The 144,179-nt window shown below is 46.9% G+C and overlaps 2 protein-coding genes across 5 annotated transcripts; one reads left to right on the top strand and one right to left on the bottom strand.

Moving 5' to 3' along the window:
* Positions 1-52,460: 52,460 nt before the first annotated feature.
* On the bottom strand, positions 52,461-91,365 carry ZBTB49 (zinc finger and BTB domain containing 49). 2 transcript variants are annotated; one of them, XM_073574488.1, is made up of 8 exons: positions 91,258-91,365; positions 77,079-77,252; positions 58,675-59,687; positions 56,505-56,551; positions 56,219-56,292; positions 55,165-55,247; positions 54,924-55,085; positions 52,461-53,605 (listed from the first exon to the last, which is right to left on the bottom strand). In XM_073574488.1, exons 2-8 carry the CDS (start codon positions 77,228-77,230, stop codon positions 52,953-52,955), a joined length of 2,184 nt encoding a protein of 727 aa, XP_073430589.1. In that variant the 5' UTR covers positions 77,231-77,252; positions 91,258-91,365; the 3' UTR covers positions 52,461-52,952. The 2 variants fall into 2 exon arrangements, with proteins under 2 accessions (XP_073430589.1, XP_073430590.1); XM_073574489.1 differs by having other exon boundaries at positions 91,284-91,335.
* On the top strand, positions 91,162-115,071 carry LYAR (Ly1 antibody reactive). 3 transcript variants are annotated; one of them, XM_073574490.1, is made up of 9 exons: positions 91,162-91,440; positions 91,535-91,677; positions 91,817-91,931; positions 93,109-93,216; positions 93,468-93,551; positions 94,783-95,119; positions 105,578-105,631; positions 106,384-106,469; positions 114,464-115,071. In XM_073574490.1, exons 1-9 carry the CDS (start codon positions 91,177-91,179, stop codon positions 114,596-114,598), a joined length of 1,326 nt encoding a protein of 441 aa, XP_073430591.1. In that variant the 5' UTR covers positions 91,162-91,176; the 3' UTR covers positions 114,599-115,071. The 3 variants fall into 3 exon arrangements, with proteins under 3 accessions (XP_073430591.1, XP_073430593.1, XP_073430592.1); XM_073574492.1 differs by having other exon boundaries at positions 91,305-91,440; positions 91,535-91,690; XM_073574491.1 differs by lacking the exon at positions 91,162-91,440 and having other exon boundaries at positions 91,447-91,690.
* The last annotated feature ends 29,108 nt before the right edge of the window (positions 115,072-144,179 follow it).

Raw genomic sequence — 144,179 nt, 5'->3', positions numbered from 1 at the left:
CTGTGGCCTTTCAGAGAAGGTAAAATATATACACTGACAGCCATGTGACACTTAGACTGCACACAACGTCCTGTCACTAAGAATGTGATTTATGAAGGTAATTGATGGCACCAGAAATTTGCTTCATAGCAAAAGGGGTGAATACAAATGCACATGCCAATTTTTAGTGTTTTGATCCCATAAATGTAATGGCTAGTAAGTAGTGACCTCAATAACATATGTGGGAGCATCTCTTTATTTATGATAATACAGTGCATATCCATTTTTTAGGTCTTCAGGTGGATACTTTTTTTTTCCCCTGAGTCACAAATCAGCAGTTTTCTTCTTAAAAGGAATCTTAAAAGGAATACATGTCCAGAAATATTTGGCCAGTGACCGGGCTCGGACTGGCCCATAGGGGAACAGGGGAATCCCCCGGTGGGCCCCTGTGCACATCTGGGCCACCAGCCCCACTGTATGGATAGTACTTGGCATAATTCACTAGATTCACTCTGTAAAGAAAAAGTAGCATCTCATCATTCATTAACCAAACTGCCCATATTATTAATACAGTGGGGCAAAAAAGTATTTAGTCAGTCAGCAATAGTGCAAGTTCCACCACTTAAAAAGATGAGAGGCGTCTGTAATTTACATCATAGGTAGACCTCAACTATGGGAGACAAACTGAGAAAAAAAAATCCAGAAAATCACATTGTCTGTTTTTTTTTCATTTTATTTGCATATTATGGTGGAAAATAAGTATTTGGTCAGAAACAAGCAATCAAGATTTCTGGCTCTCACAGACCTGTAACTTCTTCTTTAAGAGTCTCCTCTTTCCTCCACTCATTACCTGTAGTAATGGCACCTGTTTAAACTTGTTATCAGTATAAAAAGACACCTGTGCACACCCTCAAACAGTCTGACTCCAAACTCCACTATGGTGAAGACCAAAGAGCTGTGAAAGGACACCAGAAACAAAATTGTAGCCCTGCACCAGGCTGGGAAGACTGAATCTGCAATAGCCAACCAGCTTGAAGTGAAGAAATCAACTGTGGGAGCAATAATTAGAAAATGGAAGACATACAAGACCACTGATAATCTCCCTCGATCTGGTGCTCCACGCAAAATCCCACCCCGTGGGGTCAGAATGATCACAAGAACGGTGAGCAAAAATCCCAGAACCACGTGGGGGGACCTAGTGAATGAACTGCAGAGAGCTGGGACCAATGTAACAAGGCCTACCATAAGTAACACACTACGCCACCATGGACTCAGATCCTGCAGTGCCAGACGTGTCCCACTGCTTAAGCCTGTACATGTCCGGGCCCGTCTGAAGTTTGCTAGAGAGCATTTGGATGATCCAGAGGAGTTTTGGGAGAATGTCCTATGGTCTGATGAAACCAAACTGGAACTGTTTGGTAGAAACACAACTTGTCGTGTTTGGAGGAAAAAGAATACTGAGTTGCATCCATCAAACACCATACCTACTGTAAAGCATGGTGGTGGAAACATCATGCTTTGGGGCTGTTTCTCTGCAAAGGGGCCAGGACGACTGATCCGGGTACATGAAAGAATGAATGGGGCCATGTATCGTGAGATTTTGAGTGCAAACCTCCTTCCATCAGCAAGGGCATTGAAGATGAAACGTGGCTGGGTCTTTCAACATGACAATGATCCAAAGCACACCGCCAGGGCAACGAAGGAGTGGCTTCGTAAGAAGCATTTCAAGGTCCTGGAGTGGCCTAGCCAGTCTCCAGATCTCAACCCTATAGAAAACCTTTGGAGGGAGTTGAAAGTCCGTGTTGCCAAGCGAAAAGCCAAAAACATCACTGCTCTAGAGGAGATCTGCATGGAGGAATGGGCCAACATACCAACAACAGTGTGTGGCAACCTTGTGAAGACTTACAGAAAACGTTTGACCTCTGTCATTGCCAACAAAGGATATATCACAAAGTATTGAGATGAAATTTTGTTTCTGACCAAATACTTATTTTCCACCATAATATGCAAATAAAATGAAAAAAAAACAGACAATGTGATTTTCTGGATTTTTTTTTCTCAGTTTGTCTCCCATAGTTGAGGTCTACCTATGATGTAAATTACAGACGCCTCTCATCTTTTTAAGTGGTGGAACTTGCACTATTGCTGACTGACTAAATACTTTTTTGCCCCACTGTATATAGAGATATAGGTAGATTTGTGAACGAGGGCAGTGTAATATTTGTATGCAAATGAAAAGTGGGCTCCTCAAAGTCAATGTTACTGGTGGGCCCTTGGCACCACAGTCCGACACTGCCAGTGACCGAATCTTGGTGATTCGGGCTCTCCATACCACTATTTTTTATTTAGAATGAAGCGACTGAGGTACAATTGAAGTATAGACTTTCAGGTTTATTTAAAGGAGTTGAACAAAAATATCCTATGAAACATTGAGGAATTGCAACCAATTTTTTTCAAAACCTCCTCACTTTTGGAACTCAAAAGTAATTGGACAAATTAACTTCATCATAAATAAAATGTCCGGCGCCTCCTATCTTCTAACGGTAACGTCCTCTTCTTTTCTTCCCGTCGTGGCTCCTGCGTAGGTGCACTGCTTTGCCCTGTTGAGGGCAGAGCAGAGTCCTGCAGTGCGTATGTGCTGGACCTCTCAATAGGGCAGAGCAGTGCGCCTGCGCAGGAGCCATGACGGGAGCAAAGAAGAGGACGTCACCGTTAGAAGATGGGAGGCGCCGGACTGGACCGCGACACCCATTGGACCAAAACCATACCCGGACCGCCCCTGGGTGAGTATAATATAACTCATTTTTCTTATCTTTCAGGTTACTTCGGGGGCTTATCTGCAGCATTACAGAATGCTGTAGATAAGCCCCTGATGGCTGTGCCGGCAGCTGATACTCGAAAAAATAGGTGACAGATTCCTTTTAAGCATGTGAAATGCTGCTTGATGGGTCTGAGATCTATTGACTGATTCGGCCATTGCAGAATATTCCACTTCTTTGTCTTAAACTCCTCACTTGCTTTTGCACTATGTTTTGAGTCATTGTCCATCTGTACTCTGAAGCGCTGTCCAATCATCCTTACTGCATTTGGATGAATCTGAGCAGAAAGTATCACCTGTACACTTCAGAATTAATTCCGGTTGTTTCTGTCTTCAGTCACATCATCAATAAACACTAGTGACCCAGTGCCATTGGAAGCCATGCATGCCCGAGCCATCACACTGCCTCCACCATGTGTTACAGAGGGTGTGGTGAGCTTTGGATCATGTATCATCCCAAGTCTTCTCCATATTTTATTCTTCCCATCATTCTTGTACAGGTTGATCTTAGTTATATCTATTCAAGGAATGCTTTTCCAGAACTTGAAGCTTCTTTAGATGTTTTTTGACATAGTCTAATCTGGCCTTTCTGTTTTTAAGGCTGATGGATGATTTGGTTTGTACCTTGTCATCTGTATTTGCTTTCATAAAGTCTTCTTTTTATGGAAGACTTACCTACTGAAACACCTACTTCCCTTGGGTGAAGGGGTTTTTCTTCACCATGGAAAGGAATCTGCGATTATCCACCACTGTTGTCTTCTGTGGACGTCCATGCCTTTTTGAGTTCCCAAGCTCAACATTTTTTTTTTTTGCAAAATGAACAGAACAGTTGATTTGGCCACTCCTAATATTTCTGCTACCCTCTGATGGAGTTCTTTTTTTTTTCAACCTAATGATGGCCTGTTTCTCTTCCATTGAGCGCGCCTTTGACCGCATGTTGTGGGTTCACAGCAAGAGTTGCAAATGCAAATGCCACACCTGGAAGCAGCTCCAGATCTTTTACCTGCTTAATTGATGATGGATTAAAAAGGGAACAGCCGATATAGCCCATTAAAGACATAGTTTTCCGATTACTTTTGATTCCTTGAAAAAGAGGCAGCCACATATTAAGAGCTGTAATTCCTAAACCCTTACTCCAATTAGGATGTGAATACATTCAAATTAAAGGGGAGAATCTGTACTTTAAGCCCATATTAAATTTCTAACTGTATCTGGAATATGTTTTGTTAAACCGCTAAAATGCCAAAACTTGTGTCACTGCCCACATATTTCTGGACCTAACTGCATTTATACGTGCAATTATCTCTTTCAAAGACAATTCAAGCAATCCTGTTATGAATGGGTCACCGAGGATAAAAAGACTAAACAAGCTAAGTCACAGAATACCAGAGAGGTTGGTAACTATTCATATTGCAGATCCCTGATCCTAACCACAACAACTAGCAGCAGCCGTGGAGCGTGCCTACGATGGTCCTAGATGCTTCATCACAGCCAGAGAACTAAATAAGCCTAAAGCAAGAAAAAGGGGAAAACTAACTGCCCCAGAGCAGACCCCAAAGGAAAGACAGCCCCCTCACATGTATTGACGGTGAAACAAGATGAAAGCACAAACACAGGCAGGAAAATAGGCTGAGCAAACGATGGGGCCCAAACTAACTAGAAAGGATAGGAAAGGAAAGACACTGTCTGCAATCTGCCAAAAAACTTACAAAAATAATGTCCAACACTTCTGATAGCAAAATTAACCCTGAAGTCACTAGACTTCTCCCACTATATCAGCACTCTGAAATATTCGGAGACAGAGCAAAAAGAGGCCAATCTAATAAGGGACAAAAAAGCAAATTGGCAAATACAGATAAATAAGAGTGCAAATTCAGCACAGCCCCAGCTGGGGCTGGCTGACAACACAAAAACTGAATAGACCAACAAAATCAAGTGTGAGCAATAGCAGAAAAACTTAGCTTGAAATGACTGGATCAGAGCTGAAAACCAGGACCTGAAAAGCCAGAAGGAATCACCAGCACCAGACTAGGGCATCTTAAATCCAGTCTGAGATTCCTGAGGTCCAATCATCATCCTCATTATCAGGTGGCAGATCTCTACTGATTAAATCAGCCTCACTACCTCCAGTTACCACCAGAGGGAGCCTGGAAGGAGAACTCACAACTGGTGGACCGGAAAATGAACTCACAACACAATCCCTTTACATGCCCAGTCTGTTCCTCCATTACTGTGAAATAAGCATTTGCATTTATATGCAAATGAGACTGAAGATTGGAAGCCTCTGTCACTCCAGCTCTACTCACCACCCACTGCTGCTTCCTCTTGCTTCACTGACATCCTCTACGCTGTATAACTTCAGGCAAAGAAGTTTCCAGTCAAGCAGAAGGAGGCAGCGCCAGGAAGGGAATAGATCTGGAGTGACAGAGGCTTCAGCGCTAACATACGTCCTCCTCGAGACCCAGCATGCATCATCTGATATTGCCAAAAATAAAAACAGAGTATGAAAATAACATAAAAAATTAATACATTTTCAAACACTGATGCATAGTGTTTGCAAATTTCTTCGTTTATCGGTCGCAGCGTTCATGCACCTGCATATAAATTCGATACTGTAGGTGTGATGGCTTTATCCTATAATATTTGAAATAATCATGCTTAATGCTTGTCATGCAGAGATTTTATTACCATAGGAGGTGCATGTCTCTTACCAAATGTCTGCATTGTGAAAAAAATAACGCTAATCGGCAGCACATATGCTGCATTCATATGGTGGGAACACGTTACTTTTATTCTGCAACGTGCTGGGAAAAAAAACAAACGTTTCTTCGCATAAACCCTGTAATTACCGATCTGTAGCAGCTCAGTCGGCCATGGTACTGCTGTGGCACAGGAGGCGGTGGAGATGAATGCCTCGGAGGCTCCCAGCACACCAGGTGTTAAATCCACATAACACCAGCAGTGCGCAGCATTGGAAACCTGTCTGAGCTACTTGTGCATTCAGCTGGCATTGTGGAGGCATCAAATGAATTTGTATGCACCCTCCCCCCATCATCCGCTCACCAAATACTATATTGATGGAAGCAGAAAGCAACACACAATACCAGATAAGTAGACGAGCTATATACTAAATCACTCACTGAAATGTAATAATGCCGGCAACTGGAGAGGAATAAAACAATATACCCAGGCTGGGGAAAACCAGGTTATTTCTGCGGATTTCCTTTGATATATAATTATAGATATCGTACCAGCCATGTGAAATTAATGGTGCAAAATCCAGATATTCCCTTTAATTTTGTCTTTGTATTTAAACACACACACACACATATATATCTACAGTATATGTATGTGCCCCCCGCACAATAAACCTACAGGAGCTTTTAAACCTACCTCACAGTCTAGATCCACAGGTATTAATATGGAGTCAGTCCCTTTGCTACTGCAATAGCTTCCAATCTTCTGGGGGAAGACTTTCTACAAGATTCTACAAGAAGTTGTCTGTGGGAATTTTTTCCCATTCATCCAGAAGAGCATTTGTGGGGTCAGACTGGGCTCATAATCTCCTTTCTAGTTCATTCCAAAGTGTTGGATGGGGTTGAGGTCCGGGCTTTGTGCAGCTGATGATGTTCTTCAACACCAAACTCAACCAACTATGGATCTTGCTATATTCCCTGGGCCAGAAAAGACCTTCACCAAACTGTTCGTACGAAGTTGGAAGTTACTATTGTCCAAAATGCCTTTTATGCTGAAGCATTAAGATTTCCCTTCACTGGAAGTAAAGTGCTGAGGTTAACCCCCAAAGAACATCCCCATAGTATTATTCTTCCTCCATCACACTGTACAGCGGACACCATACAGTCAGGTGGGTACCCTTCTTCTGACATTTATCGAATGCAGAATTCATTAGATGCCAGATATAAAAGTGTGATTTGTCACCGCACAGAACATGTTTCCACTACTCCAGAGTCCAGTGGTGCTGGCTTTACACCACTCCATCCAGCACTTGGCATTGTGCTCAGTAAGGCCGGTTTCACACGTCAGTGGCTCCTGTACGTGTAATGACAGTTTTCTCACGTACCGGAGATACTGACAAACGTAGACCCATTCAAATGAATGGGTCTATGCAGATGTCAGCGTGTTTTCATGGACCGTGTGTCTGTGTGAAAAACATGCAGACATGTCCGTTTTGACCCGGACACATGGGCCACAACACGTGCACACGGAGAACAGTGTACACTGTCCTCTGTGAGCACGGACGGCCACTGGAGAAGTAGTGCTATTGTAAGTATTGTTCTCCTGCATGTGGTGCTGAACGCGGCTGTCATTCTTCCTGCTCTGCCAGCAACAGCGAGCAGGGAAGAATGAATGAAAAAAAAAATGACGTGGGGTCCCCCGTATATTTTGAACCAACCCGCCAAAACTAATAGTTGCAGGCTGCTATTCTCAGGCTGGTAAGGGGCCATGAATATGGGGCCCCCAGCCTAAAAACAGCAGCCTGCAGTAGGTTCTTCCCACTTGCCCTGTGGCAAGTGGGGTAATAAGGGGTTAATGTCACCTTTCTTTTGTAAGGTGACATTAATCCCGGCTTAGACACCTATCCATTACTAATCCTATAGTAAGAAAAGGGTTAAATAAACACACACAGTAAGAATAAAGTCTTGCAGCTGTAATTGCAGCAAAAGGTGGCGCAACAAAGTTTTAAGTTAAAGGGGCCGAATAATATTGCACGCCCCACTTTTCAGTTTTTGAATTTCAATAAAAATTTAAAATAACCAATAAATTTCGTTCAACTTCACAATTGTGTCCCACTTGTTGTTCATTCTTCACCAAAAATTTACATTTGGTATCTTTATGTTTGAAGTATGATATGTGGGAAAAGGTTGAAAAGTTCCGGGGGGCCGAATACTTTCGCAAGGCACTGTATTTCCCTTTCCCAACATCTTTTGGCATCTTGATTATAGTGCATTACTGCATGATGGCACTGGTTTTGAGAAAAAGAACCCTTAATTTACCCTTTAACTTTCAAAATTACTGCAGGTTAACCCATTGTCAGCTGTAAGCATTACAAACTGTTATCTAGAGGCAGTTGATATTATGCTGCAATCATCTCTGCAAACTTCTGTTGTTTGTACAACTGTTACCTGGATTCGTTCACATTATTATAATTTAACAGCCTTCAGATTGATCTTGAGCCATAGCGACTTGAAAAATAAACGATCTGTAGAAAGCTCAATCTTGTGCAAGCCTACACAGGTCCACCAAGGTCTTCTCCAACGTTATTTTGACTACATCAAGCCATCGGTTTCTCTTTGCCTTGATCCTTCTATTCTTCCAACCAATATGTCCTTCTCCAGTGTCCAAAGTTGGCAAGTCATAGCTTGGTGATCCTTTGCTTCAAGTGACATGTCTGGCTTGATTTTGTTCAAAGCTTGATTTGTTTGTCTTCTTGCCATCCACTGTATTGATAACAGCCTTCTCCAGCACATTTCGAAGGCGTCAATTCTTCTATCTTGCTTATAGACCAGGTTCCGCATCCAATATGCTACTATAGAAAAGACCAAACTATGAACGAGACTATATACTATGTTCACATCGATTTCTGATCTAGATGACATCTTCAGCTCCTGTGTTTTTCTACACTCATTGTTCTGTTGCTCCGGTGTGCCCTGCTTCTCTTGTTTGTCTGCTGTCCAGCATAGTCAATTTATCCAGGTACTCGCTGTTTCATGTATCATCCGGCAAGTACAGACCACTCTGCCATCGTCCTCGGTCCATGTATTCACCCTGACCTGCAGCTTTGTGTAACCGCCGCACCAGGTAGGCCCTAACCGCAGCTTTTATTTTACTAGTGCAGCACAGGTATAGGTGATTACAGCGAGGCCCAAGATCCCTATGACAGCACTCAATTGCCAGAGCACAGAATTGTGATATTGGAATATGGTATGTGAATACGTTTTCAAGCTGTCCAAACCTTCTTGGTAGCCTAATAATGCAGTATCTCTAATAGTTTGTGATGGTCCCCTCACATAGACTGGCCACAATACTATTATAGAACTTGTGGTTAATGGGAACCTGTCACGCTGAATATGCAGACTGTTGTGAGTTCATTTTCCCCTTCATTACTGAGGCCCGAGGAACTCCCTCTTCTGGTAAAGAAAGGTAGTGAGCCTGATTATCAAACACCTGAGGCTGATGATGATGACTGGCTGAGTGGAGTTACTGACTGGATATAAGGCTGCCGACGCCCTTCTGCCCTGCGGGTGATTTCTCTGTGGGATCCTTGGAGACCAGTCTGAATTCCTGCTCCTCTAAAGCTAAGTTTGCTGCTCGTCCTTTTGCTTTGGTGCTTTGACTTTGTTTTGCTTTGTTTTTCTGGATTTCTGCCATTCCCTGCTGGGGTGTGCTGAATTCATTTAGCTCTGTCTTCTGAAAATACCTGAGTGCTGATTTAGTTTTTGAAGCCTAGCTGCTTCAGGGCCTTTTTCATATCAGCTTGTTGGCTTATGTCTTTGATAGGGTTTTGGCAGATTGCAGACAGCAGCCTTCCTGTCCTTTCCTATCTAGGTAGTTTTGGGCCCCGTCTTTGCTCAGTCTATCTTTCTGTCTGTGTTAGGCTACTTTCACACATCAGTTTTTTGCCGTCAGGCAGGATCCGGCTATTTTTATAAAAAACGGATCCGGCATAAATTTTGGAGAACTGTAGAAACGGATCCTTTTTTTGCTGGATCCGTCTAGCAGGTTATATCTGTTCCTGGGGGCTGGCCAATTGGATCTGAGCATGCGCAGACTTTAAAAAACCGGATCCGGTGGCTGGATCCATCTTTTTCTGGATCCGGCGCATTCCGGCGCCCATAGACTTTCATTGTAGCAAAAAGCTGGAAGCGCCGGATCCGGCGCTTCCAGCTTTTTCGCCGGAGACAAAAAACGTTACAGTAGCCGTTTTTTCCAGACGCCGGAATGAGACAAGTTGCCGGATCCGGCAAAAAACGGATGAAACGCAATGCGATCCGGCGCTAATGCAAGTCAATGGGGAAAAACTGGATCCGGCCTTGCATTTTGCCGGATCCGGTTTTACAAAAAAAAGCCGGATCGCGCCTGAAGGCAAAAAACTGATGTGTGAAAGAGGCCTTAGTATTTTCATCTTGCTTCACCGTCATTATATGTTGGGGGCTGCCTATTGCTTTGGGGTCTGCTCTGGGGCAGTTTAGATTTCCCCTTTCTTTCTTTAGGCCTATGTAATTCTCCGGCTGTGATCGAGGGGTCTAGGGGATCGTAGGAACCCCCCACGGCTACTGCTAGTTGTGTTGATAGGTTCAGGGGTCTGCAATCTGATAGTTGCCAACTTCTCTGGTTTTTCTGGACTTAGCTTGTATTTCTGCTTTTGCCTCCTACGGTGACTCATTCATAACAGCAGACTGATCTATGGCACTGCAGGTTATATGTGGTCATGGCTTGCGCCTGCAGCATTGGTTGTTTTATGCTGCCAGAATTTTATTACTTACACTAATCAGCAATAAGATTAAAACAACCAAATTATTATTACTGTACAGATATGACAGCCATAAAAATAATAGCTGTCGTCCTATGTCAATAGCACAGCTGGACGTGGCAATCTCCACTACATGCATAGCACGGCGTTTCTCATCCACTATAAATGAATGGCTCACCACACACATAAAATATCATGGTGGAGGCTGCTGCATTAGTAGGCCCCCATCATGCTGCCAAAACCATCTCTGAAGGACGAGACAGACAAACACTTTTTACCAAACATGCAGAATTTTTTGTCCTTAAGTGGTTTTCCACTTTTAAAAAAAAGGTCCCAAACATGTTACATAATTAAGCCAGACAGGACTCACCTTCCTCAAGTTTAGCAGCAACTCCCCGCTGCTGCTCTGGTCTCTGTGCTTTGGCTGCAGCGGTGACAGCAAGACCACAGCATATATCACCACTGCAGGCAATCACTGAGCTCGGTGGTTCTGCTGATGCACACGGCAAGCCCACAAAGCTCAGTGATTGTCTGTAGCGGTGATGATGTCACTGCTGCAGCAAAAATACAGAGTCTCGTCCTGCGGCAGGAGGATGGAGCCCGACTATGGAGGGTAAGTACTATCGAGCTTTGTTATTTTACATGACAATAGACGTTTGGGTACCATTTTTCTAAAACCGAAAAAAAACCCTTTAACAGCTAAGTCATATCTTTAACCACTTTAGTTGCTTTTGTGCATCCACCCAGAAATAACCGCCTCAAAAGGAGGCACTTAGCGTTCCTATATAGTTGAATACTCCTTTTATGGCCTTCTTGCAGTATGATGCCCCCACACAGTATGATGACCTCACAATGCCAGGCCACACACTTATGATACCCCGAATGTCTCCCGCTCAGTATGATGCTCCTTGTGACCTCCCACAAGGTTCCACCTTGTCAGAGAACTGGACACATTTTTTCATGATTCCAACACTTCTGCTCCCGGATCGGATTGTTCACTTGCTAACTGACACATCCTATCAAATGATAGATATGTTGTAGAAGATCATCAATGTTTTTCACTTCCTCTGTCTGAGGAGTAAATGTTATGGCTGTTTGGTATAAATTTATGATTATGTGGCGGAAATCGCCTCAGCGAGCAACATAAAGATATATTGTGAAATTATGGTGAATTTTATCTTTGATCTAAAGGACTACAGCAGCATTTTCTTTATTGCCCCCTCTATTAGTTATCAGTAATGTGTGTACACTGTGTGCATTAAAATACATACCCATTGCTGCCTTCTGCCGTTTCTAGCGCTGCTCTGTTCCTCTCCTGCACCAAGTGACCTCAACTCTCACCTGCTGGCTCTCACAGCAGATTGTTAGCTCCTTCCATAGTGTAATCGAGAAAGTGACAAATGTTGAACCGGTCACAACTGCAGTAACATGATACAGGTGACCACCAAATCATCTTTAAGATATAGCCGTAAGTGTTTTTCTATGGGGTTCAATAGTTCCGGTTTAGGTCCCTGCCGACAAAACCAGTGTCATCGTACGTGGCAGAGGGAGGCCTTTGGAACAAGAGTGATGCTGCGTCTGCTAGCTTTGACCACCTAAAACTAGGCCCCTAACAGTGCTCTTGGTTCTAAAAAAAAATACATATTTTTTCACCTGGTGCCAAAAGCCGCTCTGCCATATAGGAAGACACCAGTATTATAAACAGCCCTAATAGGTACAGCCTTGTTACAGATTTCTATTAGGGTTCAGAGATTTTATTCTCTGCATATAACCCCTTTCTTTTAGAAGCAGGCTATACTTTGGAGTAAGAGCCGCATAAGAAAAAGATAATAATAGAGTAGATAATAGTTGTAATAGCTCAAGAGCAAAATTCAACTTTTGTTTCCTAACAGAATTTGGTCTTCATTAGTTGGATCCCTGATCCCAAAAACAGACCGGATCGACCTAGCGTTTGTAACCCAACGGGCCAATAAAATTAAGGATTGAGGAGAGCATTGGGGGTCACATTCAGTTCTTTTCCACGACCCAGGCGAAAAATCTATAGCCATTTATCATAAAATATGGAATGACTTGATTATTTGAGGCTGGTAATACAGTGAGTAAGTGGTGTCACAAACTGATCCCACATGATTGATGGTCATTGATCTTCCATTGGTGATGATTCATTATTTTCTAATGCTATTGACTAGAGTTGAGCGAAACGGGTTGAAAAATTTCAAAAGTCGCCGACTTTTGGCAAAGTCGGGTTTCATGAAACTAAACCCGACCCTAGGATGAGGTCGGCCACGAGGTCGGCGACTTACGAGCCAAAGTCGCGTTTCAAAAGTTTGTTTTGCGCTCTTTTTCAGCCAATCAGGATCCACGGACACTGTGGGCAACGTGATGACATAGGCACGGGTCACCACCATCTTTCAGAAGGGCATGCAAGTGATTGTCTTGCTTTGGTGGGCGTCACAGGGGGTATAAAAGGGCGTGCACGCCGACCGCCATCTTCTGCCGATCTTAGTATAGGGAGAGGTTGCTGCTGATTCTGTAGGGAGAGTGTTAGGCAGGGAAGAAGAAAAAAAAACTGCTTCTGCTGCTAGCGATTGTGCCTGTACAACACACCAGTCACTGTGTGTGCAGTGCAAGGGGAGGCTATATTGTGGTGTATCAGTGGTGTTGGTTGTTGGGCTGCCTTCTAAGGCTTCCTGACAGCTGCATTGCTGTTTACCCACTGCTCTGCAAACTGCTTCTTTAAAAGCAATCCCAATTTTTTTTTTTGTCCTGCTGAGGTACTGAGCGTGCATTTATTCATACCATACAGTGGTGTACGCTCCTCACACAGTACCGTGTAACGGCTGTTATCACAGCCACAGTGAAGCTATCTGTGTCACTCTGTGAGAATAAGTCGAGGACATGTTCTGTTCTTACAGACCTGCACTCTAGGGAGATTCCTACTCTGCCCAATTCTACATACACCTTGTAGTTTGTGATACACTAGCCAATTTCTGCCTGTGACATAGCGCTGTGATATTCAGTGGGCCTCACACAATCCAAAAGTGTCCAGTGTCCACAAGTTTCTGCAGAAATTCAAAATCTCCCTGATCCTCTAGTCACTTTGGTCACAGCTGTGCCATCGAGCCTGTGACATAGCGCTCAGATATTCAGTGGGCCTCGCACAATCCAAAAGTGTCCAGTGTCCACTAGTGTGAGCAGAAATTCAAAATCTCACTTATTCTCTAGTCACTTTGGTCACAGCTGTGCCATCGAGCCTGTGACATAGTGCTCAGATATTCAGTGGGCCTCACACAATCCAAAAGTGTCCAGTGTCCACAAGTGTCTGCAGAAATTCAAAATCTCACTTATCCTCTAGTCACTTTGGTCACAGCTGTGCCATCGAGCCTGTGACATAGCGCTCAGATATTCAGTGGGCCTCACACAATCCAAAAGTGTCCAGTGTCCACAAGTGTCTGCAGAAATTCAAAATCTCACTTATCCTCTAGTCACTTTGGTCACAGCTGTGCCATCAAGCCTGTGACATAGCTCTCAGATATTCAGTGGGCCTCACACAATCCAAAAGTGTCCAGTGTCCACAAGTGTCTGCAGAAATTCAAAATCTCACTTATCCTCTAGTCACTTTGGTCACAGCTGTGCCATCGAGCCTGTGACATAGCGCTCAGATATTCAGTGGGCCTCACACAATCCAAAAGTGTCCAGTGTCCACAAGTGTCTGCAGAAATTCAAAATCTCACTTATCCTCTAGTCACTTTGGTCACAGCTGTGCCATCGAGCCTGTGACATAGCGCTCAGATATTCAGTGGGCCTCACACAATCCAAAAGTGTCCAGTGTCCACTAGTGTGAGCAGAAATTCAAAAGTTCACTTATCCTCTAGTCACTTTGGTCACAGCTGTGCCATCGAGCCTGTGACATAGTGCTCAGATATTCAGTGGGCCTCACACAATCCAAAAGTGTCCAGTGTCCACTAGTGTGAGCAGAAATTCAAAATCTCACTTATCCTCTAGTCACTTTGGTCACAGCTGTGCCATCGAGCCTGTGACATAGCGCTCAGATATTCAGTGGGCCTCACACAATCCAAAAGTGTCCAGTGTCCACTAGTGTGAGCAGAAATTCAAAATATCCCCTGTCCTATAGACACCTTGTACCTTGTTTTACATTACTATATAGTTTGTTGGATTTTGTCTACATTTCTACCAAAAATGAGGAAGGCTGGTGGAAGAGGCCGTGGAATTGGGCGGGGGTTGGCAGTTGGTAATGATGGTGTTGGTGGTGGATCTGATGGTAGTGGCAAGAGCAAAATAGGACCGAATGCAGGAGGTGTTGAGCCTGCGTCATCGTCTGGCTCCATAAGGCTTCGAAGGCTTAGTTTTCTAGGAGTTGGCAAACCGCTTTTAAAGCCAGAGCATCAGGAAAAAGTTTTGTCTTACATTGCTGACTCAGCCTCCAGCTCTATCGCCTCCTCTTCTGAAGTTGTAAAAAGTAAAAGCACTGAGTCGTCATTGGAGGCTCATGTTCATGAACCACACCTTTCCTGGTGTCCTTCACCCCAACCAAGATTGAAGGATGACGCAGGCCATACTACTGATTACTCCATGGAGCTGTTTTCACATACCATGCCTGGATTATCAAGTCAAATGGTGAATTACCCAGGCCAAGATGAATCTGACATGGAGTGCACTGATGCACAGCCGCTGATGGATGATTCTGCTGGTACATTCACTCAGAGCACTACATTGTCCTCGCAGTGTACAGAGCCAGTTTCTGACCCTGATGAGACTCAGGTGCCCCTTCCCGCACACTATACCACCATACACGGTGACACAGAGGAAGGTGCACATGACATTGAAGAGGAGGTGATGGATGACCCAGATTGGCATCCATTGGGGGAAGAGGGTGCTGCTTCCAATAGCTCAGATGAGGAGCATCCACAGCAGACATCGACATCGCAACAGCTGTTATCTGGCAGGCCCGGAGCACTCCAAAGACAGGTTCCAAAAATCAAAGAGTTGCTGGACAGCTTGTCCAGAGGGTCAAAAGATCACAGCGTGCTAGGCCGCAAAATGTCTGCCAAAGTAGGAAGAGTGCAGCAGTGTGGCACTTTTTTGAACAAAATCCTCATGATCAGGCCAAGGTTATCTGTAAGAAGTGCGCAAAGACCTTTAGCCGAGGGAAAAATCTGAAAAATTTGAATACCAGTTGCATGCTTAGACATTTAAGCACCATGCACTTGCAAGCGTGGACACAACACCAAACCTCAAGTGCCACATGTGCAACTGATCACAGCGAAGGTAGTCAGCAACGCTACATTGTTTCCCCCACTGTAAGCCCACCGGTTACCACAGCAGCAAATGTTGAGGTGTCGTTGCAAGGCCACAGCAGTCAGGGAATCCCACTGTTATATCAACGAAAGACTGATTCTAGGCCATCAGAAAGAACACCAACTCCATCACCATCATCAACCCTCTCTCAGTCCGCCCTGTCCACCGCTACTTCCACCATATGCAGCTCTCAAGTCCAGCTCACCCTCCCAGACACTATGAGTAGGTCAAGAAAGTACTCAGTCTCTCATCCGCGTACACTGGGTTTGAACGCCCACATTGCCAAACTAATCTCGTTTGAGATGATGCCATTTCGGTTGGTGGAAAGCGCAGCTTTCCGCGAACTCATGGCCTATGCAGTACCACGCTATGACCTACCCAGTCGCCACTTCTTCTCTCGCAAAGCCATCCCAGCCCTCCACCATCATGTGAAAGACCGCATTGTCCATGCACTCAAGCAGTCAGTGAGCGGAAAGGTGCACCTCACAACTGATGCATGGTCCAGTCGGCATGGCCAGGGCCGTTACGTGTCCATCACTGCGCACTGGGTTAATGTGGTGGATGCAGGGTCCACAGGGGACAGCGGTGGTGGGACAGTGCTGCCTAGCCCACGGTATAGGAAACAGTTGGCTGTAGGCGTTCGACCCTCCTCCTCCTCCTCCTCCAGAAGCGAAAGCTCATCCACAGAGCGCAGTCGTACGAGCACTCCATCTGCAGCTGCCACTGTTGCACACGAGGTGTCCGCCTATCGAGCAGCTAGTGGAAAGCGTCAGCAGGCTGTGTTGCAGATGATGTGTTTGGGCGACAGACACACCGCCGAGGTGCTGGCCGAGTACTTGAAGCGACAAACTGAGTCATGGCTGGGCAGTGTACATTTTGAGGCAGGCAAGGTAGTTAGTGATAACGGCCGAAATTTTGTGGCAGCCATAGCCCTTTCAAAACTCAGCCACATACCTTGCTTGGCTCACACCTTGAACCAGGTGGTGCAGTGCTTCCTCAAAAATTATCCGGAGTTAACAGCCCTGCTCCAGAAGGTGCGAAGACTGTGCGCGCACATCAGTGTTTTGAGGAATGCACACGGCTGGTAAGCGCAGACTTATGCGTCTGCTCATGCAAACTTTGACGCACCTTAAGGAGCAGGCTTCTGCAGCCAATGTTGATGAGGAGGAAGAGGAGGAGGGAATCCTTGATGACATTCAGCCATTGTCTGCTCAGGGACCTCTCCTGGACGAGGTGGAGGAAGAAGAGGAGGAGGAGGATGATGATGGGGATGATTACTTAGGGGAGGAGGATGCATCTCGTGGGGCAAGTGAAAATGTTGGCGTGGCAAGGTCTGGTACAGGGTTTGTGCGTGACTGGAGGGATGTGGATTTGCCAGAAAGTGCTCCTCCAACCAGCACTCGCAGTGCATCATTGACATCGGGAACATTGGCCCACATGTCAGATTATGCCTTGCAGATCCTAAAAAGGGACCCCCGCATTGCCAAAATGATGAACGATGACGACTACTGGTTGGCCAGCATCCTGGATCCACGCTATAAAGGCAAATTACAAAACATCATGCCACAGGAGAACCTTGACCTAATATTGGCTAATAAACAAGCAACTCTGGTAAATCGGTTGCTTGAGGCATTCCCAGCACACAGCAGCGGTGATGGTTCTCACACGAGCCGTACGAACAGGCTTGGTCGAGGTATTCGTGGTGCACACAGCAGAAGTGGCGTTGGAGACAGGGGTTTCATGACAATGTTGTGGACTGATTTTTCAAGTACCGCTCACACAACTGGTAATACTGCATCGATGGAAAGTGACAGGAGACAGCAGTTGTCAACTATGGTTACAAACTACTTTTCCTCCCATATCGATGTTCTCCCACACAGGTCATTCCCCTTTGACTATTGGGCCCCTAAACTGGACACCTGGCCTGAATTGGCACAATATGCCTTACAGGAGCTCGCTTGCCCAGCTGCAAGTGTGCTATCGGAAAGAGTCTTCAGTGCAGCTGGATCAATCCTGACAGAAAAAAGGACCCGTCTGTCAACCCAAAATGTGGATGATCTAACCTTCATTAAAATGAACCACGCATGGGTTTCCAAAGATTTTGTCCCACCTTCCCCTGATGACACATAGGGTGACAGAAAAATGGCTTGCTTTGGTCCACCTCTTCCTGGGACTTGACCTATTTCACCTTTTGCATCAGCTGAATGTCCAACATCAACATATGCCACTTTCTAAAACTCCCCCCCCATGGCCGGGGTCACCACCTAGCGCACGACACCGTGCGAGTGCCGTTGCCCTGGACAGGTGGGCAGGCCGACTCTTGGGCCCGGGCACTGGCACAGGGTCCCTCATAGTGCAATCAAGTGTCTCTGACGGTGGTGGTGCACACCCGCCGTCAGACACACCGCCGTACTATGAGGGGCCCAGTGCCAGTACCGACGGCCGGCAGGGCCCCAGCATTTGCAATCTTTACCTCTCCCTGCTCCTCCGCTGTGTAGTCTGGGCCGTCAAATCCATACTGTGCCTGACACCGTTTGAGCCTGCCTCCTGATGTATAGACATATATTTTGAATGTGTATGCTATCCATACATGTTATCTGGGGATACGGTACCCTTTCTCACCTTTGTGCAATCACGTGCAATCCATACTGGGCCTAACACCGTCTGAGCCTGCCTCCTGATGTATAGACATATATTTTGAATGTGTACGCTATCCATACATGTTATCTGGGGATACAGTACCCTTTCTAACCTTTGTGCAATCACGTGCAATCCATACTGGGCCTAACACCGTCTGAGCCTGCCTCCTGATGTATAGACATATATTTTGAATGTGTACGCTATCCATACATGTTATCTGGGGATACGGTACCCTTTCTAACCTTTGTGCAATCACGTGCAATCCATACTGGGCCTAACACCGTCTGAGCCTGCCTCCTGATGTATAGACATATATTTTGAATGTGTACGCTATCCATACATGTTATCTGGGGATACGGTACCCTTTCTAACCTTTGTGCAATCACGTGCAATCCATACTGGGCCTAACACCGTCTGAGCCTGCCTCCTGATGTATAGACATATATTTTGAATGTGTACGCTATCCATACATGTTATCTGGGGATACGGTACCCTTTCTAACCTTTGTGCAATCACGTGCAATCCATACTGGGCCTAACACCGTCTGAGCCTGCCTCCTGATGTATAGACATATATTTTGAATGTGTACGCTATCCATACATGTTATCTGGGGATACGGTACCCTTTCTAACCTTTGTGCATTCACGTGCAATCCATACTGGGCCTAACACCGTCTGAGCCTGCCTCCTGATGTATACACATATATTTTGAATGTGTACGCTATCCATACATGTTATCTGGGGATACGGTACCCTTTCTCACCTTTGTGTAATCCATACTGGGCGTGAGAACGGCTGGCGAGCTGTTAAGCAAGCTACAGCACCTGTGGTTTGCATACGTAAGTTTTTCATTTTTTCAGGAATGACGGTTAGGCCTAATTCCGGAACTGCGGTTGACCTGCACTTACTGGGAAATCATTGTTCGCGGGTAATAATTGTAATCAGTGATCCCCATCACTAATGTTGTTCAGCGGGTTATCTGCACCTGTAAGCGACAAACGCTGGCCCATTCAGTGTAGCGCACATGCAGCCACGGACATGTAAGGGCATGACACACCAGTTATTGGCCAATCTCATGTGCCAGAGCCTCACGTGTCCCTCTAGTAAGCCGGACTCGGACCGCGGGGCATGACGGAGTCTCGTTCGTTAACGGAATTAAGCTTGCAATGTGTGCATCTGTTCTGTAGCTGGCATGGTTGAGGTTTCCCAGGTGGAGTCGAATTTAACCGTAGGCTCCACTCCTGGTGGTGCCCTTCTGGACATTCCTTTAAGGTTCAGCTTTGCAACCATACTGCCCACGTAAAACAAACACTTTGCCTTCATGAACGCTGTTTGGAGGGTCATGACTCGTGGGAATAACGCCGCCCAATCAGTTAACCTGCTAAAGAGATCCTTCGTTGCTCCCAAGCATGACATCACACTCCCTAGGAGGAAGGTAATGCCACTGTGGCGACCGTACTCCTGGGGGCGACACAAGTGCACTGATGCCCAGCCACTGCTCGATGAATCTGCTGGTACATTGACCCAGACCACTACATTCCCCTCGCACGCTACACGGCCTGAATCTGACCCTGATGAAACTCAGGTTACCCTTCCCATATACAGTTCCATCTTACACGGTGACAAAGAGGAAGCTGCAGATGAAAGTGCAGGTTCGGCCCACCCGCCATCAGCCACACCACCGTACTATCAGCGGCCCTGTGCCAGTGCCGTTGCCAACGAGTGGGCCCCCCCTGCTTGCTCAGGATCACAGCACTTGCAAAGTTGAAATACTGTGCAGTGAGATGGAAGATGGGGACGACGAGGAGTCCAGACAAGTACAGGGATTCCCTAGCGAGGAGACTTATTTGATTGTTTTCAATGTTGGGACAGCAATTTTTGGGGAGCACTGTACTCTGGAGAATGATAGATGGGGCCCACCATACGCTGGAACATTCCAAAGGTGGACATCAGACACTGGAGCAGCATTTACAGGGCCCATTATACATTAGAGCATTAGAAATGGGGCCCATTATGTTTGGAGCATTATTTGGGCCCATAAGACAGTGGAGCTTCATCCATGGGGACCAACATATACTGTAGCATTATGTGGAGCTAATCATATACTGTTTCAAACATTATATGGGACCAATGATTCTGTATGGAGAAATAGATGGGCCTCGTCATGAGATGTAAAAAGTGAAGTATTTTTCATTGTACTATACCGCTATTTCTCTGCCGTATCGGAGCATGATGAGTTGTGGTATGTGTTAAAGGGGCGCTCTTTCGCCCAGGGCACATGAAAACCTGGAGCCAGCCCTCCCCCCCCCACAACTGTAGCCAAATAACCCCCATTTTTCAGTGCGTAACTTGTATTATGAAGTTAATTAAGGTTGACAAGCTTAAGTAAGAAGAATTGATGCTTTTGGCTTCAAATGGGCACTGTAGGTGTGTTTCCTGTCCTCCTCTCACTGCCGACTTTTATTCCCCATTGACTTACATTGGGTTTCGTGTTTCGGTACGACCCTGACTTTTCCCTATAATCGGTCGATCTTGCTCGACCCGACTTTTCGAAAAGTCGGGTTTCACGAAACGAAACGCGACCCTAAAAAAACCAAAAGTCGCTCAACTCTACTATTGACACTATACAGTTGATTTTTTTTTTTTGCTTTTGATTCAAGATCTGTAGAGTTCAGGGATTCAAAATGTCAAATCTGCAAACAAGGACAGCAAAACCAAATTCTCTAACTAAATATTCAGAGGTTTTTGGCTGGAACACAGTTGTAGTACTGGCTTTGATAAAGTAGTCATCTCTTGACTAAGCAGTTTTACAGCCATGACGAGTGTCGAAAAGGGACTCTAGATTAATCCATGATCCCATAGGTTGAGTCAAGGTAAAATGTAGTCATTCATGTAAGAAGCTGGCACAATATTCTGTATGGAGGAGTAAAAGTGAGTACTGATGGTGACACTGTGCCCAGGGAAAACTGTAGAGTCAGATAAGAATATGCACATTATTACGGGGTGAGAGGAAACATTGATATAAACATTTTTCTTAGCTTGCCATGCTATTTAGATGTGGCTTTAAAGGGAATCTCTCAGCCGACCCATGCTGCTCATACCATGGGTGCCAGAAATTAGAGCCTGGCTGCACAACAGGAGTCAGGTATAATTTTCCCCAAAACGCTCTTGCGGTTCAGAAATAAAACCTAGTTTGAAGATCCGGTCATGGACCATGGGGCAGCCCCTAGTTGGCTTCTCCTTTTGTGACTCCAGGTGATTGATAGGTCTCTTCCTATGTATATACACGAGAGACCTGTCAATCACTTACAGCGGTGTGGGGTGAAGGCAGGTGCAGGACTAGTCTAATCTCTGCCTATGGTTCCCAAATAGATCTTTAGACTATTTTTGTCTTTGAAACACTCCCCTGCCCAACTTCTGCCTGCACCGCTCTAAATAATTGACAGGTCTCTCCCGTGTATGTACATTGGAAGACTCCTATCAATCACATGGAGTGATGCTAGAAAAAACTGGCCAAGGTTGACACCGGACTAGTCTCCTCTCTGCCCATGGTCCTGGGCCGGATCTTCAAACCATGATTTCTCTGAAATGCAGGAGTGTTTCCCAAAAAAATATATAACTGGCTGCAATAATAACCCCTTTAAACTCTTTTCTTTATTTCTATTTACCGTGTTTCCTGGCCCAGACAATGAGGTCCTTGGAAACAAGCAAAGTAGGGCCCTTACCATTTTTCAACAGGTTTTCACCTAATTTCTGCCAACAAAAGGCCGATATGTATTGCCAAGATATTATTAATAAATACTGCCAATATATTCCCGCAACATTTTGCCAAAATAATATTCAGTATCCACATAATATTGAGGTTCGATACTGAAATAATATCACCATACAACTACTAAATACTGGCTTAAGTTTGGCTCAAGTTTGTTTCTGGGGTTCCCATCCTCGAAGACCCTGCCCTGTGAATGATGCATGGTTTGGAAACCTCTATGTTACAAGGCTTGACAAAGGACCATGCAGGTCTGAAACACGTTCCCTGTGAGCGCAGTGGATATTTCTTTTCTGCCTTTTTTAATTTTTGTGCTGTTGTTTTCAACCACATGTTGTGCCTTTTATACTACTGGATCAATAAAGAAATTTTTAAGAAGATGCGAGTGCCGGCCATCGCTTGGACTGTTTTTTGTTTTACGACTGTTTTTTATTTTACATTGACCACAGTGGGGTAGTGTTGACTTGCAAAAATAGAGATAAGAAAAAATATCATAGAAATACAACTTGCAGTGCTATAAAGCATTGCCTGGAATGCAGCGAGATCGGACCAAGCATTTAGGCGGCAGCTATTTTGCATTTCCTTCCCCAGAGACTTTTGTGTGTTTTGGTCCCCATGACAAAATTCCTTTGTGATTAAAAGCGGAGAAAAATTAGAATCTCTACAGGTATTTCACGTAGGATAAACCTTTACACCGTTAGCTCTTACAAGTCTCCGGCGCTCTACATTCTGTTTTATCCACAGACATCTGAATAAACTGAGAAAATAAAGCAGTAAGAATACTCAGGAGTGTGCCGTGACAATAGTCATTGTAGCAGTATTCAACTTTGACTCCCCCGGTGTCGGAGCAGACGTGTATAGCGATATATTCCATCAGCCTTTCAAAATGAGAATACACAGCAAAGGCCGATCTTCTCAGTGATCCGTGCAAACCAGGAAAACAACCAATACCGCTCTCTAATAGACTCGTGTGGTTTCCATATCTTCTCCTCTTTAACTCGTCTTTAAAAATGTGATTTAGATCCGGCAGAAAAGTTTGGGGCAGTGATGTAAACCTCTCTTCAAAAAGTCATTATTTTCCTCTTTGGTGTATTTAAAGAACGCAGTCACCTTATCACTAGTGATGAGTGAACTTGCTCGGGTAATGTGTTATCTGACCATGCTCGGGTGCTAACCGAGTGTCTTTGATGTGCTCAAAAAATATGTTCGAGTCCCCGTGGCTGCATGTACCTGTTTGACAGCCGCGACACATGCAGCGATTGCCTAGCAAACAGGAAATCCCCACATGGGTTCCAGCTGTCAAACAGCGAGACATGCAGGCGCGGGGACTCGAACATACAGTTAGGTCCATATATATTTGGACAGAGACAACATTTTTTCTAATTTTGGTTCTAGACATTACCACAATGAATTTTAAACAAAACAATTCAGATGCAGTTGAAGTTCAGACTTTCAGCTTTCATTTGAGGGTATCCACATTAAAATTGGATGAAGGGTTTAGGAGTTTCAGCTCCTTAACATGTGCCACCCTGTTTTTAAAGGGACCAAAAGTAATTGGACAGATTAAATAATTGTAATTAAAATGTTCATTTCTAGTACTTGGTTGAAAACCCTTTGTTGGCAATGACTGCCTGAAGTCTTGAATTCATGGACATCAACAGACGCTGTTTTCTCCTTTTTGATGCTCTGCCAGGCCTTCACTGCGGTGGTTTTCAGTTGCTGTTTGTTTGTGGACCTTTCTGTCTGAAGTTTAGTCTTTAACAAGTGAAATGCATGCTCAATTGGGTTGAGATCAGGTGACTGACTTGGCCATTCAAGAATATTCCACTTCTTTGCTTTAATAAACTCCTGGGTTGCTTTGGCTTTATGTTTTGGGTCATTGTCCATCTGTAGTATGAAACGACGACCGATCAGTTTGGCTGGATCTGAGCACACAGTATGGCTCTGAATACCTCAGAATTCATTCGGCTGCTTCTGTCCTGTGTCACATCATCAATAAACACTAGTGACCCAGTGCCACTGGCAGCCATGCATGTCCAAGCCATCACACTACCTCCGCCGTGTTTTACAGATGATGTGGTATGCTTTGGATCATGAGTTGTTCACTTGGTTGGCTGTTGTGAAGGGATTTCTCTTCCGCATGGAAATTATTCTGCGATCATCCACCACTGTTGTCTTCCGTGGGCGCCCAGGTCTTTTTGCATTGATGAGTTCACCAGTGCTTTCTTTCTTTCTCAGGATGTACCAAACTGTAGATTTTGCCACTCCTAATATTGTAGCAATTTCTCGGATGTGTTTATTCTGTTTTTGCAGCTTAAGGATGGCTTGTTTCACCTGCATGGAGAGCTCCTTTAACCACGTTTCCTTCACAGCAAAACCTTCCTAATGCAAGCCCCACACCTCAAATCAACTCCAGGCCTTTTATCTGCTTAATTGAGAATGACATAACGAAGGGATTGCCCACACCTGTCCATGAAACAGCCTTGGAGTCAATTGTCCAATTACTTTTGGTCCCTTTAAAAGCAGGGTGGCACATGTTAAGGAGCTGAAACGCCTAAACCCTTCATCCAATTTTAATGTGGATGCCCTCAAATGAAAGCTGAAAGTCTGAACTTCAACTGCATCTGAATTGTTTTGTTTCAAATTCATTGTGGTAATGTCTAGAACCAAAATTAGAAAAATGTTGTCTCTGTCCAAATATATATGGACCTAACTGCATTATTCGAGCACGTCGAAGCCACTCGGTTTGCACCCGAACATGCTCTAACACCTTACCTGAGCACGTTCGCTCATCACTAGAAACAATCCCTAAAGTGAAGAGTAGAGTTGAGCGACTTTTGGTTTTTTAGGGTCGAGTTTCGTTTCGTGAAACCCGACTTTTTGAAAAGTCGGGTCGAGCAAGATCGGCCGATTATAGGGAAAAGTCGGGGTCGTCCCGAAACACGAAACCCAATGTAAGTCAATGGGGAATAAAAGTCGGCAGTGAGAGGAGGACAGGAAACACACCTACAGTGCCCATTTGAATGCCAAAAGCATCAATTCTTCTTACTTAAGCTTGTCAACCTTAATTAACTTCATAATACAAGTTACGCACTGAAAAATGGGGGTTATTTGGCTAAAGTTGTGGGGGGGGGCTGGCTCCAGGTTTTCATGTGCCCTGGGCGAAAGAGCGCCCCTTTAACACATACCACAACTCATCATGCTCCGATACGGCAGAGAAATAGCGGTATAGTACAATGAAAAATACTTCACTTTTTACATCTCATGACAAGGCCCATCTATGTCTCCATACAGAATCATTGGTCCCATATAATGTTTGAAACAGTATATGATGAGCTCCACATAATGCTACAGTATATGTTGGTCCCCATGGATGAAGCTCCACTGTCTTATGGGCCCAAATAATGCTCCAAACATAATGGGCCCCATTTCTAATGCTTTAGTGTATAATGGGCCCTGTAAATGCTGCTCCAGTGTCTGATGTCCACCTTTGGAATGTTCCAGTGTATGGTGGGCCCCATCTATCATTCTCCAGAGTATAGTGCTCCCCAAAAATTGCTGTCCCAACATTGAAAACAATCAAATAAGTCTCCTCGCTAGGGAATCCCTGTACTAGTCTGGACTCCTCGTCGTCCCCATCTTCCATCTCACTGCACAGTATTTCAACCTTGCAAGTGCTGTGATCCTGAGCAAGCAGGGGGGCCCACTCGTTGGCGACGGCACTGGCACAGGGCCCCTGATAGTACAGTGGTGTGTCTGATGACGGGTGGGCCAAACCTGCACTTTCATCTGCAGCTTCCTCTTTGTCACCGTGTAAGATGGAACTGTATATGGGAAGGGTAACCTGAGTTTCATCAGGGTCAGATTCAGGCCGTGTAGCGTGCGAGGGGAATGTAGTGGTCTGGGTCAATGTACCAGCAGATTCATCGAGCAGTGGCTGGGCATCAGTGCACTTGTGTCGCCCCCAGGAGTACGGTCGCCACAGTGGCATTACCTTCCTCCTAGGGAGTGTGATGTCATGCTTGCGAGCAACAAAGGATCTCTCTAGCAGGTTAACTGATTGGGCGGCGTTATTCCCACGAGTCATGACCCTCCAAACAGCGTTCATGAAGGCAAAGTGTTTGTTTTACGTGGGCAGTATGGTTGCAAAGCTGAACCTTAAAGGAATGTCCAGAAGGGCACCACCAGGAGTGGAGCCTACGGTTAAATTCGACTCCACCTGGGAAACCTCAACCATGCCAGCTACAGAACAGATGCACACATTGCAAGCTTAATTCCGTTAACGAACGAGACTCCGTCATGCCCCGCGGTCCGAGTCCGGCTTACTAGAGGGACACGTGAGGCTCTGGCACATGAGATTGGCCAATAACTGGTGTGTCATGCCCTTACATGTCCGTGGCTGCATGTGCGCTACACTGAAAAGGCTAGCGTTTGTCGCTTACAGGTGCAGATAACCCGCTGAACAACGTTAGTGATGGGGATCTGTGATTACAATTATTACTCGCGAACAATGATTTCCCAGTAAGTGCAGGTCAATCGCAGTTCCGGAATTAGGCCTAACCGTCATTCCTGAAAAAATGAAAAACTTACGTGTGCAAACCACAGGTGCTGTAGCTTGCTTAACAGCTCGCCAGCCGTTCTCAGACCCAGTATGGATTGCACGTGATTGCACAAAGGTTAGAAAGGGTACCGTATCCCCAGATAACATGTATAGATAGCGTACACATTCAAAATATATGTCTATACTTCAGGAGGCAGGCTCAGACGGTGTTAGGCCCAGTATGGATTGCACGTGATTGCACAAAGGTGAGAAAGGGTACCGTATCCCCGGATAACATGTATGGATAGCGTACACATTCAAAATATATGTCTATACATCAGGATGCAGGCTCAGACGGTGTTAGACCCAGTATGGCTTGCACGTGATTGCACAAAGGTGAGAAAGGGTCCCGTATCCCCGGAAAACATGTATGGATAGCGTACACATTCAAAATATATGTCTATACATCAGGAGGCAGGCTCAGACGGTGTTAGGCCCAGTATGGCTTGCACGTGATTGCACAATGGTGAGAAAGGGTACCGTATCCCCAGATAACATGTATGGATAGCGTACACATTCAAAATATATGTCTATACATCAGGAGGCAGGCTCAGACGGTGTCAGGCACAGTATGGATTTGACGGCCCAGACTACACAGCAGAGGAGCAGGGAGAGGTAAAGATTGCAAATGCTGGGGCCCTGCCCAAGCAAGGGGGGCCCACTCGTGGGCGTCGGTACTGGCACTGGGCCCCTCATAGTACGGCGGTGTGTCTGACGACGGGTGTGCACCACCACAGTCAGAGACACTTGATTGCACTATGAGGGACCCTGTGCCAGTGCCCGCGCCCAAGAGTCGGCCTACCCACCTGTCCAGGGCAACGGCACTCGCACGGTGTCGTGCCCTAGGTGGTGACCACGGCCATGGGGGGGGGAGGCAGCACAGTTAGGGAGTTTTAGAAAGTGGCATATGTTGATGTTGGACATTCAGCTGATGCAAAAGGCGAAATAGGTCAAGTCCCAGGAAGAGGTGGACCAAAGCAAGCCATTTTTCTGTCACCCTATGTGTCATCAGGGGAAGGTGGGACAAAATCCTTGGAAACCCATGCATGGTTCATTTTAATGAAGGTTAGATCATCCACATTTTGGGTTGACAGACGGGTCCTTTTTTCTGTCAGAATTGATCCAGCTGCACTGAAGACTCTTTCCGATAGCACACTTGCAGCTGGGCAAGCGAGCTCCTGTAAGGCATATTGTGCCAATTCAGGCCAGGTGTCCAGTTTAGCGGCCCAATAGTCAAAGGGGAATGACCTGTGTGGGAGAACATCGATATGGGAGGAAAAGTAGTTTGTAACCATAGTTGACAACTGCTGTCTCCTGTCACTTTCCATCGATGCAGTATTACCAGTTGTGTGAGCGGTACTTGAAAAATCAGTCCACAACATTGTCATGAAACCCCTGTCTCCAACGCCACTTCTGCTGTGTGCACCATGAACACCTCTGCCAAGCTGCCCCCGGCCCGTACGGCTCGTGTGAGAACCATCACCGCTGCTGTGTGCTGGGAATGCCTCAAGCAACCGATTTACCAGAGTTGCTTGTTTATTAGCCAATATTAGGTCAAGGTTCTCGTGTGGCATGATGTTTTGTAATTTGCCTTTATAGCGTGGATCCAGGATGCTGGCCAACCAGTAGTCGTCATCCTTCATCATTTTGGCAATGCGGGAGTCGCTTTTTAGGATCTGCAAGGCATAATCTGACATGTGGGCCAATGTTCCCGGTGTCAATGATGCACTGCGAGTGCTGGTTGGAGGAGCACTTTCTGGCAAATCCACATCCCTCCAGTCACGCACAAACCCTGTACCAGACCTTGCCACGCCAACATTTTCACTTGCCCCACGAGATGCATCCTCCTCCCCTAAGTAATCATCCCCATCATCCTCCTCCTCCTCCTCTTCTTCCTCCACCTCGTCCAGGAGAGGTCCCTGAGCAGACAATGGCTAAATGTCATCAAGGATTCCCTCCTCCTCTTCCTCATCAACATTGGCTGCAGACGCCTGCTCCTTAAGGTGCGTCAAAGTTTGCATGAGCAGACGCATAAGTGGAATGCTCATGCTTAGGATGGCGTCGTCTGCGCTTACCAGCCGTGTGCATTCCTCAAAACACTGAAGGACTTTACAGAGGTCTTTCAGCTTCGACCACTGCACACCTGTCAACTCCATGTCTGCTCTCAAAGTGCCTGGCCGTGTATCCTCCCATAAATGCATTATGGCCTGCCTCTGCTCGCACAGCCGCTCAACCATGTGCAGGGTGGAGTTCCACCTTGTTGCAATGTCAATAATGAGGCGGTGGTTGGGAAGGTGGAGCAATCGCTGCAGCTTCTGCATACGAATGGAGTGTACAGGCGACCGGCGGATGTGCGCGCACAGTCTTCGCACCTTCTGGAGCAGGGCTGTTAACTCCGGATAATTTTTGAGGAAGCACTGCACCACCAGGTTCAAGGTGTGAGCCAAGCAAGGTATGTGGCTGAGTTTTGAAAGGGCTATGGCTGCCACAAAATTATGGCCGTTATCACTAACTACCTTGCCTGCCTCAAAATGTACACTGCCCAGCCATGACTCAGTTTGTCGCTTCAAGTACTCGGCCAGCACCTCGGCGGTGTGTCTGTCGCCCAAACACATCATCTGCAACACAGCCTGCTGACGCTTTCCACTAGCTGCTCGATAGGGGGACACCTCGTGTGCAACAGTGGCAGCTGCAGATGGAGTGCTCGTACGACTGCGCTCTGTGGACGAGCTTTCGCTTCTGGAGGAGGAGGAGGATCGAACGCCTACAGTCAACTGTTTCCTATACCGTGGGCTAGGCAGCACTGTCCCACCACCGCTGTCCCCTGTGGACCCTGCATCCACCACATTAACCCAGTGCGCAGTGATGGACACGTAACGGCCCTGGCCATGCCGACTGGACCATGAATCAGTTGTGAGGTGCACCTTTCCGCTCACTGACTGCTTGAGTGCATGGACAATGCGGTCTTTCACATGATGGTGGAGGGCTGGGATGGCTTTGCGAGAGAAGAAGTGGCGACTGGGTAGGTCATAGCGTGGTACTGCATAGGCCATGAGTTCGCGGAAAGCTGCGCTTTCCACCAACCGAAAGGGCATCATCTCAAACGAGATTAGTTTGGCAATGTGGGCGTTCAAACCCAGTGTACGCGGATGAGAGACTGAGTACTTTCTTGACCTACTCATAGTGTCTGGGAGGGTGAGCTGGACTTGAGAGCTGCATATGGTGGAAGTAGCAGTGGACAGGGCGGACTGAGAGAGGGTTGATGATGGTGATGGAGTTGTTCTTTCTGATGGCCTAGAATCAGTCTTTCGTTGATATAACAGTGGGATTCCCTGACTGCTGTGGCCTTGCAACGACACCTCAACATTTGCTGCTCTGCTAACCGGTGGGCTTACAGTGGGGGAAACAATGTAGCGTTGCTGAGTACCTTCGTTGTGATCAGTTCCACATGTAGCACTTGAGGTTTGGTGTTGGGTCCACGCTTGCAAGTGCATGCTGGTTAAATGTCTAAGCATGCAACTGGTATTCAAATTTTTCAGATTTTTCCCTCGGCTAAAGGTCTTTGCGCACTTCTTACAGATAACCTTGGCCTGATCATGAGGATTTTGTTCAAAAAAGTGCCACACTGCACTCTTCCTACTTTGTCAGACATTTTACGGCCTAGCACGCTGTGATCTTTTGACCGTCTGGACAAGCTGTCCAGCAACTCTTTTGATTTTTGGAACCTGTCTTTGGAGTGCTCCGGGCCTGCCAGATAACAGCTGTTGCGATGTCGATGTCTGCTGTGGATGCTCCTCATCTGAGCTATTGGAAGCAGCACCCTCTTCCCCCAATGGATGCCAATCTGGGTCAACAACTGGGTCATCCATCACCTCCTCTTCAATGTCATGTGCACCTTCCTCTGTGTCACCGTGTATGGTGGTATAGTGTGCGGGAAGGGGCACCTGAGTCTCATCAGGGTCAGAATCTGGCTCTGTACACTGCGAGGACAATATAGTGCTCTGAGTGAATGTACCAGCAGAATCATCTATCAGCGGCTGTGCATCAGTGCACTCCATGTCAGATTCATCTTGGCCTGGGTAATTCACCATTTCACTTGATAATCCAGGCATGGTATGTGAAAACAGCTCCATGGAGTAATCAGTAGTATGGCCTGCGTCATCCTTCAATCTTGGTTGGGGTGAAGGACACAAGGAAAGGTGTGGTTCATGAACATGAGCCTCCAATGACGACTCAGTGCTTTTACTTTTTACAACTGAAGAAGAGGAGGCGCTAGAGCTGGAGGCTGAGTCAGCAATGTAAGACAAAACTTTTTCCTGATGCTCTGGCTTTAAAAGCGGTTTGCCAACTCCTAGAAAACTAAGCCTTCGAAGCCTTATGGAGCCAGACGATGATGCAGGCTCAACACCTCCTGCATTCGGTCCTATTTTGCTCTTGCCACTACCATCAGATCCACCACCAACACCATCATTACCAGCTGCCAACCCCCGCCCAATTCCACGGCCTCTTCCACCAGCCTTCCTCATTTTTGGTAGAAATGTAGACAAAATCCAACAAACTATATAGTAATGTAAAACAAGGTACAAGGTGTCTATAGGACAGGGGAGATTTTGAATTTCTGCACACACTTGTGGACACTGGACACTTTTGGATTGTGTGAGGCCCACTGAATATCTGAGCGCTATGTCACAGGCTCGATGGCACAGGTGTGAAAAAAGTGACTAGAGGATAAGGGAGATTTTGAATTTCTGCACACACTTGTGGACACTGGACACTTTTGGATTGTGTGAGGCCCACTTAATATCTGAGCGCTATGTCACAGGCTCGATGGCACAGGTGTGAAAAAAGTGACTAGAGGATAAGGGAGATTTTGAATTTCTGCACACACTTGTGGACACTGGACACTTTTGGATTGTGTGAGGCCCACTGAATATCACAGCGCTATGTCACAGGCAGAAATTGGCTAGTGTATCACAAACTACAAGGTGTATGTAGAACTGGGCAGAATAGGAATCTCCCTAGAGTGTAGGTCTGTAAGAACGGAACAAGTCCTCCACTTATCCTTCCACAGTGACACACAGATAGCTTCACTGTGGCCGTGATAACAGCCGTTACACGGTACTGAGAGGAGCGTGCATGTACACGGCTGTCCGGTGTACGTTAAATTGTCAAGCTCCGTGTTTTTTAAGTATACGGACTGACACACGCTGTCTCTCTATAGTTTTGAATGCGATCAAACAGCAAATATATTTAACTGTTTGAAAGCTAGACAAAACTAGTAGGTGCAGGTCTGTAAGAACGGAACATGTCCTCGACTTATTCTCACAGAGTGACACACAGATAGCTTCACTGTGGCTGTGATAACAGCCGTTACACGGTACTGTGTGAGGAGCGTACACCACTGTATGGTGTGAAAAAATGCACGCTCAGTACCTCAGCAGGACAAAAAAAAAAATTGGGATTGCTTTTAAAAAAGCAGTTTGCAGAGCAGTGGGTAAACAGCAATGCAGCTGTCAGGAAGCCTTAGAAGGCAGCCTAACAACCAACACCACTGATACACCACAATATAGCCTCCCCTTGCACTGCACACACAGTGACTGGTGTGTTGTACAGGCAAAATCGCTAGCAGCAGAAGCAGTTTTTTTTTCTTCTTCCCTGCCTAACGCTCTCCCTACAGAATCAGCAGCAACCTCTCCCTATGCTAAGATCGGCAGAAGTAAGATGGCAGTCGGCGTGCACGCCCTTTTATACCCCCTGTGACGCCCACCAAAGCAAGCCAATCACTTGCATGCCCTTCTGAAAGATGGTGGTGACCCGTGCCTATGTCATCACGTTGCCCACAGTGTCCGTGGATCCCGATTGGCTGAAAAAGAGCGCAAAACAAACTTTTGAAACGCGACTTTGGCGCATAAGTCGCCGACCTCGTGGCCGATCTCATCCTAGGGTCGGGTTTCGTTTCATGAAACCCGACTTTGCCAAAAGTCGGCGACTTTTGAAATTTTTCGACCAGTTTTTTCAATGTGGAAAAGAAGACGCAACATGTCAGTTAAGGAAGTGTTTCTGCATGAATACAAAATGCTGCAAAATAGATCAATAGAAGGAGTGAAGTGAGTTGCTATCACTGTGCGTGTGTACTTCTTCTCCATGTATGAGTTGCTATCACTTGGGATGTGTACTTCTTCATCCTATATGAGTTGTTATCACTGGGGGTGTGTACTTCTTCATCCTATATGAGTTGCTATCACTGGTATGTGTACTTCTTCTCCCTATATGAGTTATCACTGGGGGTGTGTACTTCTCCCTGTATGAGTTATCACTGGCAGCATGTACTTCTTCATCCTATATTAGTTATCACTGGGGGTGTGCACTTCTTCATCCTATATGAGTTCTTATCACTGGGGTGTGTACTTCTTCTCACTATACGAGTTGTTATCACTGAGGGTGTGTACTTCTCCCTATACGAGTTGTTATCACTGGGGGGTGTACTTCTTCTCCCTATATGAGTTGTTATCACTGGGGGTGTGTACTTCTTCTCCCTGTATGAGTTGTTATCACTGGGGGTGTGTACTTCTTCTCCCTGTATGAGTTATCACTGGGGGTGTGTACTTCTTCTCCCTGTATGAGTTATCATCACTGGGGGTGTGTACTTCTCCCTGTATGAGTTGTTATCACTGGGGGGGTGTACTTCTTCTCCCTGTATGAGTTGTTATCACTGGGGGTGTGTACTTCTCCCTGTATGAGTTGTTATCACTGGGGGTGTGTACTTCTCCCTATGAGTTGTTATCACTGGAGGTGTGTACGTCTTCTCCCTGTATGAGTTGTTATCACTGGGGGTGTGTACTTCTCCCTATGAGTTGTTATCACTGGAGGTGTGTACGTCTTCTCCCTGTATGAGTTGTTATCACTGGGGGTGTGTACTTCTCCCTGTATGAGTTATCACTGGGGGTGTGTACTTCTCCCTATATGAGTTGTTATCACTGGGGGTGTACTTCTCCCTATATGAGTTGTTATCACTGGGGGTGTGTACTTCTTCTCCCTGTATGAGTTATCACCGGCGGCATGTACTTCTTCATCCTATATTAGTTATCACTGGGGGTGTGTACTTCTTCATCCTATATGAGTTCTTATCACTGGGGTGTGTACTTCTTCTCCCTATACAAGTTATCACTGGAGGTGGGTACTTCTCCCTGTATGAGTTGTTATCACTGGGGGTGTACTTCTCCCTATACGAGTTATCACTGGAGGTGGGTACTTCTCCCTATACGAGTTGTTATCACTGGGGGTGTGTACTTCTTCTCCCTATATGAGTTATCACTGGGAGTGTGTACTTCTTCTCCCTGTATGAGTTGTTATCACTGGGGGTGTGTACTTCTCCCTATATGAGTTGTTATCACTGGGGGTGTGTACTTCTTCTCCCTGTATGAGTTATCACCGGCGGCATGTACTTCTTCATCCTATATGAGTTCTTATCACTGGGGTGTGTACTTCTTCTCCCAATACAAGTTGTTATCACTGAGGGTGTGTACTTCTCCCTATACGAGTTATCACTGGAGGTGGGTACTTCTCCCTGTATGAGTTGTTATCACTGAGGGTGTGTACTTCTCCCTATACGAGTTGTTATCACTGGAGGTGGGTACTTCTCCCTGTATGAGTTGTTATCACTGGGGGGTGTACTTCTCCCTGTATGAGTTGTTATCACTGGGGGGGTGTACTTCTCCCTGTATGAGTTGTTATCACTGGGGGGTGTACTTCTTCTCCCTGTATGAGTTGTTATCACTGGGGGTGTGTACTTCTTTTGTATGAGTTGTTATCACTGGGGGTGTGTACTTCTTCTCCCTGTATGAGTTGTTATCACTGGGGGTGTGTACTTCTCCCTATGAGTTGTTATCACTGGAGGTGTGTACGTCTTCTCCCTGTATGAGTTGTTATCACTGGGGGGGTGTACTTCTCCCTGTATGAGTTATCACTGGGGGTGTGTACTCCTCCCTATACGAGTTGTTATCACTGGGGGTGTGTACTTCGTCTCCCTGTATGAGTTATCACTGGGGGTGTGTACTTCTCCCTGTATGAGTTGTTATCACTGGGGGTGTGTACTTCTTCTCCCTGTATGAGTTATCACTGGGGGGTGTGTACTTCTTCTCCCTATATGAGTTATCACTGGGGGTGTGTACTTCTTCTCCCTGTATGAGTTATCACTGGGGGTGTGTACTTCTTCTCCCTGTATGAGTTATCACTGGGGGTGTGTACTTCTTCTCCCTGTATGAGTTATCACTGGGGGTGTGTACTTCTCCCTATACGAGTTGTTATCACTGGGGGTGTGTACTTCTTCTCCCTATATGAGTTGTTATCACTGGGGGTGTGTACTTCTCCCTATGAGTTGTTATCACTGGAGGTGTGTACGTCTTCTCCCTGTATGAGTTGTTATCACTGGGGGGGTGTACTTCTCCCTGTATGAGTTATCACTGGGGGTGTGTACTCCTCCCTATACGAGTTGTTATCACTGGGGGTGTGTACTTCGTCTCCCTGTATGAGTTATCACTGGGGGTGTGTACTTCTCCCTGTATGAGTTGTTATCACTGGGGGTGTGTACTTCTTCTCCCTGTATGAGTTGTTATCACTGGGGGGTGTGTACTTCTTCTCCCTATATGAGTTATCACTGGGGGTGTGTACTTCTTCTCCCTGTATGAGTTATCACTGGGGGTGTGTACTTCTTCTCCCTGTATGAGTTATCACTGGGGGTGTGTACTTCTTCTCCCTGTATGAGTTATCACTGGGGGTGTGTACTTCTCCCTATACGAGTTGTTATCACTGGGGGTGTGTACTTCTTCTCCCTATATGAGTTGTTATCACTGGGGGTGTGTACTTCTCCCTATGAGTTGTTATCACTGGAGGTGTGTACGTCTTCTCCCTGTATGAGTTGTTATCACTGGGGGGGTGTACTTCTCCCTGTATGAGTTATCACTGGGGGTGTGTACTCCTCCCTATACGAGTTGTTATCACTGGGGGTGTGTACTTCGTCTCCCTGTATGAGTTATCACTGGGGGTGTGTACTTCTCCCTGTATGAGTTGTTATCACTGGGGGTGTGTACTTCTTCTCCCTGTATGAGTTGTTATCACTGGGGGGTGTGTACTTCTTCTCCCTATATGAGTTATCACTGGGGGTGTGTACTTCTTCTCCCTGTATGAGTTATCACTGGGGGTGTGTACTTCTTCTCCCTGTATGAGTTATCACTGGGGGTGTGTACTTCTTCTCCCTGTATGAGTTATCACTGGGGGTGTGTACTTCTCCCTATACGAGTTGTTATCACTGGGGGTGTGTACTTCTTCTCCCTATATGAGTTGTTATCACTGGGGGTGTGTACTTCTTCTCCCTGTATGAGTTGTCATCACTGGGGATGTGTACTTCTTCTCCCTATATGAGTTGTTATCACTGGGGGTGTGTACTTCTCCCTGTATGAGTTATCACTGGGGGTGTGTACTTCTCCCTGTATGAGTTATCATCACTGGAGGTGTGTACTTCTTCTCCCTGTATGAGTTGTTATCACTGGAGGCCTGTACTTCTTCTCCCTGTATGAGTTATCACTGGAGGTGTGTACTTCTTCTCCCTGTATGAGTTGTTATCACTGGAGGCCTGTACTTCTTCTCCCTGTATGAGTTATCACTGGGGGTGTGTACTTCTTCTCCCTGTATGAGTTGTTATCACTGGGGGTGTGTACTTCTCCCTATGAGTTGTTATCACTGGGGGTGTGTACTTCTTCTCCCTGTATGAGTTGTTATCACTGGGGGTGTGTACTTCTTCTCCCTGTATGAGTTATCACTGGGGGTGTGTACTTCTTCTCCCTGTATGAGTTGTTATCACTGGGGGTGTGTACTTCTCCCTATGAGTTGTTATCACTGGGGGTGTGTACTTCTTCTCCCTGTATGAGTTGTTATCACTGGGGGTGTGTACTTCTCCCTGTATGAGTTGTTATCACTGCCAAGAGCAGGAAATAGGTTAAAGATACAAACAAACAAAATCTATACTTACCTCTTCAATTCCAGTCGTGTTCTGGTCGGTCTCTACCTACTTCAGCTATCACACACCACATTCAATTAATGTTACCAATCATTGGTCTTAGTAGTGATGCTAGTATTTATGGAATGGTTGCACTGCGACCAATCATTGGCTACATCAGTCATGTAACCGATGCGCGACATATGATTGCTGTAGGAAGAAAATAGAGACCGCTGGGGAACCCTGAATTGGTTGGAAATTCAATTGATATATTTAGGTTGTTTTTTTTTTTTCTATATTTTACCCATTGCCTGAACTTCACAAAATTTTTCCACGTCCTGGAAATCTCCTTTAAAGAGAATGTGTTGCCACATCTTCACTACCTAATCCGAGAGCAACATGATGTAGAGGCAGAGATCCTGATTCTAGCTACAGTATGTGTCACTTACTAAGCTGCTTGCTGTAGTTTTTATAAAATCAATGTTTTATCAGCAGGAAATTATCACTACACTACCATGACTACTTGACCTGCTGCCGTGTAGTTCAACCCCACCACTACTACTGGTTAGCAGTTGTCAATACACAGTGTACACAGAAAGCGGACAATCAGTGGTGTGGGTGGGGCTACAGAGCTCAGCATTCAGAGCTCTGCTAGATCTGCAGCAGATAAATCAGGTTTTAATCAGAACGGCTGAACCCTGTAAACAAAGCGATACATTGCTGGAATCAGGGTCTCTTCCACTACATCATGCCACTGTCAGATAGGGTAGCAAAAATCTGGTGACAGATTCCCTTTAAATGTAATTTCGCTATGGAAACTAAACAAACTACTGTACTAATTCATTCCGAGTAGTGTGATGGATCGGTACATAGGGAGTGCCGAGCTACCAGACCCAGGAGTGAATTACAAGCAGACACTCCACACCAATAATGGACAGTGGAGTATGAAATCACAGCACTTGTGCCAGCTGGAGGCATGTTTGGCATGTCATTTTCTGTTAATTGCCTCGTCTTGTCTTATGCAGCTTCCTCTGCTCCCAGCTACTCCGTCCCGCTCAATCAGCGGAGTCATCTTCCTCTGAGATGGGTCACAGCCTCACTGCACTAGTAAGTCTGCTCCCTGGAGAAGTATGTGCACCCTGCGCCCGGCTCAGGAGCACACAGCCCCTTCTTTGTGATAGCGAGAGAAGCATTAAATGGAGGGAATGGCAGTATTAAAATTGATTGAAACTGTGTGGCTCGTTCTTCCATCGCTGCATATCAATGACCAGCTGTCTATGGAAAACAACTAACATAGGAAACAATAAATCCGGAGAGTAAAACAAGAGGAAAAAGCCGCCAGCACAATTACCCAAATTATATGGCTCAGTGCCAAAATCGGGGGACATGTTGTATGGACATATCAGGTGGTTTAGCCCCCCCATAAGCGAGCGCTAGTCAAAAACAGCAAAAAAAAAAAAAAAATCAGCCTAACAACCACAAAGTACCAGACAGCACATGAAAAAGATAAAATGTAAAAAAAAAGAAAAAAAAAAAAAGATTAACACTTCATTTTTTTTTGTTCTCCCATTATTCCATGAACCGTAACTTTTTTTTATTTTTCGGTTGAGGCAGCCGTATGAGTTTTTTGTTTTTTTTTATTTCTTTGTGCACGATTTGTAGCTCCAAATTACACCATATAACGTGCTGAAAAAAGGAAAAAAAAATCCAGTCGAGGAGAAATGAGCTGATACGCCTCCTCCTTGTATGCCAGAGATGCACAGATCTAATGCCCTGCAATGCAAAAGCACTGTAAAGTATTAGATCAGTGATCAGGGCACGGAAAGTTGATGTCCCATCGTGGGACAAGGTAAAAAAAAAAAAAAAAAAAAAAAAGTCAAAAAACGAAGCGTTTTCATCGTACCACGGAACAAAAAAATGGAATAAAATGAGATAAAAAAGTGAAATGTAAATAAAAATGATATAGCTGAAATCATCATCTTGTCCCACAAAAAACAAGCTGCCATATAGCTCTATTAGCGGAGAAATAAAAAAGCTATAGCTCTCGGAATACGGATATCTAAAAACAACTTTTTTCTAATAACATTTTTTTTATTGTGTAAAAGGGACATTTTGGTCTCTGTTTAGTGGTGTCCTTTTCAGATGTGCACAAATTTGTGTCCGACGGCACTTTTATGCACGCCTAAAAAAAGGACACGGCTGGATCACAGGCCATATGGGGTCCACAGTACCTTATTATATATAGCGAATCTTCCACCAGGGGTTCTTTTTGAATTGCGTATTTCAGAGGTTTACACGGAAATCCTAGTGCAAGAGCTCAGCACAGAGCGCAGGATAAATGTGAGTCGAGCCTTCAGTAGTTCGCATCATGGACATTGATGGAGGTAAATAGATACCAGCAACCCAGTCATATAAATACCAGTTTTGATGATTAACAGTGGTATAGTTAAGCAGAAATGGTGAGAACTAGGTCCAGTTGATGCAGTTACAGGCATATGCCACATATGTAATACAATGGGCATCTGCAGTATGTGCTGCAGACTCAGTTCTTGAGCCTACTCCATACATAGCCTGTACCAATATGACAGAAATGTACATTATATTGTCATGAAGAAGTTACATTGCATTACAATGCATAATTTTATGTCTGAGCTGGTACGTTGGATCCTCAAATACCTTTATCTCAGAGAGCAGTTGTTATGCAGCACGGACAATACGAAGGTCTAGCTAGCATGACAGAGAATATTGTGGCAGGTCGCAACTGACGTATCAGAGTTATTATCCGTAAAGGACAGGGTAGACTCAGTGATGATCATTTGGTGTAACAAATTAATTGCAGGGGAGATGCAGAGGCAGAACTGACCCAGTGACATAGATGGGAGGTTCGAAAAACAAAAGCTGAGAAGTCCACGGTAGGAGCGTTCAACCACCAGAGACGTCTTGTGTGGCCTGAGAGTGACATCATAGGAGCAACAGAGAGAGCTGGCCAAGGGAGCAAGAAGCAACGCCCGGCCCTGGAGCCAGGACAGGTAACTATCATACTGCTCAGCTCCTCTTTTCTAGGACATGCTGCCTGCAGATCAGACTGTATGATCAACAAGAAGAGTCCCCTTTATGAAGCCCATTTTCTCTTATGGTGGCACTGCAGACACTCACATAGTTCCTCTGCAGATTAGGATACTTTTATACGGTGTTTTGCAGTGTATGTTAGTGATAGGTCACCCATGAACGTCCAGATTTGAAAACACATGGGACCCGATTCATCACTTTTCTTCATTCTTTTGTCTTGTGGTATTTGTTTTGGGTTTTTTTTGCAGCAAATGGTATTGCGGGTTATAGATAATTTAGTGACAAAGAATGTATAATTGGTGAAGAAAGGTAGAACTTGATGGACCTGAGTCTTTTTTTCAACCTATGTAACTAAATTATTTTTTTTTAAATAAATTAAAGTTTAAAATTCTTTCTATATACAGTGGGTACAGAAAGTATTCAGACCCATTTAAATTTTTCAATCTTTCATTGCAGCCATTTGGCAAATTCAAAAAAGTTCATTTTTTTTCCTCATTAATGTACACTCTGCACCCCATCTTGACTGAAAAACACAGAAGTGTAGAAATTTTTGCAAATTTATTAAAAAAGAAAACCTGAAATGTCACATGGTCATAAGTATTCAGACCCTTTGCTCAGACACTCATATGTAAGTCACATGCTGTCCATTTCCTTGTGATCCTCCTTGAGATGGTTCTACTCCTTCATTGGAGTCCAGCTGTGTTTAAATAAACTGATAGGACTTGATTTGTAAAGGCACACACCTGTCTATATAAGACCACACAGCTCACAGTGCATGTCAGACCAAATGAGAATCATGAGGTCAAAGGAACTGGCCAAGGAGCTCAGAGACAGAATTGTGGCAAGGCACAGATCTGGCCAAGGTTACAAAAGAATTTCTGCAGTACTCAAGGTTCCTAAGAGCACAGTGTCCTCCATAATCCTTAAATGGAAGAAGTTTGGGACCACCAGAAGTCTTCCTAGACCTGGCTGTCCAGACAAACTGAGCAAACGTGGGAGAAGAGCCTTGGTGAGAGAGGTAAAGAAAAACCCCAAGATCACTGTGGCTGAGCTCCACAGATGCAGTAGGGTGATGGGAGAAAGTTCCACAAAGTCAACTATAACTGCAGCCCTCCACCAGTCAGGCCTTTATGGCAGAGTGGCCCGACGGAAGCCTCTCGTCAGTGCCAGACATATAAAAGCCTGCATAGAGTTTGCTAAAAAAAAAAAAAAAAACAAACAAAAAAAAACACATGAAGGACTCCCAGACTTTGAGAAATAAGATTCTCTGGTCTGATGAGACGAAGATAGAAGTTTTTGGTGATAATTCTAAGCACTATGTGTGGAGAAAACCAGGCACTGCTCATCATCTGCCCAATACAATCCCAACAGTGAAACATGGTGGTGGCAGCATCATGCTATGGGGGTCTTTTTCCTCCTTCAGGGACTGGTTGTCATTGAAGGAAACATAAATGCGGCCAAGTACAGAGATATCCTGGATGAAAATGTCTTCCAGAGTCCTCTGAACCACAAACTTGGCCGAAGGTTTCCCTTCCAACAAGACAATGATCCTAAGCACAAAGCTAAAATAACAAAGGAGTGGCTTCAGAACAACTCTGTGACCATTCTTGACTGGCCCAGGCAGAGCCCTGAGCTAAACCCAAATGAGCATCTCTGGAGAGACCTGAAAATGGCTGTCCACCAACGTTCACCATCCAACCTGATGGAACTGGAGAGGATCTGCAAGGAAGAATGGCAGAGGATCCCCAATTCCAGGTGTGAAAAACTTGATGCATCATTCCCAAGAAGACTCATGGCTGTACTAAGTCAAAAGGTGTCTCTAATCAACACCAAGCAAAGGGGCTGAATACTTATGACCATGTGATATTTCAGTTTTTCTTTAATAAATTTGCAATTTTTTTTTCAGTCAAGATGGGGTACAGAGTGTACATTAATAAGAAAAAAATGAACTTTTTTGAATTTATCAAACGGTTGCAATGAAACAAAGTGAAAAATTTAAAGGGGTCTAAATACTTTCCATACGCAATGTATTCTCTGTTTTGAAACTCTTTAGCTCAAAAAGTTGCATGTTCTGCTAAAATGAGGCAAAATTTATGCAAAGGTAATACAGGACTTGTCTTTGAAAGAGCCGTATGTACACACAAATAATTTTGGGGTGAAATCCCGCTGACAGATACCTTTTAAAGCACCACTCTGGAGTGGCGCTTTTAGGCCCTGTGCAGACGTTGCGGATTTAACTGCGGTTCCGCCGCGGTTTTTACCGCGCGGAATTGCATCAAATCCGCAGTAGTGCACCTACAATGTTAGTCTATGGGAACCGCAGACTTGCTGTGCACATGCTGCAGAAAAAAAACGCACAGAAACGTAGTGTTTTATTTTCCGCAGCATGTCACTTCTTTTCTGCGGTACCGCTGCGGTTCTGCACCCATAGACTCCCATTGTAGCAGGCAAATCCGCAGCAAAACCTGCTGATTTGGTGCAGTTTGAGGTTGCAAAAGCAGCAGGAAAGGGAAATGATGTCACAGGAAGGAGGAAGTGTATGTGCTGTGTGTTAAGAAAATGGATTCGTACCGTCGTATGGGGATGGATGTGAGGCGTATGGTTGATTTGGTAAGGTCTGTGTTTGTCATTCTGTGTTTGTCTGTGCGTCAGTCTGTGTCTGTAGTGACAGATTGTGTCATTCGTCGGATGGGACAACTCTCCCATCCAAATATGATGGGAGAGTTGTCCCATCGTCAGGCGAATAACCACAATGGGTTAAAAAAAACCCACATTACATACATGTAACAAACAGTACATACAACACACAACATGTATTACATACTCACCACATGCGACTTGCGCCCGAAGCCTTCCCTCGCTCACCTTCAAATAAATTAAAAAAAAACAAAAACCCTTGTCCGCCGCTTTGTAGTGTCCCACGATGTCCTCCGGTGATGCACTGCAAGAGTTAAATTGCTCCTGCAGTGTTCGCTGGTCGCCGGTGGTTTCCCGCGGTTCAATGAACTCCGGGTTCTCACTTTACGGTAATTGACCTGTCTGAATTGCCGTAAAGTGAGAGTCCCGGAGTTCATTGAACCCCGGTAAACTTTCGCGCATGCGCAGTAACACTGCAGGAACTTTCTCCTGTCAGTGTGGCTTTTAACCTGTGGAGAGCAGTCACATCTGATGTGACTGTTCTCAACTATAGATCGTCGTGGGACACTCGATATAAAATGGATTACGTCGGACAGGTGGTATTTTGGTGGTTTTTTATTTTATTTTTTTTACAGATTACGGTTGTGTATTGGTAAGTATGGTAAAATTCAGATAATTAAATTTCTTTTTTCTGTGTTTTTTTTTTAAACTATTTCACTATAGGATTAATAATGGATCGGCGTCTTATTGACGCCTCTCCATTATTAACCAGGCTTAATGTCACCTGTCAATCAAAGGTGACATTAACCCTTTATTACCCCACATCCCGCCGCCGCTGTGCGGGAGTGGGAAGAGAGGGGCTAAGTGCCGGAATTTGTGCATCTTATTGATGTGCCATTTCTGGGGCGGCTGCGTGCTGATATTTGTAGCCAGGGGGGCCAATATCCATGGCCCCTTCCTCGGCTATGAATATCAGCCCGCAGCTGTCGGCATAGCCTTTCTGGCTAAAAAATATAGGGGGACCCCATGTCTTTTTTTTTGGGGGGGGGGGGGGGGGGGGTCACCCTATTAATAGCCATCAAAGACTCTGCTGACAGCTGCGGGTTGATATTAATAGCCTGGGAAGATTAACCCCTTCCCAGGATCCAAAAAATCAGCACACAGTTGCTGGATTTCACTGTCTGGACTTGAACAAAATGGCGGGAGCACACATGATGGCCGCTATAAGATGCGGACACCGCCATTCATGGTTTTGTACAACATTCTCAAATGCTGTTGTAAACCCCCAAGTACAACAATACCAATAATAATTTTGGGTGTACTTAAATGGAGGGGGGCCCAGTCTAGTAATATGGGTTCGCCGCAGCAGGTGCAAAAGACGTCTTTCATTATGACCTGTTTGCGCCAATTGGCAGCCGAGCTGGGGCGAGAGCATCTTCAGCACCTGCCGCCAGGGAACAGCATATGTCTGTTGCGCTTTTCCAGCAGCGCCAATTTGTGTCACAGGGAGTACATCCATGTGTGTTCTCTGTGTGTGATCATTTGTGGACCGTGCTACCATTAAAAAAAAAAATCCAAAAACAAGGCACACGTTCCATGACACCACGCTGACATGTGCATAGACCCAATCAGTGAAATGGGTGCACGTGTGGCAGTATCTCCAGGACATGTGAAAAGTGAGACCACATGTACCAGAGACACTGACAGGTGAAAAGGCCTTATGTCACAAAAAACCCAAAAATGAAACAATATACTTACCGCAAGGTGAGGAGCAGCCTTTCCTCAGCAGAGATGGACTTCCTCATCTCTGTGTCCAAATACGTAAGGTCTTCTCCCATTATGCTCAGAAGCCGGTCAAATGCCGGGATGGTGAGCCGGCAAAAGGACACAAATTTCTCGGGATATCTGTAAAAAAAAAATAGTAAGTTAGATCATATACGGATTTCTTTTACTGACAAACTTTTTACATAACAAAATCTCTTTACATATGGTTACCTTACCTTCTCAAATCTTGGTATAGCACACGAAAGTGACCCTTTCCTGTACGTTCTGCCACAATGGGGTGGACCCACATTCTTCTTGGTCTCTTTCTGGCCTGCAACTAAGATAAAAATATATGGGTTAAGGTCCCGTTACACTAAGCGACGCTCCAGCGCTCACAAGAACGATGTGACCTGGTAGGGATCGCTGGTACGTCGCTACATGGTCGCTAGTAAGCTGTTAAACAGACAGATCTACTCACTGACGCAGCAACAATACGGCGATCCATAACAACCTCGGCGGTCATTGGGACCTTGTCACACAGCAGCTATTCCGACGACTCCCGCCTGCGTCCCTGAGTTCAGCGTCACCATCGAGGTCACTCATTGGCAGCAAACACAGCGATGAATGCGGCCAGCGGGACACCAGCGATCAAAAAATGGACACTACATTCAAGCACGATCAGCGATATCCAGCGGGGGGACGGTCGCCCATATCCGTCACATGTAGCGAGATTGCTGGCGGAGTCGCTGTTGCATCACTACAGCTGAGATGTTTCAGCGATCTCACTATGTGTGATGAGGCCTAACAAACAATATTTTTACACATAGTGTTGCTTACCTGGAGTCTTTGCTGATTCAGATAATCGAGCAATACTCCCAAAGACTGGAGTGGCCTGCACAGCCATAAATTAGTTTCACCATGTTCTTCGCCATGCTGTGTGCTTCGTTGTTCACTCCGCTCATTTTCACGGTTACCACTCATGATGACGAAAGTGTGCCGATTCCAAAATGGAGATTGATTACAAGAGGTTGGACTAGGAAATTACATCACATGTTTTTTTCTTTTTTGAAGTTTCTTCTCTTTATTTAGCTTACAAAAAAAAAAGCAGACAAATCAGGCTGAAAAACGCAAGCAAAACCGCACAAAAAAATGCATGAAATCAGCATAGAAACTGCATCAAAAAGTACATCACAAACGCAGCAAAAACGCTTTCAAAAAAACGCACAAAAAAACGCATAAAAACCGCAATACAACCACACTGCGGTTTCTGGAAGGAGATGCAGTTTTTGTGCAGAAAATTCTGCACACAAATCTGCAACGTGTGCACATAGCCTAAATGTAAGCTCCTGTCCCTATACTCACCTTCTGGCGGCTTCACCTATTACAGCCATCGCTCCAGTCCAGCGGCGCCATATTGTGCCCGTAACTTTAAATTGGGCAGAATTTATAAGTTACGTCATCAGAGCTCAAGGCTCTCATAGAAATGTATGCTCGGGTGCTAACCGAGTGTCTTCGGAGTGCTAGAATAATATGTTCGAGCCCCCGCGGCTGCATGTCTCGCTACAGTCTAACAGCCGCAACACATGGAGGGATTTCCTGTTTGTTAGACAATCCCTGCATGTGTTGGGGCTGTCGAAAAGCCGCGAGACATGCAGCCGCGGGGACTCGAACGTATTATTCGAGCACGGCGAAGACACTCGGTTAGCAACCGAGCATGCTCAGATAACACCTTTCGCTTTTTGGCCTTCTTTGGGTGATGGAAGGCCCATGGACCCATTTGAAGAGCTTTCCTGATGCACATGGGCAGAGTCTCCAGAATGCAGTTTTATGAAGCCGGAGTCACTTTTTCCACCCTCACAGTGAGACATGGTAATGTATTTCCCCTACAATGGAGTGGTCAGTAGGGTGTTGATAACTTTGGCATTCGCTTTCTTGGGTGGAAGGGCTGGATGTGATTAGAGCTGGAAAAGGAACGTTTCAGATGACGAGCAGGAGCGCCCGACACACGGCCGAGTGCAGCCAGACAAAGCTTTTCATCTTCGGCACTGATCTTATCAATCATTTTTCATCCTTTGGGCACATGCAGAAAAAAAAAAACAAAAAAAAAAAAAAACCCACAAAATCCTCAGTATCTAAATTGCTGGTAAATGAGGCAATGATATATGCGTAATTCCTGTCCGCGCCTGATGGGAACGTTTAATGACTGTCCGTGTCAGGCGGCTCGAGGAGAAATTCGCTATGTGAAGCGACGGGTAGCTCATTTAATTGAGAACACCTGGCTGCATTAATTAAGTAATATGTTATCTAAAGTGTCTGCAGTAATTACAATACGGGCATTAAATGTACACAGAGTCCCTACGTAATGGCGGGTGCTTAGCAAGGCTTATTAACCGTACTGATCCTACGTATAAAACGGCTGTATCAGATTAGAAAACATAGGGTTGTAACACGAACAAGTGCCACACATGGGTTACCTTTGGTATTGCAGCTCATCATTTGGGCTGAGAGGAAATACCAAACAGCGCCTGTGGATATGCATGACGTCATTTCTGACCCACCAAAAACTTGATTTTATTTTTTCATAACACAAAAAGTGGTTTAGATGTGATAGAAACTGAAATTATCAGCCAAGCCAGCCCCCTTCCATATCTTTACATTAACGACTATGGAAAAGGGGGCTGGCTTTACGAATGATTTGTGCCTGACAGCTAGTTCTCTTCATACAAATCACTGGACACGTGCCACTGCCAACACATGGAAGGAGAATGTGCTCTCGTGTCGAGCCCAAAGCGGAAATGGAGCTGTCCAGGTCTGGCATTAAAATTGTGGACTTTTCATGAGTAAAGTGAATTCAATTAAACAGAAACATTAAAACCACGCATTATTCGCCTGGACAAAGCCTTTAATTGGTTGTGTATTATATTATATATTTAGAAAAACAGGGGCATCAATAGACGAGAGAGAGGTCTTCATGAGAAAGTAGAGTAAGGTCTTCTTCAGGCTGGCCCAGCCCACGTGGGCGGCCATAAGCCATACATATGGTACATACTGTTTATACTAACTTGCCCCTGAGGTGCCTATTAATATATCTACCAGTGCGCCAAGCACTGGGCTCTGCTACCATGAAACATAGTGGCATATGCAGATCTTCGTCATTGTCTTTCTCTGCTACCAAGGTGACTCCTCACATACCCAGTTCTGCTACAACGGCTGGTCTCTGCCTCATTGTCTTTCTCTGCTACCAAGGTGACTCCTCACATAGCCAGTTCTGCTACAGCCGCTGGGCTCTGCTTCATTGCACCCGAGTATCTCAGAAAGTACAATGGTAGTCAATGCTACCAAGGTGCTTCTTGCCATATCCAGCTCTGCTACATCATTTTACTCTGCTGCTTCAAGGTGCTTGCTGATCAGCACTATACTAACTGAGTAATGATTTTCCCCACCTACTGGACATTAAAGGTCATCAATATCTTGTGGAGGAACTTTTTAGGGGTACCCTGCATGCTCCTTGTTGGGAATGGTAGGGATCTCAGAATTAAAATATTGGAGCCAGACTTTGCCAGATGGGAACACTCTTTACAACAGAGTCAGTCATGGGCCATCTTCTAGCACTGATGGGAAAAGACCATAATGGGAAAAGTACTTTAGCTTGACAGTTCTAAAAATTTAGGCCGAGAATACGGGAATTTCGACACACGGGATTGCCAAAATTCCAAACGGAATGAGGTCCTTTAAAAAAGACATTTCTATGGCATTCATGCGCTTCAAACATATACCAATAACCGTGAAATGGAAGCAATACGGTCCATACACAGAAAATGTTAGAGGAATCCTTCATTCATGGTTCACACAAATAGAAAATTGATATTCAGGGGCAAATTTACCATCATTTTTCAAGATCCGAAACATAATACGAGTGAATTAATTGTACTCCGGTGAATGTGCTTATTTCCTATGTCTATTATCATCGTAACGATGTGCGTTGGAAGAGATAACAGATTTAAGGTATTTAGCTCCGGTTTTTAAAATTTCACACAAAAGGTTGCGTGGATATCAAGGTATTAATTATGGGAAGATAATCTGCTGCTGGCAGCACCAGATGATGGATGGGCAACAGCGGGAGCAGTCTTAAAGGAGTATTCTGACATAAGAAGACTTTTCAATTTTAGATATAAAAAAAACATAATGAAAGGATATATATAATACAGCCACGCTTTCTGTGCACGGGTCCTGTGCACTACGAAGAATAAGAAGGCGACCACATACAAGGCAGGAATGGCGCTGAAATGATAGCGGCGACATTATTACAGAAAATACTACAGAAAATCCACTTGTGTTCCGGGATCACAAACGTGATGGACAATCATTAGGATGTAAAGAATTTTTTTTTCATGAAATGCTTCAGCCAGAACATTTTCAACAATTTTATGCTTTCAAGGATCTTTTGTGTTCCCCAGTGCACAAAGGGAGGTCCATAAATAGCAGGTTGAGGGGGGTTTCATGTTAACTTCAGTGACCGATCGAAGCCCCGACAAATACCCTTTGGGATGATATAGAACAGGGGCTATGAGCCCGGCCTCCCCCCAACATCAGAGTCTGACCTCACAAACGCTCTGCTGGGTAAAGGGGCAAAAATTCCCACAGACGTCTCCAAAACCTGTTAGAATGAAGAGTGGGAGCTATTACAGCTACAAGGGTGGGACCAACCCCATTAATACCTATGGATGTAAGAAAAGCTCCTGTAGGTGTAATGTTCCCAATACTTTTGTCCCTACAGTGTCATTTTAGGGGAAGCTGAATTAATAGAAGGGGGTCTCATATTCAACTGCAGCTAATCATAGTGAAAATCGGCTACAACAAGAGCGTCTCTCTGGCGGACCCTGCACATCTACGTATTAAATAGAACAGGGGTGGAGACCTTTTTTTATGCCAGGGGCCATTACAGGGGGTCGTACAAAATTATCAGCTTGAAAATTATGGCGCTGTATTTGGTGACGTTTAATTACCCCCCCTAAAGTGATGAACTGCTTCTCTGCTGAAGTGTGTGATACTAGATGGTATTAATGAGGTTACTGCTCGCAAATACTTCTCCACGTTTGCACTGATAAGGTCTACTCCAAATGGGAAATTCATCACTGCTCATGTAACATTTAAAGAACTCACAGTGGGAGATCTGCAGTATACATCACACAGGAGACACAGAGACTGCTGTATACACATCACTTGTATGCAGCAGTCTCAGTGTATCCTATGTGATGTATATACACAATTAGTGTATCACATGTGATGTATATACACAGCAGTTTATTAGTGTATCACATAGGATAAACTGAAAATGCTGTATATATTTCACTACTGTATATACATATCATAGGATACACTGAGCCTGCTCTATATACATCACATAGGATATACTTGACTGCTGTATGAAAATCACAGAACTGTGACACTGTCTCCTGAGACTGCTGTGTATACATCACATAGGAGATACAGACGGTAGAATAGAGAGCGATAACACTGCTCACAAAGAACAGCCTTTGTCAGCAATAATCCAGTATTGTGTGTGGTGGTGGGGTTTCAGTAATGAACGCTGCCTGCGTGTATGTCTATGCACACCACAGACAATTAAAAGGCCGACAGACAGAAAATCAGGGTTGGTGACCTATGCGGTGTGGCCCACCAGGAATCTGCTAGAGGTTCCCTACTCCTGATATAGACATTACGTTGTTTTGCATTGACATCATGTAATGCTTTATTTCATGTGGGTATTTGTCTTTTGATCCTAATAGTTATTATAACCAAGAATGCACAGTCTTATATAGCATTCTATTCACTTAATGTAGGTGGGATTTTCTGGTTTGAGAACTATTTTAATATTTTCAATGAAATCCATTTATAAGGGGTGTGAGGCAGTGACCGGTGTCACATGTAGGGGTCGCTGCGTGTTCCCCCCAGGATGCGCACAGAGGCATATTGAGGTCATGAGAGTGCAAAGCAGGCACAGGCGTAGTTGTGATTGCAATGCAAGGTAAAAGTGAGTACAGGTCTTGGACATACTGTTTGTCCAAGGCAGATTTAGGGAAAACCTGCTCTGGGCTTTTGTGTTTTGAAACAGACTTTAGATAGTAGTGTTGCAGTCGGTTTCATTCCCGGCCCGGGTTTTCCATGTGGCCCATGGCCACAGATTCCAGTTAAAAGCCCTGCAGTAAAGGGTTTGGGTGTGTTAGTGTCAGTTTGGTGTTTGCAAGAGAGCAGAGGACTCTTCAAAGCTCCACCTGTGTGAGCAAAAAGGCCTGGCACCCATAGCGTACACGGCGGTGCAGTCACCCACGGCAACATGTCTTGAAGGTGGACTGTCTTGTGACCGGCTGTGAACCGGATGTATACTGTCCTATGCCCGGCTGCGATCCAAAGTTGGACTGGAGTGTTTATTGACTGCAATCTGGAGGATATGGTTCCTGGCTGCGATCCGGAGGATATCGTGTGCTGTGTTTTGCTGTGAGTTGAACAATTAAAGAGACTTTTGTTTTGAACTTTGCTGGGTCACTGCCTCATCACTGCTTAGTGTGGATTCCACTGCATTGCAGGATTTTATTATGTACATTTTTCCAATAAAATGCTTACTGGGTACCCACTTATTTTTAAAAAGGGAAAAGAAAAATATAGAACATTAACCCAAGTAAAATTAAGTATTTACAGTGCCTCTTTTTTGGGACTGATGCAAAAAGTACACTTTAAGAAAGGAGTTTTTCAAGCTTTGTAGAGAGTGTGGAATCAATCACTCCTTAATGATAACCCATCTTAACAGGATTAATGATTCTAAAGTGCAAAGAAAAAAAACAGTGTTTACATATATTTTACATTTATTAAAAATAGTAAAACAAATATTTTATATAAAAACTGTAAAATATTTTTTCCTTTTCTTTTTTTTAGCGCATCACGTGGGGCAAACCTTGCTAACCAGAAATGACTCATGAGGGAATATAAAAGTGCATTTCCACAGAAACACTAGTCGCCAAATCTATAAGGACTATTTGAGGCTTTAGCATCACTAAGGCTAGTTTCACATTTGCGTCTTTGTGCGCAGCACATCGTGCACAAGTAAAAACACATGCAAAAGGAGGAAAATCCTTGAAAAATCTTTGAAACAGACTCCACCAATGGGACATCAAACAATGTTTCTTTGTGTAGAGGGTGTTTTAAACAAAGTGTCTAGACATGTTTACTCAAAAAACGCATGCGCACGAATGCATTCCCATAGACTGTAATGCGTTTTTTGACGCCTTTGGTCGGACCCAAAAACGCAACATGTTGCGACCAGCGCGTCTAGACGCACACCTGAAAAAACCGCATGCGCACAAAAACGCAGACGAACGCATGCAAACGCAAGACCATGTGTACGCCATGTTAAACATAGGTACGCATGCGCATGGATGTGCACGATGCGCTGCGCACAAAAACGCTAATGTGAAGCCAGCCTAACGGGTAAACTTTCAAAACTGGTTCTGTCGGAGCAGGCATTGATCCCCGCCAGTTCTCTGTCCTGCTGGCCATGTCTCCTACCTGTCTCCTCTTCCTGTTCATGTGGTCGACACTTCAAAGCTACAGCTGGTCCGGCGGCCAAATGCCGACCAAGCCTAAAGATAGAGAGACAGGCAGTGGCCAAGATGAGCGAAGCGGGATCGATCTGTAATTATTAGTGATGAGCGAACGTACTCGGATAACGTCTTACCAGAGCATGCTCGGGTGTTATCCGAGTATCAAAGGCGTGCTCGAATATTATGTCCGTGTCCCTGCGGCTGCATGATTTGGGGCAGTAGACATCCTGAACACATGCGGGGATTGCTTGCTTGTTAGGCAATCCCTGCATATGTTGCGGCTGTCATACAACCGTGAGACATGCAGCATCGGGGACTTAGGCTGGTTTCACATTAGCACTTTTTAAGCGCACGCACGGCCGGGGGTAGCTCCGCCCCCGAGCCGGCTCTCTGCCCGGCGTGCCCGCCCCTTGCTTGTAGCGCCGCCTCCTAGCGCACAGCGGCGCCTGCGATCGGCGCACCCTATCTTTAGCATAGGGTGCGCAGATCGTGCGCAGGCCGTGCGCTAGTTGCGCTTTGACCTGCGCTGCGCACTTTTGACGGTGCGCCGTGCGCGCCAAAATCAAACTTTTCGGATTTTGGCGCGCACGGCGCACCGTCAAAAGTGCGCAGCGCAGGTCAAAGCGCAACTAGCGCACGATCTGCGCACCCTATGCTAAAGATAGGGTGCGCCGATCGCAGGCGCCGCTGTGCGCTAGGAGGCGGCGCTACAAGCAAGGGGCGGGCACGCCGGGCAGAGAGCCGGCTCGGGGGCGGAGCTACCCCCGGCCGTGCGTGCGCTTAAAAAGCGCTAATGTGAAACCAGCCTCAAACATATTTTTCAAGCACACCGAAGACACTCAACACACGAGCATGCTCCGATACTGTAACGCCTTAGCCGAGCACGTTCGCTCATCACTATTAGCAACTGATGATTTCTAATTGATCGAGGAATGTCGGACCTGATGGACCTTTGCCTTTCTCCAACCTTCATACTGTAAAGATACGACATCAGTGTGCGTTAGGCTTGCGTCCATCCTCCGGTACACTTACAGAGATCCCAGCAGTCGGAGGATCACAGATTGAAGTCATACCCTAAGCCACATCTTTAGTCATTGATCTGATGATAGAAGGTGGTATGGAGGGAGGTCAAGGACAACTGCCTTACCGGTGTGCAAAAAACGAGGACGTAGAGGGGTAACTGCTGTGTTGTCACTCAATGAATCCACCTTAGTCCTCACTATCAGCTTTATGATTTCTATTAATGGGTGGAACTAAAAAAAAAGCTATAGAAATCAATGATCTATGTCATTTTCATTTTGCAGAGTCTTCATAGCGAGTCCCCAAAGGCTCATACTAGAGAAGAAGGGTCCGTCAGACCCCCTGTATCCATTAGAAGATGCTCGGTTATTCAAGGGTTCGTTACAGTTATTCTCCAAAGTGACCAGAGAGGAGCGTACCATTGATATGTCTGACTGTAAAGTCTCTTCCGTGACCGCTACCTCCACCTCTGTAAACGTGTAAGTGCTGGTGGTATCTGCCAAGTGAGGCTTTGCCATCTTGGTGCCTTCAGAATTCCTCTTATCTGGCGTGGGAAGTTCATCCTGCGTAATCACAGTCTGAAACTTGCAATAGGAGTCGTTATTGCTTCCCTCGTAGTCACTTCTTGCATTTTCCACCGAATGTCCATGCTCTTGCATAAAAGCAGCTGGAATGTTGGGAGTTAATGAACCTGAATTTTGTGACCTTCCTGAAGATTCCTCAGTGTTTGTGAACTCTTCCGGGGTGATCGCCTCCTCTTCTGTAGGTTTACAGTGCATACTTTTATGCCGTCTAAGGACTGCGGATCGAGAGAAACTTTTGTTACACACGTCGCAGGTGTACGGCTTCTCCCCTGTATGGGATCTCACGTGCCTGCGCAGATCTCCAGAGCCGGCAAACTTTTTCCCTAGAGATAAATGGGTATGTGAGCTTTATTTCATCAGTGGAGATAAAGAAGAAGTACAGCAGTGCATACACAACAATACCTTGTAGCATCCATACTGATTTCTCTCACAACATTCCTTTCTGCTAAACAATACACTGCCTCTCCAGTCTACACAGTAGTGTAATGAATTTCACCAACTGAGAAGTGATGCAAATATGCAGCGTTAAGGGTCAAATGTGCTGAAACACTGCTGCATTTCTGTAATGAAGGCCATTGGGAATGCACCCTAAAAGGGGTTATACCAATGAGCCACGGGTTTTGTCATAGCCGATCAAAAAAGCAGAATCCAACAGACTGAATGACGATGGATTGGAATACGTTGGGTGATAAGACTTCTTATCATTTTCGATTACAATGGAGAAAAGTATGCAGAAGTACTTCTTAGAGGGGTTTTCAAGGACTTTGGGGTTTTTGATAATGGGGCTAAAAAATGATCAGCGGCCTGTTCTGTCACGCGAAAACCTCTCCTGGCTCAGGAACTGATCCTGTCGGCTATTCATTGGCTTCCAGTTGCCTCATGTCTACGGAGAAGTTTCTTCTCTTTAACTCTGCCCTGTCCATGCCGTCTAACTGCAGGGAGTCGACTGTCAATCATCATGACATCGACAGAGACGCCAAGTCGACAGAGCAGAGGGGAAAGAGCTGAAGCCAAAGAATTGCTGCCTGAGCCGGAACAGATTGTTGTAGTGCAAAAAAAGTCATGTATGGAAATTAGCAACTACTTGCTGGTAAGTTCTTAGCCCCATAGCCAGAAAATCCCCCCTGGATAACTCCTTCTACTGTTTGATAAGTGGTACTGGGATTGACACCCTTCAATAAGAGTTGTAGTGGATATGTAACCCAAATCCTTCCTCTAAATCTGCAGTGGACCTGGTGACGAGGACAGGTCATCCTCCTTTGAAGTCTTCAAAGAGGAATGGCAATTGAGAAGTGCTTAATTGTTGAAGTTTTATGGCCCCCATACACAAGATAAAAATCACCAATTTCAGTAGGATCAGCCAACCATCTAATCTTTACGTGGGGGAGTTCCCACCTGTTCCCTGGTAGATTATGTTGGTGGACATAAAGATCGGGTGGTTGGAAATCAATCGCCCGACCCTCTAGCCCTCTGCTGAGCACCTCCCCTTTGTATGGGGGGAGTCGGGATGGGTAATGGTCAGACAAGACAATTGACAGTTTTGCTGACTGCTACCTAATGCGTATGGCCCAAAGTTTCAGGCCCTTATCTATCAGGCATTTATCCCATTCTTATCAAAGCCCCCTTGCGGCAGCTCCTTACCACACGTCAGACAGTTGTATGGTTTCTCCCCAGTGTGCCGAATTCGGTGCTTTATCAGCTTCCGATGCATGTTGAATGATTTGCCGCAGTCATCGCACGTGAAGAATTTATCGGCGGCATGAGTCTTCTCGTGCTCCTTTAGGTTGCTGACGTTGCTAAAACCTGGTGGAAATGCACCGGAGCATGAGAAGAAACTAGCGCTAGGATTATTGGTTTTTCTATTTGGCTTTTTCTAACTTACCTCGACCACAGATTTCGCACAAGTGGGGCTTCTCTCCCGTGTGAATAACGATATGACGCTGGACGTCTCCAGAAACGGCAAATCTAGGATATTAGAGGGGAAAATCGATATAACCATGTAAAGTGACAATGTACCTACATATACAGTCGTGTAAAAGTAACTAGAAACCAATGTCTGCTGTGACCGCACGGAGACTATAAACTGCATCAATGATCCTAGGTGAACTGCGGTTTAGATGAGAAACCCACCCCAGGAACGGCAGGCCATCTAACATGCATGGGTCCTTAACACTCTCCCCCGACCGATCAGGTTGAAGAATTGGGCATCTTGAATTTCATAGGAATTCTAGAAGGAGGAATTAAAGGGCCAGGACTTATGACTTGACGACCTATTCTTAGGACAGGCCATCAAATATATATTGATGGTGGTCCGACATCCGATGCCTTCCACTGATCGGATACTAAACAGGACTCGTGGCTAGAGATGGGAGAATCCGAACATAAACGTTCATCGTTCATACCGGACAGTCTCTGTTCTGGCCTGAGCACCAAACAAGGACTTTCTGCTGAAGTCCGGCGCGGGGTAAGTCCGGGTGGTGTAGGAGAGAGCAAGAGACAGAGGCCTTTTTTTCTTAGCAGTCGGGTATCCATTATTTTTCAATGGTTCTAGTGGATGATCGGGTACTGTTCTAGTACCCGAACTTTCCAAAAACTTCGGTACCAGAACCCAAACTTGCACAGGTCCGCCCATCCCTACTCATAGCTCCTCGGAGCTGCTGGGAAAAAAAGAAAGTACAGCGCTCGGCAGCCCCATAGGAAAAAATGGAGCGCAGTCCAATCTATGAGGAATAAGAGCGTCCCGTTCTGCTGATCAGCGCACGTTCAAGTGGTCGGACCCCACTCGATCAGTAAGTTATCAACTATCCAGTGATAACTTGTTTTCACAGGACAACCCCTTTAAAGTGATGATATCAAAGTTTATACAAATATCACAGCATTTTACATCTATACGTTTATTTTACAGGAGAAACAGAGGGCGCATATAACAATCGTACCTCTTCCCACAAATCTCACATATGTAGGGCTTCTCCCCGGAGTGCCGTCGGAGGTGAGTCTGAAGGTTGCCGGCCTGAAAGGCAAATCAGTGTAAATAGCCATAGCCCAAAAATGGCTGAGTGACACCCTCCCCCTGGTGGACAGAGTGTGTATCAGCAAGATAATTATATGGACAGTGAATACATGGGACGTGCATGAAATAGGCATCGAAGTGGACTCTTTTTCACAGTGGAGATATATATCCAATATTCTGAATTTCTGGGTAAATAGACATGTACCTCTTACCTGGGAGAAATGCTTTCCACAGACGCTACATTCGAAAGGCTTCTCCCCTATGAAGAGAGAGGCATATAATCAGATATGAAGGCACTTGGGTCTTCTCATACATTAATGTTGCTAGAGCAGTCATGTACAAATCCCAGCTGATCGGGGCCAGACGTGAGAAATTCTACCCTCCTGCACATCCACATTTGTGCCCAAAGGGGGCAGTATTACATTAAGATATTCACTTAAAAAAAGAAGTGCGGTGGCCTCGAAAAAGCGAGAGAGACGTAAATGTGCTTAGGGCTCTGGTCTCTTCCTTCTTGTCACTCAAACTGGAACATCATAAGACTCCATAGGAGTCTGAAACATTTGGAAGAGACTGAATTCATTTATTTGGTCTGGATTAATTGCAGGGGTCTGATTGTGGGCCTACATTAAATTTAAGGGCCTATTTGGGGGTTTGTATTAATTTTATTGGGTCAGGTCCAAAGGTCTGAATTAATTGCATGGGTCTCAATTCACTGTATGGCTTAGGTTTAGGGACTGGGGAGCAAATTCATTTTAGGGGTGTAGTCTAGGATTTCAATTGATTTTAGTGGTCTGAAAAAGTTTTTAAAGGTCTGATCTTGGTCCTTTGTGAGATTAGCTCACATCCGGGGTCTAGTCTGGTTTCCTAAGATAATAACAAAAGGCCACAAAGTTTGTAAATCCTTATGAAGATGTCATGCAGTTGATGTTCAACTCGAACCTTCATGTGACTGCAGACCCAAGTGACTGCACACTACATTACCCTGCCTACTATATAGCTTAAAAGCTACCGTCACAGTTAATACTTGCAGCGACTAAAAGGGAACCTGTCATGTCCCAAAACGCCATCTACCTGCAGATAGAGGGTTAATCTGTAGATTAATAGTGCTACAATGGAGCCCGGTCGTCGTACTGAAAACTTGGCTGTTGAGGAAAAATTTACTTTATTCTTCTTGAGAGCAGCCGGCTTTCCGTCTTAAACGCGTCATGAGCGGTGGATATATCGCTGCCCTACAGAGCAAGCTGGCAGTCAAAGTCCATGCCGTACTTACAGTCGCCACTCACTGCGTACTGAATGGTGACAGTAGCTTTCATAACTGAAAGCCGGTGGTGACCGTAGCCTCTATAACTGAAAGCCAACGGTGACTGCCGCCTCTATAACTGAAAGCCAACGGTGACTCTAGCCTCTATAATTGAAAGCCGGCGGTAATCGTAGGCTCTATAACTGGAAGCCGGCGGTGACCGTAGCCTCTATAATTGGAAGCCAGCGTTGACCATAGGCTCTATAATTGGAAGCTGGTGGTGACTGTAGGCGCCATAGCTGAAAGCCAGCGTTGACCGTAGGCTCTATAACTTAAAGCGGGCGTTGACTGTAGTCTCTGTAACTAAAAGCTGGCAGTGACCGTAGTCCTCAATAACTATAAAGCAGCAGCTCCCAAAAGGAATAAGGGTATGTGCCCACGCTGCGGAATGCTCTGCGGATTTAGTAAGGCAGGTATCTGCTGATTGCTCTGCGGTTTTGCCCTGCGGTTTATCATCTCTACAATGGAGCAGATGGCAAACCGCAGCGGAATCCGCAGAAAGAATGACATGTCATTTCTTTCTGCGGATTGAAAACCGCAGCAAAACCGCGCAGAAAAATCCGCACCGTCTGCACTGCGGTTTTCGTTTTCCATAGGTTATAATGCTACTGTACACCGCAGGGCCAAAACCACTGCGGATCCGCAGCAGAATCCGCAGCGTGTGCACACACCCTAATAGAGATTAGTGACATGACAGGTTGCCTTTAAATAAGTAATAGCATAAGGCAGGTTATGGTTTGGATGGAGCAGAAATGAAAAGCTAAATAGCACCCCGAGTACATCAACTTAAATGGCATAAAAGGAAAATCCATCTTTGTCATACAAGTACAACTTGAGTCCGCCAGGTCGGGAGTCATTTGTAGACAGAAGCAGCCTGTTCTGACTTATGGACATGGGTCCCAAGGGATATATGGACAGGGGATGTGCAGGATACTATACTACTTAATGATCAATTTTGACTTTTCATGGACATCAATCCGAAAAGTCACTGACAGTGATGACGGAGCCGCTACATTGGATTTGTCCAATCCTATGCCAGGATGTATAAGGGGGTGATGTAAGCAACCATTACCTCACTATACCTGTATGAGAACGTTTGTGGAGCTCGAGATTACTGGGATGTTTGAAGCTTTTGCCACACATATCACATGCGCAATGCTTCAGGACAGGGGCGCTCTGATCGTCCAAGTTAGGACTCTCGCCTCTCTCCGCCTCGATATTTTGTTCCAATGTTTCCACCATTTCCCCATCTGCATCTTTTTCCAAAAAGTCTTTCTCCGTGCTCTCCAAAGCAGCACTGGGGAAGGCGGTCTCCTCTACAGCTTTGTGCAGGACTCCTATAGGCTCTGCCGACTCCTCAGCCGCCTTTTGAGACCTGAGAAAGTTTAACTTTTTTAAATGGATTGCTTTCTTAAGCCGCATCTCCTGAGGGAACTGTAGTGGAGATGTCTCCGGATCCTGCGAGGTAACAAAGGTCTGCGAGAACGCGGGTAAAGGCTCCAGGGGTAAGGAGTCAGATGGGGCCAATACAGACTCGGAATTATTCACAGTCCATGGCTGAGGTTCGATACTGGGCTCTGTACACACACTGGAGGTTGTCAGCTGCTCTGCAGCCTTGTCTGCCGTCTCCTTGTAAAATAATTTACTGTAAAAATCTCGCAACTTATAAGGTTGCCCAAACTGCTTGAGATGACTCTCTCTGGGGTTCAAGGAGGCAGGGGCACTTTTGGGAACATTCCCCTTATCGGCTTGGGGTTGTCTCTCGTCTGATATTGGCTCCTCTAGCAGCGACTTGTTGAGATGTTCATTGGAAATCGGGTGATTGAATGTGGTGGTGTAAGTGCCCTGGAGAGGTAGAGAACTGCAGCATGGCAGGGAAGTGACCGGATCCAACTTTAAGAAGGTGTAACACATGTTTAAGACGTTTTGTACTTGAAGACATTGGGCAATGTCCAGCATGACCTGAATGTTATCATTGTTCAGGTCCAGGTGAGAGGTATACATGAAGTCCAAAATCTGACCTATGCCGCCGATGTTCTTAATGTCCAAGTGAAAGACATCATTTTTCTGGGTTGTGGCGTTCTGAAAGAGGGATCTGTAAGAGAAGAGGAGCAGAATGGAGACAAAGCCTGTTATAAAGAGATCAGAAGAATGGAGACTAGGTTTGATACAAGAGGAGCAGAACGGAGACAAGGTCTGATACAAAAGGAGAGGAGGAGCAGAATGGAGACAAGGTCTGATACAAAAGGAGAGGAGGAGCAGAATGGAGACAAGGTCTGATACAAAAGGAGAGAAGAAGAGCAGAATGGAGACAATGTCTGATACAAGAGGAGAGAAGAGGAGCAGAATGGAGACAATGTCTGATACAAGAGGAGAGAAGAAGAGCAGAATGGAGACAATGTCTGATACAAGAGGAGAGAAGAGGAGCAGAATGGAGACAATGTCTGATACAAGAGGAGAGAAGAGGAGCAGAATGGAGACAATGTCTGATACAAGAGGAGAGAAGAGGAGCAGAATGGAGACAATGTCTGATACAAGAGGAGAGAAGAGGAGCAGAATGGAGACAAGGTCTGATACAAGAGGAGAGAAGAAGAGCAGAATGGAGACAATGTCTGATACAAGAGGAGAGAAGAGGAGCAGAATGGAGACAATGTCTGATACAAGAGGAGAGAAGAGGAGCAGAATGGAGACAATTTCTGATACAAGAGGAGAGAAGAGGAGCAGAATGGAGACAAGGTCTGATACAAGAGGAGAGAAGAGCAGAATGGAGACAATGTCTGATACAAGAGGAGAGAAGAGGAGCAGAATGGAGACAATGTCTGATACAAGAGGAGAGAAGAGGAGCAGAATGGAGACAATGTCTGATACAAGAGGAGAGAAGAGGAGCAGAATGGAGACAAGGTCTGATACAAGAGGAGAGAAGAGGAGCAGAATGGAGACAAGGTCTGATACAAGAGGAGAGAAGAGGAGCAGAATGGAGACAAGGTCTGATACAAGAGGAGAGAAGAGGAGCAGAATGTAGACTATGTCTGATACAAGAGACGAGAAGAGGAGCAGAATGTAGACTAGGTCTGATACAAGAGACGAGAAGAGGAGCAGAATGTAGACTAGGTCTGATACAAGAGACGCGAAGAAGAGCAGAATGGAGACAAGGTCTGATACAAGAGGAGAGAAGAGCAGAATGGAGACAAGGTCTGATACAAGAGACGAGAAGAGCAGCAGAATGGAGACAAGGTCTGATACAAAAGGAGAGGAGGAGCAGAATGGAGACAAGGTCTGATACAAGAGGAGGAGCAGAATGGAGACAAGGTCTGATACAAGAGGAGAGAAGAGGAGCAGAATGGAGACAAGGTCTGATACAAGAGGAGAGAAGAAGAGCAGAATGGAGACAAGGTCTGATACAAGAGGAGAGAAGAGGAGCAGAATGGAGACAATGTCTGATACAAGAGGAGAGAAGAGGAGCAGAATGGAGACAATGTCTGATACAAGAGGAGAGAAGAGGAGCAGAATGGAGACAAGGTCTGATACAAGAGGAGAGAAGAGGAGCAGAATGGAGACAAGGTCTGATACAAGAGGAGAGAAGAGGAGCAGAATGGAGACAAGGTCTGATACAAGAGGAGAGAAGAGGAGCAGAATGTAGACTAGGTCTGATACAAGAGACGAGAAGAGGAGCAGAATGTAGACTAGGTCTGATACAAGAGACGAGAAGAGGAGCAGAATGTAGACTAGGTCTGATACAAGAGACGAGAAGAGGAGCAGAATGTAGACTAGGTCTGATACAAGAGACGAGAAGAAGAGCAGAATGGAGACAAGGTCTGATACAAAAGGAGAGGAGGAGCAGAATGGAGACAAGGTCTGATACAAGAGGAGAGAAGAAGAGCAGAATGGAGACAAGGTCTGATACAAGAGGAGAGAAGAGGAGCAGAATGGAGACAATGTCTGATACAAGAGGAGAGAAGAGGAGCAGAATGGAGACAAGGTCTGATACAAGAGGAGAGAAGAGGAGCAGAATGGAGACAAGGTCTGATACAAGAGACGAGAAGAGGAGCAGAATGTAGACTAGGTCTGATACAAGAGACGAGAAGAGGAGCAGAATGTAGACTAGGTCTGATACAAGAGACGAGAAGAGGAGCAGAATGTAGACTAGGTCTGATACAAGAGACGAGAAGAAGAGCAGAATGGAGACAAGGTCTGATACAAGAGGAGAGAAGAGCAGAATGGAGACAAGGTCTGATACAAGAGACGAGAAGAGCAGCAGAATGGAGACAAGGTCTGATACAAAAGGAGAGGAGGAGCAGAATGGAGACAAGGTCTGATACAAGAGGAGAGAAGAGGAGCAGAATGGAGACAAGGTCTGATACAAGAGGAGAGAAGAAGAGCAGAATGGAGACAAGGTCTGATACAAGAGGAGAGAAGAGGAGAAGGAAGGAGACAAGGTCTGATACAAGGACATTGTCTAAAGCTGAGGTCCTAGCCTGGAAGAGGTGGGCGATCGAGGCTTGTAGAGGTAAAAGCAAGGAGCCTTTCTGCCATATCGGTAAATCCCTGTGCAATAAACACAGTGGTCATCGCTAATCTCTAAATGACCATTACTGCCAGTGAAGGTGGCAGGGTGCAAATGGTCGAGGTCTGGTGCGGAAGGGAAGCATCCCGTATGGCACTTTACTTTCAGTACCATCACTGTGCTATAAACATACCTAAGAGCAGGTGGTCTGTTCTGTACCGGTAAGTATACCAACTAGAGTGGATCTATTTGGTAGTCTGAAGCCTCTGTATCAGAGTCCCGAAACACTTCTCTACAGAAGGTCTGGAAAGCATCACCGCTGTGGCGCGACACATGTCTGACATCACACCGAGCCTACTAATCAGACGGGGAATTAGAGATGGCAGCAGGGTGAATCTGTTCTGATCATCCCTGATTTTTAACCCCTTAGTGACAGAGCTAATTTGGTACTTGATGACCAAGCCAATTTTTACAATTCTGTCCAGTGTCACTTTATTAAGTTATACTTCTGGAATGCTTCAACGGATCCCACTGATTCTCAGATTGTTTTTTGTGGCATATTGTACTTCATGATAGTGGTAACATTTCTTGGATATGACTTGCATTTATTTATAAAAAAAAATAAAAATGGAAATTTGGAGAAAATTTAGCTATTTTCAAACTTAAATAACATTTCCCACATGTCTGCTTTACAGCAGCACAATTTTGGAAACAACATTTTTTTTTTGTTAGGAAGTTATAAGGGTTAAAAGTTGACCAGCGATTTCTCATTTTTACAACAAAATTTATAAAACCATTTTTTTTTTTTTTTTTTAGGGACATCACATTCAAGAAGTTTATTAACCCTTCAGGTGCTTCACATGAACTTCAGAAATGTGGAAGTAAAAAAATGAACATTTAACTTTTTTTTTTTCCCACAAACATTTTACATTAGAACCAACTTTTTTTTATTTTCACAAGTGTAAAAAGAGAAAATGAACCACAAAATTTGTTGTGCAATTGCTCCTGAATATGCCAATACCCCATATGTGGGGGTAAACCACTGTTTGGTCGCATGGCAGAGCTTGGAACGGAAGGAGCGCCGTTTGACTTTTCAACGCACAATTGGCTGGAATTGCAATCAGACTCCATGTCACGTTTGGAGAGCTCCTGATGTACCTAAACAGTGGAAACACCCACCAGTGACACCAGTTTGGAAACTAGACCCCCCAAGGAACTTATCTAGATGTGTAGTGAGCACTCTTTGAACCCCCAAGTGTTTCACAGAAGTTTATAACGTAAAGTCGTGAAAATAAAAATCATATTTTTTCCATAAAAACGATCTCGTCGCCCCCAATTTTTTATTTTCCCAAGGGTAACAGGAGAAATTAGCCCCCAAAAGTTGTTATGTAATTTGTCCTGAGTACACTGATACCCCATATGTATGACACTGTTTGGGTGCATGGCAGAGCTCAGAAAAGGAGCACTATTCGAACTTTTTAATCTCAAAATTGTGAGAGCGGATGCCATGTCGGGTTTGGAGATGTGCCTACACAGCAGAAAACCCCCACAACTGACCCCATTTTGGAAACTACACCCCTCAAAGATTTTATCCAGGGGTATATATTGAGCAATTTGAACCCACAGGTATGACACAGAATTTAATAACGTTAGGTCGTCAAATTGAAAAAGGTAATTTTTTTTCACAAAAATCTTGGTTTAGACCTGAATTTCTCACTTTTGTCAGAGATTACACCAAAAAGTGGACCCAACAATTTGTTACCCAATTTCTTATGAGCGCAGCCATATCCCATATGTAGCCAAAAAGTTCTGTTCGGACATACGGCATGGCTCGGACAGGAAAGGGCACAATGTGACAAATTTGGCTTTATCTGAAATAGATTGTCATATTTGCAGAGACTGCGTGGTTCAAGACCAACAGAAATCCCCAATAAATGTTTTTCATAAATTGTACCCTCTAATCTTTTTATCTAGGGAGGTAGTGAGTAGTTTGAGGCCACCATTTTTTATGCAGATGATGCAACACAAGTTTGAAAATTTACAATTATCATTTTTTTTCACTGTATGGTTCTTTTTTTGTACGTTCTGAGGAAAACACCTTACATTATATTGCACTAGTTTTTATGTGTTCAGAAATATATCCAATATGGCACCAATGTGAGTACTGGACACGTGGCTGAGCCTATAATAATAGATGGCACACCATTTGGTCTTTAGGGTAAAATTGAAGTTCCAGGACCCATTCAAAGCTTCTAGAGACATTGAGCAAACAAGAAAATCCTTTCAGGAATTATTACTGACAGAGGGAGGCACGCTCCTAAAAACACATTGCCGGATTATAAAATTTGGTCTTGGTCACTAAACAGTCGTCCCACATTTGCCTATATTGTAGCAGGAAGAATAAACTGTACTGGAATGAAGGGCAAAATGTGGAGGAAAATGCAGCCACCGATGTGGCAAAGCGGAGTTCGTTCCAAAGCTGGAAGAACACCAGCAGGGCTAGAATGGCAGACACTTTCCGAGACTGGTCATACAACGTCCCTTTAGCTCCATCAATCCCTATATGAGAGACGAATGTGCCAACAGACGTGGTACACCATAGCAAGCTCCCACCCGCTAAGGTAGGAACCGCTATATGCACAAAACAACCAATCCCCTACAGAGTTCGTAAAGTATTGCCTGGTACCAGAGGTTCGGCAAGAACCAAAAAGTAAAGCACATAGTGTATAAGTACGGAACTTCCTCATTCTTAGAGACCCTCCAATAAAACGAACATGCCCGTATCACCAACATAAATATATAAATGGAAGCGTAGCAAGACAGCCGTAAAAAACAGTCAAAGTTAGATAAATTGTCAAAAATGTTTATGAGTAATTAGGTCCTAGAATTAATTTTCAGATGACCTGACTTTTCAAGAACATTTGTGGGGTCCACACTCTGGGGTGTACAGACGTGGGTACATGGATGAGAATTTGTTGGAATAGTAGTTTGGAATGTGATTGATCAAGTCCTAGAATTGTGAAATGGGGTAAAATGGGATCTACTGATGAAAATATTCTCTATTACTTGTTCCAAATTAATCTACTAAGGCCACTAAGCAGAAAAGAAAAAAATATTGAAAAAAACAAACAAACTAATAATTGTAAGAGGTGTGGTAGGCTCAAAGCAGGGGGAAATACAAAGGCCTTGTTGGAATGGGCTTGTGGGGCAATAATACCGGGAACCATTCAGTCTACCATGCTTCCTATAAACCCGGCATATTTTTTGAGGATACTTTTGAGTGGGAGTGAAGGGGAGAGGAAAATGGCGCTATGCAAGCCTCCGGGAATTCTTAGACTCTAAGGCTTCCCCCTGTGCCATTGACTCAAACATGAGGCCCTCAACAAATTTTTCCTGAAACTGGAGCAATGTATGCGGCCCTTGGGACTTTTTGTACAGGACAAACCTGTTATATGTGGCAGTTTGGACAAGGTAGATTGCCACCGTTTTGTACCAGGCCCTGGTCTTCCACTTCACCAGGTATATGATAACTTTTATACCAGCATCCCACTCTTCAAGTCCCTCTCTGTGCAAACTACCAGCGCCTGCGGTACGTCCACAATAATCAGAAAGGCCTCTCTAAGACGCTAATTGGGCAACTGCTTAGAAAGAGTGAAAGCAGAGCCCAATGTAGCGACAACATGATGGTGGTATAGTAAAAGAGATGTCCTTTCCTTGACTACCATACATGGTGATGGCAGCACTCCCTCCACTGTATGAGGTACCTCTACACAGGTCACCAGTCCAGACTGTATCCTGAAGTACAACAAGAACATGGGGGTTGATGATCTCTCTGATTAAGTCCTCCAGCAGTACACTACCATGGGAAAAACCAAGGTGTGGTTCAAGAAGCTGGCAGTGCACATCGTTTCGATGTCAATGTACCATGCTTGCGTAATATCACGATGTGCAAAACAGACAGGTACGTACCTTCAGTTCTAGGAGGTAGTAATCAAGGCCCTAATGTTTGGAGATCCAGAAGGAGCGGGCCCCAGTACTTTCGGAACTGAAGGTGCCCGTATTGTGCCAGACCAACATTTCCCTCAAATCACAAAGGAAGGTTGCAAAAGAGGTAACGAGTGTGTTACAGAAGGGGGATATGCAAGGACACCACTTATCAATGTGACACCACCTGCCCTAACAAACATGGCCTGTGTATAAAAGAATGCTTCAGACTGTACCACACATCCATGGATCACTAAATTCATTTCCGACTTACACAATTCACTACACAACTCACGAATGCCAACCTGACGCACTCTACACTACTCTCGTATGCCAGTACATTATAAAAGTCACATACCAGGAAACACTGGATCAATTCCAATACAGGGTCACGGGTGGGGGTTTCCACTGTTTAGGCACATCAGGGGCTCTCCAAATGTGACATGGCGTCTGATCTCAATTCCAGCCAATTTTGGGTTAAAAAAGTCCAACATCCCTTGTTCCCTTCTGAGCCCTGCTGTGCGCTCAAACAGGAGGTTTCTCCCAAATATGGGGTATCGACATACTCAGGAGAAATTGCACAACAAATTTTGGGGTCCATTTTCTCCTGCTGCCTTTGTGAAAAAAAAAAAATGAAGCTAAAAACATTTTTTGTGGAAAAAAGTGATTTTTTTTATTTTTACGTCTCAGTTTTATAAAATTTTTGCAAAGCACCTGGGTGTTCAAGGCGCTCACCCCACATGTAGATAATTTACTTCAGGGGTGTAGTTTCCAAAATGTGGGGTCACTTGTAGGGGTTTCCACTGTTTAGGCACATCAGAGGCTCTCAAAACGCCACAAGGCATCTGCTCTCGATTCCAGTCAATTTTGGGTTTAAAAAGTGAAACGTCACTTCTGCCCTTCTGAGCTCTACCGTGTGCTCAAATCAGTGGTTTTCCCCCACATATGTAGTATGACCGTACTCGGGAGAAATTGCACAACAAATTTTGGGGTAAATTTTCTCCTGTTACCCTTGTGAAAATAAAAAAATGGGCCTAAATAAAATTTGTGAAAAAAAAATAAATAAAAAAAGGTACCGTAAATGTTCATTTTTACATTCCACATTCCATTAATTCCTGTGAAGCACCTGAAGGGTTAATAAACTTCTTGAATGTGGTGTTGAGCACCTTGAGGGGTGCAGTTTTTAGAATGGGTATTTTCTGTCATATAGACCCCTCAAAGTCACTTCAAATGTGATGTGGTTCCTAAATAATGGATTTGCAAACTTTGCTTTAAAAATTAGAAATTGCTGTTCATCTTTTAACCCTTCTAACTTTCTAAAATTATGCTTCAAATATTGTGCTGATGTAAAGTAGACATGTGGGAAATGTTATTTAGTAACTATTTTTTGTGATATAACTCTCTGGGTTTAAGGGCATGAAAATTTAAAAATTTGCTAAATTTTTGCAAAACTTCGGATTTTTTTCCACAAATAAACGCAAATCATAATTGAAGAAATGTTACTACTATTAAAAAGTACAATAGGTCACGAAAAAAAAAAACAGTCTCCGAATCAGTGGGAACCGTTGAAGCGTTCCTCAAAGTGACAGTGGTCAGAATTGTAAAATGTGGCCCGGTCAGGAAGGTGAAAACAGCCATGGGGGTAATAGTAAGATAGTAAAGGGGTTTAGGTTATTACAAAGCAGAGTAAATAATTTACAGAGTTACCCTGCATTTTATGTGGGTGAAAGAGAGTCAACTGCTTCACTATGAATCTGCCCTAATGTGTGACTGCAGAGTTGGGGTTTTCAGTCTTTGGGGATATTTTTTTTTTTACCTATATGCATGTAATTGGGACAAAAAAATAAGGCAAATTGGTCCTGTCGTTAATTGTATTTGCAGGAGTCCACAACAGCACCACCAGGAGGTAGACCCTTCTTATCCTTGATAGGGACAGAAACACACGAGAGGTTCAATAGCCCCTCTCACCATCTTTCAAGTATCACACCAGGATGGATGAAACATTAATTTATTGAACTTTATTCTACATATATTTACCTTACATAGCAGAAATTAATCCAAGGGAGGGAATATACAAGGGGTTCTGTCATGATGGACTCTTGGAAACAATTATTGGTAGGGCCAAGGATGTCCTTCCTGACAGCACCACCAGGAGAAGTACCCGATAAATCATTCATGGCGGGATAACTGCTTAGAGGACTTTCTTCCCAAAGGCCATCTGACAGAAAGTCCAGCTTATAATGCCTACAGAAAGTGTTCAGACTTGAACATCTTGCTGGTCTGCAAACTGGTCCACAGAGACCCGGTGCTCATTTGGCCCGTGAAGTAGAGATTGCTCTTTGAATGGGCCCCGATGTTCTCTGGAGGAGTATTTACCTCTGAAGAGTAGGCTATGCTGACTGCAGATTTTTATCCACCGTGCCAGTATACATTTTGATGCCTTGTTTCCTCTGTTATTACCCCCCAAATTGAATAAAGGGATGAGAATCTATTAGCCAATTCTTAGTAGCAATCATGTATGGATCTTTAATGGACAGGGCTTGAATTTCCTACACACGTGTCGCTGTCGTAATAACCACTAAGAAGCCAATTTTCTCCACAGGCTCATATGGAGGTCTATAAAAAGAGTATTCAGGACCAGGCTGAGATCCCATGCAGGGATGGAGCATTTAATTGTGGGCCTAATCCTGTGGATAGCTTTCACGAATCTTCCAATCCAGGCATGAGTAGCGAAAGGATAGTTGAAGAAGGTATTTAAGGCGGATATCTGGACCTTCAGAGTCTTGATCCCTTGTCAAATAATAATTGTCTAGGGTCCTTGGGCTGTCTGGATAGGAGAAATTGGATAGGGATCCCCCATTCTGTGAACAGAACGTCTTCCAGATCTCTGTATATACGGAAGTCACAAGTTTCCTACTTTTCTGGACTGTGGAAATAACTGAATCAGACCCTGTGATGTCAGGATCCAGGCTGACAGATTATTATTTATTATAGCGCCATTTATTCCATGGCGCTTTACATGTGAAAAGGTTTATACATAAAAAGCAAGCACAATAATCTTGGACAATGCACGTCACCAACTGGTACAGGAGGAGAGCGGACCCTGCCCGCAAGGGCTCACAGTCTACAAGGGATGGGTGAGGACTGATGTAGTACTTCCAAGTTCTGATAGTATACCAGACCCTGAAACAGAAGGTCGTGTTTTGATGGTAGGAGGATGGGACTCTGCAGATCTATCTGCCTCAAAAGGGAGAACCAACTTCTCTTGGGCCAGAATGGAACTATTAGAATTACTCTAGCCTGATCTACCTGAATATTCCTTAGTACATTCGGGATGAAAATAAATGGCCTGAAGGAATATGGCAGATCCATGTCCCAACTCTAGGAAAAGGCATCTATTCCATCAATATTGTCCCCTGGTTTTAAGGAAAATAATTTCTCCACCTTTCCATTGTTCCTTGAAACAAAACAGATCTACCAGAGGGATACCTGTCATGATTGGGTCACCAAGGAGGAAAGCAAGACCAAGCTAAGCCACAGAAAACCAGAGAGGTTGGTAACTAAGGCCTGTTTCACACATCAGTTTTTTCCGTCAGTTAAAATCCGCTAAAATGGCGGACAACAGATCCGTTCCTGTACTGACCACAACGTTTGGAATTTTAAAGGAGAGGGAGAGAGGGAGAATTTTTTTCAGACGCCAGAACCGAGTTTAGGGTTAAATTTCTAACACAGGTATTTCTCCCGGGCATGTGCAATAGAAAATGCGGATCCGGCTGGGGAAAAAAACATTTCATTGTCCGTCCTGTCCGCTCAGCAAAATCTTGGCGGATCCGTAAAAAATGGATCAAACGGATGACCATCCATCAAGATCCGCCGTTAATACAAATCAATGGGGAAAAAACGGATCCGCCAAGAAAAATGGCAGATCCGTTTCTTTTGCAAAACGGCGGATTTTGACTGATAGGGAAAAACGGATGTGTGAAACAGGCCTAAGCGGATTGCAGACCCCTGATCCTATCCACACAACTAGCAGTAGCCGTGGAGCGTACCTACGATGATTCTAGACGCCTCGACACAGCCGGAGAACTAAATAAGCCTAAAGCAAGAAAGGGGAAATCTAAACTGCCCCGGAGCAGACCCCAAAGGAATAGATAACCCCAAACATATATTGTCGGTGAGACAAGATGAAAACACAAACGCAGGTAGGAAAGTAGGCTGAGCAAACGATGGGGCCCACACTGACCGGACAGGACAGGAAAGGAAAGACACTGAATGCAATCACGCAAAAAACGCCCAACACGTCTGATAGAAAGATACTGAAGTCACTAGACTTCGGCCACTATATCAGCACTCTGGTATATTCTGAAAGCAGAGCAAACAGAGGCCAATCTAATAAGGGACAAAAACAATCTGGCACAAGCAGTAACATAAGGATGGAAATTCAGGACAGCCCCAGCCAGAGCTGGCTGATCACACAAAACTGAAATAGACAAAACCAGATCAAATGTGAACAATAGCAAAAGAACACTTAGCTGAGCATGCAGGGACTGAGCTGGAAACTAAGACCTCAGGAGGCAGGAAAAAATCACCAGCAGGGAAAGAGGGAGCCGGCTGTCTTAAATCGAGTCAGAAACTCCAGATCTCCAGTCATCCTCCTCATTATGAGGTGGCAGGCCTCTGTTAATTAGATCAGCTCCACTACCTTCACTAGTAACCAGAGGTAGGCCAGAAAGCGAATTCCCAGCAGATACCCCAGTGCGGTACCTCCATGTTCAGAGACCAATCTGATGGCTCTATCCTTTTTCTGCTGAGAAAATCTACAACCTGATTCGGTGACCCCTGCAAATGTAATGCTGAGATGGAGAGAACTGTCCTTGCTGCCCAGCGGAATATTTCTGATGCAAAGGACTGAATATGCTTCGGACTTCCCCGATAAAGAAGGAAATTATAGTGATGTCTGAGAAAATTCTGACATGCTGGTTTATGGCCTGACACACTTTTGTAACGTCTCTCATAGAGCTCGAAGTTCTCCTAGTTTGAAAGCCTGTGGAAAACTGATGTTGGCTACGTGCCCTGAAGGTATTGGCGATTTCCATGGGCTCCCCAACCTCTGCAGCCTGCGTCGGTAATGACCTTAACGTATGGGGACATAGTCCATTTTTTTCCCTCTCTAAAGATTCATTTGAGGGGTCCACCAACTCAAATTCCTTCAGTTCTGTCAATCTTATTTTCTTGTTGTCCATACTGCCTGGCTGTCCTGAGAAGATAAAAAAGGGATTTTTGGTACTCATCGTAAAATCTCTTTCTTGGAGCCTTCATTGGGGAACACAGGTAACCATGGGTATATGCTGCTGTCGCTAGGAGGCTGACACTATCCAAAAAAAGGAAAATAGCTCCTCCTCCGCAGTATACACCCACCGACTGGCACAAAGTTCGTCAGTTAATAGTAAAGCAGTAGAATAAGCAACTATAGTTTTTTTTTTTAAAGTTATGTACAAAACCTACAGAAAAGGCATGTAGGCCCAACCAAAGAACAAAACTAGGGAGGGTGCTGTGTCCCCCAATGAAGGCTTCAAGAAAGAGATTTTACGGTGAGTACCAAAAATCCCACTATCGCGTCATTGGGGGACACAGGTAACCATGGGACATCCCAAAGCAGTCCCGAGGGTGTGAAATAAAATAAGTAGAACAAATTAAGTCAGACGGCGGGCGACCGCCGCCTGCAACATCTTTCTGCCCAAGCCAGCCTCGGGCCAGGCATGGCCATGAACCTGTAGAACCTTGTAAAGGTGTGCAGAGAAGACCAGGTCATGGCATTGCCAATCTGAAAAGCAAAAGCTTAGTGGCAAACGGCCCAGGAAGCCACCACCACCAGGGTGGAGCGAGCCCTTATACCCTGAGGGGGATCTCAGTCCATGGCGAGACACGCCTCCCGATTTGCCAAGCGAATCCAGCTGGCGATGGTAGAATCCAGCAGGCAATGGTAGAAATTGGGAGCAGGCCGTACAACAACCCTCAGAAATGACCAAAAAGAAGTCAGAGTGTCGAAAACCAGCGGTTCTTGAGGGATAGAAATGAGGGGCTCTGACCAAAACCACCTTGAGAAGAGAGTTCTCCAGGGATGGACTGGAAAAAGTCAGAGAGAAAGTGGAACGATCCTTACATTATTGTCTACCTTAGGCAGGGATGAAAGGATAGGTCTGAGCAAAAAATGAGAAAACAGGAAGCGGCAAGAAAGTGCTGCCAGCTTAGACTCTCCCGATGGATGTGGTGAATCATCAAAAAAGGCAACCTTCTATGAAAAGAGGGAGAACATAATGTCCTGAAAGGGCTTCAAAGAAGGTTGCTAAGGAACACCGAGTATGACATTTTAGATCCCACGGTTCTACCGGGGGATGATATGTGGGTGCCAAGTGAGAGACGCACTGAAGGAAGTTCTTGACCTGGGGACGAGAGGTGAGATTACACTAGAAAGGAACTGAAAGCGTGGAGACCCGACCCTTAAGAGTACTGAGGGCGAGACCGGAATCAATGCCAGACTACAGAAGAGACTGAAGGCCTTCTAATACATGATGGCTCAGTGGTTGGCACTGCAGCCATGCAGCGCTGGGATCCTGGGTTCAAATCCCACAAAGGACAACATCCAGAAGGAGTTTGCATGTTCTCCACGTGCTTCCGTGGGTTTCCTTCGGGATCTTCAGTTTCCTCCTACACTCAAAAGACATACTGATAGGGATTCTAGATTGTGAACCCCAATGGGGACAGTGCCAGTAATGTTTGTAAAGCGCTGTGGAATTATTGGTGCTATATAAATGAGTAAAATATATATAAAAAAAAAAATAATATCTACGGAAAAAAAACACGAGAACGAGAGCGTTTTTGATGTATCCTGATCTGTATAACCTGGGGAGATAGAACCCGGCCTCCTAGGTAGCCATGCCATTAAATTTAGAGACAGAGAACTATTGGAGAAAGGGTGGGTCCTGTAAGAGTAGGTCTTGACGGTCTGTAAACCTCCAGGTGACGATCATGCAGAGGTATACTAACTCAACGTACCATGCCCTTCTGTGCCAATCCAGAATTACTGGAACCAACTCCGCCCTGATTTCCTATATGACTGTCGGAATCAGCGGAAGAGGAAGGAAAAAGAAAGGACAGTTGAAAATGAGACTATGGAATGACCATAGACGCTGCTCAATAGCTAGAGGTTCCTGGGACCAGGCTATGAAACAAGACACCTTGTGATTTGTCCAAGACGCCATCAGATAGATGTCCGGAGTGCTTTATCACTGACAGATCTGTTCGAAGACTGTGGTGATGAGAGTCCACTCGACCGAGGCGAGACAATGCCGACTGAGGAAGACGGACGCCCAATTGTCCGCCAACAGAATGTGGCTGGAATGTGATGTCCAGTGGATAGTATGGAAACGATTTTCCGAGTAGGACGGAGGCGGAGATGGTCCCTCATGTCAGAGACTGTCCCATCCAGAGTGGTCACCAAATGGGACGTAGCAGAGAAGGAAACCTCTTGTCCTAAGCTGACCGGAGAGCCTGATGAAACAAAAGGGCATGTAACTGGGCAAAAGGTACAAATTTTATGGTGGCAATCATCTTTCGCAGTACTCCCATGCAGAGCTGCAGGGGATGAGGAGACGTTGTCTCAGGGAACAAATCCTTGGACAAAGAGATGAGATCCTTTCTTCTGGAAAAAGGTCATTGGCAGGAGCTAAGTCGAACAGCATGCCTAAAAACACCAGATGGCGAAACGGGGTAAGGGAAGACTTTCCCTGTTGGCTATGCATCTGAGACGGGCGATAGTATCCAGACAAGAATGAAAATTCTGGCTGGAAAAAAACCCTGAAAGGTGTTAGTGATAGGGAACAGGCACAATTACCCATGTCCGAAGGAGGAAGGAAATAGCTTGAAAGAGCTATTGATCTGAGTTGGGTACCTTGGTGGACAGGACTGGAAAAGAACGTCTGCCTGGTGGGAAAGAAAACTCTATCTTGCAAGCTGAGGTAATCTCTCTGACCTAGGCATCGTCAACCACCAACAACCAAGCATCCCAGAAAGAGAAAAAAAAATGGCCCCCCACTCTGGGAGAATACCAGGTGGGAATGACCGATCATGTAGAGAATAAAACTGTTGGAAAGAGACCCAGAAAACTTCGAGGATCGACCTTCTGGACGCCAGCAAGGAGCTGGCTTGCAGGACAGTGCTCTCCTCTCCCTGTGGGTGGAAGAAAGGTCCTGGGAGGGAAAAAAAAAAAAAAGCGTAAAAGGAACAAAACTAGAGGGAGTGCCTCCTGGTGAAGGGGCGTCTTAGGTTGAGCTGAGGAAGGAAAGTGCCCTTACCTCCGCCAGTAGCGTTTTAGATAATCTGGACCAACCTTCACCTGAAACAGCTTAAAACCCTGGAAAGGGAGATGGGTAAGGGCCCACAGTCAAAGAGAAAACCTCCGTATGGCAATGATATTGATAGAAACCGTAGCAGAACTGGCGGCGACCAAAGACGCTGTCCGAAAATATTTGTCAGCATGCACGACCTGTTCTGCAAGGTCAGATATCCCGCAGAAGGCGTTGCCAATAAAATACCTTGCCGTAGGAGTTCTACCCAGGTAAATATCCAGAGATTTGCTACCAGGGAAAGGTTTCTCTGGATGTTCCCAATGTTTGACGAAGATTTGCTGAAATTCCTTGTGGCTGGAAAAAACACCCGGAAGGACGTCTTTCCTTCTTAAACGAGAAGGAAAGGCCTTGGTTGAGACCTCATCGTCCATAATATTAAACCTTTCATTAACAAGCATGAAAATTGTTGACCGTATCCTATAGTTTTTGAGTTCTGATCCCCTTCAAAATCGGAGACTGACCGGGAATTAAGGTCGGACCCCAGAGCCACCTCGGAAGAGGAGGCGTGGGATAACAAAGGCATCCTAGAGGGACTGAGCGCTGGACGAAGAGCTGGAGTGTGGCCAGCGTACTGGATGTAGTCCTTGATCTGCCCTTCTAATTGTGATGGTCAGGTGCATGCGAATCATAGTGGGAGGCACTCGGAGCACTGGTGGCGGTGGGCGAGTTGAGCTGGAGTGTGGCTAGCGTACTGGACATAGTCCTTAATCGGTCCTTCTGAGTGTGATGGTCAGGTGCATGCAAATCACCGTGGGAGGCGTTCGTAGTAGCACTGATGACGGTGGGCAAGTTGAGCTGGACATTAAGCTAAAACAAATGCGCTTTGTGCCAGTCGGTGGGTGTATACTGCAGATTAGGAGCTATTTTCTTTTTTTTTTGCATAGTGTCAGCCTCCTAGCGACAGCAGCATACACCCATGGTTACCTGTGTTCCCCAATGAAGTGATAAAGAAGTTCCTTGTGTGGAATTGGCTCCACAGAACGCTTGATATAAAATATCTCATTAGACTTAGAACTTTCATTGCATCTCTGAGGGATATTCGTGCTGAAAGGACTGAATTTTTGCTATGATGTCCACTTGTTTTGTTCTGGGAGAAAAGATGAATGTACAGTAGTCCTGAGTTCAGAAGGACCCCAAAAAAGATCTTCCCTTTCTCTGACCTGAGGTCTGATTTTTTCCAATTTATAATCCATCCCAGGCTCTCTATCACCCATATGGTTGTAGCTAGGTGTACCTTCAGCTGTTGTGACGAGTCTGCTACTAGGAGAAAGTCTTCCAGATATGGGATGATCAGAACTTTGTTCTTTCTTAGGAAGGCCATGGTTTCTGTGACCAGTTTTGTAAAGATACAAGGGTCAGAAGACAGGCTAAAGGGATGACACTGGAACTGGAAATGTAAGATCTTGTCCCGTTCTCTCACTGTAAATCTCAGGTACCTCTGGCATGAAGGCCACATGGTAGTAGGCATTTTACAGGTCCAGGGTACACATCACCGTATCATTCTCTATTAAGGGTACGATTGACTTTACTGACTCCATCTTGAATCTTTTGCACAATATCCAATGATTTAAGGGTTTTAGATTTATGATGGTTTGAAAGTCGCCTCTGGATTTCTTTATTGAGAACAGACTTGAATAGTGGCCCTGATACAGTTCTGACTGCGGGTCAGGCACCACTTCTGCAATAGACCTTTTACATCTTCTAGAAGTCTTAAATAGACTACTGGAGATTGTGCAGATGCTAAGTGAAATATTTCTGGAGGAATCTGAGAGAACACTGCTCTATAACCCTGAGATATCGACTGAAGAATGTAGTGGTTCTGAGAGACTTCCTTCCAACCTTTTAGGTAAAAAATTTTGTCTGTTCCTGATATGGACAGGGAAAACACTGGTGTGTGGTGGTGAGAGGGGCTATGTAACCTCTTGTGTGTTCCTGTCCCTATCGAGGATAAGAAGGGTTACCCCCTGGTGGTGCTGTCAGGAGGCACGTCGTGGAAAATCATTTCTTCAATTGGGTTTCTTGAAAAATGTTGAACCATTTTGTTTTAAACCCCTTTGTGACATGCGCCATACTAGTACTGCGCATGTCGCTTCTCTCCCTTTGATGTGGGCTCCGGCGTAAGCCCACATCTTTCCCGGGACGTGTCAGCTCTTTTGAACAGCTGATATGTGCCCGGAATAGCCGCGGGTGGAATCACGATCCACCCGCGGCTATTAACCCGCTAAATGCCGCTGTCAAACTCTGACAGCAGCATTTACCGTGCGCTTCCGGCCAACGGGCCAGAAATCCGCCCACCAGTGACCCGTCACGTAATCGCGGGTCACCAGTGGGTTGGCATGACAACAAGGAGGTCTCCTGCAGACCTCTATGGTGGTCAATGCCGGCTTGCTGTGAGCGCCGCAAGTGAGTAATTCCACTACATAGAAAAAAAATAATTTAAGTTTAAAAAAAAAGGTCCCTAAAGGTTGATAACCGCTTTAAAAACTAAAAGGTATCCTACGTGCACAGATAATTATACAATCTGGATGATTTCCATTCAGGAAAAAAACATTTTTGCTGCAGACAAATCTTTGGATGACCTATAACTTACCGAAAATACTGACTAAAAGCAGCGAGCACATTCTTATGAGCTTTAAAGCAGACGCCTTTCACCACCAGCATGCAGTCGCACAGCAGCCCTTGGATACGTTGCTCATGCAGTTGCTGCAGAAGGTGACAACTGTGACTGGCGGCCGGGTCCATCCTGTACGACCATCTCAACGCTCTAAAAATAAGAAGGAAAAGGCGCCGTCATCACAGTGCAAGTCAGTAATCCTAGGTCTGCGGCCCGCCCGGCCTGGAAGACTACGACAGGGCATGGGGCTAACTAAGGTAAATGTGTGGAAGCCTCCATGGAGCACAAGTAATATAACCCAGTGATTGACTGCAGTAGTCACATGCACATGGTGCGAGCATAATCGTAGCAGGACAGCTGTAACATCGGTGCATTTATTATGTGTGTACAAGTTATTTTACTACTTTGATGCATTTCTTTGTTTTACGACAATTAAAAAAAAAAAATATATATATATAATAATAATAAAAAATATATATACACATACACACACTTTAAAAGGGGTTAATAATTTAATCATGATGGTATTAAAAAAAAAAAGTGTCACATAAAGGACCCCCGGCACTGCTTCCGTTCACCCCAGTCAGTCTATCTTCATTTTCACCAGATGCCCCCCGCAGCCAGTGACTACTGATTGGCTGCCTCACTAGACATAGGTCATCATTATTTTTTGAAGCATTTAAGTCACATTTTTTTTTTGTCTTGGGTTTATTCTAGGTTTTTTTTGACCACTTCTTCAAAACTGTGCAAAGGTTTAGTGAGCTTTTCTCTTTCTTTGCGCATTTACAAAGTGAAAAGCGGCATGATATGCTTAAAAATTTTGGACGTGCATAAAGAGACTTATGAATCAGCCAAAAAAAAAAAACATCTGGAAACCTCAAATCCTGCCCACAATGATAAGCATAAAAATAAACTAAAAAAATAAATAAATTAAAAAAAAGACAACCAGGAAAAACACACATAAAATAGACTTTTAAAAAGCGCAAATTAAAAAAAAGAATAAGGCCCAAATGAAAAACAGGAGCAAAAAAAACAAAACAATATAAAGTAAACCAAATTAAATATTCTATAACGGTTTGGGATTAAGATGTATGAAAAGAAAGGAGAGGTGTACACAAGAAATATACAGTGGGTACATAGTGGGGTGCAGAGTGGACATTAATGAGAAAAATATGAACTTTTTTGAATTTACCAAATGGCTGCAATGAAACAAAGAGTGAAAAATTTATAGGGGTCTGAATACTTTCTGTACCCACTGTACAACTTATTTCCTGCATGCCTGGGAAGAGGGAGGGAGTTTGTGTGTTTATTTTGCATTTTGACCTTACATATTGTAATGTGATAATCAAAAACTGAAATTAAGAATCTGTAATCTAAGACAATGCTTATGAATGTACATTTCCATATATATATATGTTAAAAACCAGACCGCCATATAATTCGGACTGCAGTGCGCGGACTGGTCGACGGCTCTACCGACCTAAGAGCGACAGCTGCAGAGAACTAAAGAAGCTGTCCCGCTCGGGTGGGTAGAGCTGCTGGCCGGTCCGTGCACTGCAGTACGAGACTTACGGCCGTCTGACTGCGCCCCTTACACTCCGAGAAGAGGGATGCATCATGGACATTGTACCCATGTTCTCTAAACTGGAGACCTCTTCCTTGCAGGTTTATGAAGGGCAGCCATCCTCTTACTACTAGGAGCTGTAGGCGGCGGCGCTCACCGGCCCGCTGACCTATATAATAACAGTACACAGTCATTTACTGTACGGGACAAGAGAAGCCAGGAAACATTTTATTCAGTCACAGAGATTGGCAACATCATCCTGATGAAGGGGAAGAAGCAGAGCCGCTGGGCGAGAATAAAAGGGAACGCAGGCTTCAATTACCATAATCCGGCCACTAATGAGCGGTCTGCACGCGGATAATCAGCTCGTGTCCACGTAGCAAATAACAGACTTCTACTATCACAAGACCTGGATGACGCGAGAGACTCATCCATGATCCCCGGCAGGGAGGAGCGGGCACGGGACCCTCATTGCAGATTAATATTACTGGTGACTATCTATTAGGCTACATTCACGTGTCACAGTCCTAGTGTTCATTTTTTTTTTTTTTTTCGGCTAGCACACCGACCCATAGAGGTTCATTGATCCTTACACAGATCAGTTTTAAGAAAAACTCGGAGCAGGGCGTATTGTAGATCAGAGTCGGCCAGTAAAGTCTATGGGGGTCCATAGACATGATTTGTCTAATAAACTTAGTATTATTCACCAAAACCTGTCTGCTGCGCTATTTTGTTGCTTTCTATAGGTGGAAAAAAAACCAAAAGCTGTAAAAAAGCTGAATAAATCAACATTGCTGCAAATCTCAAAGACGCTGCAGTCAGGGGGGAAAAACAAGCGTGCACAAGATCTACTCCAGACGTTTGTTTTTCTTTTACTTCTTCGTCCGTCCCTGAGATATGGATGCCTCTTACTGGTATGTAAATCTAGGATTTCTTTTTTTTAAAAGCATATGGGTTTTGGTTCCTATGAAGATGCCCACAGAGACGAGCTGAAGACCTCACTCAGATGGCTAAAAGGACAAGCTGTATCTACGGAGAAGACAAGAGCGGAGCTTAGAAATAGAGCAACAAAAGGAATCCAACAGATTCAAGAGAACAGCAGCACTTACACCGGGGAAGAGAAAAACGACATCTTTATGGCAATTGACGGGTATTCAATAAATGTGAACCTAAAGGGGTCCACGGACCACCGATCATGACTGTCACCTCGGCTCGATCAGAGGCGGAGGTCTAAGGATACGTTCACACAAGGGGGGGGGGGCGACATGCACTCTCTTTCCTCGGTGGAGAGAGGGGGGCGACATGCACTCTCTTTCCTCGGTGGAGAGGGGGGCGACATGCACTCTCTTTCCTCGGTGGAGAGGGGGGGCGACATGCACTCTCTTTCCTCGGTGGAGAGGGGGCGACATGCACTCTCTTTCCTCGGTGGAGAGAGGGGGGCGACATGCACTCTCTTTCCTCGGTGGAGAGGGGGGCGACATGCACTCTCTTTCCTCGGTGGAGAGGGGGGGCGACATGCACTCTCTTTCCTCGGTGGAGAGGGGGGCGACATGCACTCTCTTTCCTCGGTGGAGAGGGGGGGCGACATGCACTCTCTTTCCTCGGTGGAGAGGGGGGGCGACATGCACTCTCTTTCCTCGGTGGAGAGGGGGGCGACATGCACTCTCTTTCCTCGGTGGAGAGGGGGGCGACATGCACTCTCTTTCCTCGGTGGAGAGGGGGGCGACATGCACTCTCTTTCCTCGGTGGAGAGGGGGGCGACATGCACTCTCTTTCCTCGGTGGAGAGGGGGGCGACATGCACTCTCTTTCCTCGGTGGAGAGGGGGGCGACATGCACTCTCTTTCCTCGGTGGAGAGGGGGGCGACATGCACTCTCTTTCCTCGGTGGAGAGGGGGGCGACATGCACTCTCTTTCCTCGGTGGAGAGGGGGGCGACATGCACTCTCTTTCCTCGGTGGAGAGGGGGGCGACATGCACTCTCTTTCCTCGGTGGAGAGGGGGGCGACATGCACTCTCTTTCCTCGGTGGAGAGGGGGGCGACATGCACTCTCTTTCCTCGGTGGAGAGGGGGGCGACATGCACTCTCTTTCCTCGGTGGAGAGGGGGGCGACATGCACTCTCTTTCCTCGGTGGAGAGGGGGGCGACATGCACTCTCTTTCCTCGGTGGAGAGGGGGGCGACATGCACTCTCTTTCCTCGGTGGAGAGGGGGGCGACATGCACTCTCTTTCCTCGGTGGAGAGGGGGGCGACATGCACTCTCTTTCCTCGGTGGAGAGGGGGGCGACATGCACTCTCTTTCCTCGGTGGAGAGGGGGGCGACATGCACTCTCTTTCCTCGGTGGAGAGGGGGGCGACATGCACTCTCTTTCCTCGGTGGAGAGGGGGGCGACATGCACTCTCTTTCCTCGGTGGAGAGGGGGGCGACATGCACTCTCTTTCCTCGGTGGAGAGGGGGGCGACATGCACTCTCTTTCCTCGGTGGAGAGGGGGGCGACATGCACTCTCTTTCCTCGGTGGAGAGGGGGGCGACATGCACTCTCTTTCCTCGGTGGAGAGGGGGGCGACATGCACTCTCTTTCCTCGGTGGAGAGGGGGGCGACATGCACTCTCTTTCCTCGGTGGAGAGGGGGGCGACATGCACTCTCTTTCCTCGGTGGAGAGGGGGGCGACATGCACTCTCTTTCCTCGGTGGAGAGGGGGGCGACATGCACTCTCTTTCCTCGGTGGAGAGGGGGGCGACATGCACTCTCTTTCCTCGGTGGAGAGGGGGGCGACATGCACTCTCTTTCCTCGGTGGAGAGGGGGGCGACATGCACTCTCTTTCCTCGGTGGAGAGGGGGGCGACATGCACTCTCTTTCCTCGGTGGAGAGGGGGGCGACATGCACTCTCTTTCCTCGGTGGAGAGGGGGGCGACATGCACTCTCTTTCCTCGGTGGAGAGGGGGGCGACATGCACTCTCTTTCCTCGGTGGAGAGGGGGGCGACATGCACTCTCTTTCCTCGGTGGAGAGGGGGGCGACATGCACTCTCTTTCCTCGGTGGAGAGGGGGGCGACATGCACTCTCTTTCCTCGGTGGAGAGGGGGGCGACATGCACTCTCTTTCCTCGGTGGAGAGGGGGGCGACATGCACTCTCTTTCCTCGGTGGAGAGGGGGGCGACATGCACTCTCTTTCCTCGGTGGAGAGGGGGGCGACATGCACTCTCTTTCCTCGGTGGAGAGGGGGGCGACATGCACTCTCTTTCCTCGGTGGAGAGGGGGGCGACATGCACTCTCTTTCCTCGGTGGAGAGGGGGGCGACATGCACTCTCTTTCCTCGGTGGAGAGGGGGGCGACATGCACTCTCTTTCCTCGGTGGAGAGGGGGGCGACATGCACTCTCTTTCCTCGGTGGAGAGGGGGGCGACATGCACTCTCTTTCCTCGGTGGAGAGGGGGGCGACATGCACTCTCTTTCCTCGGTGGAGAGGGGGGCGACATGCACTCTCTTTCCTCGGTGGAGAGGGGGGCGACATGCACTCTCTTTCCTCGGTGGAGAGGGGGGCGACATGCACTCTCTTTCCTCGGTGGAGAGGGGGGCGACATGCACTCTCTTTCCTCGGTGGAGAGGGGGGCGACATGCACTCTCTTTCCTCGGTGGAGAGGGGGGCGACATGCACTCTCTTTCCTCGGTGGAGAGGGGGGCGACATGCACTCTCTTTCCTCGGTGGAGAGGGGGGCGACATGCACTCTCTTTCCTCGGTGGAGAGGGGGGCGACATGCACTCTCTTTCCTCGGTGGAGAGGGGGGCGACATGCACTCTCTTTCCTCGGTGGAGAGGGGGGCGACATGCACTCTCTTTCCTCGGTGGAGAGGGGGGCGACATGCACTCTCTTTCCTCGGTGGAGAGGGGGGCGACATGCACTCTCTTTCCTCGGTGGAGAGGGGGGCGACATGCACTCTCTTTCCTCGGTGGAGAGGGGGGCGACATGCACTCTCTTTCCTCGGTGGAGAGGGGGGCGACATGCACTCTCTTTCCTCGGTGGAGAGGGGGGCGACATGCACTCTCTTTCCTCGGTGGAGAGGGGGGCGACATGCACTCTCTTTCCTCGGTGGAGAGGGGGGCGACATGCACTCTCTTTCCTCGGTGGAGAGGGGGGCGACATGCACTCTCTTTCCTCGGTGGAGAGGGGGGCGACATGCACTCTTTCTTCCACCAGGAATCTTCCAAAAGAATTAAAAAAAAAAACAAACTACGTTCACTAAATGCTAAAACTGGCTGGCAGGCTGGAACGATATGCAAGGGTGCCTCCTGCTGCTGCTCGATCGCCCAGTGCACAGACTGAGGCAGACGCTGGATGCAGCATGGAGCTGGAGGATCATCTCTCCAGGGAGGGAACAGTGAGTAAACTGGGCCCCCCTTCAGCCCAACATGTGCAGACACAGGGGCCTGTGCTGGAGGAGGAAGGAGTGGGGGATGGGGAGCAGCCGGAGTCTGTGACTGCTGAGCCCACACTGGGAGAAATCCTAGCAGCAATTAACTCCTGCAATACCACACTGGCCACTCTAAGTAATCAAATGGAGATTGTCACCAAGGACATGGCCTGTATTAAACAAGAGCTGCGAGGGGTGACTGCCAGGGTGGAGGAACTGGAGGAGCGTGTTGGTGCGACGGAGGATAAATTGCCACCAATAACACGGGAGCTGGGAAAAGCCACGCAAAATATTACAATACTGCTGAACAAGGTGGATGATTTAGAGAACCGCTCCCGTAGAAGTAATCTGCGACTGGTGGGGGTTCCGGAGAGGACGGAGGGGACTGACTCACTTGGCTTTTTTGAAAAATGGCTAATGGACACCTTTGGTAAAGATGTTTTGTCCCCATTCTTTACTATTGAGAGAGCACACAGGGTCCCTACGCGTGCCCCCCCGCCGGGAGCACCCCCGCGTCCCATCTTGCTTAAGCTCCTACACTTTAAAGATAGAGATGCTATCCTGCGCAGATCCAGAGACATTAAGGAACTTGCTATTAATGGGAGGAAAGTCTCCATTTTCCCTGATTTTTCCCTGGAGGTGCAGCGTAAAAGGGCGCAATTTATTGAGATTAAAAAACGCCTACGTGACTTACAGGTGACATATTCCATGATGTACCCTGCTAGACTGCGGATTGATGTGAATGGAGAAACGCACTTTTTTGATACGGCGGGAATGGCGCTGTCCTGGCTGGATATTAATGAGAGGTCCATGAGGAGGAAGAATACTTGAAGTTCTCCCTTTTTTCGCCACCAGGTGTTGTTACTCCTTTTTGTCTAGGACGCTATGCTGGTATAATTACTACTGTTCATTCCATTTCGGATTCAGGGCGGGAGCTGACCGGATTGCTGTGGACACTCGTTACAGTGACAAGCTGTGGACCCTTCTCCCTGCATGGACTCTGGGCGAGTTTTCTAGCCCTGATTCTCTCTATTTGAGAGAAATGTGCAAGTTACACTTGTGTTTGGGGGTAGGGGCGCTGTGCACTGGTGTGCAGTGCTCCCTCTCCCTCCTTTGTTTTTTTCGTTTGTTGTTGTATTCCCTAATTGTTCTGTGGGATGTGATGTGCGTCAGCCGTGTCGCCCAATTCATTGTACTGAGGGATGGTGGAGATTGCCTCTCTCCCTCGGGAGTGGAGTATGTTCCGATTTCTCATTTTTTAGTCTGCTCTTATGGCGATATCACTTAATATTGTAGCGTGGAATGTTAGGGGGCTCGGGGATGCAAATAAGAGATGTGCTATATTTACTAATATGCAGAAATTTCTCCCGGCTATCCTGTGTATGTCTGAGACCCACATGGTGAAAGATAATATTCATTGGCTAAGAAAGGGATGGGTTTCACATGAATATCATTCCACGTACTCGACCCATGCGCGGGGTGTCAGTGTGCTGGTGCACAGGTCCATCCCCTTCTCATGTACTAAATCAGTGGTTGACCCTGGGGGCAGATTTGTATGTTTGCTTTGCACGTTATACGGTATACAATTTATTTTGGTTGCCATATACATCCCCCCGCCCTATTCAGTCGAACCAGTAAAAAGAATCTTGTCTATTTTGGGTTCCTTTCCCCCTGCGCCGACTCTTCTAATAGGAGATTTTAATACATATTTGCATCCCTATTTGGATAAGTTGCATTCGGGAAACATATCAGAGGATGCAGCCTCAACCTCATTTGCTAGAACGTTAGTGGAGCTGGGTATGGTAGATCTTTGGCGTGTCCAAAACCCCACAGCCAGACAGTTTTCCTGCTACTCTAGCTCCCACCACGCTATGTCACGGATAGACCTGGCCATTGGGAATACACTCATGACCCCATATGTACGAGGGGTGGCCTACCTGCCTAGAAGTGTATCTGATCACTCGCCGCTACATGTCACACTTTCATGGGGACACCCCCTCACCCTATCTAGACCTATCTGGAAGCTTAATCCCTTCTGGATCCAGCTTATAGGGGGATCTTTGCATGATGCCATTCTAGAATATTTTCAACTTAATGAGTACTCTGCATCATCACACATAGTCTGGGATTCCATGAAAGCCTATGTCAGGGGCTTATATATTAGAGAAATATGCACACGGAAAAGCCAAAATAGACGCTACACCCAGAGTCTGATCCAGGAGGTGTCTGTTGCGGAGGCTGCGGTGATACTCAACCCGACAGAGGAAACTAAAAAAGCTTTGGAGAAGGCACAGGGGTCGCTCAGGGAAAACCTCATGTCGGCGGCAGCAAATAAACGTTATTTCCTCAAACAAAAATATTTTATAGAGGGGGAGGGAGTAGGACATTTATTGGCCACGGTCATTAGAGCACAGGACGGATCTTCATATATCAATAGGCTAAAAACGGACTCGGGTGGTCCTGTGACAGACAGTGCGGACATAGTGAGTGAGATAAGGAGGTATTATATGCGACTATACACATCAGATTGCAGTCTCACGGAGACTGAGATTGAGCGGTACCTGGATGCTCTCTCTCTCCCTGCATTGGCTGATAGCGATAGGGATTCATTGGATCGGGACATCCTGTTGGAGGAGTTGGAGGAGGCGCTTGGTCAGATGCAAAATGAAAAGGCTCCAGGAATGGATGGCCTGCCTGGCAAGTTTTACAAAACCTATGCACCCTTACTGCTACCTAAGCTACTTAAGGTATTTGAAGAGGCTGAAAGGCAGAGGGTCCTCCCGCCATCTATGAGGGAAGCTTTGATAGTTTTAATATTAAAGCCCGGAAAGGATCCAGAGGTTCCGGATTCATATCGCCCGATTTCCCTATTATCAACAGATGTTAAATTATTGGCCAAGGTACTCGCCAATAGGATGTCCCGAGTTATCTCATCTGTTATACAGAAGGATCAGACGGGATTTATCCCAGGCAGAGCCACATCTATGAACCTTAGGAAACTATACATGGGGATTCAACATAGTTCTGGGGAGTTGGGGGGAAGAGCAATTTTGTCCTTAGACGCCGCTAAGGCGTTCGATAGTTTGGAGTGGGGTTTTTTGTGGGCGGTACTTCGGAAAATGGGCTTTGGACACAGATTTATAAATTGGGTGAGGCTGTTGTATGGCTCGCCGGTGGCGAAGGTTGGGGCTAATGGCAGGGTCTCTGAGTCTTTTCCTCTTGGGAGAGGTACTAGACAGGGGTGCCCGCTCTCGCCCTTGCTATTTGCTACTGCGGTGGAGCCATTGGCAGTTGCAATTCGGAAGTCCAGAGAAATAATGGGATTCAGATGTGGAACTGTGGAGTTGAGGATATCATTGTACGCGGATGATTTACTTCTATATTTAGATAAGGTACATTCCTCGATTTTGCCGGCAATGGAGGTCATTCGAGAATTTGGGCTGAGGTCTGGTCTTCGGATTAATTGGTCCAAATCAGCTTTAATGCCGATAGACCCTCTCCCGGCGGATTTCTCAGATTTGCAGATACCGGTCCCTGTAGTTCGGAGGTTTAAGTATCTGGGTATAATTGTTAGTCCTGCCCCGAAGGATTTTCGGGCTCTGAATCTGGAGCCCCTGTTGCAGCGATTTAGAGCAAAAGTACATACTTGGTGTCGCCTGCCGTTGTCGAATATTGGTAGATCTAACTTAATCAAAATGGTAATGATGCCACAATTATTATATTTGATACATAATTCTCCGGTGTGGATCTGTAGGGACTTTTTTGCAAAAATAAATACATTATTCCGGGAATTAATTTGGAAGAAAAAACAGGCTAGGATTCGCTTGGAGATACTGCAGCGAGGGAAGGAGGAGGGAGGATTGGCGGTGCCAAACCCATTCATATACTTTATAGCCTCCCAGATGCAACATCTTAAGGGTTGGGGTAGAGACGGGGCGTGTGACAATGGTGGTGATATTGTGAGGGAAGGATCGGTATGGAAATATCCAGGGTGCCGGTTGGAGGTGGGAAGACGGCAGATAAATGGGGCACGATACCCCACGTTGGCTATGATTTTCAAGGTGTGGGATAGGGGTAAGTCTCTTTTGAAGATAAATGGGCCTACGGAATTGTGGCCATTGTGGCGAAATCCGGATTTGCAAGAGATCAAAAAGCTGGTGGGGTTCGGAAGATGGGAAGATAAAGGGATTTATCTGGTGTCACAAATTTTGCAAAATAATACTCTTAAGAGTTTTGAACAATTGAGAACAGAATTTCACCTCCCGCACGTCTTCTTTTATCAGTACTTACAGCTAAGACATGCATTGGAAAAACAGAGAAGGACAAATCCGGTGATAGTGACACATAATCAAACACTACATATGCTACTTACATCTGAGTCTTCTAGGGGACTTATCTCTGAATTATATAAAAGATTATTACCTGCCCATCTGGAGACATATCCACTGACTGCTGCTAAGAATAAGTGGGAACGGGACGTTGGCCCCCTGACGGAGGACCAGTGGTCCGATATTCTAGAACAGGTCCCTAAAATGGCGGTTTCTGAGTGCCAGCGGCTTTCGCAAATATATCTCATTCACAGGGTATATAAAACACCCAGCTTATTATTTAAAATGGGACTTAGGCCCAATACACAATGTGTTAGGTGTGGGCAGGATGATGCCCACTTGATGCATGTTATGTGGGAGTGCGGGCACATTGGGGATTTCTGGAGGCAGACCCTGGGACTCATAGCCCAAGTATACCACATCACAATACGACCGTCACCTCGTCTATGTTTGTTGAATTTGTGGGAGGAGGGGGTTGACCCGGACTCTGCAGTGGCCCTGGGAATAGCACGCATCCTGTATCAGGCAAGAAAGATACTTGCATATCATTGGTTGGATCCTATGCCACCAACATTGTCAGAGCTTAAAAATAAACTAAATAATGTCATCAGATTGGAAAGGGGGGCTTATTTAAAAAGAAATGCATTAAGAAAGTTTTACAAAATTTGGCAGCCATGGATGGAGTCACCGGGTCTCCCCTCGGGCGCACTGGTACGGGATGCGATGTTGGACCAGTTGCTGTTGTGCTTGCGATGAGGGGATGCTTGGGGGGTGAAAATAAAGTCTAGTGCCCTTTGTGGCGAAGTAGATTTTGAGTGGCGCGGTGGGAGGGAGCTGGGGTGGATTGGACCTGATATCCGTGGGGGGCGGGGGGGGGGCGAAATATGATGCGGAGTGGCGCGGCTGGCGGGGATGGTTTTCCCGCTGAAATGAGGCACTGATGTATAATTTTGATTTTTGTTTATTTGTGGAGCCATGTTGTTTATAGGCTCAATTTTATGCAAATATCTGTGTTTTGAGATTTCTTCTTTTTATTTATTCTTACACAGGAAGAGTTTTACCCTTTAAATAATATTTGCTCTCAATGTAAATTTTACTAGCTATATAAGATGTCATATTCTTTCTGTATTGATTCCTGAATGTTTAATAAAAAAGATCTGATTCAAAAAAAATGCTAAAACTGACCTGCCATTATGATTCTCCAGGTCATTACGAGTTTATAGACACCAAACATGCCTAGGTTCTCTTTTATCTAAGTGGTGAAAAAAAAATTCCAAACTTTGTTTAAAAAAATAATTAAAAATTGCTCCACTTTCCAAGACCCGTAGCGTCTCCATTTTTCGTGCTCTTGGGTTTAGTGAGGGCTTATTTTTTTGTGTGCAGAGCTGATGTTTTGATTGATACCATTTTGGTGCGGATATGATCTTTTGATCGCCCGTTATTGCATTTTAATGCAATGTCGTGGCGACCAGAAAAATGTAATTCTGGTGTTTTTACTTTTTTTTTCTCGCTACACCGTTTAGCGATCGGGTTAATCCTTTTTTGATTAATAAATCGGGCGATTCTGAAAGTGGCAATAGCAAATATTTGTATGTGTGTTTTTTTATTGTTTTATTTTGAATGGGGCTGATTTGACCTTTTATACTTTTTAAATTTTTTTTCTTACTTTTGGCATGCTTCAATAGTCTCCACGGGAGACCAGAAGCTGCACTACTCGATCGGCTCTGCTACATACAGGCAATGATCAGATCGCCTCTATATAACAGAATTACGCACTTGCTATGAGCGCCGACCACCGGGTGTCAGCAACAGCGGCATTTAACGGGTTAATAGCCACGGGTGGATCGTGATTCCACCCGTGGCTATTCCGGGCACATGTCAGATGGTCAAAACAGCTGACGTGTCCCGGGAAAGACGGGGGTTCAGCTCTGGAGACCACATCAAAGGGATTGCGTCCAACGTCGGCGTAAATTTACGCCCAACGTTGGAAAGGTTTAAAAACATCAGTTACTTATTCAGATCTGTGAAAATCAGCTGTCTGCACACTTTGATGCCAGTTCTGATGCCCAGCACCCATTTGGGCCAGGCTGGAGGGACCTGGCTTTGATGTGGGGCTCCCTGTTCTATATATGTCTGCAGTGGGATATCAGTGGCCCAAAGTCATTTAACCCTTTCATTAACGCTCTTTGGTGCCCACTTTGATCTCCATTTTTGTGCCAGTTTTATAATTTTTGTAGCTGTTTTTTAGTATATTCACATCAGGGCTCCTCGCTGCTTTGTATGTTATTATTGTGATGATAATTTTTGATTGTTAAACCTATAAAAAAACAAAAAAGAAAAAATTGCCGAATAAGAAACCAACTTCAGCATCGTGGGAGTACCCCAATTTCACACACCCATAGCTCCAGGGCTGAGGACATGCTGGGAGTACCCCTATTTCACAGGCCCCTAGCTCCAGAGCAGGGGACATGCTGGGAGTACCCCCATTTCACAGCCCCCTGGCTCCAGAGCTGGGAGTACCCCCATTTCACAGCCCTAGCTCCAGAGCTGGGGACATGCTGGGAGTACCCCCATTTCACAGCCCCCTGGCTCCAGAGCTGGGAGTACCCCCATTTCACAGCCCCCTAGCTCCAGGGCTGAGGACATGCTGGGAGTACCCCTATTTCACAGCCCTCGCTCCAGAGCTGGGGACATGCTGGGAGTACCCCCATTTCACAGCCCCCTGGCTCCAGAGCTGGGAGTACCCCCATTTCACAGCCCCCTAGCTCCAGGGCTGAGGACATGCTGGGAGTACCACCATTTCACAGCCCCCTAGCTCCAGGGCTGGGGACATGCTGGGAGCACCCCCATTTCACAGCCCCCTAGCTCCAGGGCTGAGGACATGCTGGGAGTACCCCCATTTCACAGCCCCCTAGCTCCAGGGCTGGGGACATGCTGGGAGTACCCCCATTTCACAGCCCCCTGGCTCCAGGGCAGGGGACATGCTGGGAGTACCACCATTTCACAGCCCCCTGGCTCCAGGGCTGGGGACATGCTGGGAGCACCCCCATTTCACAGCCCCCTAGCTCCAGGGCTGAGGACATGCTGGGAGTACCCCCATTTCACAGCCCCCTGGCTCCAGGGCTGGGGACATGCTGGGAGTACCCCCATTTCACAGCCCCCTGGCTCCAGGGCTGAGGACATGCTGGGAGTACCCACATTTCACAGCCCCCTAGCTCCAGGGCAGGGGACATGCTGGGAGTACCCTCATTTCACACACCCCTGGCTCCAGGGCAGGGGACATGCTGGGAGTACCCTCATTTCACACACCCCTGGCTCCAGGGCAGGGGACATGCTGGGAGTACCCTCATTTCACACACCCCTGGCTCCAGGGCAGGGGACATGCTGGGAGTACCCTCATTTCACACACCCCTGGCTCCAGGGCAGGGGACATGCTGGGAGTACCCTCATTTCACACACCCCTGGCTCCAGGGCAGGGGACATGCTGGGAGTACCCCCATTTCACACACCCCTGGCTCCAGGGCTGGGGACATTTTGGGAGTACCCCCATTTCACACACCCCTGGCTCCAGGGCAGGGGACATGCTGGGAGTACCCCCATTTCACACACCCCTGGCTCTAGCGTTGTGCAGTCTCTGTGCGGCCCTGGGTCTGTGAGAACAGGGAGCTGCTGTTTATTCCTTCCAGTATGTCACCAGTCGCAGGCGGTTGGCACGACATGCTGGGAGTAGTAGTTACACGGAGGCTTCCCACCATCGTGACAACTCCTACATGGCAGTGGAGCCAGGCTCACTATGGGGGGCGGCTGCCATCACTACACGACTGCCCAGGTCAGCAACACCGCCGCCTTACCAGCCACTCTGCATCTGTCACCTCACCAATAGTCTGCCCGCAGTGACGTCAATTCTGTGCGACCGGAACGTCACTTCCGCCAGCAGTGAAGACGCTCCTGGCCCTCCTGTAATGTGTACCGGAAGTGACGTCACGCCTCCGCCGGCGCTGCAGCGGGGTACACGTGGTGTGTGTGTGTGTGAGGTGAGCGTACATGACAGGCCGGGTGGATGCGCGGTATAAGCGCTGTGTCCTGCTGTGAAGCCACAAGCTGACTGTAACTCCTCGGTGTCTGCAGGTGGAGGCCGCCCTGTGCCTCGTGCAGCGTCACCATGGTGTTTTTCACCTGCAATGGTTGTGGCGAGTCCCTGAAGAAGGCGCAAGTGGAGAAACACGTGGGCAACTGCCGGAGCTGTCAGTGTCTGTCCTGCATCGATTGTGGTAAAGATTTCTGGTGCGTCCATTGGTCTGTAGCCATAGGGGGCCGCCAGCTGTGAAAGCCCCCTATAGTCAGACACATGCCGAATTAGCAGGGGTTCTGGACTATCAGATGCGGAGTCTCATGTTTGTGTCCCTGCAGGGGAAGCGATTATAAAACCCACCTGAAATGTGTCACCGAAGACGAGAAATATGGCGGCAAAGACTTCGAAGCGAAAGCTAAAAAAGGGGAAGCGAAGCAGGTGCAGTGGATTCAGGTGAGCGTCCGACCCGTCAGGTGTCAGCATGGACAGCTGCAATCACAACAACGCCTCCATCGCAGATTCCATTTACCAGGAAAAGCGACAATCTTTCTTGTGTTTGCAATCAAACAAGAACAATGTAAATCGCTCAAAGCAACTAATAATGAGAGATTTCTCCAAAATCATCACAAAATGTCACTTTTACAGATTACTGCAGACTCAAAATTATTCACACCCTTCATGACAAGCTTGGGTGTCGCGGAGGCCCCCGGGCCGCGCCTTGCTGTGGGGGTCGCGCCTTGCTGTGGGGGTCGCGGAGGCCCCCGGGCCGCGCCTTGCTGTGGGGGTCGCGGAGGCCCCCGGGCCGCGCCTTGCTGTGGGGGTCGCGGAGGCCCCCGGGCCGCGCCTTGCTGTGGGGGTCGCGGAGGCCCCCGGGCCGCGCCTTGCTGTGGGGGTCGCGGAGGCCCCCGGGCCGCGCTTTGCAATTGCTTCATTGCTTTGCAGAACATAACTTAAAACCTTCCGTGGCTTATATTTCCTGGTTTACAGGACTTTATCTTCCATTCTAAAAAAAAAAAGGAACCCATGCAAACCCAATAATAATTAATGTGCCCCCCCCCCCCCACGGGTCTTTTATTAGCATAACTAACGCAACGTATCACAGATTTCATTTGCTTGTTCTTATAATGGGACAGACAGATGGAATGGTTGACCAGACGTGTGAACTGCGCCTCACACAGGGCATCGTCTGAACTGTTCCTGGCTGGGCTTCCAATCTTGACTTTACATAAGATGGCTGGCTGTGTTCCTTCTAAGTCCACGTTCACACGTTCAGTATTTGGTCAGTATTTGACATCAGTATTTGTAGCCAAAACCAGGAGAGGAACAATCCGAGGAAAAGTATAATAGAGACACCTTACCACTTCTGTATTTATCACCCACTCCTGGTTTTGACTTGCAGATCCTAATGTAAAATACTGATCGTGGCCTCAGCTTCTGCAGTTAGTGAATGCCATGGCGGCAGTATGGATGCCTGACCGGCTTTCGGCCTACTGCGCCATGTATGTAACGTGGATATCAGTTTCCTGTGCGGGTCACAGCGGCCAAACCCCTTACCGATCACCTATCCTGATGGATTTTCTAGAAGTAGAACTTGTCATTTCTTTCACTCTTGTTTCCTTTCCTGTTTCAGAGGATACAAGAAGCAATGAAGAAGCCGACCATTAGCACCGATGTACGGAACATTTTAAATCAAATTAGTGCATTTGATAATGTTCCAAAAAAGAAGGCTAAATTCCAGGTAAGTCGTCCTCCCGCAACACGATGTTCAAAGGGATCGATGATGAGACTGGGGACGTGCCTCCGAATACTTATAGACCCTGTAAATAAACGTTAGTCTCCCATCACACCCTGCCCTAAATGTGGCCGAGCTAAAAAGCAGCCAAAGTTTAAGATCTGAGTAAATACCAAGTGATAATTCCCTGCTGGTAAAACTATGCATAATAATTTTGAGCGCCGTGTTTGCAATATATTTTTTTTCTTTTTTTCTAGAATTGGATGAAAAACAGTTTAAAAATTCACAGTCCGACCCTACAGGATAAAGTGTGGGGGATTTTCGAGGAAGCCATAAGTAATGTACATACTGATGTGTGGGCTGTCTGGGGTGAGGGGGGTTATTGTATGAGATGCTTTTATTTATGGTAATCGGTCATATTCGGGGACCTACACCGGACGCCTCTTCCCTGTAATATTTGCTCCTCCCGTATATTGCAATGTTAGTAACCGACAGCCCACGGACTGCACGCTGATGTCGTCCGAGTCCTGACTGTGATTTTAACAGAGGCGTAGAATTTTCTGGGTAATGTTGATCCGTAACTCCGATGAAAAACGGACAAGTTTCTGTGATTTTTTTTTTCTGACAAAAAACAGGCATATGAACAGTCCCCATTTTCCCTGCATGAAAATATAGACGCCTGAATGAGGCCTTAGTGTTCACCTTCCCCCGCACCTCCACTGCAGCGTAAAATCAAGATTGCACAGTTATAAATGGAAGCCACGACGCAAATGTGAACAGAACCGAAGTGCTTTTCTCTATGCAATATGCTATTCATATCTTTGTTGTGGTTTCCATTTATGACCCAGTGGACTTATAATAGGAATCCAGCAATAATCTATTGGATCTATTAGTTGTCAATCATTTAGAGGGGTTGTCCACTAAATCCCTTCTGAATCATAATAATATTAACACTTATAATCACCTCTGATGCTGGCGCTGTTCCAGCGGTGTCAGCACCGGTCTACCGGAGATTACATAACATTATGTCACGCCAAAATCTCTAAAATATATATATTTTTCTGAACTTTTTTACTTGCTCTAAAAAAAAAAAAAAAAATATCTACCGTATATAAGGGTTATGCCCATCTTTATACATGGGTATTGTCAGTACTTATAAATATAAGCAATATTGCAGTTTGCTTATTAAAATTATCGGCCTTTCTTGAGATATTAGCACTTTTCATTTGTTTCTAGCTTGTTGCCTTGGAGACCGACCGCCACTGCTAGATGCAACATGCGCAGTGCTTACAGGCTCTTTTCTATTGCGTATTATTTTGAAGCTGACCAGGATCTCTGAAGCATGGTGCTACCTCTTAATGCCGGTTAGCTTCAGCACATCCCTACCAAGTTAGACCGCAGCAGTGGTCGGTCTCCTAGGCAACAAGCTATAAACAATAGAAAAATTGGTAATAGGTCAAGAACGGTTGCAAATTTTAATAAGCTGTAATTTGCTAAAGTGTTTTTACAGGGATTCGCCGACCATATCCAATTATGAATTTAAACTTGTTGGAATTGATTATTTTGTGGCAGAAAAACAATGGAACAGAGACGGCCAACGCTCCAGCAGCCGAGAGCAAGTCAGAGTCTTCGGCAGCCACAGAGGAAACGGAGAAGAAGAGTAAGCGGGAACGAAAGGAGGAAAGGCAGAAAAAGAATAAGAAAGAGAAAAAAGAACTAAATGAGGAAGAGCTGACGCAGAACGGCACTAAAAAGAAGGGGAAGAAACGGAAGATGGAAGACGATGAACGAGATGGTGAGAAGGCTGCAGGAAAAAAGAAGAAAAAGCGGCAGCGGGAAAAGGAGGCTGAAGACGAGTCACGGGATGTGGAAGAGGAAGCTCAATCGAAAAAGCGTAATAATTCACAAGGTACAAGGGGGGGGGGGGGTTATGGAATTGGATGTTGATGGCTTTTCTTGCAACTTATCTCTATTTGGGAAAACTCGTTTTAATTCAAGTTACTGATTAGTGATGAGTGAACGTGGTCAGATAAAGTGTTCTCTGAGCATGCTTGTGTACTAACCGAGTGTCTTCAGCGTGCTTGAATAATGCGCTTGAGTCCTGCAGCTGCATGTCTCCCGGCTGTTCAGCAGCCACAACACATGCAGGGATTGTCTGTATGTTAGGTAATCCCTGCATGTGTGGTGGCTGTCGGAACAGCCGGGAGACATGCAGCCACGGGGACTAAAGCGTATTCAAGCACGCCGAAGACACTCTTAGTACGCAAGCATGCTAGGATAACACCTTATCCGAGCACGCGTGCTCATCACTGTTACTGATATGTAAAGCAGGTTCTATGGTGACTTTTGGTTGGGCGATGTTTGTTAAAAATGGTGCAAAAACATCAGTGTTCACTATATGGTAAAAAATTGTAGGAGACTTGCACCAAATGCAAACATTTACAAGTGTCAGAACGCTCTGTTCCTGCAATATTAAGTGTTGTCTGGCAACCGCCACCCCCCAAGCAAGGTAACATAATATATGAGTCCACTATATAGTTAGTGAGCATTGCATCCATAAACTACACAGCCTTTATTTCCCCACATTCCTTTTATCCTGCCTCTCATCCCCCCACAATGTTTTTAAGCCGTGCTCTCAATCACATAGTTGTGGGCTGATGTTTCTTAGGGGGGGTTGTCATGAATACTCAGTCATCACATCACATTGTTTTTATTTAGAAAAAAAACTGTCTACATACAGGGAATTTATAGCCGTCAGTCAAGAAAAAATCTGGAGCTCTGACCGCTATAAAGACAAATTAAGCAATTAATTGGTGCAGAATTTTGGAATACGCCGGCGTGTCACATGTGGGGAATAACTGATAACTGTACAGGCACACAGTAGGTTTTTTTTTTTTTTTTTTAATGAAGTTTTCTAGGGGAAATGCTCAAAAAACGTTCCTGCTACGAAGATCTCTTTGATTTTTTGCAAGCAAATTCCATCAGGAGCCACTGGGTGTTTCTGTTTTTTAAAAACAAAATCTGAGAAATAAACTCTTAAGTCTGAACAGCAGAGTGGTTTTACAATAGAATTTTTATTTTTTTGGAGTGGACTTGTAAAAAAAAAAAAAAAATGAGAATGGGACTACAAAATTGTAATCTAATAATCCTGATCCTTGTTTCCTTCCATCATTAGGGTATTGTCCACTTTCACAGCACGATACAGCTGCTTGCTCTGTTCTGCTGCCTGCACTGATACCATAATTGCGGCACATGACAGCAATCACGAGGTTCTGCCTCATCGGAGCCCTGCATTACCCATGACTGCGCATATTGTCTCTGCTTTACCCGAAGATGACCGTGTGTCATGCTGTACCTGCAGATGGCATATCCTGCCTCCTGGCCGTAATAAGTTAGAAGTGGCAGTATTACACATTATTTTCCTTGAAAAGTTTTGTTTAACCCCTTCATGACCCAGCCTATTTTGACCTTAATGACCGGGCCATTTTTTGCAATTCTGACCAGTGTCCCTTTATGAGGTAATAACTCAGGAACGCTTCAACGGATCCTAGCGATTCTGAGATTTTTTTCGTGGCATATTGGGCTTCATGTTAGTGGTAAATTTAGGTCGATCATTTTTGCGTTTATTTGTGAAAAAAATGGAAATTTGGCGAAAATTTTGAAATTTTGAATTTTTATTCTGTTAAACCAGAGAGTTATGTGACACAAAATAGTTACTAAATAACATTTCCCACATGTCTACTTTACATCAGCACAATTTTGGAAGCAAAATTTTTTTTTTTATTAGGAAGTTATAAGGGTTAAGGGTGTGTGCACACACTGCGGATTCTGCTGCGGATCCGCATCGGTTTTGGTCCTGTACAGTACAGTACCCTTCTAGCCAATGGAAAATGAAATCTGCAGTGCACACGGTGCGGAATTTTCCATGCGGATTTGCTGCGGTTTCAAATCCACAGCATGTCAATTTTTTGTGCGGATTCCGCTGCGGTTTGGCACCTGCTCCATGGCAGGTGTCAAACCGCAGAAAATCTGCAGATAAATCGCAGGTCTTTTGACAAATCCGCGCGGAAAATCCCGCAGCGTGTGCACACACCCTCAAAGTTGACCAGCGATTTCTAATTTTTACAACAAAATGTACAAAACCATTTTTTTTAGGGACCACCTCCCATTTGAAGTCACTTTGAGGGGTCTATATGGCAGAAAATACCCAAAAGTGACACCATTCTAAAAACTGCACCCCTCAAGCTACTCAAAACTACATTCAAGAAGATTATTAACCCTTCAGGTGCTTCACAGGGACTAAAGCAACATGGAAGGAAAAAATGGACTTTTTAATTTTTTCAACAAAAATTTTCTTTTAGCATCAATTTTTTTCATTTTCACATGGATAACAGGATAAAATGGATCCTAAAATTTGTTGGGCAATTTCTCCTGAGTACACGATACCTCATATGTGGTCATAAACCACTGTTTGGGCGCACGGCAGGGCTCAGAAGGTAAGGAGCGCCATTTGACTTTTTGAATGGAAAATATGCTGGAATTTTTAGTGGTTGCCATGTCGCGTTTGGAAAGTCCCTGTGTGCCTAAACATTGGAGATCCCCCACAAGTGACCCCATTTTGGAAACTAGATCCCTCAAGGAACTTATCTAGATGCATAGTGAGCACTTTGAACCCCAAGGTGCTTCACAAATTGATTCGTAAAAAGAAGTACTTTTTTCCCAATTTTTTTTTAAGCCTCAGTTTTTCATTTTTACATGGGCAACAGGATAAAATGGATCCGAAAATTTGTTGGGCAATTTCTCCTGAGTGCACAGATACCTCATATGTGGTCATAAACCACTGTTTGGGCCCGGAAGAGAAGGAGCGCCATTTAACTTTTTGAATGGAAAATTGGCTCCAATCGTTAGTGGACACCATGTCGTGTTTGGAGAGCCCCTGTGTGCCTAAATAGTTAAAACCCCCCACAAGTGACCCCATTTTGGAAACTAGACCCCTTAAGGAACTTATCTAGATGTGTGGTGAGCACTTTGAACCCCCAAGTGCTTCACAGAAGTTTATAACGCAGAGCAGTGAAAATAAAATATCATTTTTTTTCCTCAAAAATGATTTTTTTAGCCCACTATTTTTTATTTTCACAAGGCTAACAGGAGAAATTGGACACCAAAAGTTGTTGTGCAATTTGTCCTGAGTATACCTATACCCCATATATGGAGGGAACCACTGTTTGGGCACACGTCAGGGCTCGGAAGGGAAGTAGTGACGTTTTCGAATGCAGACTCTGATGGAATGTTCTGCGGGCGTCTTGTTGCGTTTGGAGAGCCCCTGATGTGCCTAAACAGTAGAAACCCCCACAAGTGACCCTTTTTTGGAAACTAGACCCCCTCAATGAGCTTATCTAGATGTGTAGTGAGCACTTTGAACCCCCAAGTGCTTCACAGAAGTTTATAAATGCAGAGCCGTGAAAATAAAAAATTCATTTTTTTTTTTCCTCAATTTTTTTTTTTTTTTTTTATTTTCCCTAGGGTAACAGGAGAAATTGGACCCCAAAAGTTGTTGTCCAGTTTTTCTCTTTTGTCTCATTGGGGGACACAGGAACCGTGGGTGTGTGCTGTTGACACTATGCATGAAAAAAGTTAACTCCGCCTCCGCAGTATACACCACTCCGACTGGCTGTAGGACAATCAGTTTTTGCTTAGTGTCAGCAGGAGGTGGACAGAGGTCTCTCGCAGACCCATGCCTACCTCAATGTGCGTCGTTCCTTTTCAGGTAACCATGGAGGGATACACAGTAGATATGCTACATCTGTATTCCCACACCGGGATTATGAGTACTGTGTGTACTGCCAACCCCGTATCCTCATGAATCCCGTGGGCAGGACCCTATCCCCTAACACAGGACTCGTGTTCAAGTGGTTGCTCCTTGTCCTGACCTTCGTCTCCTATCACTCGCCCACCAGAGCCTGATGATCGAGAGAGACACCCTGTAGATAGTTTGGGACAGCAATCTTTTCATGCAGGTAAACCGACCCCTGTTACGGAGAGAACTGGAGGCAAGAGGCTGCAGTGTTGTATGATCTGCTCACCAGCCGCTCTGTCTGAATGTGACCGCTGTAATCAGCACTCGGGCTTGCAGCCCATGGCTCTATACTTAATTTAAGAGCCAACACTTACTTTCAAGCAGGCGGAGCAGCGTGGTTCCAGCCTCCTCCCGTGGCAGCGTTATGGTCCTGGGCTCCAGTAGGTTCCGGCTTCTGGCAGGCTCCGCCCCCCGGCTTCCTCTTCCTGTACCAGCGCCATCTTGGTGCTCCAGGAGGCCAGAGCAGGGCCCCGCCTACCACTTCCGGGTGGGGATTTCATAAGGCTTCTAGGCAGCGACAGGGCTGTTCAGCTCGCTCTCTCTCTCATCAGTCTTGGGGCAGCAGCTGCGGCAGGGACACAGGTCGTGGGTATGTGAGTAATGCACTACAGGTTGCTCCCTCACTCCACTTTCTACCCCCGACGGTCGGCACCAGGTAAAACCTGTCATTATGCCCAAGGGAGAGCAGTCCCGCTCCTCATCCGCTTCAGTGACCTTGGTCAAATATTTTGTATGTACCAAATTCAGTGTCAGGGTTCCTTCAGGTCAGTACTCGCCACTCTGCTCAGATTGTAGCAGACCTACGGTGTCACCTACGCTAGAGAGCAGGTGCAGCCCCCCCGCTTTGCCCTTCAGAGCTCCCACATTACCCCTGGAGCAGGTGGAAGCACCTTGCCTACTGCCCAGGGGCCATCCATCGCCACGGGAGACTGCGAGTGTCCAGGATGGACCTCTTCCTTATCTAGGTCCGTGGCCGACCTTACCAAGGTATCACATACCTTGGTAGCAGTTTCCAGTGGACACAGGAGCACCAAAGGAGCCTCCTTTTGGGCCTTCTAGAGGCCGTAAAAGGTTTAGACAGGCCCACCAACCCAGGTCCCCTTCTCACTCAATCTCACCGCCAGAATTTCTCTGGCCGTCTGCCTCCTCCCGGTCCTCATCCCCGGAATCAGGCGAGGCATTATCAGAAACACACTTAGAGGAGGGTTCTGAGTACGGACCAGAAGAGTCCCAGGTCAAGGATATGGTTCAGGGCCTCATTGCCGCAGTCAATGAGACTTTTAACATTGGGGACACCACACCAAAACCTAATGATCAGGTTTTTTCATTTAAGCGTCATAAGTCCCCCTCTAGGGTCTTCACCTCCCACAAGGATTTTGAGGAAGTATTGGCCAGGGAAAGGGAAAACCCAACCAGGCGGTTTCAGAGAGGGAATCGTTTTGGGATTCTATATCCCTTCCCTCCAGATCTCACCGCCAACTTGACCGCCTCACCTTCGGTGGACCCACCAGTGTCCAGACTCACTACCATGACAGCCCTCCCACACGCCAGTGGGGCAGCCCTAAAAGATCCCAATGATAGGAGGATAGAATCCCTGGTAAAATCCGCCTTTGAGGCAGCAGCCGCCACATTGTGTCCAGCCTTCGCCTCAGCCTGGGTAGCTATGTCTGTTACAGAATGGGCCAAACAGCTTAGACAGGGCATGTTGGCCAGGGCACCACCAGCGGAACTGGCGGAGTTCGCAGATCAAATCTCATGTCGGGAGGTATATGCTATCAGCAGCACTGGATGCTGCGTCTTGCGCAGCTCAAGCATCCAGCAACATGGTAGCTGTCCGGCGGACGGTCTAGCTAAAGGCTTGGCAGGCTGATTTGTCCTCAAAGAAATCACTGACCAATCTGCCGTTTCAGGGCACCCGGCTCTTTGGGTCAATGTTAGATCAAATCATTAAGGATGCAGCGGGGGATACAAACTCCCTTCTCCCTCAGGCCAAACCTCGTCGATATGTCTTCAAACCTAGGGCTCAGCCCTTTCGCCGTACTCCAGCTATAGGCACTTATGCTCAGGGCCCGCAGATGTCGCAAGCACCAAAAGATAGGAGGACGGTATCATTTCTGGCCCCACCCGTCATGGCATTCCCGCAGTTCCAACAGCAGAGCTGCCAGGTCAGGGCCGGGCAGAGCCACTTCAGCCTGACGCCAGCAGGGAGTCCAACTCCCTTCTCAGTACCTCTCCCAGACTAGGAGGCCGCCTTTTCCTCTTCAGAGATGTCTGGCAGAATTCAGTAGAGGATATCTGGGTAAAGGAGGCAGTATCAACAGGATTCAAGATAGACTTCAACGCGCTCCCACGAGATCGCTTCTTTCTATCGCAGCCACCAAAAGACGCTGCTATGGCTCTAGGTTTTTTTGCGGCAATCTACACTCTCCTCAATGCAGGAGTAATCATCCCTGTTCCCGAGCAGGAACGTTTTACCGGCTTTTACTCAAACCTGTTTGTGATACCAAAAAAGGATGGCTCAGTTCGTCCCATACTAGACCTCAAAAGGCTAAACAGATGGGTCCGCTTACTCCATTTCAAGATGGAATCAATTCGGTCTGTAATTACGTCTATGGAGGATTAGGAATTCCTATGTTCCCTAGATATCCGAAATGCCTACATACACGTCCCCATTTTTCAGGGACATCAGAGGTTTCTGTGTTTTGCTGTCCAAAACCAGCATTTCCCAGTTTGTGGCCCTGCCATTTGGGCTGGCAACAGCCCCCAGAATTTTTACAAAGATTATGGCAGCGATGGTAGCTATATTAAGGGTCAGAGGCATAATATTGGTACCATATCTCAACGATATTCTCGTCAAGGCGCCCTCCTTCGCTCAGGCCCAGGAAAATCTAGCGGTAGTCTTAAACAGGGAGAAATCCCACCTAACGCCAACACAACGCCTAGAATTCTTAGGAATGGTAATCGACACCCGCCGCTCAAGGGTCTTTCTCCCATAAAGAAAGAGGACTAGCCTCCAGCAGGGAATTTGCTTTCTGTTGAAATTCCGTCTTTTATCCTTTCGCACTGCCATGAGAGTCCAGGGAAGAATGGTGGCAGCTTCAGAGGCAATACCCTTTGCCCTGTTCTGTTCCAGGATACTGCAGAGGAACATCCTCCTTCAGTGGGACAGGTCCATCTCTTTGCTGGATCGCCCCCTTCCTCCCTTCCATTCAGACCAGGGAGTCCATCAAGTGGTGGCTGACCTCCCCCCTTGTTCATCTGGGACGGCCTTTTCCCCTGTCCATTGGCAGGTAGTAACTATTCCTGGGCTGGGGTGCGGTATTCCGCCACCTGACTGTCCAAGGACGATGGTCGAGGCAAGAATCCTCACTATCAATCAACATTCTAGAACTGAGGGCGGTCTTTCTAGCACGTCTACATTGGGAAAGATACCTCAACAACCAGCCAGTCCAGATTCAAACGGACAACGCCACGGCGGTGGCATACATCAATCACCAAGGGGGAACCAGAAGTCCCAGGGCACTGGCCGAGGTATCCAGAATCTTCAACGGGGCAGAAACCGCAATTCCGGCAATTTCGGCAGTTTACTTTCCCGGCACAGACAACACGGCCGCCGACTTCCTCAGCCGAGAAAGGCTTGCGACAGGGGAATGGTTCTTACACCAGGAAGTGTTCCGTCAGATATGCCAGCTATGGGGGACTCCAGATGTGGACCTCCTGGCATCGCGACAGAACAGAAGGGTCCAACAGTTTCTCAAGATACTGCGATCCTCTAGCAATAGGGGTCAACGCGCTGGACACAGTTCAGACTCCCTTACCTGTTCCCTTCCTCTCCTGCCCAGGCTGCTAAAGATCAAGGCGGAAGGGGTGCCGGTCATATTGATCGCCCCGTACTGGCCCAGGAGGGCCTTGTTCGCAGAAATTATCAATCTTCTCACAGGCACCCCCTGGAGAATCCCCGACAGACCAGATCTCCTGTCTCAGGGACCGTTTTACCACCCGAATTCTTGGTTGCTCAATTTGACAGCGTGGCTGTTGAAACCACAATACTGAGAGCAGCGGGTTTTTCGGACCGAGTCATTAATACAATGATCCAGGCTAGGAAGCCTTCTTCTTCCAGGGTCTATTATCGAGCCTGGAAGGCCTATTTTGGCTGGTGTGAGTCTAATCATGTCACACCTATGCCCTGTTCCGTGCCAGCTGTCCTAGCTTTTCTCCAGGCAGGGTTAGATGGCGGTCTGGCCCTAAGTTCCTTGAAAGGCCAGGTATCTGCTATCTCTATTCTTTTTCAAAAGAATTTGGCCTCCCGCTTACAGGTTAAGACCTTTCTGCAAGGAGTGAGTGGCACATGCGTCCCCTCCTTACAGATCCCCTGTGGCTCCGTGGGATCTTAACTTGGTCTTGGAAGCCTTGACAGGTTCACCCTTTGAACCCCTACAGGTAGCTCCCATGTCTTTGTTGTCCTGGAAGGTGGTATTTCTCGTAGCCATCACCTCTATTAGGCGGGTTTCAGAATTAGCGGCATTGTCCTGTCGTCCTCCATTCCTAATTATGCATCAGGACAAGGTTGTTTTGCGGCCTGCTCCTAACTTTCTTCCCAAGGTGGTATCGGTCTTCCACCTGAACGAGGATATAATCCTTCGTCATTTTGTCCCGCTCCAACCCATCCTCTGGAGCGTTCTTTGAATAAGCTAGACCTGGTCAGGGCGAAAAGGATCTATCTGGCCAGGACCACTCCTTTCGGGAAGGCGGACTCGCTCTTTGTTATCCCCAATGGGGTGAGAAGAGGCCTGCTGGCCTCTAAGGCAACAATTGCCCGCTGGATCAGAATGGCAATTCTGGAAGCCTACCGGGTAAAGGACAGGGTGTCCCCTGCTGGGGTCAAGTCCCATTCAACCCAGGCGGTGGGCGCCTCCTGGGCGGTACACAACAGTTCATCAGCCATGCAGTTGTGCAAGGCTGCCACATGGTTGTCCGTGCATACCTTTTCAAGCTTCTATAAGGTCCATACCTATGCTTCAGGGGACGCCAGCCTAGACAGAAGAATCTTGCAGGCGGCAGTGGTGAGTTCTCCGACCTGTAGGAAGTTTCTGTCTTTTCCCACCCCAGGGACTGCTTTTGGACGTCCCACGGTTCCTGTGGCCCCCCCCCCCCCATGAGACGAAAGAGAAAGCAGGATTTTGGTTGCTTACCGTAAAATCTGTTTCTCAGAGTCTTCATTGGGGGACACAGCGCCCTCCCATGATTTTGTTATCTGTAATGATTATATGACTGACTTACATGATCATGTCTCCTCCTACTGCTTTTTCACTAACTGATTGTCCTACAGCCGGTCGGAGGGGTGTATACTGCGGAGGCGGAGTTAACTTTTTTTCATGCATAGTGTCAACCACAGTTCCTGTGTCCCCCAATGAAGACTCTGAGAAACAGATTTTACAGTAAGCAACCAAAATCCTGTTGTCCTGAGTATGCTGGTACCCCATATGTGGGGGGAACCACTGTTTGGGCACATGTCGGGGCTCGGAAGGGAAGTAGTGACGTTTTGAAATGCCGACTTGATGGAATTGTCTGTGGGCGTCATGTTATGTTTGCAGAGCCCCTGATGTGCCTAAACAGTAGAAACCCCCCACAAGTGACCCCATTTTGGTAACTAGACCCCCCCCCCCCACGGAACTTATCTAGATGTGTGGTGAGCACTTTGAATCCCCAAGTGCTTCACAGAAGTTTATAACGCCGAGCCGTGAAAATAAAAAATCATTTTTTTCCACAATAATAATTTTTTACCCCCCCCCCCGCCCCAATTTTTTATTTTCCCAAGGGTAACAGGAGATATTAGACCCCCAAAGTTGTTGTGCAATTTTTCGTGAGTACGCTTATACCCCATATGTTGGGGTAAACCACTGTTTGGGCACACGTCGGGGCTCGGAAGGGAGGGAGCACTGTTTGACTTTTTAAACGCAAAATTGGCTGGAATCAATGGTGATGCCATGTCGCATATGGAGACCGCCTGATGTGCCTAAATAGTGGAAACCCCTCAATTCTAACTCAGTCCTAACCCCAACATACCCCTAATCCCAACCTTAACGCTAATCTTAACCCTAATTCCAACCCTAACCCTAATTCCAACACCAACCCTAATTCTAAAAAAGACTAAATGTTCTTCCTTCACCTTCCCCAGGTCCAGCGCTGAGTCTCAACCACTGATCCCGGTGTCTGTCATTGATGCCTCACACCAACAGCGCTTCAGTCATTCTGTGAGCTTAGTGACTCTGCCCGACTTGACGGCACAAGCCGCTAAGCTAACTGGCTGCAGCATCTGTGCAGCACATATAACGGACACCAGTAGCAGCGGTGGAGACTCTGTGGTGGAAGCACAGTTACTGGCCCAGGGATCAGGGTTTTCCCAAGTCAAAAAAACTCCTGTAAGTGATTGCATAAGACATTGCATGAAAACTTTTGAAAATAGTTTAGTTTTATGCTTTTAACATCCTATATTGATTTTCTTCCAAGGTGATGAAGAGAACGGCGCTGAAGAAAATGGTGAAGAGGACAGCGGTAAAACGGGTAAGGCTCTTTAAGGTTTACATTCAGACGAGCGCTGAACTCTGCGCACATTGCGGATGTGGCTCCGCGTTATCTACTCAGCACTGGAACCGGCTGCCATTTTTACATGCAGGAGTCTTGTCCGTAAATCTGTTTTGTTTTTTTTCTTTCTTACCATGAGGACCTGATGTCGCACCAGCACATGGGCTATCAAATGTCCGTGTGCTGACTGCGTGCCTGATAGACAGAAAACGCATTCTTATGAACATAGCCTAACTACTTCTCTGTAGTAAGACCCTTCTCCTGACCTTAGGAGAGCCCCTGACGGGCAGCAGTCTCCTCCTGCCTCTGTCATTGGTCAAACACTGTCATTATAGAAATGCTGTCTGGTGCCCAATATGGCAGCCATTAGAGGTCGTCACTCAGCTTTCCCTGATATTCTCAGTAGATATTACTAGTTTATCCAGTAATACATCCCTCTTCTGCTGCATCCACACATAAGCAGGAGTGCGGGTCAACACTCTTGCCGCACGGGCAAAGATCACTGTGTCGCCGCTACATCAGTAGCATGGAAGAGTTCCACAGCAAGCAAGTTGTAAAAAGTCAGACCTGGTCGAATTTTTTTGCAACTTGCTTGTCGCCGTAATTTTGGAGTCGCGATGTGACCTTTTTTCTCTCATATTGCATCCACATTATTTACATCCCAGCTCTCATAGCAGAGATTTTTAGTAATTGCAATAAAACTTATTTTTTTTTTAACTTTTTGTTTGCAGCTAAATTTAACTGGAAGGGAACAATCAGGGCCCTGCTGAGACAAGCTCCTGACAATGAATTGACCATTAAGAAACTCAGGAAAAAGGTAAGTGCCATGCTAATCCATCGGTCCACTGCGTTTGCATTTTAAGTGCTGCTATTGCATGTTGACAGTGATATCTACAGTAAATGGTTAACAGCAGCGATTTACACTAAATCTATATAGTGCGATAGCATAGTATTGTGTATCGGATGATCGCAAGTTCAAGTTTTGAAGAAAAAAAACCCGTATTGCCACATCCATTTAAACTCCGAGCTATAAAAATATAAAATAAATGTCCTGAATGGTCAACACTGTACTGAGAAAAAAAAACTAAAAATGGCAGAATTTTGGTTTGTCACTTAAAAATTGCATTAATCCCTAGCGCTGATGGAGTGTGGTCACAGTGTGTGTTCGGTGGTCCGGCGATGATATGACTCCCAACCCATACTGGTGCGGCAGGTTCTGTGGTGCGGGGTCTCCGCCGACATTTTCTGAAAGCCTGGAGCCCCTGCACATCCATTACTGTGAAGCGGTGGCCTCCAGGAAATCCCATCCCAAGCTGATGCGGCAGGTTTGTCGGCGCTCAGGGGAGCGGGGTCTTCTCCGACATTGTGAAAGCCCGGAGCCCCGCACATCCCCACTGCTGCGATGCTTTGGCCTCCGATAAAATGGCTGCCGGGTCGGCGCAAGCGCAGATTGTGATCTCTCTACTAAGATCTCGGGACAAAATCTCGTTGCTGCGATCCCAATCTGCGCATGCGCCGACCTGGCGGCCATTTTCTCGGAGGCCACCGCATCGCAGCAGTGGGGATGTGTGGGGCTCTGAGCTTTCAGAAAATGTCGGCGGAGCCCCGCACTGCTGCATACTGCCGCACCAGCCTGGGAAAGGAAGTGTGATCATCACCCTGCAGTGTCGGACTGCCACAGAATCGCCTGATGACTCCTGCTGCCGACACAATACTTGTAAGTATATTCCGACTATAAGACGCACTGCCATCTTATAGTCCGAAAAATACGGTACACAGTTTATCAATGGTAAAATGGAGATGTTACGGATCTTGGAAAATAGTGTTGCAAACTAAAGTTTATTTATTTTTTCTCTACAAACCTGTAGCCCCCCCCCCTTCCCACCTATAAATGAAAATAATAAAATCATCCCAGTTTGATTTCACAGTAAGCTCGTCGACCTGGAAAATCATAATTAGGAGTAATTTTTTTTTTTTTCCCACAGTATGAACACAAAAACCAAACCCCCCAAAAAACTGCAAAATTGCTTTTCTCGTACGCCTTATTGGGGGACACAGAGACCATGGGTGTATGCTGCTGCCACTAGGAGGCTGACACTATGCACAAAAAAGTTAGCTCCTCCTCCGCAGTGTACACCCCATCGACTGGCAGGGAATTCCTCAGTTTAGCTTAGTGTCAGTAGGAGGTGGACACGGGTCCTTCATTGGACCCATATCTACCTCGACGTGCGTCGTTCCTTTTCAGGTATTAGGAGGGATACAGTGTGAACAGTCACAACTGTACTCCCACAGAGAGACTGAGTACGGCGTGTACTGTCACCCCGTATACTCATAGTTCTCCGGGCGGACCACGGGCTCAGCACAGGTGACGTGCAAGCGAAAACGGATGGTCCTTGCCCCCTGCCTCCCACCCACTCGCCCAGCAGAGCCTGTCGGTTGGACGAGGCGCGAAGACGGAGAAGATGGACAGACAGCGTGGGATACAGAGGTACCTTTATTGGACGTTTCAGGAAACCACAATGACGCCTGGATGCGGCGCTGAAGTAGCGCCACAGGTTATCGGCGCCTCCCGGTCGCGCCTCCCTTTTTGCCTCAGCTGCGGTGCGGGCCCTCTTCACTCCACCGCCGGTATCTTGGAGTGGGTTACCTCTGGGAGCAGGGCTATGGCGGCGTCTTCTTTAGGGGCGGGCGCGACTGCGCCGCTGTTCTTCCGCGCCGCCCCGCGCTGACAGGCGGCCGCCGTGTTAAATTTAGTCTCCGGCTTCAGTTTGGGCCTTCGCGCCCGCCGCGGCCACGCCCCCGTTACTCTCATAGGCCGGCCAGTTTCTGAGTCCTCCCACCGCCCCTTCAGGCTTGTGGCTGGGAAGGGGGGGGGGGGGGCGGATTTTCGCTCTGGTTAAGGCGACTAGCTCCGCCTTTCTTCCTCCACTGAAACCGCGCTTTCTCTTCCTCACATCGGGCTGTCGCCATCTTTGCAGCCTGACAGCCGGAGACTAAAGCAGAGGCCAGCGCTCCCTGTCGGTTCCTGGCCAGTTGCAAGAGCCTAAATCATCTCTTTCGGGGTCACCAGACCGTGATTACTTCTGCAACTGCAGACTGACACCCTACTCTGCCTTTCTGTCCCCCAACCTTCCGGCATTTCCGCAGGTTTCCATCTTCTCTTCCTTCACCATGTCTAATTCTAAGTCTGATTGTGGCCGTCTGCCAGTTCCCACGGGCACCCTAGTCCAGTTCTTCGCATGCTCCTCTTGCAATCGCAAACTTCCCTCAGGTCAGCCTACCCCCATCTGCCTGGACTGCAGCAATCCTGTTCAGCAGACCCTGTCCAGGAACCACCTATTGCACCACGTGAAAGCGAACCACCCATTCCTGGCTGGGCCTCGTCTCTTTCACAATCTGTGGCAGACCTCACCAGGGTGTCTCAGTCCCTAGTGGCCGTTCTTGATAGGTTGCCCCTGGACACTTCTGCAGGGTCCAGCAGGTCACAGGACGCTCCATCTGAGCCAGCTAGCAGAAGCCGCAAAAGGCCTAGGCAGGATCTCCGGCCGGAATCCTCTCCTGGCCCCTCATCTGCACCTAGTCCTTCCCAACAGTTGCCCTCCCGTGCCTCCTCACCCGAGTCAGGTGAAGCGCTCTCAGATATGTCTTCTGAAGGGATTGTAGAGCTGGAATCTGGCCAGGACGCGGACATGAAGGTTACAGTACAGAACCTCATTGCGGCGATTAACCACACCTTCGAAATCTCTGACTCCCCTGCGAAATCCTCAGATCAGGAGGTTTCGTTCAGACGGGAGGAAACGCCATCCAGGGTATTTCCCTTTCATTCCGAGTTTGGAAAGAATTTTACCAGGGAAAGAGAAGATCCGACCAGACGCTTTCAAAGAGGAAAGCGTCTCGGCATACTGTACCCGTTTGCTAAAGAGCTCACGGACAACTGGTCTGCCTCCCTCGGTGGACCCGCCCATGCCCAGACTTTCTAATAACACGGTTCTCCCGCTTTCAGGTGTGGCATCTCTCAAGGATTCTAATGATAGGATTATAGAATCCCTAGCGAAGTCTGCCTTCGAAGCGGCTTCGACGGCGGTATGCCCAATCTTTGCTTCATCTTGGGCAGCAAAGGCCATAGCTACTTGGGCAGAGGATCTTCGTCAGGGCATCCTAGAGAAAGCACAACCAGATCGATTGGCTGATCTCGCCAATCAGATTTCCCATGTGGGGGATTATCTGCTTTCTGCTTCTTTGGATGCCGCATCCTGTGCAGTTCAGGCGTCAAGCAACGTTGTGGCAATCCGACGTACAATTTGGCTCAAGGCCTGGCAGGCAGACTTGTGTTCTAAAAAGTCTCTTACTAATCTGCCATTTCAGGGAGTGCGCCTCTTTGGTTCCCAATTGGACCAGATTATTAAGGATGCCACCGGAGGCACGAGTTCCCTCCTCCCTCAGTCCAAACTTCGCAGACCTCCTCTAATGCGTCAGTTTCGACCCTTTCGGGCTTTCCGCCATTTCAATATGGCGGAGACATCCTCCAACCAACAAAGACCGCAGGCACGCCAAGATAGGAAGAAGGTTTCCTTCAGACCCACTCCCTCCTGGCGATCCCACTCTTCACAGGGCAGACTATCCAGATCTGGACGGTCCACATCAGCATGACTATCCTCGGACTCCCGAGGGTCCCTTCCAACTGGGAGGTCGACTCTTGTTCTTCAAGGACGTCTGGCTGGCCTCAGTAGATGACGCTTGGGTCAGGGAGGTTGTTTCGTCAGGATACAAGATAGAGTTTGTCTCTCTTCCACGGGATCGTTTCTTTGAATCCCGTCCTCCAAAACATCCAGCCTTGATCCCGGGGTTCTTTACAGCCATCGCCTCTCTCCTCAGTTCCGGGGTGATTGTGCCCGTTCCCGAATCGGAGCGGTTCACAGGGTTTTATTCAAACCTATTCGTGGTACCGAAGAAAGACGCGGCGGTCCGACCCATCTTGGATCTCAAGCTGCTCAACAAGAGAGTCCGTCTCCGCCACTTCCGGATGGAGTCGGTTCGTTCGGTAATCGCGTCCATGGAGGAGCAGGAATTCATGTGTTCAATAGGCATCCAAGATGCCTATCTACATGTTCCCATATTCTCCGGACATCAGAATTTCCTGCGTTTTGTGGTTCGCAAGGAACATTACCAGTTCGTCGCGCTGCCCTTCGGTCTCGCCACCGCTCCCAGAGTCTTCTGCGTTCTGGCTGCGTTGATGGCCTTGTTGAGGATCAGAGGTCTCGTTCTTTTTCCGTACCTCGACGATATTCTGATCAAAGCTCCCTCTTTTCAACAGGCTCGCCTAAGTTTGACGATCGTCCTAGACACCCTTTCCAATTTCGGGTGGATCGTCAACAGGAAAAAGTCCTGTCTGGTTCCTACTCAACGTCTTGTGTTCCTGGGTCTCCTGTTCGACACTCGTCGGTCAAGGGTCTTTCTCCCACAAGAGAAGATTCTCTCCCTGCAGCAGGATGTACGAGCGCTGCAGACCACACGATTTCCATCCCTCCAAACAACCATGAGGGTCCTGGGAAAGATGGTGGCGGCGATAGAGGCAGTTCCCTTTGCCCAATTTCACGCCAGACCTCTCCAACACGCCATTCTGTCGAGGTGGAACAGGTCGGCTCTGTCCCTGGATCGCCCTGTTCGGCTTTCACGCCGGATCAAGCTGTCATTCAACTGGTGGTTGACGTCACCTCTCATCCTCTTGGGGCGGTCTTTTCTTCCCATTCACTGGCAGATTGTAACAACGGATGCCAGCCTCCTCGGCTGGGGTGCAGTGTTCCGCAATCACACTGTTCAGGGTCGTTGGTCGACTCAGGAATCAGCTCTGCCGATCAACGTCCTAGAGATTCCAGCGATCCATCTGGCTCTCGTCCACTGGGAGAGGCTCCTCAGGGGCCTGCCTGTCCGGATTCAGACAGACAATGCCACAGCGGTGGCATATGTCAACCTCCAAGGGGAGGGACTCAAGATCCTTCAGTGGGTAGAGATTTCGGTACTGACAATTTCCGCGGTACACATTCCCGGCGTAGACAACTGGGCCGCTGACTTTCTCAGCCGCGAGGGTCTCGCGGCAGGAGAGTGGTCCCTACATCCGGAGGTATTTCCTCAGCTTTGCAGTCGTTGGGGGAACCCCGGACGTAGATCTGCTAGCTTCTCTCCTCAACAGGAAAGTCCCACAGTTTGTGTCCAGAGCTCGAGATCCTCTCGCAGTGGGTGCCGACGCTCTGGCCATTCCTTGGTCGCAGTTCGAGCTCCCCTATCTGTTCCCTCCCCTGCCTCTTCTCCCCAAGCTGCTGAAGAAGATCAAAGCAGAAGGGATTCCAGTCATTCTCATCGCCCCGAATTGGCCCAGAAGGTCTTGGTTCGCGGACATCGTCAACCTTCTCACGGACGCCCCCTGGAAGCTTCCAGACAGGGCAGATCTGCTGTCTCAAGGTCCGATTTGCCACCCCAATTCTCGGCCGCTCAATTTAACGGCGTGGCTGTTGAGACCGAGGTTTTGAAACGAGCAGGTTTCTCCGGTCGAGTAATTCATACTATGATCCAAGCCAGGAAGCCATCGTCTTCCAAGATTTATTACCGTACTTGGAAGGCCTATTTCACTTGGTGTGAGGCCAATAACATCGCGCCCATGTGCTTTTCGCTCCCTTCCGTTCTGGCGTTTCTTCAGGCAGGGCTGGATGCGGGGCTTGCTCTCAGTTCTTTGAAGGGTCAGGTTTCGGCGCTGTCCATTTTATTTCAGAAGATGTTGGCCTCCCGCCCCCAGGTCAAAACCTTTCTTCAGGGCGTGGCTCACACGGCTCCTTCTTACCGAGCGCCCGTGGATCCATGGGATCTTAATTTGGTTCTTGAGGTTCTGCAAGGTTCTCCTTTTGAACCTCTCAGGGATGTTTCCATTTCTCTTCTTTCTTGGAAGGTAGATTTTCTGGTGGCCATCACTTCCATCCGGCGCGTGTCGGAATTAGCGGCTCTTTCTTGCCGCTCTCCTTTCTTGGTACTTCACCAGGACAAGGTAGGTCTACGGCCTCCGCCCTCTTTTCTTCCGAAGATGGTGTCCTCCTTTCACCTCAATGAGGATATTGTTCTGCCGTCCTTCTGTCCGAGTCCAACTCACCCTCTGGAGCCGTCCCTGAACAAGCTGGACCTGGTCAGGGCGATGAGTCTATCTGTCTAGGACGACTTCCTTGCGAAAGACAGACTCTCTTTTCATCATTCCAGATGGGGTGCGGAAAGGTCACCCGGCTTCCAAAGCTACTATTGCTCGCTGGATCAGATCGGCGATTTTGGAGGCCTACTGGGTTAAGCATTGTGTGGCCCCTCCGGGGATCAGAGCGCACTCTACCCGGGCAGTGGGTACTTCCTGGGCGGTACGCCACAGAGCCTCCGCGCTGCAGCTTTGCAAAGCTGCAACCTGGTCATCGGTTCACACGTTTGTGAAATTCTACAAGGTCCACACCTACGCTTCGGCAGACACCAGTATCCTGCGGGCAGCGGTGGGGAGTCCACTGGTCTGATGGAAGTTTGTTTCCCACCCCAGGGACTGCTTTGTGACGTCCCACGGTCTCTGTGTCCCACAATAAGGCGAACGAGAAAACAGGATTTTTTTGGGTTGCTTACCGTAAAATCTGTTTCTCGGAGCCTTCATTGGGGGACACAGCACCCTCCCATGTTCTACAGCTCCTGTTCTTACTTTACTTTGGTTGATTGGTTACAGTTGAGTTGTTTGTGCTGTTTTCAATCTATTCTGTTACTTCTACTGCTTTCTCACTAACTGAGGAATTCCCTGCTGGTCGGTGGGGTGTACACTGCGGAGGAGGAGCTAACCTTTTTTGTGCATAGCGTCAGCCTCCTAGTGGCAGCAGCATACACCCATGGTCTCTGTGTCCCCCAATGAAGGCTCCGAGAAACAGATTTTACGGTAAGCAACCCAAAAAATCCTGTTTTTTTTTTTTTTTTATATTTTTTTACTTCAAAATGTTTTCCCAGTGCATTGAGTGACAATAATAATTTTAACAGTCAAAATTGCAGCTCATCCAACAGTTAACACTCCCCCCCCCCCCCCCCCCCCCCCAGATCTATATGGATAGAAAAATAAAGTTGTGGCTCTTGGATGAAGAGCCGGAGTAAAAAATGAAAAAACGCTCAATCTTTAAAGAGTTAATATGGATAAATTGTTTTAAGCAATACACATATGGGCTGTATGATGAGCAATGAATTAAAGGATTTTTTTTTTTTGTTTTCCCCTATTTTTACAAGTCATGGCGTATTTTTAGGATGTACGATCGCTTGTTGATCGTAGAGGATGCTGCGACTTCCACTGATACATAGTCTGTAGGCTCTGCAGCCCAGCCCCATTTCACCCCTTACGGACGTAGCCATTTTTAATTCTTATGCTTTAGTTTTTGCCATTTTTGAAAAATCCATAACTTTATTTTTCCATCTACTGCTTTTGGAAAAGAGTGTTATTTTCAATGACACCATTCACTTTACCATAAAATGTACTAAATAAAACAGAAAAGTAAATTCAGGTGAAAAGAGGAGAAAAAATAAATCCTGGTCCACTTTAGTAGTCCATGGCCACCGAACGGTAGCATTGTGAACCGCCTTCTATTTGCCACCATTCCTGATGGTTTTTGGTTATTCCGATGATGTCATCTAATTGTTAGTGGTACCGGGGGTCCAGCTGGTAGGAGAGAGTTCGTTCGTTCGTTGGACATGGGTTATTGATGTGTTTGCCGATCCATGTTGCTGCGAATCTATTTACTCATCTATTGTTTTCTCTTCTAGGTCATTGCGCAGTATTGTGCGATATCCTCCGAGCATCACAAGTCTGAAGAGGAGCTTCTCGCCACCTTCAACAAGAAAATACAAAACAATCCAAAATTTAGAGTATTAAAAGAAAGGGTAAAGCTAGTAAAATAAATGCAGAGCAATGTACTGTTTACCGTTCTGCCGTCGTTGTTCTCAGGTGATCATTTTAGGCCGATGTGTTTTGATACTTATTCCCCTCTTTTTGCACACTTGTGTTCACAGTACGAGCAACAGCCCCACTGGTATGAGATTGTTGCGCTTTGTGTCCATAGACCCGTGGCTGTTCCATACGTCTTGGTGTGTACTCGGATTGAAATGCTGGTGTGTAATATTTGCAAAGCAGTGGTGATACAGGAGTAAGAAAAATCGCCTCCATCCCATCCCCAGTTCAGTGGCCAACAGCTGTCTGTGTAAGCCGTTATGCTGCGTTTTGTTGTAAGAATTTTATGACCAGTTATGTGTCCAAAAAATGAATTTTATTTTGACCTCATAGATGCTGCTCTCATCCTGGACTTGTATGTTTTTATTCATCACCAGTTGATATTTTATAGTTACCTTAAATTAAAGGTTTTATTGAAGATTTACACTTTGTGTTTGCCAAAAATTAAAAACCTGTTTCTTGCTGCAAGAAGCAATCCTCACGCTCTGTTAATGGTGCCTAGAATTACTGTAAGATGTCCGCGTACTTGGCTGTTCTCACATTTTAATCAGAGAATAGTGGTCCCAGATTCCGTGTCCAAAGAGGTGTGCACCAAATGCTGATTTTTGCAGCCCGTGTGACTTTTCTGCGCGCCGCTGCCTGTCCTTCTTCTGCATGACGCTGCCTGTCCTTCTTCTGCATGACGCTGCCTGTCCTCCTTCTGCATGACGCTGCCTGTCCTCCTTCTGCATGACGCTGCCTGTCCTCCTTCTGCATGACGCTGCCTGTCCTCCTTCTGCATGACGCTGCCTGTCCTTCTTCTGCGCGACGCTGCCTGTCCTTCTTCTGCGCGACGCTGCCTGTCCTTCTTCTGCGCGACGCTGCCTGTCCTTCTTCTGCGCGACGCTGCCTGTCCTTCTTCTGCGCGACGCTGCCTGTCCTTCTTCTGCGCGACGCTGCCTGTCCTTCTTCTTCTGCGCGACGCTGCCTGTCCTTCTTCTTCTGCGCGACGCTGCCTGTCCTTCTTCTTCTGCGCGACGCTGCCTGTCCTTCTTCTTCTGCGCGACGCTGCCTGTCCTTCTTCTTCTGCGCGACGCTGCCTGTCCTTCTTCTTCTGCGCGACGCTGCCTGTCCTTCTTCTTCTGCGCGACGCTGCCTGTCCTTCTTCTTCTGCGCGACGCTGCCTGTCCTTCTTCTTCTGCGCGACGCTGCCTGTCCTTCTTCTTCTGCGCGACGCTGCCTGTCCTTCTTCTTCTGCGCGACGCTGCCTGTCCTTCTTCTTCTGCGCGACGCTGCCTGTCCTTCTTCTTCTGCGCGACGCTGCCTGTCCTTCTTCTTCTGCGCGACGCTGCCTGTCCTTCTTCTTCTGCGCGACGCTGCCTGTCCTTCTTCTTCTGCGCGACGCTGCCTGTCCTTCTTCTTCTGCGCGACGCTGCCTGTCCTTCTTCTTCTGCGCGACGCTGCCTGTCCTTCTTCTTCTGCGCGACGCTGCCTGTCCTTCTTCTTCTGCGCGACGCTGCCTGTCCTTCTTCTTCTGCGCGACGCTGCCTGTCCTTCTTCTTCTGCGCGACGCTGCCTGTCCTTCTTCTTCTGCGCGACGCTGCCTGTCCTTCTTCTTCTGCGCGACGCTGCCTGTCCTTCTTCTTCTGCGCGACGCTGCCTGTCCTTCTTCTTCTGCGCGACGCTGCCTGTCCTTCTTCTTCTGCGCGACGCTGCCTGTCCTTCTTCTTCTGCGCGACGCTGCCTGTCCTCCTTCTTCTGCGCGACGCTGCCTGTCGTCCTTCTTCTGCGCGACGCTGCCTGTCCTCCTCCTTCTTCTGCGCGACGCTGCCTGTCGTCCTTCTTCTGCGCGACGCTGCCTGTCCTCCTCCTTCTTCTGCGTGACGCTGCCTGTCCTCCTTCTGCGTGACGCTGCCTGTCCTCCTCCTTCTTCTGCGCGATGCTGCCTGTCCTCCTCCTTCTTCTGCGCGATGCTGCCTGTCCTCCTCCTTCTTCTGCGCGACGCTGCCTGTCTTCCTTCACCCAGATAGAAGGAAAGACGCTTCTTCAGACATGATTCAACAAATCCTAACAGCCGACTACGTTCCCATCCAGTAGACAATTGCTATTGAAGTAGATGCTGTTGGTTTTCCTTTTGTACATAAAGGTGTTCTCCTGGAGAAACAAGTTATCACGTATCCACAGGTTAGGTGATAACTCATTAATCAGTGAAAAAAATTCTACACACATGTTCTTGTTTCTGACAGTCCGTGAAAATCGGACTACAGTCAGATGTCATCTGATAACCAAAGACTTGTATTATTAATTTTGATCCAACCCTTGTATCAAAATCGGACATGTTTGTGGCGATCTTCCGTTCCACGAAAAATCATGGATATGTGATGGCCGCATAGACTATCACAGGCTACAAATACCATAGACCACAAATAGACACGCTACGGGTCTCAGAAAATGGCGAATTTTTTTTTTTTTTTTTTTTTTGGAGAGGTTACAGAGGGGGGGGAGGGGTCAGGTTATGAGTGCTCACACCATACGCTGCACACTGCATCAAATTGGTCTGCATGGCTGACGTCCCAGAAGGTATCGTCTAAAAATTATGCACAAGAACGTCCGCAGTTTGCAGAAGACAAGCAGACATGGCTTACTGGATCCATGTCCTGTGGTTTGAAGAGACCAAGATAAACGTAATTGGTGCAGATGGTGCCAAGCGTGTGTGGTGGCAACCAGGTGAGGAGTACAAAGACAAGTGTGTCTCGCCTACAGTCAAGCATGGTGGTGGGAGTGTCATAATTTGGGGCTGCATGAGTGCTGCTGGCTGTGGGGAGCTACAGTTCATGAACTGTATGGCATGAATGCCAGCATGTACTGGGACATGCTGAAGCATAGCATGATCCCCACCCTTCGGAAACTGGGCCGTAGGGTTAGTCTTCCAACACAATGGGACCAAACACACCTCCAAGACGACCACTTCCTTGTAAATTAAACTGAAGATAAAGGTGCTAGACTGGCCAAGCATGTCTCCAGACCTAAACCTTATTGAATATCTCTGGGACATCCTCAAATGGAAGGTGGAGGAGCACAAGGTCTCCAACATACACCAGCTCCGTCATGGAGGAGTGGAAGAGGATTCCAGGGGCGACCTGTAAAGCTCTAGTGACCTCCATGCCCAAGAGAGTTAAGGCAGTGTTTGAAAATAATGGTGGCCACACAAAATATTTATGGTTTGATCATTTTTACTTATTGATGTACTTTTGTTACCAGCGGTTTAGACATTGCCTGTGCACTGAGTTATTTAGAGGGCACACCAAATTTACACTGTTCTCCAATCTATAAAAAACAAATCTGAACTGAGAAAAGTAAGTTAATGTGTATGCACAATGTAAGTGCATATTAACACATGACCATTAACCAGAGAGAACAAAAAACACAAATATCCTGAACTAAAAAGTAAAAAATATACTGCAAATAATGCATAAAGGTAATAATAATAATAATAATAAGGGTATTTAGTAAGCATAATTTTGATCAAAATAATGTACAAGCCATCCCGCCACATCACAGTAACCCTTTGTGGGACAGTCCCTACTCTAGTATTTAAAACCTTTTCACTTGCCAAGTGACGTGAATGTGACTAAGGATCGAGCGGCTGAACCACTAGTAACAGCTTAAATACTAGAGTAGGACTGTCCCACAAGGGTTGCCGTGACGTGGCGGGATGGCTTGTACATTATTTTGATCAAAATTATGTTTTCTAAATACCCTTATTATTACTACCTTTATGCATTATTTGCAGTATATTTTTTACTTTTTAGTTCAGGATATTTGTGTTTTTTTGTTTTCACTGTTCTACAATCTGTACAGTGACTACACATTGTATCAAAGCGTCATATCTTCAGTGTGTTCTATGAAAAGATATAATAAAATATTAACAGAAATGTGAGGGGTGTACTCACTTTTGTGAGATACTATGCATATATACTCCTAATTCTATTTGTCTTTTTTTTTTTTTTTTTTTAATTTAAAATTAAAAGCCAATTCCGGACAATTGGAAACTGGAAATCATTTCCTCACCTCTCAAGTTTCTTTGGCAACATGCCAAATACTAAAATCAATAGCCAAGGACACTACTTGTGTGGTCTCCACTGTCCAGGTTGGTGCAGGTATCTCTGTGTTGTCTACATTGCATCTTCAGAAATAGTTTCAGAGCCATGCTGGTATATTTCCCTTATTGTAATGATGGCACAGTCTCCACAGAGGCTCAGGGGTGTAGCTACAGTGGCATGTAAAAGTTTGGGCACCCCTGGTCAAAATTACTGTTAGTGTGAACAGTTAAACAAGTTGAAGATTAAATGATCTCTAAAAAGAGTAAAGTTCAAGATAACACATTTCCTTTATATTTTAGCAAAAAGAAAAAAAATATATTGTCGTCTTTTACGGTTTTACAAAAAGTGGACCTATGCAAGAGTTTGTGCACCCTCCATGCACCCTCCACTTCCTTTTGCAAGTTTATCACAGCTTGTAAACGCCTTTTGTAGCCAGCCAAGAGTCTTTCAATTCTTGTATGAGGGATTTTCATCCTTTCGTCCTTGTAAATTCTTCCACTTATGTGAGATTCATCTTGCATCTTCTGCTATTTTGAGGTCTAGTCTTAGATTTTCAATTATGTTCAGATGAGGGGACTGAGGGCCATTGTAAAACCTTCAGCTTGCACCTTCTGATGTAGTAGGTATTGTTTAATTTGTGTTTAGGATCATTACCCATTTGTAGAAGCCATCCTCTTTTCAACTTCAGCTTTTTTTTTTTTTTACAGATGGTGTTATGTTTGCATCAAGGATTTGGTGAAATTTCATTGAATTAATCATTCCCTCTACCCGTGAAATGTTCCCTGTGCCATTGGCTGCAACACAACCCCAAAGCACGATTGATCCGCCCCTATTCTTAATGGTTGGTGAGATGTTCTTTCTTTATCGCTTTATTGGGGGACACAGGTAACCCTGGGGTGTATGCTACTGTCGCTAGGAGGCTGACACTATGTGAGAAAAGGAAAATAGCTCCTCCTCAGCAGTATATACCCACCGACAGGCACAAAGCAACTCAGTTTAAGCTTAGTGTCTGTAGGAGGCGGACCTGGATCTGTTCTCAGATCCGCAGTGTTTTTTTTTTTTTTTGTTTTTTTTTCCCTTGCAGGTACTATCTAGGGTAATAGGATGTAATGTCTCACCCTGTTTTCCCATACTTATGCAACCGAGAGTGCAGTGTGGTGTCACCCACAACGCCCACTCTCGAACCCGCAGGCAGGACTTTATCTCCTGTCACCCTTACGGGTGCTTCAGGGCGATTACCGGTGGCCAGTTCTTGCCTTTTCCCCTCTTCACCCCTCTCCTCGGAGAGGGCTGAGAAGAAGACGGTGGTCACCAGCGGTGGCCTTCCTCCCCTTCTTGTAGGGGGTTGAGGCCGTCTTCTGCACCGTCTGGAGACGGTGCGGGAAGGAGGATCTCCGCTGACAGTGACCCTCTCCCACTCGAGGGCTCTTGATGTGATCCTCAGCTGTGAAGAGGAATCATGGACTCCCCTGCAGGTAGGTATGTTTCCTTCCCCAGTGCGCAGGCAGGATCTGTCCTCATTTCGGTCTGTAACTAAGGACACCAAGCAGACCCTCTTTGTTTTTTCCCCTCCACAGGGACCGTCTTCCAGCCGTGACTATCCCCTGCGGTCGGGCGTCCTTTCCAGCAGCTACCCCGTGCCTCTCCTTTCCAGAAGCGCACACTGCAGAGCAACTTTATTTTGGTCCCTCCATAGGAACGGCCTGCTTCTTAGCCACGGCCATTCTTCCCGCCCGACAGCGTCCCCTACATCAAGACGCTTGTTTTCGCACTCTTTATGGTTCCCATCCTGTGCTGCACGCGTCACTTGGCGCAAATTTTTTATTATATTACCCCCAGTGTTAGCTCCCTCTCCCCCGGCGTCTGCCTCGGTTTGGCCACGCCCCCTTGCGCATCCTCCAATGGCAAGGGCACTTTCACTTTTGCCTGCCGGCAGATCTTCAGAGCTGGCCAGTCTCTGATGCGCCAGCCTATCAGATCCCTTCTTTCACTTACCGGCCGGCACATAAGCCACGCCCACCGCTCCGCAGCGTGCTGCTGCATCTGCGTCCCTGGGGCCATTTTACATCTGCTGGAAACGCCGCTTTTCCTGCCTAATCCTGCGCCCTCTCGCTGGGGAAGATCCATTGTTCAAAGGGGACACTTTCCATCGGTCATCTGCTGATTATCGCTGCCATCTGGTAGGCTCTGACCGTCTCTTCCCTCGCCTCTATAGTTCTCTTCAGCAGTTTCCCTAGGCTCGACCTATGCCCAACCCTGCAGGGGCTTCTCGTTTCCCCTCTAAACCCATGGTAGTTCATTACGCCTGCGCCCGCTGTCCATTAAAGTAGCCTTCAGGAGCACCCTATCGCCCGGGATGAAAGCACACCCCCCCTTCGAAGTGGGCTGTTGCCATGTCTCAGTTGGTCTCGGACCTGACTAAAATATCGCAGTCCCTGGTCAAGGCCCTGGAGCGTCTTCCAAATCTATCTGCCGCCACCAGTGCTCCGATTCCTCCCAGGGCGATTCGCAAGCACCTGACCACGACCTTCGCAGGGACAAATCGGGAAGAGTGTCTAGAAAGAGGGCACTCACCAGCTCCCCGGACCACTCTACATCTTCCAGGATGCCTCACTCTCCCCATACCTCCTCTGTGGAGGAGACGTTTGGGTCGGATGTGGATTCCCAGTCCGGATCTGAGTCTGATTCGGACCAGACTCCAAGATTGCAGGACATGGTTGATAGTCTTATTTTGGCTATTACTCAAACCCTTAAACTAAAAGATGAGGCTCCCGCTCAAGAGCACTACGTCTCCTTCAAACAGGTAAAATGTCCTCCTCGGACCTTCCCCAATCATATGGAGTTTGAAGCAACTATGGCTAAACGCTGGGAGCATCCCGAGAAGCGTTTCCCCGAAAGGAAACAGCTAAACATTCTGTATCCCTTTAGTCCAGACCTTGTCGGCAAATGGGCAGAGTCCCCTAAGGTGGACCCGCCGGTCTCTCGCCTGTCCTCAAACACAGTTCTGTCTTTGCCAGACGGTGCGTCTCTTAAAGATGCCACAGACAGACAGATTGAGTCTTTGGCCAAATCGTCTTTCGAAGCGACTGGTGCATCCCTCTGCCCCAGCTTTGCGTCCACTTGGGTGGCAAAGTCTATCTTTACCTGGGTCAAAATACTTCGCCAGGGCATTGTAGCATCGGCTCCTCCGGAGGAGCTGGCGGATTTGGCAGACCAGATTGCTCACGCCGGCAAATATCTTCTGGCCGCCTCTTTGGATGCGGCTGGCTGTTCAGCCAGATCGAGCAATAACATGATTGCTATACGCTGCATCCTTTGGTTGAAGGCGTGGAATGCAGATCCAACATCTAAGAAAGTCACTTACTAATCTGGCCTTTCAGGGTTCCAGACTTTTTGGCTCCAAGCTAGACCAAATAACTTAGGACGCTACCAGGGGGAAGAGTACCTTTCTTCCCCAGTCAAAGCCCAAACGTCCCTTCAATAGGAAAGTGCCCCTGCCCTTTAATTCCTTTCAAGCCTTCTCCTCTTCCGGGAATTCCTCCCTGCAGGATCACTCTTCAGCCCCAGGGGAGAGAAGGAAACCATCCTTCAAACCTGCACCTCACTGGAAGCCAAAAGGCCGCTCCTCCAAGCCCTCAGCGTCCCGCTCTCACATGTTCTCCTCTAAGTGATGGGTCATCCCCACCTGGAAATTTTTCCAGGGTGGGTGGCGGGCTTCTTCTCGTCAAGAACGCATGGTTGTCAGTGGTCGAAGAGGCCTGGGTCAGAGAGAGTGAATTTTCTTCCCCGCAAGGCAGACGCCCACCAAAACTCCCGTCTCAACTCCCAGGGATTCTTCAGGCCGTTTCTTCCCTTCTCTCATGGGTAATTGTTCCTGTTCCTTGGAACGAACAGTATCCAGGGTTCTACTCCAACCTTTTTGTAGTCCCGAAATAAAGTCGGATCTCTCCGTCCGATCTTGGATCTCAAACGGTTGAATCGCTATGTTTGGATGCGCCACTTCAGGATGGAGTCCTTAGGCTCAGTCATCGCCTCCATGGAACCAGGAGAATTTCTTTGTTCTGTTGACATCCAGGATGCTTATCTCCACATTCCTGTTTGTGTGCAGCATCAGAGATTCCTTCGGGTTGCAATCCAGAAGGATCATTATCCGTTCACGGCCTTCCTTTCGGCCTGGCGTCTGCCCCCAGAGTTTTCACGAAGGTCATGGCAGCGGTCATGGCCATCCTTCGCTCCAAGGGGATTCTCATAATCCCTTACCTGGACAATCTCTTGTTCAAGGGGCTGTCCTGCCGAGACTGCGACCAGAGTCTTCATATCACTGGCCCGTCTTAGCTGGATAGTCAACAGAGAGAAATCCTCCCTGACCCCAGTTCAGCGCTTGGTGTTCCTGGGTATGGAGTTGGACACGTCCCAGGCCCGTGTCTTTCTTCCGAAGGAGAAGTTTTCATCTCTCCACCAGGGAATATGCTCTCTAAGGCGACTAGCCCCTCTACCCTTACGGTCCTGCATGAGGGTTCTGGGGAAGATGATTGCCTCCATGGAAGCCGTGCCTTACGCCCAGTTCCACTCCCGTCCTCTTCAGTTGGCCCTCTTGTCTGCCTGGGACAAGAAAACAGCCTGAATCGTCTGGTCCTTCTGCCCTTCAAAGTGAGGCAATCTCTGACTTGGTGGACATCCGCCTCAGTCCTGGGCGGGAGGTCGTTTCTCCCGCTTCGGTGGTAGGTCATCACCACTGACGCCAGTCTCCTAGGTTGGGGAGCGGTCTTCCTTCATCACACCGCACAGGCTCACTGGAACGTTCAGGAAGCCCTTCTCCCCATTAATCTCTTGGAAATCAGGGCAATCTTTCTTGTCCTTCTCTGCTGGCAGTCCCTCCTCGCAGGCAAGCCGGTCCGCATTCAGTCAGACAATGCCACAGCCGTGGCCTCCATAAATCATCAGGGAGGGACTTGTAGCAACAGGTCATGACGGAGGTGTCAAAAATTCTGCAATGGGCAACACGTCACGTCCCTACCATATCAGCCTTTCACATTCCAGGGGTGGAAAACTGGGCAGCCGATCTTCTGAGTCGTCAGGGCCTCGCATCAGGCGAGTAGTCTCTCAATCCCGCTGTCTTCAACCAAATATGCAAGAGATGGTGCACTCCGGATGTCGACCTAATGGCATCTCGGATGAACCACAAGGTTCCTCAGTTCGAAGACAGGTCACGGGATCCGATGGCCATCGGTTACAATGCCCTAGTGATCCCATGGTCCCAGTTTCAGCTACCTTATCTTTTCCCGCCTCTTCCCTTGATTCCAAGAGTCGTGAAAAAGATAAAGGCAGAAGGAATTCCTGTTCTCTTGATAGTTCCCGACTGGCCAAGACGGGCCTGGTATGCGGAGCTTGTGAACATGCTCATGGACTTCCCCTGGAGGCTTCCAGACCGTCCGGATCTTCTCTCACAAGGCCCCCTCTAACACCCGAGTGCTCCAGTCCTAAAGGAAGCTGGGTTTTCTCACACGGTTATCCAGACTATGATTAAGGCGAGAGAACCGATATCCTCGCTCATCTACCACAGATGTTGGAATGCCTTCTTTCGGTGGTGTGAGGGAAAACAGTTTGTTTCCAATGTCCTTCTCTCTTCCTTCCATCCTCGGTTTTCTTCAAGCGGATCTCGACTCGGGCTTCTCGCACAGTACCCTTAAAGGACAGGAGTCCGCCCTGTCAATTCTCTTCCAGAGAGATCTGGCTTCCCTTTCCCAAGTGAAGACCTTTCTTCAGGGTGTTACCCACCTGGCGCCACCTTTCCATCCTCCAGTAGATCCATGGGATCTTAATCTTGTTCTCTGCGCTCTTCAGCATGTGCCCTTTGAGCCCATTCAGGATATCTCATCCTCTCTCCTGCCATGCAAAATGGCTTTCCTAATCGCCATTATGTCTATCATCAGGAGGGTTTCCGAAATAGCAGCATTGTCTTGTCGTTCTCCCTTCCTGATCCTGCACCAGGACAAGGTAGTCCTCCTTCCTTTTTGCCCAAGGTAGTTTCTGCCTTCCACATCAATGAGGACATAGAGAAGGAAGGACTATGTCCTTCGCTGGTTCATCCAATAAAAATGTCCCTCCACAAGCTGGATTTGGTCAGAGCTATTCAAGTTTACCTTTCTAGGACTGCTTCCTTTCGTCTAATTCCCTGTTTGTCATCCCTGAAGGTCTTCCAGCTTCTAAGTCCACTATCGCTCATTAGATTCGCTAGGCGATACTGGAGGCATACCGTGTTAAGGACAAACAGCCTCCGCCAGGAGTGAGGGCTCACTCCACTCGGGCTGTGGGAGCTTCCTGGGCCATTCATCAACAGGCTTTGGCTTTGCTAATCTGCAAGGCTGCAACCTGGTTATCCTTACACACCTTTGTGAGGTTTTGCAAGGTTAATACCCACGCCTTTGCTGATGCAGGCCTGTGTAGGAAGATACTGCAGACGGCGGTTTAACACCGGCCGACCTAAGTTCATTTTTCTCTACATATCTTTTCCTTTTCCCACCCTTGGGACTGCTTTTGGATGTCCCATGGTTACCTGTGTCCCCCAATGAAGTGATAAAGAGAGGGATTTTTGCTACTTACCGTAAAATCTCTTTCTTGGAGCCTTCATTGGGGGACACAGCACCCTCCCTTACTGTTGTGCCGTGTTTGCCGATGTGCCGTTGTTTTGGATTGGTACATATGTTGAGCTTCTGGTTGCTACTCCTACTGCTTTAACACCAACTGAGTTGGGTGTATACTGCTGCGGAGGAGCTATTTTCCTTTTTTTGCATAGTGTCAGCCTCCTAGCAACGGCAGCATGCAACCCATGCTTACTTGTATCCCCCAATGAAGGCTCCAAGAAAGAGATTTTACGGTAAGTACCAAAAATCCCTCTCTTCTTGAAATTCTGTACCCTTTTTATTCCACACATACCTTTTGATCATTGTGCCCAAAGAGTTCTATTTTAACTTCATCAGTTCACAGGATTTCTTTCCAAAATGCATCAGGCTTGTTTAAATGTTCTTTTTCATACTTCTGATGCTGAATGTTATGATGAGTACTGTAGTGCAGCGGTATCCACACTGAGCAGTGATGAGGCAGTGACCCAGCAAAGTTCCAAACAAAAGTCTCTTTAATGCTTACTCACAGCAAAACAGCACACGATATCTTCCATATCGCAACCGGAACACAGGACAGTCCACCTCCAGATCGCAGCAGGCCACAAGACAGTCCACCTCTGGTTCACAGCTGGGTACGTATCCTTCAGATTACAGTCACTAAACATGCCAGTCCACTTACATTACCAGTTGCCATGGGCGACTGCAACGCCATGTACGCTGTGGGTGCCAGGCCTTTCAGCTCCCTTGGCTGTTTCGCTCTGCTTGCCAGCGTTCCCTCACACAGGTGGAGCTCTGCAGAGCCCTCTTCTCTACACTCTTCCAAACACCAGACTGACCCTGACACACCCAAACCCTTTACTGCAGGGCTTTTAACTAGAATCTGTGGCTATGGACCACCTGGAAAACGCAGGCCAAGGAATGAAATGGACTGCACCACTACCATGCGTAATCTGTTTCAAAACACAAAAGCATGTAAAAGACCTATACTTACTTTTATTCTGCATTGCCATGCACTCTCATGGCCTCAATACACCCCCATACGCATCCTGGGTGGAACATACAGCGACCCCTACATGTGACACCGGTCACTGCCTCACATACGGGGAACACACAGCGACCCCTACATCAGTGGCCACTGGTCACGGCCTCACATACCCCCTCCCTCTGTTCAAACCTGTGGGGTTGAACACTTGTCACCCCACATGGGTGCGTGGCAGGGCATCTGCATGACCCTCTGACACCCCTGCCTGACATTGTACTGAGAAACCAAAGTAGGGACCGGACCATCGGTTGACGCAAGCATCCCTCCCCTTTGCGTTTCTCCTCCATACTCCGTTACATGACCACCCACCTCCCCGTTCTCCTTTGCAGAAGATACGCCTACTTTCCTGACAGATTTGGACCAGTTTTGGGTGGTCTTGACCTTGTTTATTTGGGGTTCACTAACCCTGCAGCTCATCCTGAGACTTAGGTACCTGACTTTGGGTACTTGGTACCGTTTCCTCCGTACCCTTATGCCTCGGTGACTATGTCACACTGGGCCACCAAGATTCGCCCCGACAACTCAAGGCATACATCCGCACCACGTCGCACTCGAACCTACCTCCCGATGCTGCTATCTAGCCATTTTTCCCTGACCCACGGCCTCATCCTTCGCCAGTGGGTTCCTCATGGGTACGACTGTAGTTACCTCCATGACTACACCTTCCTAATTTCTCCAGACTTTCTTTCTATACGTGCGACTATGCGTGGGGCCCTAGAACTGAGCTGTCCTGAACTTACCAGGGGACATTTCCAGCTCAGGATTCAGTGGGGTCTCCTCGACCTCGTACCAATAGCCTATCGGGGTTACACTCTGCCCTAAGTTGGCGACGTATCCCCCTGACTTGGGATCTTTGGGTTCTGCACCCGGAACAACATCCTTGACCTCTACTGCCATTACCTCTAGGGGAAACCTATTGGGGTTACACTTTGTCCCTAGGTTGGCGACCCCTATGGCAGGTATCCCTGACTTGGGATCTTCGGGATCTGCGCCCGGAATAACATTTACTTTGGGATGGTTAACCCTGGTCTCCTCCAGGGACCAGAACAGGGGCAAGTCTCTTCCCAACACAGTCCCATATGGAAAGTTCTTCACCACTCCCACCACATATTTAATGTCTCCACATGGTGTGGAAAAATTAACCTCCGCGGTCGGGTACTCCCAGATTTCCCCATTGATACCCAACACTTCCACTTTCCATCCTTTGGGGTTGTCCCTGGCAACAAGGGACCCATGGACCAAAGTCACTATGCTCCCTGTGTCCAGGAGAGCATCCGTTTGGTACCCGTTCATGAATACCTGGCATAGCTGCGGTTCGCTCCCAGCAGTGACTGTAGTGGCGGTACAAACTGGCTGGGCATTCATAGACACCCGGCGAGTATACCTGCAGTCCATGGACTCAGATGTCAGAGTTGACAGCCACATGTCGGGACCCTTGACACCGCCAACACTAAATAAACAACCGCTGAACGCCCCTCACCTTAGGGGTCTCCTCTTTACACTACTGATCGACCCTCACCTTAGGGGTCGCCTCTCGCGGGGCCACAACCTGCTGCATAATCAGCTCACATGTTCTCTGCTCCTGCTGATACAGTAGCTCCTGCCGTTGCAACTGCAACGCCTCTTGCTGCTGCTGCCTCTGAAACTGCAGCTCCTGATGAGGACCACCTGTTTCCAACCGGCTTTCTCACCGACATGCAGCACGATTTAGGGTATGCCTCAATTCACACTGTCCGCATTCTCCAACCATATGTAGTGCAGCGGTATTCACACTGAGCAGTGAATGAGGCAGTGACCCAGCAAAGTTCCAATTCCAAACAAAAGTCTCTTTAATGCTTACTCACAACAAAACACAGCATACGATATCCTCCGGATCACAGCCGGGAAACAGGACAGTCCACCTCCGGATCGCAGCCGGGCACAAGACAGTCCACCTCCAGTTCGCAGCCGGGCACATATCCTCCAGATTACAGTCACTAAACACGCAAGTCCACTTCCATGACCTGTTGCCGTGAGCGACTGCAACACCGTGTATGCTGTGGGTGCCAGGCCTTTCAGCTCCCTTGGCGATTTTGGCTCCGCTTGCCTTCGTTCCCTCACACAGGTGGAGCTCCGCAGTGCCCTCTTCCAAACACCAGACTGACACACCAAAACCCTTTACTGCAGGGCTTTTAACTAGAATATCTGGCTGTGGGCCACCTGGAAAACCCAGGCCAGGGAATGAAATGAACTGCACCACTACCATCTGTAGTCTGTTTAAATACACAAAAGCCCAGAGCAGGTTTTCCCTAAACCTGCCTTGGACAACCAGCATGTCCAAGACCTATACTCACTTTTATTCTGCATTGCAACCACAACTACACCTGAGACTGTAATGCACTCTCATGGCCTCAATACGCCTCCGTGAGCATCCTGGGGGGAACACACAGCGACCCCTACATGTGACACCGGTCACTGCCTCACATATGGGGAACACACCGCGACCCCTACATGTGACACCGGTCACTGCCTCACATATGTTGAACACACAGCGACCCCCTACATGTGGCATCGGTCACTGCCTCACACCATGCAGGAGAGGTTTTCTTCTGATGACTCTCCCATGAAGTCCATATTTGTGCAGGCGTCGCTGAACAGTAGAACAATCTACTACAACTCCAGAGTTTGCTAAATCTTTCTGAAGGTCTTTTGCAGACAATTGGGGGTTCTAATTTGCCTCTAGCAATTTTATGAGTAGCTCTCACTGATATTTTGCTTGCTCTTCCAGACCTCCACTGTTCCTGTTATCTTCCATTTCTTAATTACATTTTGAACTGAGGAAAGTGCAAATGCTTTATCATCTTATAGCCTTCTCCTGCTTTGTGGGCCTCCACCATTTTCATAGTGCTAGGCAGCTGCTTAGAAGAACTGCTGCTGTTTATTGGCACAAGGTTGGTTTTTATAAAGCTGGGAAATATGCATCACCTGTCCTATCCTAATGATTATCATGAACAAGCCATTAGCTTAACAGGCTAATTAAGGTCTCCAAGGGTGCCTAAACTTTCGCATCTACCCAATTTCCTTTTTGTAATTTTTAAAATGTAAAAAAAAAACATTATTTTTTTTCCCTAAAATGTAAAGGAAATGTGTCATCTTTAACTTTAGGATTTTTAAGATCATTCCATCTTCAACTTGCTTAACTGTTCACAATAACAGTAATTTTGACCAGGGGTGCCCAAACTTTAACATGCCAATGTATATTATCGGTTGTATACACAGTCAGTGCACTTGAGATTTGCTTTGTTTACTGTAATTGTAGTGAATGTAGGGTAGTGAACGGGAAGAATCCAGCAACACTTTGTAATCTTCAAATTAAATTTGATACGGGAACAATGTGAGTTGTTTGTAACCTCGTGATATGTAATATCATAAAGGGATTAGTGATGATGATGTTGCACAACTTCAATTAAGACCTAGAATAATCCCTGAAAGGAATACTTTACTGGAACAGCAGACAAAAGTCAACCTAAGGCTTGGGGCTATACGGCGACTTTGGCCAAAGATTGCTGTGTAGTAGCATAATGGGGTCACATTGTGACCTTGCGGGTCCCACAGTGAGCAAGTCGCAAAAAATCCAACTTGGTCTGATGTTTTTTTGACTTGCTTGTCATTGTTCTCTAGTGGGTTGCGATACAACCCCCCAATCACATGTATTGTGCTGTGATGTAGTAGTAGTGGAACTTACACATGACCTGTGTCATGGCTAAACTCAACGTGTATCCACAGCCTAAAAAGGATTAACTGCTTTATAAAACCTCTTGAATTGGTGGGGTGCATTTTACATGTGTCAGAACGGATTCATGGTTTTATATTGTTCATAGACTCTCATGTAAAAAAAACAAAAAAAACTTCTCACACTTATTTTTAAATGGATGCCTCTCTATAGATTAGAGTGGTTAACGAAACTAATCTTTAGAAGAAATAAAAAGCATGCACTCTTGTCCTCCATTGTGTAAATGGGGGCCTAGGGTTTAATTTGGTGTATGCTCCCGCAGCTTTCCTGGGTACACCTGCAGTCTAAGGGGTAACGTTTCTCCTTGTGGAAAATGCCAAGCCTGGCATGTCAGAGTGAAGAGACTTATAGGCCACATTATGCACCTCTGGGAAATTAAATATGATAATTGCCTCTTCAGAGAGGAAGGAGGACTAGAACTCTAGTGCCACCAGTCATGATACAGGCCAGGTTTTGTATCCTGTCTCTTTCCCAGTCTGATCATGTCAAGGGTTAACTTTTCTCTGCCTTGTTCTGACCTCAGGTCGGCTATTTCTCTCCACTGCCTCCTGCAGGCAGTGTCAGTTATAGTTTCTGCCTACGGCGTGTGTAGCTGACTCTGTGTACCCTTATTCGTCATGCTGCTTTTGCTGACTGTACCGGTGTCCGTTTATTCCCCTCTTCCCATCCTGACTGTGTTCCCCGTTCATGTTTGGACTCCCTGGTACTTGGCTTGGACTCTGACCTGCTGTTTTGTCTCTTGCCTTTGGCATATCTGCCCCTGACCGGTACTGACTCTTTTGTCTTGTTTCTGACTGTGTTTGCTTATTCCTTTGCTACTGTGCTACAGACTAATATCGACCCGGCTTATTTGACTATTCTGCTGCCACCTGGTGGTGGCCTCGCTGCTGCGCTGCAGGTCTGCTCTTGCTGTGTGCAGTCCTCCCTCCTCTTCTATTGCCATCTAGTGAAGCTTGCTTCTACCTGCATTACAGCAGCGTGATACCACCTATTGCAAGCAGTGATCCTAAAAGTCAATATTGACTATTTAATTTTCAGACTTGGTGTTTTTGGGTGCAAAGTATGAGCTCTGATTTGCTTGGGTGAGAGGCCTGGCATGTCAGCGTAAGGAGACTTATAAGCCATGCACTCTCCTCTGGGAAATTAATTACGCAAAATGTCTCCAGAGAGGAAGAGGATTTGAAATATGAGCTCCTTACACTGTTGTAACACCTTTAGGCCATATTCACCCTGAGTTTTTTTGCAAAGTTTTTACAATGAAAATTCGCCCAAATCTCACTCAATAACTTGTCTTTACTGCTAAAAAAAAAAATCATCATATAGAGTGAGACCTTATGTGTATACACCATTAGATGTCAGTGATTTTTCTCATTTGCAAAAAATGGATCATATTTTCATTAGTTTTCTCATTTACGAAAAAAACAGCTGTAAGTTGTTTAAGCTTTTCATATCAGCCAATGAAAATTGGATGGCATATAGATGGGAACCGAATGGTGACTAATTTTTTTTTTTTCACAGACTAGCATTGGAAAGATTGATCCGTGCCTCAGATCAAAATCAGACATGTCTCCATCATTTTGTGTAGATTTTTTGTAGATATTGTGTAGACCACTCAGTCCATTTTCAAGTCCAATTCAGACATGTGGACAACCCTGTGAGGAGCTTGCCACTTACTTTTAAAGATTATTGGACCAATACACACAAAGCAGAGTCCATGGCTCTAAGGGATGCAGACTTTTTCTAGTACGGAGCACTGGTTACGATCTTATTGTTATGTTTTATGATAGATTTGTTTGTTGCTCAGTTCAGCCTCAGGAATCAATGTTTCCACTCAATAGCAGTAAGCAGAGTAAATCCCCGTCTCACATAGCGAGATCGCTGATGTAGTGACGCAACAGCGACCTCACCAGCGATCTCGCTACATGTGACATGCAGCAGCGACCGGCCCCCGCTGGATATCGCTGATCGTGCTCGAATGTCCTCAGCTGATGATCCACAGTGTCGAATGCTGCAGAGAGATCCAGGAGAATTAGCATGGAGTAGTGAACATTAGATTTAGTTGTTAGTAGATCATTAGAGACTTTAGTGAGGGCAGATTCAGTAGAATGTAAAGAGCGGAAACCGGATTGTAGATGGTCAAGACGAGAGTTATCTGAGAGATAGTGGATAAGATGGGAGTGGACCAGGTGTTCTAGGAGTTTAGAGATGAAGGGAAGATTAGAGACGGGTCAATACGTTTCTGTATATATGTAGTTAGCAGCACAGTTTTGGTCGATGGAAGATTTTTAAGTAATGGATGTATGATGGCATGCTTAAATGAGGAGGGAAAGATACTGGAAGAGAGAGAGACAAGTTGAATATTATTGTTAGGTGAGTGGTGACAGCAGGGGAAAGGGACTGGAGGAGATGTGACGGAATGGGGTCACTGGTGCAAGTAGTCGGGCGAGAAGATGCAAGGAGCCTGATTACTTCTTCTGTGACTGGTTCAAAGTCAGAGAGTGAGCTAGATGCAGTGAGGGAGGGAGGACAGTGCATGGTATGAGGTGATTGGAAGATAATTTCCTGTTGCATATGGTCAATACTTTTTTTTTTTAAATAATTGGCCAGATCATCAGCGCGGAGATCTGTGGTTGGGGCCTGCACTCTTGGGTTGAGTAGGGAATGAAAAGTCTCAGAGACGTTTCGGGTTATTGGATAGTGAGGTGATGAGGGTGTTGAAATAGGTTTGTTTGGAGAGGTGAAGGACAGTGTTGTATGTTTTAAGCATTTTCTCCACCGACGTTCGGCGCACCTGGAGCACTGCTGCAGGAAACGTGTTTGCAGCGTGTGCCACGGTTGTCGCCATCTGTGCTGTATTGCTCTATGTATAGGAGGTGCAGTTTCATCCAGGGCACTTTGCAGTGTCTCGTTGTAATGCTTCAGTGCAGAATCAGGACATGAGAGGGAGGAGATAGGGGCCAATGATGACTGCAAGTTTCACATAAGTTTCTGGGTGTTAATGGCCTGTATGTTTCTATAAGTAGGGAAAGTAGTGGTGACCTGAGCGGGATGGCAGTTTTTGATAGAGAATGAAAGAAGGTTGTGGTCAGAGAGGGGAGTTTGTAAAATCATCCACTGAGCAAAGGCGGGAGAAGACCAAGTCAAGGGAGTTTCCGTCTTCATGCGTTGTAGAGTTAGTAAGCTGCGAAAGGCCGAAAGATTTATTAGCTGCTGACTTTTTGCATGTGTACCTAGCATTTCTTCTTCAGTTGTTTTTGGGTAAGTGAAGAATAGTGGGTTTTATTCTGTCTATCTCTGTGTGTGTCACAAACTAGTGATTTTTTTGCACACCTGTTTTATTAGTCAAATTTTACATCTTTATAAGTCTCACCAATAGTGTCGCCAATTGCTGCTGCTGACTTTTTGGACTTGTACCTGGCATTTCTTGTTCACTGGTTTTTGGTAAGCAGGTGGGGGGGGAACTGGGATTAAAACCAGGAACTAAAGTTAATAGTGATAAAGTGTTGTAAAAAATATTTGGCAAACTACAAAGTGGTAATGGTGTTGGGATAATGCAAAAACCCCTACCTAACATGGCAATGAAGGATATAAGCAAGCAGCAGCAGCCGCGCCACAATCACAGCTGGCACCAGCTGCCCAGGCAGTAAAATGATCAAAGACAGGTCACAATTGGCCTCCTTTCCTCCAGTTGGCATATTAGTGGGGAAGAAGCAGAGGATGTTGTGGAATACATGTCAGATCACTTGTCTCATTGTAGAGAGAACTCAGCACTCGGGGTATGCAGTGGAATAGTGAAAGTTTAAAGTAGAAATTCTATTACAAAATACATAACCGTTTTGGTACTAAAATTTGGACCTTCATCATGTAATGGATTGCCGGAGAGTGGTGTCAGCAATAAAGAGAGGAGCCAAAAGATCTTCTGGGTACAGTTCTGCTTCTTGAGCGGTAAACTTGCTACCTCTCAATCCTGTTGCGCACAATCCAAATGCTCCATTTAAATGTTGCTGTCAGGGATTGACAGCAGTATTTTATATGGTTAACAGCAGCGATCAGAGCTCAGCTCCGGCTGCTGCTGTTAGACACTAGGAGAATTTTAATGACTTTTTATTGTCAAAGAGGGGGCATCGGAGAGACCACGCAGAATATCACCGCTGCCACCTGTGATGAACAAAGCAGGATTTAGGGCTCCAATGTTGAATAACCAGGCCTTTTAGTATGATAATGAGATAAGGCCCAAAACAGAGCTTCAAAGCTTGAGTAGGAGCCACGTCAGCATGGGGTAGGGAGGCACCTGGGCGCCTCAATTAGAATATACCTGTCAGCTAGACACAGGAATACACATCCATTGTCTCTCCCAGCCGCTCCCGCTCCATCCTAGGATCATGGATTATGAGCACATCTTTCGAGTTATGGACTCATGGAAAATATCCGAGTGACCCTGAGGAAATCGCGCATCTGGCAGTGCGACTCCTGAGGCGGTGAGGGTTCTGGGGCCTGAGATACATAGATTGGCCCTCCACAGCGACCCAATGGGGCCATGTTTGCTCTCCACACGACAGGCAAAACAAACCACATTCACTGGTACCTCTCATGTCCTGATCCGATCATGCTGTTGAAAGTTACCCCCTTTCTTAGATATTGGTCATAAGTTCTGCAGGGAGCTACAGGGTGGAGATTATTAGCCCACCCTCTGACACAGGGGGAGGGACCTAGCGTGCTTAAGAACTAGCAGCCCATGGCAGAGGGTCTCTCTCACAGAAAAAAACAGACGATGATGATCTAAGAAGGAACTGGGGACAGATCTGCCAAGGGGAGCAGCGGCCCATGCTTTGGAGTCTGTCCGGCAACTAAGATTCTTGTACCTGTGGACTGCAGAGCTCCCGGCACCCACATGCAACCTACAATCTAGTAAATTGACCTCCAGCTTAATATCTCTAATTCTTGTACTCTTATTGTTATATTTTACTCTGACTGCAAACCCACTGTAATTCCATTGTATAGCTTACTGTGTATATTTCTGTAATTATCTAGTGCGCCCTTAAGGCAATTAAACCATAAAATTAATCTTGGGCTGATGCTTTTACTCTGATTACGAATCTTAGAATACCCAGCGGGTAACAGGACATCCTCCCCGGCGGCCATTTGCTCTAGGTGCAGTTCCCTTACTGACCTGAGACAAAGGGGGCGCTGGAGAGCTGTGCCTGTGTAGTTACGTCACACTGGTGACGTGGGAAGAACGGGTCCTGTTTACTCCACACCACCAATTTGATCGCAGCCTGGGAGGTTGTGCAGATCCACCTGCTATTATCTTTGGAATGAACAGCTCTCTGCTGCCCCCTATCGTCCGGGCAATTACACAATTTACCGACAATCATCGGAGGGGGCTGTAGACTGTTTCCACTAATAGGCTGGTCATCCGGAAACCGTGAGCATATGGTATATACACCTCTGAGTCCAATGCATAGAATATATGTATATACCCCCGATACAGTCACTGTGAACTCCACGAGGACCTAAGACTACTCGTTTTCACCACTAGTTGTATTTTATACAGGTTGACTGGAGGCCTGGTTCTAGTTCTGGTAGCGTTTGGCTTTGGAGTGTAGGTAACAGAACTATTAAATTGTATATTTATCATAGAAAAATATTCAGGATTGAGAGTCCTCAGTAGTTGATACCATCTTTTCAGTTAGCCATTAAAAGGTAACACATTGCAAGCTTTCGAGACTACTCAGGTCTCATCAGGCTAGACTAATACAAAATCTGAAGTCACATATTTATGCACAATACAGCCTAGAAAAAATGCAATAGATAAGACAAGTGACGTGAAGCAGAACTATCAATATGGGAGAGGGAGAAACATAAATATAAACATTGGACCAGTTCATAGATAAGGAGTCCGGATGTTTTATGGTCCTCTGATTGGGGTCTAGTTCTGTGTTGTGATGCCCCCACAAGGTTTTAAAAGGAAATTCCTTAATTGATGTAAAAAGACATAAATCCATGTGACACATTCATTCCAGCACTGAGAGTGTCAAAGTTCGTCATAAATTTGTACTCCCAAACTCGTCTCTCTCTCTGAGAATTGAAGTTACCTTTCAATACCAGTAATTTCATATCCACGTTGCTGTGATCAGGGATACAGAAATGTTTTGCCAAGGGTAGATCCATTCTTTTTCCTCTTATTGTGTGACGATGAGCATTCATCCTTGTTCTAAGCGTTTGCCCTGTCTCTCCCACATACAGACCCCCAGTTGGACATTTAGTACAAATAATTAAGTACACCACATTAGTTGTAATGCAGGTGAAAGTACCTGGGATCTTGTAGTCCTGATGTGAGTTGGGGATCTTTATCTTGTCCGTGGTCATTATAAATGGACAGGTTTTACATTTTTTCTGGTTGCAAGGAAAGGTTCCTGCAGCTGTTGGAGAGGACAGGGAGCTTCTGACAATGATGCTTCTTAGATTTGGGGGCTGCCCAAAACACAGCAATGGGGGGTCTGGAAAAATGGATTTTAATCGGGCATCTTTTTGTAGTAAAGGTTGTAATTTCCGTGCAGTTCCCCTTAGCACCTCCAGATTTGGGTTGTAGGTGACTACTAGAGGCACTCGGTTATTTTCTTCTTTAGCTTTGTAATGTAGCAGGTGATTCCTTGACAATCTGGTGGCTCTTGTAATTTGGTTTTCAATTGTTCTTGGATGGTAACCCTGATTCAAAAAGGTCTTTTTGAGGCGACCAAGGTGTTTGTCTCTATCCATGGGGTTGGAACATATACGATTGTGTCTGATGGCTTGGCTATAGATAATAGAGTTCTTTATGTGTTTTGGATGGAAACTGTCCCATTTAAGGTATTTTGGACGGTCGATTGGTTTCTGATACAGGGATGTCTCTATTTCATTGTTTTTTAGCTTAATGATGGTGTCCAAAAAATTAATCTCAGTACTGGAGTAGTTGAGTGTTAAATTGATGGTGGGATGAAATTGATTAAACTGTTCGTGGAACGTCTTTAGCTGTTGCTCAGATTCCGTCCAGATGATTAAAATATCATCAATGAAGCGGTAGTAGGCCATGGGCCTGATGGGGCATGAGGACAAAAAGTCGCTTTCAAGCTTGGCCATGAAAAGATTTGCATACTGTGGAGCCATTTTACTTCCCATAGCTGTGCCAGTCTCCTGTAGATAGATCCTGTTGTCAAATTCAAAGTAATTGTGGGTGAGGATGAATTTTATAAGTTTCACCACAGCATCAGTCCCTGTGTTTTCTTGAAGAATTTGCAGGCATTTAAACCATCTTGGTGTGGGATATTAGAGTACAAAGATTCCACATCCATGGTGGCCAGGATGGTTCCTTCTGGTAGAGGACCTATTGCTGCTAGTTTATTCAATAGGGCAGTTGTTATCTATGAACTGGTCCAATGTTTATATTTGTTTCTCCCTCTCCCATATTGATAGTTCTGCTTCACGTCACTTGTCTTATCTATTGCATTTTTTCTAGGCTGTATTGTGCATAAATATGTGACTTCAGATTTTGTATTAGTCTAGCCTGATGAAGAGACCTGAGTAGTCTCGAAAGCTTGCAATGTGTTACCATCTTTTCAGTTAGCCATTAAAAGGTATCAACTACTGAGGACTCGCAATCCTGAATATTTTTCTATCTACTGGCTAACACGGTACAAAGATATACATCTTTCCTATATTTATCATATATACTCGGGTATAAGCCGAGTTTTTCAGCACATTTTTTTGTGCTGGAAAACGCCCCCTCGGCTTATACACGAGTCAGTTGTCCAGAAAGTCGGCGGAGGAGGGAGAATGGCAGAGCAGCGGGTCACAGGATGCAGAAGCCGGCGGCTGTAACTGTGCCCGCTGCTAAAGAGAAATTAATATTAATTTCTCTTATAGCAGCACACAGTGACAGCCGCTGGCTTCCAGAAGACATCCTACTCACCCACCAGCGTTCCCTCGCAGCATTTCGGTGGTCCCAGCAACTCGATGGTTCCAGCGCGAACACGTGGCTCCGCTCATTAAGGTAATGAATATGCACGCGTCTCCACTCCCATAGGCATGAAACTCATATTCATTACCTTAATGAGCAGTGCCATGTGATCGTACTGCAAGTGCTGCTGGAAGCCGGAACCATTGAGAGATGCTTCAAAGGCGCTGGCAGCACCGAGATGCTGCCAGGGCACGCTGGAGGGTGAGTAGGATAAGGAGCCATGGATATCAGGACGGAATGGGGGAGGCATGCATAGCAGGGCAAGGACCGGGGAGCCATGCATACCAGGACAGCAATGTGGGAGCCATGCATACCAGTACAGGGACGGGGAAGCCATGCATACCAGTACAGGGATGGGGAAGCCATGCATACCAGTACAGGGATGGGGAAGCCATGCATACCAGGACAGCGATGGGGGAGCCATGCACACAGGACAGCTATGAGGGGAGCCACGCATACCAGGACAGGGATGAGGGGACAATGCATACCCGGCTTATACTCAATAAGCTTACCCAGTTTTCTGTGGTAAAATTAGATGCCTTGGCTTATACTCGAGTATATATGGTAATTCAAAACGATAGGCAGTGTTTATAAAAAGTCTAAAAAGATTTTGCAAAGGGGACAAAGCAATACAGCATACATAGTTAAATAAAACAAATTGGATAATGCAAAAAAAACTTACGACACTGATCACAGATATGATTCGGCCTAGCGAAGGAGAGTGCTTTGATTGAAAAACGTCCAGCGAACAGGAATCATGCATACACTGACATGTATCTCTCTACATGAACACAGATCATAATTTGTCTTTCGTGATCTTTTATCAGTACCTGAGATACAACCACACACCCCCCTGTGATGACCTTATGTCGGCCAGGTTGTGGGATGTTCTCAGCCCTTCAAGATTTTATGAAATTCCTACTTAGGCTATAACTTCAATCCTGATGATCACAGACGTTTGAGATTGCTGCCATATATTTTATCAGGATTTTACCTTCCTCCAGAGACCAAACATGACATGTTTGTTGTCAGAGATCGGCCTACTATTGATTTGTGGCTTTATAGGCAGGGGTTACAGTTATGAAAAAACATGCATCTTCTTCCCTAATCCGTCCTGAAGCTAAAAATGTATGTCCCATCCCTATTGGATCTATACAAGCCCCAATTATCATAAAGTTCTTTCAGAGACATAAGTCTGGGGTGTTAGGGCTGGCGAAACGCACGAAATTATAAATAATAGTAGGTGCGTTCGCAGCCCGGGGTCCACCGTGCAGAGGTGGTACACTGCTGCTAGGTAATGGCGGAAGAATAGAGCGGCGTGAAAACAGTCACACGTGGATTACGTCACCCAGTGTGAACAAGAGCGAACTCTGTTGACTCACAGAGCCGCACAGCCGCTGAACGCAAATACCGGAGCCTGTTTAGCTCACAGAGCCCGGCCAAAAAGCGCACAGAAAGCGGCCACAGAACTCTACCCCAAGGAAACGGGGTTAGAGTTCCTCTAGGCCCTCTGAGCATGCGGCGTCGCTGCCGCGAACGCCACTATAGACGCTGGCTACGGAGTGTGGAGCACGTGCACTGTGGCGTGCCGAGTCACTGATGGGGACTAATGCCTGACTCCGACTCTCCTACCTACACCTAAGCCTGGGCGCTAGCAGGCTAGGCTGCACAACACATGCGTACCAAGGATAGGGGTTTCATAATGAGTCAGTCACCAGAGACATTCATACGTGCATACATCACTCACTCCTCATGGTCTGAAAATACAGAGTATCCTAGCGCATGGCCGAGCGGCCATGCGAACCTTTTATAGCCGCGAGCGTCCGTAACCTTCCTGGCTTCTCAGATGGGCCAATCCGAACAGGAGCAGGACCTGAGCACGTGACCTTCGATCTCCAATGGGAGTCACTCCATGGGCATGCTCAGTGGCCCGACATGAGGACTTAGTCCAGGGGTCCTCAAACTTTTTAAACAGGGGGCCAGATCACGGTCTCTCGGACCATTGGTGGGCCGGAATATAGTTTAAAAAAAAATTAGCACCAAATTCGTAGGCACTCTGCACATATCTTATTTAGAAATCATAAAACAAAATAGGAACAAATACAATATTAAAAATGAAGAAGTAAAGTTAAATCATCAAACTTACCGATTCTTTTGGGTTCTTCGAATATCCTACACTTCGAGTCAATTTTTTCTCTTTCTTGATATTGTTTCCTAGGGATTCAAAATTGCTATTAGTAAAATACCAACATATATACAGCGCTACAAAAACAATATACCAGCAATAAAATTGCCCATACAGAGACATACAGACTGCACTGCCCATCAATGCAGCCTGATCAGTGTCCATCAAAGCAGCCTGATCAGTGCCCATCAATGCAGCCTCACCAGTGCCCATATTGGTGGAACTCCACTTTTACCTCAGGCTCAGACTAGTGTGGTGCAAGAATCCCCAAGAGGCAGCATTGGTCCCTAAAAGGCAGGTAAATGTCCCCAGTAAGCAGCACAGGTCCCAAATAGGTAGCACAGGTCCCCAATAGGCAGCACAAGTCCCCAATAGGCAGGTAAATGTCCCCAATAGGCAGCACAGGTCCCCAATAGGCAGGAACAGGTCCCCAATAGGCAGCACAGGTCCCCAATAGGCAGGAACAGGTCCCCAACAGGCAGGTAAATGTCCCCAATAGGCAGGTAAATGTCCCCAATAGGCAGCACAGGTCCCCAATAGGCAGCACAGGTCCCCAATAGGCAGGTACAGGTCCCCAATAGGCAGCACAGGTCCCCAATAGGTAGCACAGGTCCCCAATAGGCAGCACAGGTCCCCAATAGGCAGGTAAATGTCCCCAATAGGCAGCACAGGTCCCCAATAGGCAGGAACAGGTCCCCAATAGGTAGCACAGGTCCCCAATAGGCAGCACAGGTCCCCAATAGGCAGGTAAATGTCCCCAATAGGCAGCACAGGTCCCCAATAGGCAGGTAAATGTCCCGAATAGGCAGCACAGGTCCCCAATAGGCAGGTAAATGTCCCCAATAGACAGCACAGGTCCCCAATAGGCAGCACAGGTCCCCAATAGGCAGGTACAGGTCCCCAATAGGCAGGAAAATGTCCCCAACAGGTAGCACAGGTCCCCAATAGGCAGGTACAGGTCCCCAATAGGCAGGTACAGGTCCCCAATAGGCAGATACAGGTCCCCAATAGGCAGGTACAGGTCCCCAATAGGGAGATACAGGTCCCCAAAAGGCAGATACAGGTCCCCAATAGGCAGATACAGGTCCCCAATAGGTAGCACAGGTCCCCAATAGGCAGGTACAGGTCCCCAATAGGCAGATACAGGTCCCCAATAGGCAGCACAGGTCCCCAATAGGCAGATACAGGTCCCCAATAGGCAGGTACAGGTCCCCAATAGGCAGATACAGGTCCCCAATAGTCAGATACAGGTCCCCAATAGGCAAATACAGGTCCCCAATAGGCAGATACAGGTCCCCAATAGGCAGGTACAGGTCCCCAATAGGCAGCACAGGTCCCCAATAGGCAGGTACAGGTCCCCAATAGTCAGATACAGGTCCCCAATAGGTAGCACAGGTCCCCAATAGGTAGCACAGGTCCCCAATAGGCAGATACAGGTCCCCAATAGGCAGCACAGGTCCCCAATAGGCAGATACAGGTCCCCAATAGGTAGCACAGGTCCCCAATACGCAGCACAGGTCCCTACTAGGCATGTAAACGTCCCCATTTTGCAGCACAGGTCCCCAATAGGACCCGGAGTTAAAAAGAAAAAAAAAAAAACAGTACTCACCTATGTCCCCTGCTGTTCTGAAGAGGCGCCCGCTCGTCTCAGTCTTCTTCCGGCACAGGCGGCGTGACGTCATTAGGCCGAGCAGGCGGCGTGATGACAAACACGTCGTCTGTGTGGTCTCTGCTGCATACTGAGGGCTTCACAACGCCTTTCCTCGGCGCCTCGTCCCGCCCGCGAGTTTTCACTCTGCAGTCTAGTTCTTTAGTGGGCGTGTCAGGGGGGTGGCAGTGTTTGTGAGCTGCAGCGCTGATTGGTTCATCACGGCTGCAGCGCTGATTGGTTCACCACGGCAGTGAGGGCGGTGCAATCAGTGCGGTTAATGTCAGCCTGGCCAGGGGCCGGATAAAAGTCCTTCGGCCCGCGGGCCGTAGTTTGAGGATCCCTGACTTAGTCCCTTGAGATTCTCGCTGCTGAGCAGCCTGCATTGCCATAGCTGTGCCAGAGGTGGTCTGGGCAGAGTGCCGTGACCGACGAGTTTGCTGAGCAACCTCCTCGGGAGCAGGGCTCGGGATTCCCGCTGTGCAGCAATAGGAACCCGACGCCTAACATTACACCCCTCCTAGGGCCCCCCCTCTCTGAGCCTCGCTCCGCTCGAATTCAGCAATGAGAAGTGAAGCATGGATGTTCTCCACCGGCTCCCAGGACCGAGCCTCTGGACCATGACCCTTCCAATCCACCAAATAAAACTTTTTGCCCCGCATCATCTTGCATCCCACAATGGCATTGACCTCAAACTCGTCAGACGACAGGTCTGATGTCCCGGCAGATGGTTCAGAAAACCGGGACATGTGAACCGGCTTAAGGAGAGACACATGAAACGTGTCAGAAATAGCCAAGTGTGGTGGAAGGGCTAGGCGGTAGACCACAGGATTGATCTGCTCAAGGACCTTGAAAGGGCCAATATAGCGCGGTGCGAACTTAGCGGATTCAGCCCGCAGCCTGATGTTTCAGGCAAAAAGCCACTCTAAGTCGCCAGGGGTGAAGGTCAGAGCAGGACGCCTGTGTGCATCAGCGGAGGCCCTCATTCTCTCCTTGGAGGCCCGGATAGCATCCTGCGTGCGATCCCAAATGTCAAGTGCCTCCACCGCCCAGTCTGTCACCCTAGAGTCGGTGGATGACACGGGCATGGGCACGGGGACGCGCGGATGCTGGCCGTAATTTAAGAGGAATGGAGTCTGACCGGTGGAGTCGGCCACAGCGTTGTTCAAAGCGAACTCCGCCCACGGCAGCAAGGATGCCCAGTCATCCTGCCTGGCCGACACAAAATGTTGCAGATATGTCACCAGGGTCTGGTTGGCTCTCTCCACCAACCCGTCCGTCTCGGAATGATAGGCCAGGAGAGATTTAGCTCGATGCTGAGCAGAGAACAGAGCTCTCTCCAGAACCGAGACGCAAACTGAGGACCCCGGTCGCTGACTTATCCGGCATGCCGTGCAGGCGGAAGACATGTTTAATAAACAACGCTGCCAGGCCTGTGCAGAAGGCAGCCACGAGAGTGGCACCAGATGCACCATCTTGGAGAAATGATTGGTGACCACCCAAATGACGGTGCTGCCACTGGACTTGGGCAGACCCACCACAAAGTCCATACCGACCATCTCCCAGGGCCTGTCCGCTACCGGCAGGGGATAGAGTAACCCAGTGGGCCGCTGCCGAGAGGACTGATTCTGGGCGCATGGGACGCACACCTGAATATAGTCCCTGACGTCACGGGCATATGCGGCCACCAGTACGTCCTTGCAAGGAGATCAGAGGTCCGTTTGGTCCCAAAATGTCCCCCCACCCTGGACGAATGAGCCCAAGAGAGGACCTCCGGTCGCAGATGGGCAGGGACAAAAGTCTTGCCTGGAGGTACTGACTCGAGAGCAACCAGAGCCACGGTCCTCAGGCTCTCCGATGGGACTATCAGCCGAGGCTCCTCCTCCGCTGACACCACGGAGCGAGAAAGAGCATCGTCCCGGACGTTTTTCTCCCCGGAGATAAAATGCAGGGTGAAATGGAATCGGGAGAAGAGCAAGGACCATCTGGCCTGGCGAGAATTCAGCCGCTGGGCTGTCTGTAGATAGACCAAATTTTTGTGGTCGGTGAACACCTGGAAAGGGTGTCTCCACTCTGAGAAGGCCAGCTTCATTGCTAGCAACTCCCTGTCCCCGATGGAATAATTCCTCTCCGCTGGTGTGAAGGTCTTAGAGAAGAAGTATGGGTGCTTCCGACCTTGCGAGT

This window comes from Dendrobates tinctorius, unplaced genomic scaffold, assembly GCF_039654945.1.
Source record: "Dendrobates tinctorius isolate UK_male_01 unplaced genomic scaffold, ASM3965494v1 ptg000039l, whole genome shotgun sequence".
NCBI classification, from domain to species: domain Eukaryota; kingdom Metazoa; phylum Chordata; class Amphibia; order Anura; family Dendrobatidae; genus Dendrobates; species Dendrobates tinctorius.
This window is presented reverse-complemented; position numbering and strand designations above follow the sequence as displayed.

Coding starts and splice junctions, on each gene's coding strand:
- ZBTB49 (XM_073574488.1), bottom strand. CDS start 77,230: ATGGACCCGGCCGCCAGTCACAGTTGTCACCTTCTGCAGCAACTGCAT. Junction 56,552..58,674: donor CCACAAACGTTCTCATACAG/GTATAGTGAGGT, acceptor CTCTCTTCATAG/GGGAGAAGCCTTTCGAATGT. Junction 55,248..56,218: donor TGTGAGATTTGTGGGAAGAG/GTACGATTGTTA, acceptor CTAATATCCTAG/ATTTGCCGTTTCTGGAGACG.
- LYAR (XM_073574490.1), top strand. CDS start 91,177: ATGGCAGTGGAGCCAGGCTCACTATGGGGGGCGGCTGCCATCACTACA. Junction 93,217..93,467: donor AAAAGAAGGCTAAATTCCAG/GTAAGTCGTCCT, acceptor CTTTTTTTCTAG/AATTGGATGAAAAACAGTTT. Junction 93,552..94,782: donor TCGAGGAAGCCATAAGTAAT/GTACATACTGAT, acceptor ATTTTGTGGCAG/AAAAACAATGGAACAGAGAC.